Here is a 144,179-nt window from a genome sequence, read left to right as displayed (position 1 = left end):
GGCTAATTCAGATTACAGGTTTAACAGTAATACAAATCTAGATCAGTCTTCAAAATGGAAACATAAAATTCTAAATGAAAACATTAATGTTTAGACGCCAGGGTCAAGATGCCTGTCAAGGGATATAAGGGATATGCATGGCAAAATCCCTTTACAGCAAACACAGAGAAAATCAATACAAAAGAAAAACGGGGGGAAAACAATAACCAAACTCACTGCCACAGGGTTGATTCTGACTCATGTCATCCTTGTAGAAGGGCCCCTGTTGGTTTCTGAGACTGTAACTCTTTATGGGAGTACAGCATCTCCTCTGGCTCCCAAAGGAAAGCTGGTGGGATGAACTGCTGACTTTGTGGCTAGAAGCCCCAGTCTATAACCCACTAGACAACCAAGGCCGTTGAAAAGGAAAACAGACAAACAAACAAGTAAAATTTTGAAGACAGTGTAATAGTTAAGTAAGCTGAACTAGAAAACTGCAAATCCTCCATGGCCCGGGCCATGGATACAGACAGGAGAAGGTGCGGAATAGGATGATTCTCTGCATACAAGAAGAGGAGGGGGGTGAGGGGTGCGGGGTCAAACCAGCTCTGTTTCTCCAGGATTCCGAGTTCTCAGAGGATGTACAGGCCCATACATTAATTAGCAAGTAGACTGGGCTACAGAACCCAGGTGAGGCATTTTCTCTCTCTCTCTCTTTCTTTCTTTCAACTTTTACTCCTAGCAGGGCTGACAATAGGCAACAGAACCCTCCCCATAGCTACCTGTGGCCCAAGGCTTAACAAAGGAACCAGAGTTCTGTTTCTTGGTTCCAACCTGTAGGGCAATGGGGAAAGGATCCAGAGTTACAAACTCCCTGCAGCTCTTCCTGACTGAGATACCACCAGGGGCTGAGAGAAGAGTCCCCCCAAACTGCACGATTCTTTTTCAGATTGACAGATTTACTTAATTTGCTTTTCCTGTTTTGTTTCGGTTATGGCTTTCCTGCACCATGTGACAGTGACCGCTATCCGCACAGGAGCCAGCCTCTCCTCCACCCCAACAGTTACAACTGATGCTGCTGAGATACCCAATCTCCCACACACAAAAGAAAGACAGGGACGCCAACAAGTGACCAATGTACAGAACCAAAGGAGTTATCTGAAGAAGAAAAGTCTGGGTGGGAGGGTGGGGGGGGGGGCTCAAAGAAAAAAAAAAAAGAAAGAAAAGGCACTGGGACTGCCAGAGAAATAATTCAGAAAAATCATGTCCAGATACTTTTAGCAAATGGAGAAAAAATATCAAGAGAGTTGTGAAAAAAGAAAAAAAATAGAAACCTTCCAAGCAAGCAAACAAAATAGAAAACATTAATGTTCAACAATTTAAAAGATAAAATAGGTTCAAAGTTTTCCAAGATTACTTAGTAAATGTTATGATGTTGCTATTTGAAAATGAAAGAAATATATGTATACTGAGAGGCTTCAAAGAAATGGTAAGATACTTCAGTATTTTTTAATTACATTTTTCATAAACTTTTTACATCTACCCTCATACACAGTGATCTTCTATATGCACATGTACATCCATAAATGCAGATAAATAAAGGATTTTTGTATTTATATGCGTGTGTGCTTATGCCTTAGAAGACAACGAAAATATAATAAAATGTTAAAAATACTTAGCCGAGAAATATGGCAATTTTGTTTGATTCCTTATCTCCCACATCCCCAAATTTTATAGAGCTAGCTGTACACTCATTACTTTAAATTTTCTTAATGTGTATGTACAAGGAGAACCAAGAAGTAACTTTAGAGCTACTTGCATATTGTAATGTAGTTCAGTAGCAATTGCCTTTGCTGTTTTCCTGCATTGCTTTGTTAGCTGGAAAAGAAGCCAGCTTCCCTGAGAGCTGGTATCTGCGGTCGGCAGCCAGGAGAGCGAGAGAAGCTTGATAAATTCAGACGAGCGGTGCAAAGCGGACCTTCGTGCTGGCTTTGTATAGAAGAAGAGCCATTCACAAAACAGCTGATTTTGTGATTTCGGTGTTTTGTTTTGTTCTTTTCACTGAATCAGGTTACCGATGTGATCAACTGAGCATAACTGATTCATTAAGATGACAAAAAAAAAGATTTAACTAAAAGTAATTGATCCAATCGCCACATGTAGACATAGAATCAATTTCAGGATCAACATAATGAGAAAATCAAGGTAAATACTTGTTTGGTAGAGCACATTTACATGTGCTTTGGAACTCGAATAGGCTATTCTGTTTTGTTTTGTTTTTTCAAACCAACGATTACTCTGATTATTTTAAGATGAATATTTATGTAGAACCTTTGCTGGTAGATAAGATGTTTTCTAAAGCAATTGTTTTGACAGGTTTTGTATTTTAATTTTATTTTTTCACTTTTGACTGGTAGCAAAGAGCCAGTGACTTAGAATGCAGTATCACTCCCTCTCTCCATCTTTCATTTCCCAACCCAGCAACACACACACACACACACACACACAAATACTCTTGACAGGGGGATTCGATGCTCCCACATTCTTTCTCCTTATCGCTGCTGAAATAATTTCTGGTCACAAAATTATTACTTCTGTGAACTTTAAATGAAAGACACCAGTAGTTAGAACTGAGTGGAAATAATTATTCATAAAGGAAAAATCAGGTTGAAAGCCATAATAAAGGCTAAATCACCTTGGCTAAAAATGAACTGGTGCCACAGATTAACATGCATAAACATGCTGGCAGCCACTAACATGCTAATGGGCATGGATGAGTATTTGTAAAATCATAGAGTCTTGGTAGTAAATTAGATGTTATTAAATTCATTTCCATCTTCATTGTGTAGACCTGCCCAGAGAGTGGCCTGTGTTTTGTTTCAGGACTAAAACCAAAGGCTCCTAAATTTGAGTGCCCTTCTCTTTCCCCAAATACCTCTTCCATTTAGGTGTGTGAGATGGCTCTTTGTGTCGAGCATTAACACCGGCTCTTATAGATTGGATCGTGTCCGCAACAACAGCGTACTTCACCTTTTTCCACTCTCGACCCCTTTTTGCCTGAGAAATTTGTAAAACATGCATTGCCAGAAATAACTCAGATTCCTTACCCATTTGATGTTCAATTAATTTTTGAACGTGGCATGTTCAGAAATCTTTTGTGGTCGCGAACTTTTTTCTCACCGCCCCCTCCATTCAGTCATGCTACCCCATATGGGGTCCCGACTCACCCTTTGATCAGCTTTGCTCAAAAAGACATGTCCAATCCGGTGCCTGTACTGGAGATCCTTTGGAAATAGTCTCTAGCAATGTTAGCAGCTAAGATGAAATCGCACTGAATTGGGTGGGGCCTAATCCATCCTGAAGCTTGTCCTTATAAAAGAGTTTAAATACAGAGAGAAAACCACTACGTGAGGAGTCATCCTGTGCCCACAAGCCAAGCACTCCGAGCTGAGACATGCAAGAATGCACCTTCTGCTGGGCCAGGAGAGAAGACCAAGAGGCCTTGTTGGCGCTCCTGGGAGGGAAGATCAGAGATTTGAACTCAGATTTGAACTCAGTGGAAGAAAATGTTTCTGAAAATATTACAGAACTCTATGGGGCATTAGTTCTACTCTGTCCTGAAGGAGCATTCTGCGCTGGAATGGACTTTATGGCTGCACGTTTGGAGTCCGGGGGTGGCAGCCAAAACTGAGACAATACATTTCTATTCTTACAAGCCACCAAATGTGTTACTTCGTTATGACAGCTCTAAAAATCGAATAAACTGTCTGGATGGTGGGCAGTCACCATCCAAGAGATGACCCTTCATACAGACCAGCAGGGCTCAGTGGGAAAAAACACACTGCTGTAACCGCTTCTGACCTGGCAATATTTTGGCCAGCAAGGCAATTCCGTTTAGACAGCAGGTGAGTCTGATGATGTTATCAAAGAGGCCACTTAAAAGTCAATTGCTTTCAGAGAGGCTTATTTAATATTGGAGTCCACAATAAAATAGGTCATTATTATATGTCATTATACAAGGCCAACTTTTATGTGAAAGATCTATTTTGTTGATTGAATGAAATTCTTTTTACTGCCACTGGGTCACACATAACGTATGTACAGTCAATTATATTAGGAGTCGTTGAAGATTTCTCTTTTCACAGTAATAGTTTTTTTGGCAATCAATAGGGATTTGAAGAACTATTTTTCTTGATAATGACTTAGATCTTTTTTACAGTAGCCCCACCCCAGCCCAAGATGGATAGAGCAGGGTCACAGGAAAGGCTGATCAGATATACGCTTGATTATAATATTTCTAGAAAGATCAATGATTCTGCATGCCAAAATGATAGCATGAAACAATACTTTTTAGTAAACTTGGAGTCTCTAAAAACAAATGTGGGTTTGATTTGACAGGTGTCAAATAAATATATTGATAATAAAGAAGTAGTCATCCCTTTTCCAGGAAATTTCATCTCTTTTTATCTTCTAGATCAATAAGATAAATTTAAGCTATATGGTGGTCAATAATCTAGCCAGGTAAAGGCCTCCATATTAGCTATTGGAGGGCTTTGTGCCAGAATTTGTTTCAGGACCAATTCTAGCACACCAATTTTCTGTAGCACAAACATTTAACTTTTATTGCTTTACCAGCAAATTGTTTATATGTGGTTTCGCTTTGTTTTATGGTGAAAATATATATCCTAAAAGAAATACTTACATTTGGGGAAGGATCTTTGCTTGCAGTTTTGTGCTCAGATGAAAACAAATTCTTCCTGGGGTCTGTTGTCCTTCTCTAGAGTCCATATACCCAAGTTGTACCAAATGATAATTTCTCTGGAAAGGTTTGAGGAGTTTCTTTGAATGGGCTACTTACCCATCCACTGTAGTGTGCAATATTAAAAGCGACATTATGGTTACATACCTCCATCTGTCTGAAATCATCAACTGCTCCATCCACACCCATTCTGTCCTCTTTACGTCTGCTTCCCGCTCTTCATTCAAGAGAGTTGAGGTTATGCCTGGTGGCTGTGGACCATAGCAACCGAAGACAAAGCCTAAAGGTTAAAGAACTGTGAGTGCACTTACTACCTAACCTAGAATGGTAACACTGATCAGCAAGGTTGTGTATACATTACAATTCAAGAATTGCTCAGGTCACTAAAGAACAGCTCCGGATGGGCTCTGTGTCAGATTGTCATTACAGAGCTGGGTAAAAAGAGGCAAACATTCTGCATTTCATGGAATCAAAGCAAGAGGGAAACTTCCAGTTCCCGTCAGAGCTATTCTAAATATGACGTGAGGATATGATTCCTGCACTCGTGATATACATTGGGGTACTACCCCCCAAAATAAAAATTTTTTCCCAAAGTGATGTATTTAAATTTTGTGTGTGTGCATTAAAAAAATTTTTTTTACAAAACAACTATCACCTTCAAAGTACCCTCCATGACACTGAATACATTTGTCACATCTGCTATTCCATCCTTGGAAACATTTTTCAAACTCATCTGTTTGGATGGCTGACAGCACCTCCTTCGTTTGTTTGTTTTTTCTTCACCTCTTCTGCATTGTCAAATCTCTGTCCTTTCGTGTTCCTCTTCATTCACAGAAACGAAGAGAAGTTGCAGGGAGCAAGATCAGGTGGGTGAGATCCGTGGGGCAAGAGATGCATGCTGTATTTTGCCAAAAACTTGTGCACTGAGATGGCTGCAGGTGCATTGTCATGGTGGCAAAACCAGTCACCCATCTGTCACGAATCAGGCATTTTTTGCCACACACTGGTACACAATGTTTCAGAATCTCAAAATAGAAAGCTTGATTAACAGTCTGACCTGGTGGAATGAACTCCAAATGCACTATCCACCTCACATTAAAAAAAACACCACAAATGAGCATCAGTTTTGGGGGGTGGGCGTAATTCTTTGCACATTGAAAATTTTGGAGTGGAATTAATATAATGCATATTACTAATCATGGAGAAAGGCAATCAAGGATGTCGAACAATTTCTGGAATTTTCTAAGCATACTCTACCAGTTCGAAGCCCCACCAGAGACTTCCTCAGAAACAGAAATGGGTAATGTGGTCTCCGTGTGAGGTTGCTGCATCTCAACAGTAGAAAACTCTGAGTTATCCTGAAATGACCTAGTCTTCTATCACCACACATAACAGATGCTTCAAGACAGTGGCTCCTAACCTTTCTAATGCCGCGACCCTTTAACACGGTTCCTCATATTGTGGTAACCCCCAACCATAAAATTATTTTCATTGCTACTTCATAACTGTAATTTTGCTACTTTTATGAATCGGACAACCCCTGTGAAAGGGTCGTTTGACCCCTAAAGGGGTTTCAACCCACAGGTTGAGAACCACTGCTTTAAGAGGATCTAGACAAAAAAGCTTTCTAGAAACTTGTCCTGTTTGAAATCAACACTGTGCATGGAATGGGAATTTATGGCAATTGATGCCAAGTTTGACTCAATGACTCCAGGCAAGTGATGACGAGTCATCTGAACCCGCAGTCTAGGAAGGCTGGGGCAACCCAGAGGGAATAGGTGAACTGTTCTTTAATTGCTTCAGACTGTACTGTCGAACCCGAGCAACCAGTCCCAAGTGGACACCCACTCCCATAACTGACACGCAGGGCTGGGGAAGGGATGTATCCGAACTCTCGGCTGTCCTGGGAACCTTCTGCTCCTCCAGACCACACTGCAACTGGTCGTTACACACAAATGTGTCATTCCGTTTGGACAGTACCTAAATGCTTGATAATGTCAGTGTCCGGCCAAGGTGCTACCTGAAGTCTCTCTGAGACTTTAGAGGACCCCTAGTATCTTAAAAGAGTGGCATCATATCCCAGCAGAACCATTCACCATAGATGCTCATTCCAGGCATGCCCCGGGTCCCTGCCCAACCCCTGATCTACAACGCCACTCTTCGTCTCTCTGCCGCTATTTTCTAGCGCTGTTATTTATGACCCTTATCATTCAGCAACTTTATTTTTGGCATTTTGGGCTCATTATAGAAAATTGAGGGAAAGAAAATCAAAAACACAGATATGACTTTTCAGGGATAATCATTGTGTACATTATAAAGTTATATCCCTGTAAATGTCTTTCAAATCTGTTAGTATACACACACATATCTTCTCTGTTTTTGTATACAATAATTCTGTATGTGGTTGCATAAACTTGTAAGTCATATAGATACATACATAAACAGTGAGAATTATCTTTGACCATCCTGTTATCTTTTAATTCTATTTTTACATGAACTTTTTGAAGTCCCCTTTGTGTGTGTGTGTGTGTGTGTGTGTGTGTGTGTGTATACTCTCATATATGAAATCACACATGAAGAGTCTATCACAGTGCCTGGCTCAAAGAGCACAAGCTATTATTATTATGAGCAGTGTAGGCAATGTAGTGGGTTCCCTATTGGACTGCTAACCACAAAGTCAGAAGTTCAAGCCCACTAGAGAGAGATGGGGTTCTGCTCCCATAAAGAGTTCCAGTGTTGAAAACCCCAAGGAGCAGTTCTTCCTTAGATAGTCTCTATGAGTGAAACTTGACACAGCGGGTCGTGAGTTTCCTTTTTCATATTATAATTACTTCAAATGTGTAATTTTTATCTTACTCTAAAACATATAACAAGTACTTGCCATGTTGCTGTTATTCTGTATCAAGATTTTTAATGGGTACATAGGATGCATGGAAATGCATCTTCTGTTTGTGGACTGGGATAGATTGGTCCCTATTGGAAACACTGTGACACGGGCACTCTTCTCGTTCGGTTTTGTTTTCTAGGAGACATTCCAAGTATCAGAATCACTAAATCAGCAGTTGCCAAGTGAAGACCTTCACCCAGAGGGTCCCAGCTTATACTCCACCATCAGTAGTGCATCTAGATTCTACTCACATGCCTTTGAGGCCTTTATGATGGTTTTGTTGAAATAAATAATGCAAGAAAAAAAGTACTGATTTCACTAAGGGCTAGATTGCCAAGTGGAAAAGATGCATCCAAAGACCTGAGAAAAACTCATTTTAGACCTTATTGTAAGATGTGAACACAAAACTCACTGTTCACGGACAGTAGCTGGGAATCTGAGACCATCGCTAGAAATGCATTACCCTCCTCATATCCAGGTGCTCTGCTTGTGAATTATGTACATCTTCACCTCAGTTATTCAGCATTCGCTACTGAGCGTGTACATTATCTTTGATTCACATCTTTAGCTCCTCTACCACCTGCCTCTAAATCATTCTTCTCCTTAACAACTTCAGTGAGCTTGGGCATAAGGGAGCCACAAAACTAAAATAAATTTTTTATTGCTCATTGCATATATTAGAAGACTTCATGAAGAAAAAGTTGAGTTTAATGATTAAAAAGAAGTGTTTAAGGGCCAGGATTGGCCCAGACTGACCCTGTGACACTGAGGCAAACCACTAAAAGTGTGCAGCAGAGCAACCGTGGGAGCAGAGCAGGGAGCCCCCGAGGGAATACAAAGGACAGACTCGGGGGCCAGAGCATGGAACCCCATGGGGCCTGAGTGAAGGACAAGCCTAGAGATCAAAAATCAGACCTTGATCTATTTATAGGTTTTTCTTTCTTTACACATTTTTTCTTTTAATTAATTTATTCTTCTATGAGTAATTGGTTTCCTTTTTTGTTGTCATAGCTGTGTTCTCACTCATTGCCTATCTTGCTATGGCTTGATTTTTGGTGCATATTATTATCTCTACAGATCTATCTAGATAAGATGGACTGGATGAATAGTCTGGAGGAGAAAACAAAGGGACCAATGGTTCCGGGGGGACATGGGAGAGGGGGAGGAAGGGGCAAGGAGGTGGTGCTGACCAACCCAGGGAGAGGGGAGCAATGAATGATCCAAAATCAGTAGCAAGGTGGGTGTGAGAGGCCTGGTAGAGATTCAGCAAGGACAAAGTAACCGAGAGAAATTACTGAAACACAAATTAAGGCTGAACATGATAGTGGAACACGAGGAAAGTAAAAGGAAATAGAGGAAAAAACTAGGTGACAAAGGGTCTTTATAGAGGTCTAGAGACTAGAATGTACCAATGTAAATATATTTATTTGAGTGTAGGGAAACAGATCTATGTGCATATATTTATACATTTATTACTAAGGCAGTAGATAGACATTGGGCCTCCGCTCAAGCATGTACTCAATGCAAGAACACTTTTTTCTATTAAATTGGCATTCCAGGATGCACACCTTCCTGACACAATTGCTGAAGAAAAATGTGTGCATAAGCAAATGTGGTGAAGAAAGCTGATGGTGCCCGGCTATCAAAAGATATAGCATCTGTGGTCTTAAAGGCTTGAAGATAAACAAGCGGCCATCTAGCTCAGAAGCTGAGAAGCATCAAAGCCCACATGGATGAAGCACACCAGCTTGGCTGACCACGAGGTATAGAAGGGACCAGTTAAAAGTTATCAGACATCAAAGAACTAAAAATCATATCAGTGGGTGCTCGCCTTCCTGATATTATCACTGAAGACAAACGTGTGCATAAGCAAATATGGTGAAGAAAGATAATGGTGCCTGACTATCAAAAGATATAGCCTCTGGGGTCTTAAAGGCTTGAAGATAGACAAGCGGCCATCTAGCTGAGAAGCATCAAAAACCACATGGAAGACGCACACCAGCCTATCTGACTACAAGGTGCAGAAGAGACCAGTTATCAGACATCAAAGAACTAAAAATCAAATCAATGGGTGCCCACCTCCCTGATATAATCAATGAAGACAAATGTGTGCATAAGCAAATGTGGTGAAGAAAGCTGACGGTGCCCAGCTATCAAAAGATATAGCATCTGGGGTCTTAAAGACTCGAAGATAAACAAGTAGCCATCTAGTTCAGAAGCAACAAAGCCCACATGGAAGAAACACACCAGCCTGTGTGACCATGAGCTGTTGAAGGGATCAGTTACCAAGCATCAAGGAACAAAAAAAATCATATCATTGATAATGTGGGTGAGTGCAGAGTGGAGACTCAAAGCCCATTGGTAGCCAACTGGACACCCCCTTACTGAAGGGTTGTGGGGAGGAGATGGGGCAGTCAGGGTGCAGGGAAGCAATGACGAAACATATAACTTTCCTCTAATTCTTAGATGCTTCCTCCCCCCCTCCCCCACTACCATGACCCCAATTCTACCTTACAAATCTGGCTAAAGCAGGGGATTTACATAGGTACAGATAGCAACTAGAAACACAGGGAATCCAGGACAGATGACTCCTGCAGGACCAGTGGTGAGAGTGGCCATGCCTGGAGGGTGGAGAGAATGTGGGGTAGAAAGGGGGAACTGATTATAGTAATCTACGTATAGTCTCCTCCCTAGGGAGGGACAGCAGAGAAGAAGGCGGGGGGAGACGTCGGACAGTGTAATATATGACAAAACAATAATAATTTATGGATGATGAAGGGTTCATGAAATAGGGGGAGTGGGGAGGGAGGGTGAAAATGAGCAGTAGATATTAAGGGCTCAAGTAAAAGGCAACTGTTTTGAGAATGGTGATGGCAACAAATGTATGTATGGATTGTGATAAGAATTGTACAAGTCCCCAATAAAATGATTAAGAAGAGGTATTTAAATAATTTTAGTCAATTAATTTATTTTTATTACTAATTATTTCACTCTATTCTTAACTACTGGCACCTATCTTCTTTATCTGGTACAAACAACAACAATAATAATGAATCTTTGCATAAAGGGCTACTTGGATACTTACAAACTTCTCTTTTAACTTTCCAACATACGTCTCCAAATGTGGCCGATATCATACTAAGAAAAACAAAACACACATTAACAGAGGAAGAGTTAAGGGAGATGTTTCAGGATTGTAACCAAAGAAAACAACAAAAGGATACCTGGTGAGACTATGTGGTAGGTGTTTGACTGCAAACTCCAAGATTGCTGGTTCAAAGCCACCAGCTGCTCCTTAGAGACAGATGTAGATAGCTACTCCTTAAAGTCTCAGAAATTCTATCTATATCTAATTCTATTAGAGTCAGAGTCAGCTCAACAGTGTGTAAAGAAAAGAAAGTGCTGTCGACTTAACCCCCAAATGCACACTGACAGGAAGAAACAATCACAAAGAACACCTGAGAATGATTGTTTAGTGCGCTTGCTGATTGTGTGAGAAAGTTATCTGAAAAGTAATTCCCAACGAGAGAAGATGGAATGGCTCACTTCTTTTATGGCATGGTAGTACACACTTCCTGCACACTGACAGGAAGAAACAATCACAAAGAACACCTGAGAATGATTGTTTAGTGCGCTTGCTGATTGTGTGAGAAAGTTATCTGAAAAGTAATTCCCAACGAGAGAAGATGGAATGGCTCACTTCTTTTATGGCATGGTAGTACACACTTCCAGTGCCCAATAACCACCAATGCTACTTTGTTCACTGTTCCCAGTTTATCCATTTGGGGATCCCTTACCCTTGCCTTAGACGGCATGTGATCCAGCTCTGGCCAATTTGCAAGAGTAATTTATTCCCAGTGAATCCGTTGTTGAAGTCAGGACAATCAGCTAATAATCCTGATGTCTTGGACTTTATATTTCCTTTTAAAGGAGTCAGGCCTGTCCCTGTTTCCTGTACTAGGAATTACGCCACTTAAAGCTAGGAGAGGTTGCCTGGGTGGTGGCGACATTAATTGCCCATCTTACCTATGAGAATGAAATTGAAGACCAAATTAACACACGAAGGATGGAGAATTGGGTCCAACTAAAAAACTGAGGGATTGTTCATACAAATTTCTTATTCTCTTCCCGAAAGCAACCCCTCCAGAACCCAGCCCTCCCCTGTACTTCTCCATTATATAAACTAATCAATTTGCTTATTTTATTACACCAGCTAGGATTGAGTTTTCATTGAACAGACAAGAGCCCTAAGTGATGAGCTTTGTTCCTAGATGGCACTGTGAAAAGGACAATAATTTCCTGCTTCCGTTTGACTCCTCCGTAGATACAGGCAAGGGCCTTACTGGCGACCACATTGTCCGAGGCCCCACCCAGCTCTAGTGGGAGAGGAAGCTTTTCCACTGGGAAATAAATATTACTGGAGTCATTTTCAGAAATTTAAAAAGTGAAGCACTCCAATTATTTCTTGAGAACATATCTGATACTGAATTTTCTAAAATCCTATATTGAGAAAATGACCTCTAAAATAATGTGGATTTGAGACAATTCAAAGGAGAACAGACCTGGGCAAAGAGATGGCCAAGTGAATCCCAGAATAAAAGTGTGGGAAACACAAAATTATTTCTATCCCTAATAAAATTGAAATCTCTCTAGTCTAGCAGTGTAACTGATGACTGGAAAGATGGTAAATTTTACTGTGATATTGGAACCTGCTGAGCTGAAATACTTTGCTCCCATACACTAAAAATCATAATTTTAGACTTGAACTTTTGGGAAAAGTTGAGCAACATCGAAACCTGTGAGTCACTCCTGTGACATAGCTCAATGCCAGGAAGCGACGACCTCCCCAGGAGAGTCCAACAGTGACATCACTTCGCGGTGGGTCACTAGGTATTGTGTGGGGTGGCAAGTTTTGTGCACTGTCCTGTCACACGCGTCTTGCATGAAAGATGAGACCAGAGCTCTAATTTTAACAATGTTACAAACAAACCTAGGCAATTAAGGCCTACTGCATGACTGGAAGCAGAGATAAGCTAATATGATTATGAAGAAACTAAATAGATCCTGAAACCATAAGATGACATCATGAAAATTTAGAAGATACAGCTGGCTTCCAGTGATATTTTTACAGTAGAAAACATGCAGCAGCTGGTCGTTCGCTTATCATCCTCTGCTGAAGCGGCCGTCATCTTAAGTTTCGTTTTTATCATGTAGATGTGTCAAGTTTAAAAATAAGTGTTAAGTTGGAAAATTTTGATAGAGGATTCTTCCATTTTCAAGTGAAAAGTAAGCAAAAATTAGAGAGTGCTTCTTTATAATTGACAAATTCCTTATAACCATGTCAGTGCCCTGAGCCTTTGCACCCACATTATCCAATGCTGTGCTCCTGGAGCGCCATTGCCTGGAGACTGATTGTCTTTGATGCACGTGTTGTGAGTTCCAACATTGGTCCTTTAGGCTTGGGACACAGAGGGTACCACACTGTTGAGAATTCTGATTCTGGATGTAGGACAAATCATCATTTCATGATTTACTAGGGTGTCATGTTGAGGATATGATTTAATCTCTCAAATTCCAGGTTATTAATCTATAAAATAAGAAAAATGATAACTACCATTAAGTGATATAGGATGTGTACAGCATTTTGCCTCTCAATTGACATACATACATCAAACTGACCAAGCCAGCCCGCTGTCATTGGGTTCACTGACTCTCAGTGACCCTCTGCAGGGTGCCCAATCTTGTACATCTTTAAACGATCAGATAGCCTCTTTCTCCTGGTGGGTTCGAACCACTGATCTTTTGATTAGCAGTCTGACACATACCAGGCTTCCTCTTGATGTACACAGTCTCAAATAAAAATTACTTATTATTAATCATTCATTTCACTAATATATATTGAAGTCTACATGTATGCCAGGCACTGTGCGAATCATTAAAACTACTTTGGCCAAGAAGGAAATTATTTTAAAAATCAACTCTTAACAATTAACTGGATTTTAGGAATCATCTCTGGAATTGTAATTGTCTGATACCAAGAACCAGACTTCTTGACTTAGAATTAAGAAGATTTCCTGGAAACTCTGAGGAGGCCTCAAAAGTTTGTGGAGAAATTCCATTATCTTCCCATTTCATTTTTCACAAACTTTTTGAAGCTCCGTAGTATACCCTCTCAGAAGGTATTAGCCACAAGAAAGAATTTACCTGGAGAAATAACAACAAATGGTAGAGTTCAATCATATCTCTGTGACAAGAAAACCAATTTACATAGTCAGTTGCTGTTGGACGGTGGTTTCATGTGTGCATTAGTGTCAGAATAGAACTGTGTGTCGCGGCCAATGGGGCTCTGTCAGACACTCAATGGCTGGTTTTTCAGAAGTAGATCACCAGGACTTGCTTCCAAAGTGTCTCTGGGTGGACTTGAAGCGCTAACCTTTCAGTTAGCGTATTAAAAATCATTTACACTCCTCTTATAACAAGAAATGTGTTCTAAAAATACATAAATATAAGCTGTTACCAAAAAATAATAATAGTGGGCAGGAAGAATGTGACAGGAGACAAGGGAATGAGCTCTAGCACCTCCCTCTGTCCCTGCTAGAAGGACCTGAGGCCAATCTCTCTAACTCCTCTGGCCCCACATCCATTACATGGGTTATGGCTGCCATCAACAAATGTCCCTGTCTCAGCCTCTGCCACTCTTGCTACCAGTCAGCTCACGAAGTGCTGCCTTCCGGAAACTGTCTATTGAACTGCCCCAAATCTAATAGAATCCCTGCCTTCCAAGTATGTGTCTTTTGATTTTGAAAATCAGCCATAGGCAAACCTGGATGAAATTAGTACTAACCAACAAGTTTGCAAAACAGAGGGATGTGTTGGCATGTTCGTTTCTTGGTACAGGTTCGTCCAGAACTGACTCCAACGAAGAGGCAGCTTTTTGCTCTCACAATGACGAACAGCCTGGGGAACCTCCAGAAGGCTGTGTGAGTCAGAATCCACTTGAAGGCAGTGAGCAGTGAGTGGCTTCCTAAGTGTACCAAAAGGACATTAGTAGACAGAGCCTACAAAGATGATATCAAGCTATGGAAGTGACATCAACCACTAAAAAGTCATCCGTGTACTGTATGTATGATTTTCCTTTAATAGTCTAACGACCCCAAACCAGTGAAGTCTTTGAATAAATTATCTAGCTCCTTCTACAGTAGATTGCCCAGGTTAGTTTTCCTGAGAGTTAGAGTGTGAATGAAGGTCTAAAGGCCCGTGGAAATGCTTCCGATTGTGCGGCATTCTAGAAGAAACAAATGACAGGTATGACTTTCACTCATTCCTTACTTGCTTAGTTTGCTGCAAATGGTACATTTTAATCCAAAGCCCATTATCATGCGGGTGTGTGTGTGTGTCCCAGTAGAGGAGTTACTAGGTATGTATATATATATATATTCATGTGTATACATACACATAAATATCATTTAGATAAGAACCAATCTGAATTGGTTCTTATTGTAAACAAAAAAATTAGTTTCATTTTTACAAAATAATATTATACCATAACATGATTTATTTGTATTTTTTGTTTTTTAATTACTCCAGTGAGTGTTGGTTTGCTAAGTGCAAGAAGGGTGCTTCGTGACCACCAAGCGCTTGCTCCCAGCAGAACGGCGAGGTCCTTGGTGCCTGTAATGCTCTCTACAGCCTCAACAAGACTATACAGATCACTAGGAACCAATGTTGACTCAATGGAAATGGGTTATTAGCTGCCAGATTAATCTCTTTTCCCATTCTCAGAGTTTTATATTTTCATTTGAGGCTAGTTAAAAAACAACATGCAAGTATGTAATTACCAGCTCTTTTTTGATGACTTGATTAATATCACTAATCCTTCCTACTCTCCTGAAACCTATAAATGCTGGTGTCTTTGATCCATAAGGTATATAGAATTAGGACACGACTAAATGAGTCTGTTCAGGCTCTTGGTATTCAGATATGCCAATGAGAAACCTTCAATGCCTTCACAATAACATTTCTTATCTCTATTCACCAGAGCAGAAAACAACTGAGCAAGAGATGCATATGCCTAGGTCTTAGCAAAAAGCCCATTACCATATTAGACTTAGTTGTGCCCAGTTAACTCTGCAGGATCAAAACACAAGCAAATGATCCAGTGAATGCACTTTATTGCCAAATGTTATCCAAATTAAAGAGATTATTTTAGCAAATGTTTCATTAGTGTTTGACTTAACAGACACACCACAATTTTCCCTGTGAGCATGTTTTAATCATTACAAAGAAGGCAACAGATGCTGTTTGGTAGTTTGTAAATTTATACTCAATTTTTCTTTCACCGACAAATATATTTCAAGTTTCTTTAAGGTGATATGATGAATGGTTATGCCCTGATTATATAGCCCAATATACTTCAGAGTGTCCCTGATATGTTATGTCTCTTTCCTACACCAACCAGGGTTGAATTATACATGCTTAAAGCGTACAATGTGTTGACGTAAAGAGAATCAGTCTGATTTCCTGAAGAGATTAATTAAGGGCATCAGCTTGTTCCTGAGGAGGAAAAATGTGTCTATTTACATTTTAAAAATGTGTCCATTAAAAATTTAGGATTGAGATGTTGTAGCAATTGTTAGGGACTGCCCAGTGGATTCCAACTCATAGATTCAATGTAGACCAGATTGAAACATTGTCTGATCCTGCAGTGTCTTCACAATCTTTGCCAAGTTTGAGTCCAGGGCTGCAGCCACTGTTTCCTCTTGTTGATGAGCTTTCTATGTTTCACTGGATCTTTATTTTCCCAGGCATGATGTCTTTTTCCCGATAACATGTCCAAGGTGTGTGAGACGACACGTTTGCCTTCAAGGAGCATTCTGGCTTTACTTCTTCCAAGACACATCTGCTCACTCTTCTCGAAGTCCAATGGCATATTCCATAAGCTTTGCAAGCATCATATTTCAAATGCATCAATTCTTCTCTGGTCTTCCTTATTCATTTTCCAAGTTTCACAAGTATATGAGGTTATAGAAAACAGCATGCATTCGGTCAGGCGTACCTTCATCTTTATGGGAATATCTTTGCTTTTAATACTTCAAAGAGTTGAGGTTTTTAATAGAAAATGCTCCCAATTCAATACATCATTTAATTTCTTGACTGCTATTTCCATGCTGATTGACTGTAGGTCCGATTCTCAAGTGACTTGCTCAACATGAAAATTAAATAAGCACGATGAATTAACACAACCTAGATGTGCACATTTTCCGCTTTAAAACCACACAGAGTCCTCTGGCTCTGTTTGAATGAGTGGCTCTTGCTTCGTGTTCACTTTCTGCATGTGCACAATTAAGTGTTCTGGAACCCCCACTCTTCACAATGGTATCCATAGTTTGGTAGGATCCAGAGTTGAATGTCTTTCTACAGTCAAGGAAACACGTAACATTTTTCTAGTATTCTCGGCTTTCAGCCTTGTTATCAGATATGTCTTCATTTAGGTGCCATAAAAGAGCATGACTATAGTAGAGACATTTGTTCATTCAGACCACACCTATTTTCTAGTTTCCCTGCCCTACACAGTCTTGGAAAGGTTTGTCCCGTGTTCTAATGGATTTCCCCTGAGCTCCACTGGTTGGACGGGAGGGACGTCTGCTCCTGAAAGAGGTCCACTAGTTCACTGAGGGCCAGCCAGACGATTCCTTATGCTGTGTGGCGAACAGAAACATACACAGCATCTTAGTAAGGTATATTATTGGCAAAAGTACGAACTTTTCAAGTCAGAACAGCACTTCTTAAGATTTCATTAGTTTCAAACTTTAGAAACTCCTGACTGATGCAACAGGTTAAGTGCTTGATTACTAGGCTGATGGTTGAAACGTCCCCACTGGCTCCTCCGGCATTTGCTTCAAGGGGTCATAGCCTTGAACATCCTATGAAGCAGTTCTACTTTGCCTACATGGGTCTCGTGAATTGAAATTTACTTGAGAGCAACCACAACTATATACCTTAGAAGTCCCTTCTCTTAAGTTATCTGGTTTAGGTCACTCTTCCTTTACATTCAAAGCTGCCCCATCAAAGAGAAAATGCTTTCTTTTTGTTAACTCCAACAGATTATGACATATTATACTTGTCCTTATACATACACCCTGATGGAGTAGACAGAGGTTATTCGTTGGACTGCTAAATGAAAGGTCAGCAGTTCAAAACTACCCGTTGCTTCATAGGAGAAAAATGAGGCTTTCTACTGCTCTAAAAAGTATAGTCTAAGAAATCCCCAGGGGCAATTCTACCCTGTCCTATGAGTTAAAATCGACTCAAAGGCAGTGCGTTCGGGTTTGAGTTTTGGTTTGTAGTGGTTTTGTCCCTAGGAAAAGTTGTCATGCTTAGGAAAGAAGAATGGTAGTGGAAAAGAAGAGATTCTCAATGAGATGGATGGACACTCAGGCTGAAGAAGGAACTCAAGCTTCGCAACAAGTGTGAGGATGACACGGGTCCAGGCAGCATGTTGTCCTGTTGGCCACACAGCTGTTGGGGGTTGGAACCAACTTGCGAGTGAGCACCAAACAACCACGACCTGATGACTGCAGTCATAAGTCAGAATCGTCCCATTTTTGAATAAAATACCGCCTTTAACTGGTTAGCCAGCTTTTCAAGAGCTTGGATATAATTTGCCCAGATCTAGCAACTCTTGGATAAATTCTTGTCCATTTTATAGTGATTTTAAAAATATTTTTGTTGTTGTAGATGTTTGGATCTTGCTATCAGATAGGTGATTTGCCCTTTTCCTTGATATTAACTCACTTTTTGCCCCAGATGGGATTTTTCTTCTCTCATGTGCTATCAATTCTGGTCCTTGGGAAAGCATTACAATTTACTATTGCCCCATACTGCATTTTACTCTTACATGCATCTCCCTCAGGGGAATGCTTGGAATAAAGAGCCACATCTTATCAGGAAAGTCAAGCGTGGTAACAGAACTAATCAATGACTCATTTGTGTAATGTAATGTGTATAAAAAGTTAGAAATCCTAGTGCTATTGTTAGCTACCATCAAGTTCTCCCCAACTCATGGTAACTATGCACAATACGACTGGACAGAGGGGATCCACACAGATTTCAATGTCCCTCGTTTTTCTTTGTTTGTGGCAGTATTCTGTCACAGTCTACAAGCCCCACTGAAACCTGTGAGGCGCCGTGGGACTATGCAAGCTCTTACTGTCAGACGAGTGGTAGCAGAGCTGGAGATAACGGGAATGAAACCCCAATATCCCATATGGAAGATTGTGACCATTGAACCAGCCCTTCACTTAGAATGCTATTGCTGAGCAACATCAAGTTGAATCTGACTCACACCAAACCCTTGTGTCTCCTAGGACATACTCTTTACGGAAGTGGATCACTGGGTCTTTTTTTTTTTTTCTCTTTGTTTTCTTTTTTCCAACACTAGTTGGTTTTAACAGTTAAAATTTGTGTCAGCAGCCAAACGTTTAAACCAGTGTACCACGAGGGCTTCTAAGATGCTGTTTCAAAACAAAGTCCTGAGCTGATTCTTACTCACAGAAATCCTATTGACTTTAAAATAGAAATCCAGACCAACACAAATTCAATTATATTACTGAAAAATTAAAACTCACAAATAACCATTTGATTACTTGTGATAGTTAAGTCTGCATCAACTTGGCTTGGCCAGGATTCTCAGTGGTTTGGCAGTTAATATCTCCTAGTCCCTCCATGTAACCAATCACATAAAGCCATCTCCTGTGGATAGCTCGTCAGTTGTTTAGACCAGTAGGGTGGGATGCCACAGGCCTCGGGAGGTTTCCTTGGAGGTGTGGCCTTCCTATATAAGTAGTGCTGGGAGGAAGGTCTTGGTTTCTTGTTGGATCTGGTTCCTGGATCTGCATTATCAAACTCAATTCTTTGGGCTTGACCCAGCTTCCCACTATATTGTCTGCTGACTCTGGAAGCTAGCAACGGCCTGCCATCTGACCTACTGACCTTGGATTCATTTGCCTCTGAATCCACCAGCTTGTGGCCTTCTTGCTTCATCTTCCTGCTGCCTGTTTCATCAGTCCCCAGAGCTTAACTGGCTCATGGACGTGAACCTGCTCTACAATTGTGTGGACTTACCTGTTCTACAATTGTGTGCACTTACCTGTTCTACAATTGTGTGAGCCATAGTCTTTATATAAGTTTCTCTCTTTATATATAGTTTTGCTTTTCTAGAGAACCCAACCAAACACACCACTATAGTAGATGCTTCTGAATAACATAGCAAACACTACTTCCATCTCCTTCTTCCTGGTTACTCACTAGAGGCTAGAAAAGTTGCATATATTTCTCAAGCCCAGTTGCAGCTGTGATCTGGCTCCCACTAAGCAGATACACCTATGTAAGTTAGGAACATGATGAAGCAGACATTTTAAGACAATTAGCACAGAAGGTGGCCAAGAGGTTTAGTTCTTCTACGGAGATGTCATGGAGGTTCCAGTGTCAGGTCTTTCCCATCGTTTCTGAGTGGCATATGGTAGTATGTAGTGACGTTTCTACTTGGCAATCTGGTGGTGAAGCTTGGCATTTCCCCTGGCCCAACTATCATATAGTCTTGGTTTCTAGGTCCCCACAAAATTTTGTACACTACCTGTTACCTTCTACTATATATATTTTTTCAATTAGTTCTCTGTAGCCAAGAACTATGGTTAATGCAGCAATTAGTACCTTCAAACAGGAAGTTACAAGGTATAATTGAATGCTGATTGTATGTAAGCACATGGCATGAGTGGTATGGATTCACTTGTGACCACATATTTGGGTACATTGTCATTTCCTTACCTCAAAAGACAAGTTATTGCTGATTGAGATAAGGGCAATAGTAGGATACATTCATAATGTTGGTAGATGGTGGCCAAGTTTCCCTACTGAGTAAAATATGAGTTAGATGAACTCAGAGTATATTCAAATAATCTGGAAATGGAAGTGGAAGGAAGCAAAGATTTGCTTTAACCATCGCTGCTAATCACAAAGACGGTGAACCTAATAATTTGGGCCTTGTAATATTGAAGAAGTCATATTCTTGTCCACCTGAAATTGAAAAAAAAAACTGAAACTATGAAACTTTAAGTTTAGCAGGAGGTAAGATTTCTTGCTCCATAAAAAACCAACAGTGATACTGCTGGCAAGAGGTGATGCATTGTATTGTCTCCCCACCTGAGTCTCTTACTTCAGATGATCTCAAGGCAGTCGCTACTAATTTAAGGGCCAGAGGGGTGGGCAGAGCACAGAGTACAGAAAGTAAAAAATGAGTGTCTGCAGGCTTAAAAGTCTTGCCACGTCTGGGCAAGACTTGTGGCTATGACAGTTTATATATGAAATAGAATGGGAATCAATCAAGTCTGTGAAGTAGTTGAAGGAACCATCTGCCCGAAGAAATCTCAAATCTGGTCTGCAACAACTTGTTATTGTAAACTTTTAAAACAATCCTTGTGCCCTGGAACTTCAAGACCCATGTGTTCCCAAGAAGCTCACCCATCCAATGTTCATTGAGGATGTTTTTGTTGAGGAAATCTGACAAGGGGTAGATCCATGAGCAACACAAGGCAATGCATGACAGAGAGTGTTTGAGAGAGAAGCCAGGGCTATCAGGTTTGTCAATCAAAGACTTTCCTTCACTGCTGGGGAATGGGTCCTGGCTCCTCCTGTTGAGTGGGTCTTAATAATTATAAAGAGTGATTACTAATGTATCGTTTTCATCCACTTTTTTTCAAATGGGCAGGCCTTCTCCTCCATAGAAAGCGCCAATAATCTGGTGGGTGAAAAACCTGTCTCGTTGATTGGCAGCCAGTCTACAAGGAGCCCTAGCTGGATCTCTTAGTGAGCGCTACAGACCACTTAGAGTCGTGGTTCTCAACCTGTGGGTTCTGACTCCTTTGGGCATCAAACCACCCTTTCACAGGGGTCAGCTAAGACCATTGGAAAGCACAAATATTTCACAATATATGATTACATATTGTTTTCTGATTAATCACTATGCCTTAATTATGTTCAATTTGTAACAATGAAAATACATCCTGCATATCAGATATTTACATTATGATTCCTAACAGTAGTAAAATGACAGTCATGAAGTAGCAGTGAAAATAATGTTATGGTTGGGGTCACCAGCACCTGAGGAACTGTATTACAGGGTCATGGCATTAGGAAGGTTGAGAACGCTGGGCATTGGAGACTTGGAGACGCTGGGCATTAACTCTGATGCAATCACTGGAAGACGCTTAGGTCCGTTCTTTTAGAGTAGGTGTGTCTAAAGACAAGGGTGTGCATATTTATTTGAGAAACCAAAGATCTGGACCGTGACTGAAAATGCAATTGCTACTGTAGTGGTTTTAAAATATGTCCATACATTATTGGATATTCCTCCCTTCAAAATGAGTATTGGTTTGAGAGTAGAGACATATAGTGATTCACTTCTTATGAATAAAGTAGAAATCATGGTGTTAATTATAAGACAAGGCCATGAAGAACATTGCAACTTAATCATTGCTCTCTCTTGGATAATTGGGGGGGGGGGGGAGCTAGCTGTCATATCATAAGGATACTCAAGAGCCTGAGGAGATGCCCATGTGGTAAGGATTTAAGACTCCAACCAAGAAACAGAGAAAAATTGAGGCGTCTTGCCAATAGCTATGCAAGGGAACATTTTTTAAATTAGGGCCTTCGGCCCAATCAAACCTTCAGGTGAATGTAGTCCCTGAAAACACCTTAATTGCAAAAATATTAGAGACATTATGTTTTTAGAGACATCATACAGCTAAGTAATTCCTGGATTCTTGTTCCTTAAATACTATGGGATACCTTACACCTGGTCCCTTTGGCACCTCGTGATCGCACTGGCTGGTGAGCTTCTTCCATGTGGGCTTTTTTGCTTCCAAGCTAGATGGCCGCTTGTTCACCTTCAAGCCTTTAAGACCCCAGACACTATCTCTTTTGATAGCCGGGCACCATCAGCTTTCTTCGCCACATTTGCTTATGCACCCATTTGTCTTCAGCGATCCTATCATGGAGGTGTGCAGCCAATGATATGATCTTTTGTTCTTTGATGCCTGATAACTGATCCCTTTGGGACCACGTGATCACAAAAGATATATGTATATGCATATATATATGTGTGTGTGTATATGTGTGTATATATACCATATTGAATGAAGGGGGAAGTGCAGAGTGGAGACCCAAGGCCCAAGTGTCGGCCACTGGAGATCCCCTCATAGAGGGGTTTAGGAGAGGAAATGGGTCAGTCAGGGTGCAAGGTAGTGCTGATGAAGAATGTAGCTTTCCCCCAGATCCTGGATGCTTCCTCCCCCCAACTACCATGATCCAAATTCTGCCTTGCAGGACTAGATAGGGCAGAGGTTGTACACTGGTGCATGTGGGGGCTGGAGGCACAGGGAGTCCAGGGTGGATGGTACCTTCAGGACCAGGGGTGTGGGGGTCGATGCTGGGAAAGTGGAGGGTGGGTGGGTTGGAAAGGGGATCCACATGTGACTTCCTCCCTGGGAGATGGACGGCAGAGAAGGGGGGGAGGGAGACTCCGGATGGGGCAAGATATGACAAAATAACAATGTATAAATTACCAAGGGCACATGGGGGAGGGGGGAGAGGGGAGGGAGGGGAAAAAAAAGAGGACCTGATGCAAAGGGCTTAAGTGGAGAGCAAATGCTTTGAGAATGATTGGGGCAGGGAATGTGCGGATGTGCTTTATACAATTGATGTATGTATACGTATGGATTTTTATAGGAGTTGTATGAGTCCCTAATAAAATGTAAAAAAAATTTTTTTTAAAAGAAAATGATTAGGGCACAGAATGTATAGATATGCTTTATACAATTGATGTATGTATATGTATGGATTGTCATAAGAGTTGTATGAGTCCCTAACAAAATGGTAAAAAAAAAATAAAGATAACTAGTATACCCACTCAAAATCAGTTCTCAGAAACAAAACCCTGACTTTATTTGAACATTGTTCTCAACTACTGTGCTTCATCACACTCCCTCTGAAGCAGTTGTAGGGTGGTCCCTCTGGGAAAGCTCCTTGAGAGAGTAAAGGACTACTCCACATTCTTCCTGCATGGGAAGCAGACTGGATGATAATGGGGCTTCAGCATCCAGTGAAGATCATGAGGCAACCTTGAGGAGGAAAATCAAGAGCTCATGATAACAGAATGGAAGTAACCTAGGTGCTTGGCAACATGCCTTTTCGGACCCCCATATCTGTATTAGATGTTTTCTTGTTTGTGCATGAAAAGACACCAATTGCATTTGCATTTCACTGAGCATCTTTTCCTGTGCCCTCTCAACTGCTTAGAGACCATTGTTTTTAGATATCTATAATAAAGGTCTAACCCAAGTTTTCAGGACTCACTTCTGTGTAGAAATGTAGCACTTCGGTGCCAAAGGCTTCAATCTCCTTCGAGGAAAGCTGCACCATCACTTGCAGGCAGAGGGTCTAAGCTTCTTCGTCCCCTATGTCAGTCCTTCCTCACTCTTCAGAGAGCTGCAGCATGTCCAAATTGCTGCATTTTCAGAGAGGTGGCTGCCTCACACATAGGCTGGGGAATGTTGGAGTCCACAAGCAATCAATTAGGAATAGTTAAGGGAAAGCCCTCAACTTCTAATGAGAGGGAGATGCTTCTCAGTGATGACAATGATTAGCATAGATGTAGGTTTGTGTTCCAGGGAAGACCTTTTGTTCTTTTAAGCTTACTCAACCCAAAATGTATAGCATTTTATTTCCACCATAAAACCAGTTTACACTTACAGTCTATGACCAGAGGTAACAGAGACAGTAGTCGTTGGTTGTAACTACAGCATGGTTACAATGAACGAAGACACAGTCCATAAAATGCAAACATGCTCTTGCTGGTGTAAAAGCCTAGACCCAAGAAAGTGGTCTTTAAAATTAGCGCAAATAAATTAACACAAATAAAATCTAAGATTTAACAAGAAGAGAAAATATCTTTTGGCTGTACCCAATTAAAAGTTTCGTGAATTCTTGTCTAGTATGTTGGCTGCAAGCCATATGTGGTTGCTGAGCACAGAATGCAGCTAGTCCAACTTGAGATATGGCCACATCGAGCTTCAACAACTTAGTAAAAAAAATAACCTAAAATATCCAATTAATAACATTATGCTTATTATGCAATGGAATAATATTTTTGATACTTTAGGCTAAAGTATGCTGTGAAAGTTACCTTGTTTATTTTTACATTTTACAATGTGGCTACAAGAACATTTCAAATCACATCAGCGAGTTCCACATTTTATTTTATTTTAATTAGGCAGCTCAAGAGTTTAATGGGCTATAATTGATACTGTAAATACACTGGAGTTCCAGAGACATACAGATAAAGATGTAGATGCAGTGTCATCCCAATGTGTCATGGTTCATTCTGGTGTACAGCAGAGGTTTAACAAACTTTAAGGAGTATTTGTTTTCTTCATACTTCTCTGTTGACCAGAATGAATCTTTCTCTATAAAATTTTCTTTGGTTTTTCTCCCCTACACCCCAGTAGAAATAAACACTCTACCCTCTGGGCTATGGCAGTATCTGTCCCCGAATTTACTGAGTGTCCTCTGTTTATAGAACAGAGTGAGGCAGTGGCTTTATCTATATGTGAACGGTAGAGATGTGAACTTTCTACATTGACTGCTTGCATTCTAGAGTTGGATATAGGCAAATAAACACCTATCAGAATGGTGTGAAAAGTACCAGAATAGGAGAGATTTAGGCAACCTCAGATGTGCTTACAGACTACATTGTGGTAGGTAGGTATATTAAAACTGTACTGTAAGTATCTGGCCCCACAGTAACCTTAAGGAAGAAAAAAAATCCAATTAAATTGCTAAGAGGTATTTGCCCCCTACTTTACAATTTGTTAAAATAGGAGTTGGCTTCAAAATAAAAAGTACTGAACAGGCAGTCTTACATCACATGTATTCCTACAGTGTGTTCCTACAGTGACTCTCTTAGCCAGGGAATTTAGTTATTGATTTTAAACAAAAGAAAGAACATCAAAATCATTCAACACAATTAGCATGATTGAGTAAAAATGGATTCCACAGAGGTGTGCAATTTATTTAACATCAATGAGTTATCAGGTGGAGTTCAGGCTTTCAGTGACTGGATTTCTGTTGGGGTCGCACACCCTCATAACAAGAAACCAGAAGCTTTTGCTCCCCACTTTGTTAAGTCATCTAACATATGACGGTGTGCAGTGTGCGTTTTAACGCAGTGTTGGAGAGCGGGACCCAGACTTGGCTTGTTGTGTTAATATTGTAACCTTGCTTATTAAGAAGTTGTTTATCTCAAAGCCTCAGGAAAAAACGAATGTTTCCAAAAGAAGCATTTGAGGTCTCCACAAAGTCTATCTGTGCTCAAGTCTATACACTATGGTAGATGTGCCCTGCTCATGGTGAGCACCTAGGCCTTACATAGAGCCTGTTTCCTTTGACTTGAGACAAGACTGTGAGAGCAAGGCTCTCTGAATTCCCAGTGTGCCCCAGCCCAGAAGGTGCCAATCAAAGAGGAAGGGAATGGTGAAGGCCGGAATGCTGCCAACAGTGAGAAATTAGAAGCCTGGACAGATTGTCCAGTGAGTGAAGGGGAAGAGAGAACAACTACACTACAGTAAGATAGCAGTGAGCGTTCTGGGGTCCTTTCATGCATCAAGTGCAGATTTTATATTTCTTCAGCGTCTGAGGACATCCCTAGCATCTGGGAAGATATTTGATACGGCATAAGAACTAGATATGTTTGTGGAATATGCTGCACCCAACTACAATAATCTTATTTGACCTTAGAGAATGGAGAAATTAACAAACAAAGTCTAATAAAATGCTAAGGAAACAGAAATATCAGTAGTACACTTTAGAAAGTCTTCGCATTGCATTTAAAAAAACCCTTCCAGTGATGCTGATCCGCACTCACTGCAGTCATGCACTTTCTATCCATGCTGGATAAAGGGTGTATCACAGAACAGCCCGCACCACTAAGGAACTTGTCTTGAGCAGATTTTGAACGGTGGTGTATGCAAATAACATGTAACCTAGATAAAATGGCAATAGATTGTAGATGCTCCACGTGAGGTACAACAATTGTTTTAAAACCATCCTCTGTATTAAACAAACTTTTCCTTCTACTGTCAGGCACTGTGTGAAGTGCTAGATAATTGTGGATTCATTTCAACAATTGCTTTCGTTTTCAAAATTGTGAAATCTTCCAAAATTCATTCATATTTTTATTTAGTTATTTTTAATCATTTTATTGGGGGCTTCATTCCTCTTTTTTAAAGGTTAAATGAGCATTTAAATATAAAATACAATCATTACATAACAGACACAGATTATGGTTTTATAACTTGGATAGGTTCTTTTAATGTGCACCAGTAACTCTATTTTCAAATACTGTCCAAATCTTAAGGATATGCAAACCTACATATTGAGTGGTGTGCCTCAGCCACTCATTTGCTTTGCATGCGAAGTGTTTTCACACAGGCGTACCATTTTGGAGTTTAGGGTGAGACTAAGCTGCACTTCAGCATTTTTGTGCCAAGCAAAAACAATTTCGATTGTGGCACTTCCCTGGATCATGTTTTCATGGTGAGTTACTAGAGTCAAAGAGAAACCTGACCATGGGGGGACAGCTTGAGCGCGATGTTTGAGGAGCTTTGATGGGGGAGAAAGCATCATATTTGGAAGAACAGAACCTTAGGGTTTCCTATGACTCTCTGATCCCTCCACTTTTTCACTTCACCAACCTATTACTGTCCCCCATCCCCAGCCCGCTGACCCCAGAGGAACGTGCAGAGAGGTTAGGCTGCAGGAAACCAAGGGGCACACAGCGCTGTCTCCCTGGCCCCAGGATGTCACCCTAATCTCTTTTCTGGAGACAGCGCTGGCCAAGAAGTGGCAGCCCTGTTCCTTTCTCGCCTGGTCTCCTTTGGCCACATCCTTTGGGAGGAGGATGTGCAGGAGCTGACGAGCCTCGGCTGAAGGCACCCTTCACAAGGAGGAAGCAGCCCAGCTTCAGCGCGGGGACCTGCAAAGGGCGCTCCGCAGGTTTCCTCCTCTAGTCCCCTCAGTGCCCCCTTCTTCCCCCGCCCCTGCGGTCACTGTGTGGGGCTCACTACGAGCAGTCTGTAAGTCACCTGGATCCAGTAGCCTTGTCTTTCAAGATTAGAGCAGCACCCGTCCACGACAAGGTTGGGGAAGTTGGAGGGTGGATGTAAGGGACTGGGTGTGTGGTGGCGTGAGCTGGGCGCAGGGAGACAGCAGCCACCAGGTGTGTGTGTGTGTGTGTGGGGGGGCATTGATGCCCGATCCCCCAGTCTGTTCCAGGGACAGCAGCCCTTTGTCCCGGAATAACAAGCACTATGCCACAGCCCCATCCCACTCCGCCGGGCCCCCAGAAGGAGCTGTCCAGGGGGCTGGGGTTGGGGGGCGGCTGGACAGGACCTCGGGGTGGGGGTGGCCGGAGCGTGCCCCGCACCCGCAGCTCCCCGCCAACCGCCCGCCGCGCAGCCCCCCGGGCGGCCCACCACGCGGCCCACGGCGGGCGCCGAGCGGCGGGCTCCCACGCGGCTCCCACGGCAGGGCGGGGGCAAAAGGGTTAAGAAACTTGGCTGAAGAGCTGAATGGCGCGGTGGGGCGGGGAGGGGCCGGCCGCCGCGGACTCGGCGGAGGGCGGAGCGCGCTCCGGGCGGGCGGGGGGCGAGCGAGCGAGCGAGAGCGCGCGCGGGAGGCGCTCAAAGTCGGCCTCGCAGACATTGCAGCCGAGCCCCGAACTCGGGAGGCGGCCGCAGGCGGAGGGAGCGGCGGCCCGGGAGGAGCAGGGGGAGGAGGAGGAGGAGCACGCAGAGCAGGAGGTGGAGGAGGAGGAGGCGGCGGTGGAGGCGGAGGGACGACCCGACCCCGCGCCCCCGCCCGCCCGCGCGCGCGCCCGCCCGTGGCCTCACGTCCGCCCGCCGCTGTGCTCCGCGGAGCTGTGGGTCGGTCGCAGGGAAGAGCTCGCCGGGGCGCGGAGCCGGGAGCGGCGGCGCGAGCCTTCGCGGAGGGCGCCTGAGGGAGCCCGGCGGAGCCGGAGGCTCCGAGCCGCAGCGGCTGCCGGTGAGTGACGGCGGCGGCGGCCGGGGGCAGCGCGGCGCGTGCGTTCGCTCCGCCGGAACCGTCCCCGGAGCCCGGCCCGCGGCGCGCACGGCGCCCGGCAGGGCCGCGGGGCGGCGGGGCGGCGGGGCTGCGCGGCCGGGGTTCGGAGCGAGCGCCCGCGGCGGCGGCGGCGGCGGGCGGGGAAGGATCGTTTCCGGGGAGTCCCGCCTCTCCCCGGGCGCCCGCCCGCCCGCCCGGGTAGGAATTGCCCCGGGAACTCGGGCGCCCCGGTGCTGGCCCGGCAAGTTGGCGAGTTGGACCCGCACTGGCCGGCCCGAGTGTGCGGCGCGGGGCCGATGCCGAGTCCCCGGAGGCGGGACGGGCCTGCTGGCCGGGCAGAGGGGTCGCTGTCCGCACGGCTGCACCCTCTGCCTGGAGTCCGGGGCGCTGCTGCCCAGCGGCGCCCTGTTGGTGGCTGTGCCCAGCGGGTGTTGGGGCTGCCCGGACTCGGTGCCCCCGGGAGCCGTGCTTCCAGATCGGACCAGGGGGGAGTGGATCGGCGGAGGGACGGCGCTGCGCGCCCCTGGCCCCGCCATCGCTCCTCTCCGAGGTCCTTGGACCCAGGCCTCGGCCGTCTGTTACCCCAGAGCCAAGAACCAGTCTGCTATTTAGGGTGAGCCCTGGGAAGGTCCACAGAGGCTTTGAGAGCCTCCTTAAATTTTTTTTTTATTTCTTCATGTCTTTGCCTTCCTATTACTGAGTCTTGTTGATTTTTGAAGGCTCTCTATGGAAATCGTCCACGTATCCGCTTCTACTTTACAAAGTAGTTTTAAAAAAATTTAATCAGGAGTACGTCTTCAGTCGAAGGAACAAAGGAATCAACTGTCTCAGAGGGAGAACAAACTGGGCGTCTGTGACACATGTTGATTTCTGAAGCCTTGTAGGAGCTCCTGGCTTTTACCATGGTCTTGATTTAATTGGTTTGCGATCCAGGAAAAGAGGAACAGACAGTTAAGCACGTTGGCTGGCAAAAGTAATTTTGGTATGGGGCATTTTATATATTGGGGGGACTTGTTCTGACGTTCATAGGTAGAATTACTTTCAACCGTGTTGGAGTATGTCTGAGTAATGTAAGTGATTAAATATGAGGCTGTGCAGGAAGATTTTTTGTACAGGAAGAGCGACTGTCCAGAAGTTCAAAATTAAAATGGTTGTGTTAAGTATGATGAACATTGTGTATTTGTGAAGCAGGGGGCTCCGGTAATTCATTCTTTAAAGTTTTGAATTCTGTGGAACCTGCTTATTAGTGAATCATAGGTTTAGGAAGTAGGTGGCCTCTTCCTGATGGGATTATTCAGTGGTTAATCATCGGTTTGCCACCTTTGTCGAAGAGACGGTGAAATAAGTGGACTTTTAAACAATTGGTGCTTCATCTGTCAAGACACCTAAGTGTGGGTTGCTGCCTGGAGTGTTGAAATACTTTTAAACTTCGAAGGGAGTTTCTGTGCTTTTGTCTGGTGGTTTGGTGACACAGCAGAGTTTTAATTGATTCCCCAAGCAGTGGCTTCATTGCCACTATTAACTTTTCTCCTCCTCTTAGTGCCTTAGAGACAAAAGGAAGAAGGTTTGACTAGGGAGCAGCCTGGAGCCTGCAGGTTTCTGGCTTACTATGGTCTGTGTCAAACATTGTGGTGGGAAAAGACATCTTTCCAAACTTATTCCTAAACGTGCCCCAGGAGTGGAAGATATGTAAGTATAAAATAAATAAGCTGGACAGGTTATTGCTATAGTGTCTTGAGGCAGTTGAAATGAGGTCTAATGCCTACAGGGAGAATGGTTTCAGGAGCCTCCTCTTGCGTGCTTCTCCACCCTTTGCAGCTCTTCCATTTACTGATTTGGATTTTCGTGGATTTTCCAGCACTGTAAGTCTGCAGTAAGAACTGTCTTTCGATGAGGCGGAAAGGTTCTTCTTCTGACTCGCAGTTTTCAGAGAAAAACATGATAAACAGTAACTTATACCACCACCTAGAGTCTGTTTGTTAGTTTGTTGACCCTGAAGTTTGCTTAAATTTACATACCCCTCCTGGTTCAGGCATACCCAAAAATGATTAAGAAGAGCTGGCTCTCAAAAGACCCTCCAACAGAATATAGTTATTTATGTAATGAATAGCTCGTGCCAATTTAAATGATCTGTGCTACCTTTAGAATAAAAAATTATGTCGCACCAACTTCAATGACCTGTTCTCCAAATAGTATCAATTGAATATTACTTAAAACAGAGTTTTCAGCTGTTTGCTCCAAGGTATTTCTCCGGTTGCTTAACTTTCTCGGTTATCAGAGGTTCAGGAAACCTTAAAAATTAAATGCTATTAGGACTTTTTGAGGTTCTGATGAAACAAAAACAAGGATGAAATAAAAATATAAGGGAGCATTACAACTCTAGAAATTCTGGACACTCAACGCTTAAAAGAGAGCAAAGGCCCTCAGTAGGGTTTCAGTTCCGAGGTGTGAAAAGTTAGCTCACGGTGAACTAACATGGTAATCTGTGTAGCTGGTCCTTTATACATGGTAAAGCAATCTGTTAAGGAGGCAACTTTGGGGAAGTGGCTTGGCAGCCATGTGGCTCATCCCATTGTCCATTGAGGAAGTAATGTTCTGTATGTAGGCTGCGAGAAAAATGGCCCCCAAGATCTTTAATTAAATACCACTTGAACAAAAAGAACTAGAGCACTGTATTAATTCTGTCAAGTATCACTATTTTAGCACATTGAGGACAACTGAAAATGAGTTAACTCCTATATGAAAGCTGAGTTTTATGGAAGGTGACAGATGAAGAAAAATATGTCAATCTAACAGAACAAGTAGGGAGATAAGACGATACACTACCCTCGGCTTTCTCGGGAGGGAGGGAGGATGGTTATTATTAATTGTACAGACTCCTTTGCAAATGAGCACTTGAAGATGATGCCCTATATCAGATTTTAAATCAAAGTAAAATGTTTTAAATTTTATATTCTTAAGGCTGTACAAGTTAAAGACTCATTGTACATTTTGTCTTAGAAAAACACAAATTTGTTGTGGCATGTGTAAAGTTAGTAAGATAATACTGTCCAAAATAAGTTCAAAACTGGGTTTATATCAAGAAGAAATTGCCCGCCTTAAATTGTGGTAAGCGTGTTTCTTGGTTCAAACTTGAACTTGCCCCAGATACGAGTAGTTTTTAATGTGTAGGTCATGCAGACAGGTAATTCTGCTTTTCAATAAAAAACTGGCTTCTGCATCTTTGGATGTTTTCTTCTTTGAAAATCGCCTTTATTGTAAAGTTTCCCTTCTTGCTTCTAGAGAGATGAAGTTTTTTATTACTGTGGCTTGTTCCATAGGGCCCTTGGTGTGGTTGGTTCACCAAGACAGTGTGCTATTGTTGTTTATTTGCTGGTTGGTTTTTAATAGTGATTTACTTTTACATGGATGAAGACTGGGAAAACAATTGTTTTTGTAACAAAGGCTTACACACCCACACCTTACAACTAGAGAAATATTAAAAGCAGCGTTTGGATTTTGTTGAAAATCTAGAGAGACATTTTCATTGTGGGGGAGAAACTTGTGGGATGTATGAATTTAAATCTGTCAATTAGATTGTTCAAGAGATATTCTTTGAAATTTCAGTTTTTAGGGGTCTGTCCTGGGGGAAATGAGTTCATTTATCCAAATACTCACCCTAATATTTAGATAAAAGAATCATCAAAGAAATAAAACATCAGATGGGCACTAAGACTTTCTTAAGTCATCTTAGGTAAAAACCAGGCCTGTCAGGTGATGAAACCGACCAATGGAACAGGATGGAGGAGATTGGAGTGAAACCATACATAGTAAATGGAGGAGAGAGATCCTGTTTCTGTACCCTGTTTGCATCTGGGGCTGAAGCAGGGACATGAGTTGCTGATGGTAATGGATTCGCTTCTATGAGGGCAGCAATATTACATAATTTGTGATTGTTTGTGGGGGTTTGGCAAGTTCCCCATTTGTGCATATACCCACTTATAGTTTTGACAGCCCCTTAAATATATCTAAAGTGGAGGATCGAAATTGGATATCTGAATGGAATTTGGAGTAGCAGTTCATTTGGTCTAAAGTGCCTTTCCTATTCGATAGCCTTCATATTAACATTACCGTAAGATTTTCAAAGGTCTTATTCAGGGAGAAGAGTGTTTTGAAGTGCTGAGGTTTGCGTGGTAAACTGGTGAGCTCCTTTCTAGGAATTCTGAAAAAGATAACTTGATGTAAAGTAATCAGAGCAAAGAATGATTTAGTGAATTATCTTAAGGTTCAAGGGTATGGGCAAGTCGTGGTCAAAGAGTTCTTTGAAGTTTCTTGGTAAACATCATATATAGGAAACCATCTTTTTCTTCTTTGAAATGTAATGTTCAAGGTGATGGATACTGAATGTTTAGGGATCTAGAGATTAGAACTCAGAGCAGAACGTTTATTCAGTTTAGCTACAGATGGGCAGGATGGTTTTAAGTTTTCAGAATGAGATTCAGACTGAAGTTTGACTGATTTGTTAGTGTCCTGGTGCATGAGCTGCACAACGTACATCTTAACTCGATCACCACATCACCTTGCAGACACGACAAATCGCACATTGTGAAACTTGTGGCGTTTTACATTATAAGTGCACCTGAATCCCTAGGTCATTTTTCTAAGGGACAGAAAGCATGGGGGTGGAAATAAATGTGATACATTTTACTATTAATATTTTGTTAAGATTAATATCTTGAATATTGATGAGCATAATATTTAGCTTAACACTTTAAGAGCCGTATAATGCAAAGAAGATGTTAGGAATTTAGAGACCTGCAGCATGAAAATGGAGAAAAAGTCACAGTGTTTGGGATTATGAAGAAGACCCATACTATATTTACTTATGGGCGAAGGATGGGGCTTTTTACTGTGAGAAGCAGTTACAATCTTGGAAACCCCACAGAGGCCAGTTCTACCCAGTCCTGTAGGTTTTCCATGAGTAGGAATCAACTCAATGACAGGTTTTATTGTTTGTTTGTTTGTTTTTAGTATATTTATCTGGCAGTATTAAGGGTTTTTTTTAAAGTAATAGGCTTTTGGAAATATTCTTGAAGATAATAGTATGGCTACATCATAAATATATGATGGACACATCAGAGATTGCCTTATTTGTTTAGTCTGTTGATTGAATTAATTCTTATGCAGAACTCCATAATATGTTGTAACTTTTACTAGAAGATGACTAGGGCATCTATCCTCCATCCTCCCTCCGTTTCTCTCCTTTCACCTTTAGGAAACAAGGCTAAGGTTAAAAAGAATTTTGATAAGAAATCTGGAAGTAGAGTTTCTTCTTTGGTAGGATTGATAGTTATGTTTCAAATTCAAAGCCAGTATAGTTCACTCTCCTCCCCCAAAATTTATATTTATACCTTTGGGACTAAATTAAAACCCTTGTGGCTGTTACCGTTGTTATTTAGTAAAGATAACTTCAATAATGGGAGGAATCAACCCTTATTTGCCCTAAATTTCAGGTCACTGTGTGACTAAGCCTAGAGTTTCAAGAAATATTAAACTAGAAGCCTGCCGGGAATTTGAGTCAGCGTAAGAGACCACTGGGACTAGGACAGCTCTGATTGACCCGATGTCGTGTTTATTCAGAGCTTTGGTGGAGAGAAGTCTCTCACCCCTTGGACTGCTAATTAAGAGAGTCATTTCTCAGTCACCTGTTAAATGATAGAGCTTCTCCTTGCTCTCAAACCTATAATTTGCTAATGGATTCAGGACAACTCAGGAGCTGAGGAGTTTGGAGCTTAGGTTTGTTCATAGTAGTCTGTTTTACTTATTTCTGTCTTCTCTACTAGATTCTGCCAAGAAACCCTGGTGACATGATGGTTAAAACACTGGTCTGCGACTTAAGTGGGGTGGTTGGAACCCACTGGCCATTCTGTAGAACGATGAGGTGGTCTGCTTCTGTAAAGATTTACACCCTTGGAAAAACTGTGGGAGAACTTCTACTCCATGCTGTGTTGGCAGACTCCAGGGACAAAGGTGTTGAGTTTAGGTACTGACTATCAGAACACTAGGTAAAAGTCAGGTAAACCGATTTAGTTTTAGGTTGTCAAGAGAAAAGATTAATTAACCAGCCTTGCTTCTCCATGTAGGCACTTACTAATTGAATTCTCCTATACCCTCCAAGGAGCCCTGGTGGCGCTGTGGGTTGGATATTGTGTTGCTAACCTCAAGGTCAGTGGTTAAAACCCACCAGCTGCTCTGGAGGAGAAAAGTGAGATTGTCTGCTCCCATAAAGATTTATGGCCTCTGAAAATCCAAGGGAGTGGTTCTGTGGATAGAGTTACTGTGCACTGGTATGGACTTGATAGCAGTGGGTTATTATACTGTGCACAATATATGAACGTGGTAAATCGATTATTGTGCTTGAAGCCAGACGATAATTTAACATGCAATAATAGAAAAGCATGTGTGCAATTTAAGATGAGATGAGAATTATTATTGTTGTGATTTAGTGGTATGTTTTGGGTAAGTGCCAAGCATATAACAGACAGACCAAAATTTTGAAGGAAAAATACAGGGATTTCTCTGGAAGAATCGACCTAGAAATCAAGAGTTTTGCACTATTTAAAGCATTGTAGCTGATCTGTGGGCAGCAACCTCTCAGATTTTTAATTTTTTTAATTCCTGAATTTATGAGTTTAATATACCATGGAATGTTGTGGTAGATGTAGATATAGAAAAGAGATGAGGGGAAGAGGGCAGGGTAAAGAAGGTGGAGGATATCAAGTGAAAGTATTGAAAGCATGTGAAACATCCCATACAGGATATCAGAAATAGCTTCAAAATAAAGTCATCACAGTTGTCATTTTTCTTCTTTAATGAGAATATTTTCACAATGAATTATGTAAACATAGACTCAGGTTTGATTTTGGGGGGTGGGGAATCATCTCTGCTTTGTTCTACACACATTTTTTCTTGTCTGGTGCCTGGCATACTGGGAAGACCTGTGTGTGGGGGACAGCGTATGTAGAATCTGTAGAACCAGCGGGTGTGATGTGATTTCTCAGTTCTAACCTCCTGGGTCTATACACCAGGAGCGGGTTTGGTTTGGCTTGCTTGTTCATCAGTATATATTGCTGTCGACAGTAAACAGGACAGATTGCTAGCCTGTGGTTTAGGACTCCAGATGACGGGGTTCAAACTTAGTAGGTGAAAAGGTGATGTTTAGTTTAGGGAGAAGAAAGAAAATAAAGGAAGATAACTGACATTGATGGGACAGCTGCTTTGTTCCCAGACATTATGCTAGCTGCTTTACTTAGCTTTATAATCCCCTCTGAAATAGACATATCATCCCTCACCTTATCTAAGCTGTTTTATGTCTCAACAGTGAGAGATACCAGTTACCTGAGGTTGTGCTGCTAATTTGGTTGATAATAACTGATCAGTATGATTGGTAATAATGTGCCATCATTTGATGAGAAAACCAGTTTCTAATTCTCAGGAAATGGGGTGGGGGTGGGGGTCGGGGGAGGAAGGAAAGGAAATCCCTGCCCTGAACTTGATAGCCACAGAACTCCTGCAGCTCTTAGAATCCTCCCAGCCAGAACTTTGAACGAGCAACCTCACTGGAGTGAGGTGCTGCTTCTAAAGGACAGTGCTGTAGCAGTTTTTGCTAGCCTCAGGTACCCGGATGTCCTGCTCCTGGCTCTTGGACTCCTGTTCTGAGGGAAGTGGAGTGAGTCAGGCAACTAACTGAACATCCTCTTTCCCCTCCAGCACTAGCCAGTGTTTGAAGCGTACCCAGAAGGGCCACAGTTTTCTTCCAGACAGACAAAGCAGCCATGGTGCTTGAGACAAATTCATTAAAAGAGCTTGCCATGCTCTCAGTATGGGGGCTCCTAAAGAGAATTGCCTTTGTCCACTCCGAAGAGCACTTTGACCAAACATCAAGCCATCGCTCTTCCGATTGGAAACGTTGGAGCGCTAAGGCTACAATAGCTTTCTAGTCCGGATCGCTTTCACCTCATTTTAATGTGGCTCATCTTGACTCTTAGTAATTTTATTTGAAAGACTAGGCTATGCTAATAAACCATTTTCTCTAAGACAAAGGTGAAATTGATCATTGCATTTGCAAATATATTGGACAAGTGGAAGTAGCTGGATGGAGGGTCACCACTTTGATTTTTGGAGGTCGTTTTGGTCAAGAAGCAGAGTTTTGAGTTGGGATGGTACATGGCACATTGTGCAGTTCCAAATACCCATCAGGCATGTGCTTTGACTGCCGGGGTTGTGGGAAATGGAGCCCTGCACCTCTACCTGTTGCTATGTGCCCCCTTTAAAGTCTATGGATGTTTGAGCCCAGAAGAGTCAAGCTGTTTCCCTTGGACTAAAAGATAAAATGACATGAAGACTATCTTGCAGATAGAAAAAAGTGAGCAGCAGGGTGCTCTATGTTACTATTTTCTATTGCGCTTTGATTCTTTAGTTACCAAGCTAGGTGTTGGGAAAACAAAAGATTCACATAAAAGTTGCAAACTGTAACAGAAGTGTTTTGCTATTTTGTTAAGATATACCATCTTTTCTGGTAAAAAAATAAGAGAAACTACCAAAGAGCTGAAAAGGCAACAAAAATTCAAATATATATTTGCCTTATTTTATAATTTACCCATGCCATCTATTAAAATTTAACTGAAATATGTTGATTCTACATGATGACAAACATAAGGATTAAAGATAGAAATTTCTTACTCACCATCTGGTTCTTTCCCAATATCAGGATGTTTGCTGTCAAACCCAAACCGTGCATCGCTAGTTCTATTAGTAAATTCCAACATTTAATTTATCCGTAATCCTTGATTGACAGGCAGCAAAGTCCTCATTAATTTCTGTTTAATTACTTAGAATTTCTTATTCTTGGAACTTTATAAATAGAAATAATTTTGTAGCATCCTTAGGTTTCTATGTTGGAAGACAATTTGATAAAAGCTACAGATTGCTTTCCGTATAAAAGCACCCTATCTTGTCCAACTTCTCATTTTCAAACAAGTTGGACTACAGAAGAGTAGATTCTACTGAATGTGGGTGACTAATCAGTGGGTGTGTGTTGGGCGGAGGTGTTCAGTGGGAGAATTCTTGCCTTACATGTGGAAGCATGAATGCTGTTGAGCTGAACCGTTTCAGTCACTTTCAGACTGAGACAGACTACGGGATAACAGCCATTCCAGTAGTGACAACATGCTATGTGGAGCTACATTTTGCACTTACACATGGGGCTTGCCTCACCCCTTTCCTGACTCTGGAGGCTCCTTCCTTTTCATTTGCCTTTCCTTCTCCCTGTCCGTCTGTTGGCAGGAGGAGAAGGACCTTAGGTGATACAGTAGAGGAAATAACTGCTTTTCCTCCAGCAGTTTATGTCTTCCTTAATTAAAAATATGTATTACTTTCATTTTAAAGGGAGGGAATTGAACTCTCAATATTGTAAGTACATTTCTAATGTACTGCAGCTAGCTTTTGGGTGGGCTTGAGATAAAGAGGTAACTTTCCATTTATTTTGATCTTTTGTTTGTGTGCTTTTGCTGAAGCTGTTTCAAAAAGAGGGACTTGTGTGAGATGTTAAGGGCTAATTTGGAACCTCCAGCGATGGGCCCAGCAGTAGGGCCCAAGCCAACTTCAAGGAGAAAAACTAGCACAACAAACAGTTCCATGGTGTAGACTCACAGCATCCCTCCAGGGCAGAGTAGCAGACGCCCTGTGGGGTCCTGAGGCTTACGTCTCTGTGGAAGCAGAAAGCCTCATCTTTTTCCCTTGGAGTGGCTGGTGAGTTTGAACTGCTGGCCTTGAAGTTAGTTCCGTTGTAAGCTGCTCTGCCACCCAGAGCTCCTTAACCTCTAGGAAGAACCTGCAATAACCAGAAGCGATGAGGTCGCGAGAAGTGAAGTCACAAACGTCTGCGTCTGCGTAAGTCTCCTGGGAACTTTCTTCTCATGCTCGTAAATAAAATACGGTCCCCAGTGTGCTCCCGTAGTTCCCTTAATATTCTCGTACTCACAATACTACTTCTGAACAGTTTAAAAGACACGGATGGGTATTTTTTTTCACTAAGTGGCTTGTTGTCCATATGTTACATGCATTTTGAGTTTTATTTAAAAAGCCATAAAAGATCTCTTGTCCCCTTCATGGATGAGCACAATTGGTATCTTTAATTGGCTCCTGAGAGCAGCACATTCACAGGCCAGCTGTAGGTATTACTGAAGCATGATGCTCTAACACCATCCGTGGAGGTGCTTGGGTCTATGGGTGCATTTGGGAACTGAATGGAAAGGTGATGGAATCATCACGTTAACATGGTGAGGGAGCACTGACTGACCCAGTGACATTAGCCATCACGAACCAGGCGCGTGGAGGGCCAGCCCTCTGCAGAAAGACGCCGTCCGTGCGGCCAGAGCCGTAGCATGCTCCTGGAGTTGGTGAAGCACTCTGGGGAAGAAGGTCTTTGTCTCTCTCCCATGGGACATAATGGGCTAGAGAGGTTGGTTGTTCACTACAGTTCTCGGGTCCAAGGAAAGATTTATCTTTCCCAGTTCTCTGTTCTCCCATATTGCAACAGTCTCTGGAAGCTCAATGTGTCAGATGTGTTCTAAGGGCTTGTTGAAGTGAAATGTAATAATCCCAGCTATTGGGAAAGCCTGGCCATTTGGGGTCAGCAGTGGAACCTTTGTCTACTAATACATACCACAAAGAAAAACAAAACACTCGAGCAAGTTACCCAGTGCCATCTAATTGATTCTGACTCAGCGAATCCTTAGATTGAAGTAGAACCGTCTCGAGATTATAATTTTTTACAGAAACTGTCTGCTGGTGGGTTTGAACCAGACTCCTTCTACTTTTATATAATAGAGAAGTATTAAATACTTCTTCCGTGTATTAACTACTGTTCAACATTTTTAAGTCTATTCAAATTAGGATTTCTTAAAGGTATATTTCTTCCCTAAAGCTGGCCATTCTCTTTCCAGGCATATTATTTAGAGAATAAAAGTGAAACTGTTGGTAACATGATAATTAATTGGCACTTGAAATACTTTGTTTTGTAATTTTAACTTTCTCAAAAATTATAATATATCAGAAATATCCCTAGCAAAATCTTCAGAGCACTTTTTTTTTAAGGAAATAAGTGATATTTTTGGAACCTTGTGGACAGCTTCTGTAGCTACACTTTCATAAACGAGGAGAATTAACCAACGTGCTGCATTGAAATGTACTGGCTTCGAGTGCTTTGGGTGGTGGAGACATTTCCGGATCTCATGTCTAGCATTAAACCATATGGACTGCCACTGAGTCAATTCCAACTCAGAGCAACCCTGGAGTGCGGAGTAGAAGTGCCCTGTCGGTTTCCCCGGCGGGGCATTTTTATGGAGTAGGGAACTTCATCTTTCTCCCACAGTGCCTGGTGGTTTTGAACTGCTGACATTGAGCAACCACTAAGTCAGAGAAAAGAATAATGTTCCACAAGGTAGAAAAGGTAGCACCTTTACTCTTGATTGATATATTCATTAATGTCAGTCGCTGTGTCATAGCGTATGTCAGTTTCCCCTCTGTAGGATCAATTTCCCACTATTGGATTCCTCAGTGGAGATTCAAACAATTTATATTTTCATGAACTGATACTTAAAACTAAGGCTTATGTAAATTAAAATTACTTTTTACAGTAAAATAGGCAAATGAGACTTATAATTTCCTGGGGAGTTGTCTCTGCTACAAGTGTTTGCTTTAGCTTTGACTGTTCATCCATCTACTTATTTTATATTTTACACATTCTTATATTGTGTATTTCTCCTGTTACTGCTAAAATGTGCTTTCCTTTGAAGGTATCATTCCAGTACCACAGAAACTCTCACTTGGAGTTCTACACACTTGCTCCACATTTTTCTTTTTTCCCTTTTAAAAGTAGTTAATTCTGTCATGGAATCATTTCCCTTTTAGCATAGCTTTAATATAATCTTGCATTTGAGAAAATATTATTGTCACGTTACTTTAAACCTCTAAGATTCAGGGTTGCTTAAACACAAAAGACAAAAACTAATACTGAAAATAGGTGAAACTGAGTCCTCATAGTCAAGAAAAATCTTCTAAAGTTAAAATCGGACCTTAATCTTTTAAAAATTACAGAATTCAGAGAAAGTAGAACCATTTTGTGTTTGTTATTGATCTTTAAATTGTTTAGTGTACCACAGTGAAGCCTGAACCCACAGCCACTGTGTTGGATCCAACTCATTGAGACCTTACGGTTTTCAGGATTGTAAATCTTTACAGAAGCAGGTAGCCCATTCTTCTCCCACAGAGCTTGATCATCCAGCCTTGTGATCAGTTGTCCCACACTTACCTGACAGTAACACCAGTGAGAGTGGCATATTTCCTAGTTTTGTGATGTGAAAGGGGAGGAATTGTAGCTTCCATCAAGGGGGGCGGCGGCTAAACTTAAAATTCTCCTTGTGCTCATAGCAAGGCGCCCCCCCCCCCCCCCCCCCCGGTGGTGCTGTGGGAAGACTGGGCTGAGAAGCACATGAACAGCAGTTTAAATTCACCAGCCTGCCCTACAGGAGAAAGATGAGGCTGGTGGTGCACCCTAAAGGTTTACCTTTCTAGAATCACTGTGAGCCAGAATTGACTTTATGGTATTGGATTTTTTTTTTGAGGGGGGCGGTGATAATGGCATACAAGTTTGGATTTTTTTAAACTACTCTTTTCCAATGAATTTTGAAGTTAAATTTTTTTTAAAATTTTGGTGAACAATTTATGTATGACAGTGTGATGGGAAAGGGGGAAAGGCATTTCAAAAGACAGTAGATTTAATTTTTAAAATCGGGGTAAGTAGCAGATGATAATTGCCCTTTGTGGCACATGTCATTTGCTCTCTTGAGTTAAATACAGGCAAGAAGAAAATCTGTGCTCATACGTATTGCATTATGTAATCCTCAGTGACCACTGTCACTTGTAAAAGAAGTACGTAAAGAGAGAACTAGAAGTTGTCCCATGCAGGGAAGGGGAGACTTACGTCTTAACTGGTTATTTACTTGCGTCACACCTGTTTTTTGTAGTTGACTCTAGAAGATGGTACAAGGTGATCATTCGTGGTGAAAACACGAGTATCTGTAGCAAACTACTGTGTGTAACTCTTAATCGGAGATGCCGTGGAGAATAAAGGATTCGACCTGGGCGCTTCGCTTAAGTTTCAGTGGCTCCGCAAAGAGAGCCTGGATGCGGGCACGCCATTTCAGATGTGTGGCCTGGCTCCCCTCTGTAAAATAAGGGGTATGGGCCAGAATGCTGGCTTACTTCCTCTCACTTCCTAAGAATCAGTGTCACTTCACAAGAGAGGTTTAGCTTTCCCATGGGCTGATTAACAGGGTGCAGAGAACCCAGGGCTGGGAGGATGTCCCTTATGATTTTTTGAGCTTGGCATTTAATATTTTACAGCAAAATTTTTAGTTGAACATAATTGAACTTGTACTAGATAGGGTTAATAGGCCAGAACAAAAGGTCAAAGCATAAGGCATTAGGCTTAATTAAGGGCGAGCAGGAGCGGCAGGAGTGTGTGACAGTTAAATGGGTTTCCCACAGACGAATGTCGGTTACAGTGCAACCGTGCCTCAGCTTAAGTGGGTTATTTTGTGCAAAGGGCAGCAGTGATTAGCAGTTTGACATGCCAGACACTTCTAGCCAATCCCATCTGTTTTAGAGGTTAAAAAAGCACACCTTTATGAGCTGATGGATTGATTTGTGTGCCCGTCTGGTAAAGATTAGAAGTCCAAGGCCAATGCAGTAAATGTCAGTTACGGAATATTGTACTTTCTTGGTTGGCTCATTGTTTTAACCGTCGACTGTTTTACAATGGGGGTTAATAACTGCTCTGTGTATGGAGTTGAATGCAAAGCGGGTTGGGGAGCAGGTGAAGGAGGAGGGAGAACATTTCCTAAGTGGCGTTGTGAATTAACATATTCTGCAGCAGGTGTTCCAAATGAAGATAGAGACTACTCTGCACACACTTGATCGTATGGAGTGTATTTCGGCTTGCTCCTTACACATTGTTCTTTGTGTGCGTGCTCAGGGCATTTCTGTGCATTTAGAATGGATTCAGTTTTACATATAAAATTGGTAGATACCTTTGTTTAGGTATTCCTCCCACCCCAAAGCAATTTGAATTGTTCACGCTCTTTTGCCCATTAAGTGTACTGTTTTTGTTCATTGACCTCCTGTAGAAGGGGAAGGCAGAGGCAGAAGGAAGTGGAGAGAGATATTCATAACACACTGGGGCTAGAATTTACAGTGCTCAGTCGAGATTGATGCATGCTGTTAAAATATAGTGTGTCTGAACCTAGAGTAGGACTTCCTTCTTTTTTAAACTCTGAGATGTCATTAATATAGTTCATTTTCAGTTCAAGGTTGTAGCCCAGTTAAAGATACACAGAGACTACATTTTGGCTATAAAAATGGCTTCGATATTTTCTGATAACTCAAGGGAAGAACTAGAACTTCAGATATTATGATCACAGTTGTGAATTTCAGGAACATAAAGTTTCCAGTCTTTTGGGCTGAGTAGAGGGAAGTGTTTGAGCAACAGCAAGATGTTATAATTTTTATCACAAGATTATCTTTGACCTCAGAGTTGAGTTCAAGTTAAAATATGACCAGTATTAGTAGAGTCTGATTGATATCACATGATGACCTCATCCGTGTTATATAATTCCATAGTTACAAGAACTATGTATATTTCAACTTGGACCCTAAATTGTATCTTAAAGAAAACTAAAACATCTAAAGAAAATAATAATTAGGATCACTGCTATATGAATCAGACTTGATTAAATGTATTTATGTACTTGCTTACTAGTAAGTTATTATAAAATGAATTCATTTTCACTTATAGATTGGATTATTTTAGTTATTTGGGAGGGACACAAGTTGTGATGTTGGAGTTTATTTAGTAATGTAGTACTTAATAACTATTATTGATCATTGTTTTCTTTGTAGAATAACACCAATTAAAATGATAGGATCTAATATCAATTTACATATGAAAAAGCCTGGCCCTTCTTTGTAAATAGGGAAGATGAAGAAGCATAAGTTATATGATATTCATTGTCTCTTATACTGACTCCTTAAATCTCAAAATATGTGCTTGAATAGTATAAAAGTACATGGTTAGTAAATGTGGGAGACATATCTAACAGAAACTTAATGAATCTCACAGTGACGTGTCAGTAAACCTAAAACAAATACTTATGCTCTGTATTTGCACTAATATAGATTTAAAATGGTAGTCCCCCCAAAAAAATGGTAGTCCCATCCTTTTGAGTCTCCTCCATTTTCTAATTCAAGTACTCAGATTATCTAATTTATTTTAGAGTTATATCTTAATAAAGTAAAGTGAAGACTAGGATTAACTGTGTGTGTGTGTGTGTGTGTGTGTGTGTGTGTTTGGGGGGGTATTGGTATGTTTTGAGGCATGCCGTTCGTGCTCTACAGTCCATGATTGTCAATTTCTGGATTGTAAAAACCTATCAAGTCTGTTCCTTTAAGCAGATTAATTGAACATGTATTACATTTGTTTAGGCAATACAAACTGAAAGCAAACATTCCTATGTACCTAGCATCCTGTGTTTGGAGTTAAAAGAAGAATGACTAAGGTACTCCTAACTGAGCCCATCGTGTTTTCAATTGCCTTGCGTGTGCGTAAAGGCTGGGCATGAAGAAGAGAGACTAAAGAAGAATTGATGCCTTTGAAGTAGAGGGTTGGGGAAGACTGTTGGCTGTGCCACAAGCTGCAACAAGAGTCTTGGGAGAACTGTAGCCAGAATGCTCCTCAGAAGCAAGCATGGCGAGACTTCCTCTCCTGTATTTTCGGACATGCTCTCTGGGAGACCAGTCCCTGGAGAAGAGTGGCATTTTGGTAAAGTAGAGGGCCTCTGAAGAAGAAGAAGGCCCTTCATTAGCTGGAGTAACACAGGAACTGCAATTCTGAACTCCAAGACAGTAACGAGTCTGAGGATAGTGCAGGACCTGGCAGTTTTGTTGTGGTGTCTAAAGTATAAACTGGCTGAGTTAGAACTAGCTTGAACACACCTCGCAGTCTTCTGTTTTGATTTTAAATCTTGTTAGGGAATGGGGTCATATATATGCTGTTTAACCATTACTCCTCAAGATTAAATTTATTAAAGGAGACCATAGTGCACAATGAAGGTACTCAAGGGTGTACTCTTGTTAAATACATTTAAAATCAGTATGTGTGTGTGTGCTTATTATGTGTTTCACACGCATATTTCTGCACCTGTTGATGGCTTTAAGTATTTGATATTTTCTGATGAGGCAGGAAAGGATGTACTTGGGGGTACAAAAGTTAATATTTAGCTGCTAACCAAAGAGAGGCCAGCAGTTCTAATCCACTTAGTGACTTACTTCAGAGGAGAAAAAGCTGATCCTGTAAAGATTGCTGGATCACTGGGGGTTGGTGTGAGTCTGAATGGACTGGATGGCTTGAACACCAACAGTGAGGCGGGTGGGGTGGGGCTGCTGTTAGATTGTCAAATAGGATTAGCCCTTCATCTTAGATTGTGCATATTCTACTTTTTTTGTATTCTCTGACCTTGCAGCCAGTGACTTCAGCCTGGAATAATTTCAGAGTCATGTAAATGAATGCAATTAAGGTATTGCTTTATCATCTTACATAGTTCAGATGGAACTTTATTGGACGAGAGGCTTGCTTGCTTCGTGAGGAAGGTCAAAATAAGGTTAACTTTTATTATATATTATATAAGATGACTTGATAATGTTTTTATTTAGTTGAAAATGTAGTGTTCTAATGGAAGACTATATACATATATGTATTACATATATTTATTTAATTGCAAGGTTGTCTGCGCTAAGGCTTTTTGTTTGTTTTGTTTTCTCTAGTAGTTGTCATCTTCATATCAAGTAGATGATATGAACCTTGGGAACATTTTGCCTGAATAATGATCCTTTGACCTACATATGTAAGTAGTATGTAGGGGTGGCTTTGGAGCTACCGATTTTTGGGCTTCATACGAAAAACAAAGAACGCACCCCTCACTGCCATGGTTGCTGTTCTTTTCCCAGGGACCCTGTGGCACAGGGCTGGAAACGGATGCTGAGTTTGAACCTGCTGACCTTGCAGTTAGCACCAACGCGGAACCCACTGCTTTACCAAGGCTCCGTGGTTTTTGTGCTTATTGGAAGTTCCTTAAGCTTCAGTTACCATGTTAATTGGGGCAGGCCCATGGGCAGCAGGACTAGCTTCTCCTACTCACCTAACCAAAAAGACCTGCTGCTCAGCCTGGCTGATTGAGTGTGGATGTGGGAGAGAGCTGAAATGAGTGAGGGGGGGAGGAAGGGAGAGCAAAGGCGGTGGGGTGGGGAAGAGAAATAATGGTGAAAGGGAGGTATTATTCATAGTTGACTCACGTAACTACTTTCTTTCCTTTTATGGTGTTATTTTTACTTCAGCGTGGTGTATGAATTAGTTTGAAGTTCCAAGATCCACTGATTCATTTAGCTGACACTGAACTTGAGTTGTATACCGAGAGTTCAAAGGTGGATGAGGGGGCACGTGGTCACAGGGAGAATCACAGTCAGCAAAATACTGACAAAATGACCCAGATGTTTTGTGGTCAAAGACCCTGCTTCCCGAGAATGTGAAGGAAACATTGCTCAAAGAAATTTGGTACCTGCATGTGCTTTTAAGGAAACGGGAGGCTTCTGGCAGTGTAGTGATAGTAAAATAAAGCTGCATTGTATTGGGAAATTAGTCAACTTTCGAATTTTAACTTTTTGGAGGCAATGCTCTGCTTTGTGAGACTTGACTTTAGGTTATGGTTTACAAGTTGAGAAATCTAGAAATGCAAACCAGGTATAACCATTGCGAACACTGTTAGAAATACTGCAGTAGTGCTGTCGGGGGTTTGTCTCGGCGCCTCCTCATTGTTAACTGTCTTCAGGGTCTAGGAGCCAGTTACCATGCAGGTTCCTTAGTCGCTCCAACCTTGAACTGTAAGTTATGGGTCTTGCTGGCTAAAAATTCTTTCATCTGCTTTTTAATTACTCAAAGTATAAACTTTCCTACATCTCAATGTTATTCTTTAACTAGGGTTCTTCATGTCTGGTGGTCTAGAACATGAATGAGACATTTGTAAGCTTGATTATCCTGTATTGAACTCAACACTTGGCCATTGACCCGCTCAATAATAGATACAACCTGAATTTGTTCTGGGTGCAAGTACCTCTTACAGATTCCATGATAGGAATTTCTTGCTTGGCTTTTTTATTATTGGGGTCTTTTCCGTCTTACACATTGTGAGTATTTTGTATACTAGCACAATTTGTTTTCTCTTGGGTCTCCCAGCTGTGATACACAGGAAGAGTGGATACATATTGATAATTATAGATACAAGGGGATATTGGGAATAGAGGAGTGGGGTGGGGGAGATAGGTAGGGAAAGGGGATTCAGGAGTAACTAGTAAAGACAGGTTGGGGAAGGGAGCAGTACAACAGAGTGTGATTTCATGAAGCATCCTAAAGGCAATTTGACCACGGGGGAGGTGGAATGGCCTAAAATTGATGAAGGGGTAATTGTACAATTTTCCCTGATGTGATTGTGATTAAGCTATTGAATTATTTGATATGTAAATTACTTGTGAATAAAACTGCTGGGGGGAAAATGAGGTGCTTGAAACTCCGTGATGATGTTGAGATAATTCTAATACATTATCTCCTAGAATCCTTGATCCAAATTCTTTTTCTTTTCCTATTATTGATAATCTCACATCCTTAAGAATAACTGATTGCCTTTATGATGTGAATGGGAAACAGTGCAGTTTGGTAAATGATTTTGTAGTTCAGGCTGTTTCGTTAGATGTGGTTATTCTTTTTAAAGAGATGATTTATTTTAGGTAAAATTCTGTTGTCAGACCGTAAAATGCAATTGAAGTAAGACTTTTTTTTTTTTAATTTTCAGGAAATGTTTGGATTGTGAGCTATCTCCGGATCCATTATTTTTATGTTTCGGAGAATAGCAGCCAGAAGGTATTGTATTTGTCTCAATACTTTATTTATTTATTATTGTTATTAAAATTTAGCCTGTGCTTTATAATTGCAGAAGTCATAAGACTGTTATGCCAGATCTCCCCCCCCCACCGCCGCCAAATATCGATAGACTAGTTATTTGACATTTGTCTCCCAGAGGAGAGGAATCTCTTTTAGTGTTGGTAAATTCTGGATTCTGTGTAAGAAAATAAGTTTTGTTTGGTTTAGATCTAGCTACTTTTACCTGTTTTAAGTGTTTGTGTCATTTACATTTTACCTCTTCAGTATAGAGCTACTTTAAAGACTGTATTGCTAAAATATGAGATACAAAAATATCCTGTTTCACTAAAGCAGTACAAAGTACACATAAATCATTCAGCCTGTCTAAAGTCCTTCCTTCCTATACCAACTCAGCCTTCGAGGATAGGGACACGCTGTTATCAGTATTTTCATCAGCCTTTGATGAGGGTCCCTAGACATCAGCCACTAGACAAGGAGACTTTGCCTCTGAATGATGCCCATCTTCTCAGTTCCCTCACGGTTAGGTGGTTAGGAAAATGTGGAGTCCTCATTCATTTGCTTCTAGGCCTGGAGATTCAGGAGATGTGATATACTACTTGGAAAGAAGCACACTGAGTACATAAGAAATTTACCTACTGTGTGCATCTGTCTTCTGCACTTGTGTACTCCAGGTGGATATGCTATCCAATTGGTCTCGAGTCAGTGGTGGACATCGTGTTCCTCAGCCATATTCACAATTTCTTCTTGGTGCCCAATTTTATACCTCCCCTCTGTCGTGTCCAATGTTTACCTTTTAAAAAACTTGTCAGCTGTCTGGCTTGGAACAGAAATATGGCAGGATACATAAGTACATTTTTAAGAAATAACAGGTCTGTATTAATAATGTTATAGTGATGCAGATAACATATTTGAATATATACTTACTGGACAGTTGCATGTCTTCTCATAATACTGAAAATGTTGTTTTGAAAATTGTCTTAAGTAATCGCTTGTGTAAGATTGGATTGGTGTACTGTCGTGCTGCATGACATTTTCTGTTGCATTTTGAAGTAGAAGCCCCTCTATTTTGCTCAAGATCAACCCCTTCTTGCAAAGGTTCTTTTTCCCCACTCATCTTGTCAATTATGGGGCACAGGCAAATAAGAAACTTAAATATGCATACTGGGACTGTAAAAGAAATAGTAAATGAACCCTAAATATTAATTACATTAAAATTTTAATAAGTATCCTTCATTAAAGAGGCCTGGTGATGCTGTCTGTAGGAGAAGAGTCGGGCTGCTAACTGCGAAAGTTAGTGGCTCATCACCACTACTGTTCTGTGGGAGAAGATGAGGATGGGACGGTCCACGCCCATCAAGATCTAGTCTCCAAGCAGGGGTGGTGGTTGGGGTTTTAGGTTTCATTGGTTAAATACTCTGGACTTTGTGGACTATAGGCTTATCCTTTGGAATTGCCGATTACTGTAATTGCAAAATTAAATACGCAAACTTTAGTTAAAAGAAAAAGTCACACTTTTAAGAACCATTTAAAATTATCTGCTTCTGAGAGTTTATCATGAAAATACAACGTTATGATTATATAATGGAATTATTCTTTTAAGTTAAAAAACTGCCAAGAAATTAAGTTCAGTTGAAGCATTAACTAGATAAATTATAAATTCAGAACAGCAGTTGGCTTTAAGTAATTTGGGGAGGGGGAATAAATTCGGTGAGTAGCCCTCGGGATAGTGTAAATGGGAATATGCTCACTGCAATGAAAAGGCAATGGTTCAGTCCACCCTGCAGTCCTTCCAAAGAAAGACCTGCTGATCAGCTTCAGGAAACAGGACCACTGCTAACCCTGTGCTGTACACAGCTCAACGCCGATGCACATGAGCTCGCCTTGAGTCAGGTCTGCTTATTGGCGACTGGGTTAGCCTTTCAAATAAAGGCTACTCCTTTCTCTCTCTCTCTCCCTCTCTTTCTGTGGGGGACTTTATAAAATTAAATATAACTTTCACAGAGTCAAGAAGAAACTCCTGAAGTACTACCTCCATGATATTTTAAGTATACTCTGTGTAACTCATACTCTATCCCATGAGGCTTATTCACTACCATGAACAGAAACCAATCTTTGTTATCTTTGTACCATTCATTAGTTTTTTCCATATTCTAAACTGTATAAAACTAGGATCATATGTTATGCATACCTGTTCGTCTGATATCTTCCATCAGAATGATACCCGTGTCATCTATGTGACATGTATCACTCACTCTCCATTATCTCTACTCCTTTGTTTGATGACTATAACAAAAAAGCCAGTGGCCATTGAATTGATTTTCACATTAAGAAAGATCTACATTCATACTATATTTTATTTAACCTATATACATCAAGTATTTTTTCAGTGTACAATCAGTATGAAATTTATATTTTACAGTCTTCTCATACCAACTTTTGAAAATCGGTTAGGTGTATATTCACCTATCACACATCTCAGCGCAGATTAACTTGTCATATGTCTTCAATCTAGGGGCTAAGATATTGGAAAATAGTTAAGGAGTTATATCTTGGATTACAAAAGAATGCTTTAGTCAAATTTTTGTCCAGTTCAAGGTATCTTTTTAAAAATCCTTCAGAAAGATGCTGTAGGGCAGTGGTTCTCAATCTTCCTAATGACACGACCCTTTAAGACAGTTCTTCATGTTGTGATGACTCCCCCCCACCCCCAGCCATAAAATTATTTTCGTTGCTACTTCAAAACTATAATTTTGCTACTGTTATGAATCAATAGACCCCTGAGAAAGGGTCATTTGCCCCCACCAAGGGGTCGCAACCCACAGGTTGAGAACCACTGCTCTATGAGAGTGCCGATAAACGTTTCAGAAGATTGCCAACTGGCGGCTGTTTTTCCATCAGTCTTGGAATAAATAACATTTTCTGTCATGAACACTAGATAAAACAATTAGATTATGTTTAGGAGAACTTTGTAGGAGAAATACATACCTTAAAACTGTAAAATCAAAATCTAACAACAAATTACCTCTTCCATTTTGCTCTGTATTATTTGGTTATTTGATGGGTAGAATTATTCCTTTTTTAAATTTGTGTTTTTAAGCATGGGTGGTTCAATTTGCATATAAGTTTACATATGATACAATGCCACTGTGTTCTGGATTAAATAGGACTTTGTTTTAAGTGTATAAATGGTTAAATATATTGACGGGTGTTATTTTCTATAAATTTCAATATTTAAAGATTCCCTAGATTTTGATGGTTAATGTTTCTTCAGGTGTGATTTGCTAAGTGGGATAAATGAAGATTGCAAATGATCTCCTGAGGGTTTAGTTCAGATTTTGCCTCCAAATTAGTTTTTTAAACTTTTTAAGCATACAGGATTCCCTCTGGGAAGGGCTTGGTCGCATACTAGTTTGGTCATCTGTAGGCTTGCTATGAGGAGTGAAGCCGTGGAGTTGTGGTTTACATAGACACAGACCTGCTACTGATTGCTATAGGTCCTGGGTCGGAGATGGTTGCTTTTATCCCCCATATAGTATTTGTATAATAATAATCTTCCCTCTTAACTGACATCGTTTATGCTTTTTGATACCTTGTTTGAATAACACAAATTATTGACTGTTAGAAAAAATAGGAAAGAAAATGATTCCTTTATGCAAAAGCACACCTCCCATTTTCACTACCATAGAAAAAACTATGAGCTTTTGTTTATTTTTCTTTCTGCTGCCCTCCCCCAAATTCACGCTTTTGGTACTTCATGGGTACCATACAGTTGCCGGGCTGAGTTCTCTAACTGCCCTTGGCCTTTTCCCTTTTATTACCTCATGCTTACTGCAAACTCAAACTACCACTGCCATTGTCTTGATTGGACTCGTAGGGCCCTGTAGGAATGACGGGGTATCTAACTCGCCCCTGGCAGTTTTCCTAGACTGTAACTCTCCTAAGGGGATTAGAAGGCCTCCTCTTACTTCTGTGGAATTGCTGATGGGTTTGAATGGTTGACCTTACAGTTAGCAGCCCAGTGTATAACCGCTGCCTCTAGGGCCCCACTGTCTACACACTGTAGCAAAGTAAAACTTTTTAAAGAAAGTATCATTACCCTGAGTTTAGAATAAAGGTCAAGCCCTATTTCTGTTCGGCTCCTGCTCACTCTAGCAGCATAGTCTGTTTGTTCCATCCTTCTACTTGTTCATTGCGCATTTCTTATTCCGACATTACATTTTGCCATCATCATTTCAGATGTCTGTTGATCTGACCTGTTTTCTTGTCCCACACCGCAATCTGTCCTACAGTTGCAGACTCCCGCTGATGGAAGGAAACATGCACTCTCATCTCTAGTAGTGTTTGATGAGTACCATCCACACTGCTGTTATTTCACAGTTTTGTTTTCTTCCTTTAACAGATTGTAAACTTCTGAGGGGGGTGAGGGGGCTGTATCTTTTATACTCGTGCAAATTACAAGGCACCTAGCTCCGTGCCTTATACAATAGAGTGATAAATCAAAGTGTTGATGAAATAAACAAAACCTCCTGAGTGTATCCTGATACCAATGTGGAACTTTAGAAACAATCAAACCAGAATAAGAATTCCTCCTGTACTGCGTGTTGCACGCTACCAGCTGCCTAAGAAGGTTGTTTTGTTTTTCCTGGTGGTTTCTTTGTGGTAGATGATTTCATCACACTTGTGTTCAGAATTTGCAGATTCTGAAGTGTGATGCATTTACTTGCGGTCATATCTTAATTGTGTTTTGTCAGTATATGCATTTATTTGATGTGACTTAATAAGGTAGATGAAATGCTTTAATGATCTTACCCAAATAATAAGCACACTTGGTTTATCCGTGGCTAATTAAAAAACTTCAAGTCTATGGATTAAATATTTACTACGTATGTGTCTTTACTACTTGTTCACTTGTAACAAAAAAGAAAATACAGATTTGTGTGGTGAAAATAGTAAAGAATCTGATTGAAATACAATTTCAAAGCTGAATGACTTTAAAAGTTTTGCTCCCTTTCCAGAATTGTTCCGTAATTCTTCACATTTAGTTCAATTGTGCTAAGCCACATTTTATGAAGAACACCTCACAGATTACCGTAAATTTCTTCGAATAACTCCATCCCTATTAATTCAGAGTCCTTCAGGTATTTAAAACTAAATAGTTTATCTAGCTAGTGTAGAGCAAAATGAGACTGAATTTGAAATTATGGAATTTTTTAATGGGTGCTACCAGAAGGATTTAGGATTGGAAGAAAACCTTGACTTTGAAAGAGTTTTTATTTTCCCTTTCAAAACAAATTTGGAATATTAGGGAGGTGGCTGTAAACGGTTCCAGCTAAGAGAGGATCAAAGTTCAGGAAAGAAAAGCGGGTTCAACAGGTAAACAAAGATGAATACATGTTCACACATACTCATTCCTCACGTATTCACATGGTTATGCTCTTTATGCAAAATTGGTGTTGTCTGAAAACCCCTTTTATGTACTTTCCATCCTGCATATTCACTGTGTCGGGTGTCCCCAGCCTGCCTTGGATACATGTGATGTGGCGGGCCCCTTTCCCCTGTGCTTTCTGCACCACTGCAGAGCCCATGGGGGCTGGGGAGATCCTGGCGGTCAGGGGTTGCTTGCCCTGGATTGGGACCCCCACTTGTCTTCCTGCTGCCACTTTCCTTGGGCAAGAACCCCATTTGTCCTCCATCTGCCCTGCCCCCACAAGTTTGTGTGGCTTCCTTTTCTCTTTACTCTTCTGCCTCTCCCCATTGAACCTCCTTGGGTATCTTTGGGCCCTAGCCTTTCCTCTTCCTGCCTGCCTGTGACTGTGCCATCCTACATTACCCTGCACCATCCATGTTTGGAGACATCGCCGATGAAAATATCCTTCCTGTAGCCCATTTGCCACCAGGGTCTCTAGTATGTTGTTCAGAATTGCCCAGGGTGGGTCCTTGGGCTTGGTCACAGGTCCACTCAAATCCAGACCCTTGAAGTGGCCTGCTGAGAATTTTTCCAAAGATGCCCCAAGAACTTTTTCATAGTTATGTTAAATGCAAGATATTGGATAATGAGAGTTGGTGGCGAGCAGTAGGTATATTAAAGATATGTATATGCAATTGAAATCAATGCTTATGCTTTATGGAGTTGGTGCTAATTTTAATAATTTCAATAATATTCAAGAAGTAAAAAAATGACTAGCATTCTTGTTTAAGTATTCCCATGAGTTTTTGTTAAGGACAAGAAAACATCATTATAGTATTTCGGAAAATCACATAGTATTTAAACCTTGTCTGGTGACCACAGGATGGCATTTTCTTTACTTTATTAATATTATTAATTGTAACTTAGTTCGCAGTTTACTTTTCAGAATGTTAACTTTGTGTTCCACTGTCAAATTTGTGTTCTCCTAATCAGTTCTCCAACAGTCTGTCCCTCCCACTCCTTGAAGGTCCCCTTTCCTTGTTGTGGGTCACCACCTGCCCGATACCCGGGTCAGCACTTTCATCCTTCTAGCCTGTTGTTTTCAACTCCCGCTCGACCTCTCCGTTCAGCAACCTCCATAGTCTGTCCCCTCCAACAATATACACATATACATACACATTTTCATGATCAAGTGCAAGGATGATTTAACCTCAGAGAAGCAATCAATACAATCTACCACATAAAACAAAACAAAAGATAAGCATCCTATTGATCATATCAACTGACACAGAAAAGTCATTTGACAGTATCTAGCATTCATACATGATTAAAAAACAATAAAATAAGAATAGAATGAAAATTCTCAAAACAGTAAAGTCTACATTTGCAAAACCAGTGGCCAACATCTCCCGCAGTGGGAAGAAACTGAAGCCATTCCCTTGCCGGCGTGAACCAGACAAGGACTCACCTTCTCACCGCTCTATACAACAGCGTGCTAGAAGTCTCAGCCAGCGCGAGAAGACAGCAAAGGAAATGAAAGGACTCCAGATTGGCAAAGAAGTGAAATGTGCTCTCTTCACAGGTGACACTACTTTATACATAGAACGTCCAAAGACAACGAAAAACACGTTGGAAGCAATGGAAAGACTTGGCAACGTGGCAGCTTACGAGATTAACATAGAAAAAAATCAGTGGGATTTCTGAATACTAACAACAACCACACACACACACACACACACCAAGTTCCCTGCCATTGAGTTGGTGCTATAGCTCATAGTAGCTCTGTACCAACAAAGAGTTCCCCCAAAATAAATCAGATAAACAATACATTTATAATAACCACACTGAATTTGGAATAGGAATAAGCTTGACCATAGAAACAAAAGCCTGTATACAGAAAACTAGAACCCTCCTACAAGAAATCGAAAGAGACCTGCTAAATGGAAGAATATTTCTTACTCATTGTTAATGGTTAATATTTTGGAAATGTCAGTACTACTCATGACTATCTATAAATACAACATAAGTCCATTCCAGGTCCCAACTTCATTCTTTAAAATAATGGAAAACCAGTTGATAACTTTTTTATATGGAGAGGGAAGCCCATGAGAGACAAAGAAGAAAATAGTAAACTTCTCACTTCTGGACCTCAGTACCTCACAGTATTTAAAGCAACCTCATAGTGGTATTGTGATAGATACCTAGACCAATGGAACAGAATAGAGAACTCCGAAATAAATTAATCCTTCTACTACAGACAACTGATCTTCCACAAAGGGTCAAAAAAAACACTAAAGGGGATAGACGTTTTTTGCAATAAATGGTGCTAGCAAATTGGATTTTCATCTATAAAGAAATGAAACAGAACCCATGTCTCACCTCTTTAAAAAAAACAAACTTCAAATGGCTCAAAGACCTACATGTAAACCCCAGAGCTATAAAGATCCTCAAGGAGAGAATATTTTCTGAACTTTAATCATTTTGTACTTTTATGTCTCTTCCTCTTAGCTACTTTAATGTAAAATAGGGATTATCATGTTGACTTTCTTTTTCGACACCAAAAACGTACAGAAGAATATGAACTGTTTAAACAGGTAGACTTACTTCTCCTTGACTTTTCACGTGCTCACCAGTCTCTAGCTTCCAAGTTTCTATTTTAAAAGAAAACACTAGAAATAGAAGAAATTCCATGTTTTTCTAAGACAAGGTTGAATTAAAATGTTTTGCTTATCTATTCTTTAAGACAAATTGCAGCCCATCCAGTGTTTTATGTCATGTGTAGACACTAAACCATCATCACCGTGGCCAGTTGGATGTAGTAGAGTGGAAAATGCTGGTCTTAGAATCATAAGATATAATATTTGAGCCCTGTTTACATAGTCAGCTATCATTCAGTCTAAGCCTCAGTTTTCTATGTAAAATGACATTACAAACTACATCCTAGAATATTATGAGGAGTAAGTGAGAAAATAGATAAAGTGCATTTTCTTTAAAAAAAAGTCATTTTATTGGTGGCTCTTACAGCTCTTATCATCATCTGTACATCAATCCATTGTGTCCAGCACATTTGTGCATATTTTGACATAATCATTTACAAAACATTTTCTATTTGAGCCCTTGATTTCAGCTCATTTTCTTTCCCCTTCCTCCACCCTCCCTCCATCATGAACAGTTGATAATCTGTAAATCCCCCCCCTCCCATGTCTTACACCAACCGCTATCTCCTTTCACCCACTTTTCTGTTGTCCATTTCCCTGAGAGGGAGTTATATGTAGATCATTGTGACCAGTTCCCTGTTTTAGACCCCCACTTTCCCTTCCCTCTGGTATCTCTTCTCACTGTTGGTCCTGAGAGGTTTATCTGTCCTGAATTCCCTGTGTTTCTAGCTCTTATCTGTAGCAGTGTCTGGTCTAGTGAGATTTGTAAGGTAGAAGTGACCTTCATGATACTTGGCGGTGGGGGGGGGATCAATATTAAAGAACTAGAGGAAAGTTGTGTTTCATCAGTGCTGAACTGCACCCTGACTTGCTCATCTCTTTCTTCTGACCTTTATGTAAGAGGATGTCCAACTGTCTACAGATGGGCTTTGGGTCTCCACTCTGTGTGCCTGCCATCCCATTAACATTTATATGATTTTTTTTTTGTTCTGGGTCTTTGCTGCAGGGGAGAAAAGCAATGAAGTCCCCAAGGAATACCAAAAATAGACTTTGGGGCCAGAGACTCAACTGGAAAACACTCTGAAAGGTCAACAAACAGACCTGGAACTATTTATAGGCTTTTCCTTTTTTGTAGGTTTTTGTTGTTGTTTTGTCTTCCTTTGTTGTTTTGTCTAGCTTTGTCTTGTTTTTGCACTTATTATTGTCTTTGCATGTCTATCTAGATAAGATAGGCGGGATAAGCAATCCAGAAGAGAAAACAACTGGACCGATAGTTCTGGGGGGACATGACAGAGGGGGAGGCTGGAGAAAGGAAGGGGGATATCAACCAACCCAGAGACAAGGGAACAAGTGATCCAAAATTGATGGGGAGAAGGGCATAGGATGCCTGGTAGGGCTTAATCAAGGGTAATGTAATTGAGAGAAATTACTGAAACCTGAATGAAGGCCGAACATGATAGTGGGACAAGAGGAAAGTATATGGAAATAGAGGAAAGAACTAGGAGGCAAAGGACATTTATAGAGGTCACAATATAGGCATGTACACACACACACACACACACATATATATATAAAACGATTGGGAAGTAGATCTATGTGAATATATTTATATGTTAGGTATTAAGGTAGCAGATGGACATTGAGCCTTGGTTCAAGTACTCCTTAAATGCAAGAACACGCTCTTCCGGAGACGCTGTGTGGAGGCATTCAAAATGGTTCAGCGTCTGACCTACTGGCGTAGGCTGTCCTACAACACCGCCTCTAACAAAACTAGACTGTCCCGAACCCCTGGTAACAGAATCGTTTACCTGTATACAAAGAAGGTTGGGAAAGCGCCAAAATCTGCATGTGGCGTGTGCCCGGGCCGACTTCGAGGGGTCCGTGCTATGAGACCCAAAGTTCTCATGAGGTTGTCCAAAACCAAAAAACACGTCAGCATGGCTTATGGTGGGTCCATGTGCGCTAAATGTGTCCGAGACAGGATCAAGCGCGCTTTCCTGATTGAGGAGCAGAAAATCATGGTGAAAGTGTTGAAGGCACAAGCAGAGTCAAAAGGCTAAATAAATACAAATGAAGCTTGTTTGAATAATAAATGACTTGTTCTGTTAAAAAAATGCAAGAACACTTTGTTCTAATAGCCTGGCTTTCCATTATGCTCAGCTTCCCAACACAATGGCTGCATAAACAGATTTGGTGAAGAAAGTTGATGGTGCCTGGCTATCAAAAGATATAGCATCTGGGTCTTAAAGGCTTGACGATAGACAAGCGGGCATCTAGCTGAGAAGCAAGAAATCCCACATGGAAGAAGCACACCAACCTGTGTGATCATGAGGTGTCGATGGGATCAGATATAAAAAGCGTTTTCATTAGTGTAATATTTTAGAATGTTTAACATTACTCACCCATATTCCTGGCAATATCATTAATTTGAATATATATTCTCAAAGATATAATAGACTTTCAGATAATGATTCTTTACTCCATATTATAGCTTCTATTCGAGAACATTTTCTTCCGTACATTTTTATTTCTTTATTTCTACTCTGCTTTGAGAAGTGACCATAAGCTTGTGCCCTGCTTTTAACCAGTATTTGGTACCTATTGAACCGATTATTTTCACTTCCTGTAGCCCCTTCCTCATGTATTTGTTGTTGGGTGTTTAAACCAGCGTCCATGCCATTTTTCAGAGTGTAGATTAGTACAGGTTAGAAATACCAGCTTCTGAATTTATTTGAACAATAATGTGGTGCATATGTGTCAGTGAGATAGTTAAGGTTTATTGTGCCAACCTACCCGATAAACACATGTGGGGTTAATTGAAGGGTGGAGAGACAAATGGCTCTGTGAGCCTCATCTTTATAGTTCTTGGGTCTCTTGTTTTCTGATGGTAGGACCAGGGTGCAGCTGCCTTAGCCCATTCCCTGCTTCAGCAGGCAAGGCTCACTTCCTGCCAGCCATCCCTGAGGGGAAGCCACATGGACCCACCCTGATGCAACCCTGGGTGCTGGAGCAGCTGCGTGGAGATCCCTGCCAGGGCTGAGATGCTTCCACGCTCACTGATTGGCTTTCCTGCAGTCGGAGTCATTATGTGTGTTTTGTCAGATTGAGGAGAACTTTGTAGCTCGATGTCGGACATATGGGCTAATGTTGGGCTTATGGGCTTTTACAGCACTGGGTTGAAATGCTTTCTTAATGGATACTAATCCTTTATATAAAACTCTCTCTCATGCATATGAATTTCTGTGGATTTGCTTTCCTAGTTTACCTAGACTCACACAGTAATAATATTCTTCCCACTCCCAAGGAAAACAGTTCTCAGAGAAAACAATTAGTAAAGTACCACATGGACTTGTTTTTCCATTCAAAGGTTTTTAAAGTGATTTCTTCCACTAATACATAAACCCACATATCCAGGTTAAAAGAAAAAAGTTTTCAGTAGAAAGTGTAATTTCTGTGGAGTGACTCACCACATAAGGAAGTATTTCAAAATGCATGCCCTTAACTATTTGAATTTTTATAAGTCTGTAGTTTTGCTGACTATAAGAAAATGAAAGGCCTATTGCCAGTTCTTACTGGGTCAAGATTTATTTTAAAGCAGCAACATTTCCTCAGATTCTTGAGACTTAAAAAAGTTTCCTGCAAAAACTTTTACCAGGTAAAGATAGGAACTGGAAACACAGGAAATCCAAGACAGATGAACCCCTCAGGCCCAGTGGGTAGAGTAGCAATACCAGGAGGGTGGAGGGAAAGTGGGGTAGAAAGGGGAACTAATTACAAGGATCTACATATAATCCCCTCCCTGGGGACAAACAACAGAAAAGTGGGTGAAGCGAGAAGATCGGCAGTGTAAGACATGACAAAATAATAATAATGAATAAGTTATCAAGGGTTTTTAAGTGAGGGGGCTTGGGGAGGGAGGGGAAAAATGAGTAGCTGATACCAAGGGCTGAAGTAGAAAGCAAATGTTTTGGGAACGATGATGGCAACAAATGTACAAATGTGCTCGTGGCAATGGATGTATATATGGATTATTATAAGAGTTATATGAGCCCCAATAAAATGATTTAAAAATAAACAAACAAACTTTTACCAGGCTCTATGCAAACAGAGACGATTGAGAAGTAATGCTTCTCTGTGCTCTAGAATTGCAATTGACTTGATGATGGTACACAGCCTGACAATCTAATTCTGAAAATCGGCCATGGATTAGACAGTCTGATCCCCAGTTGTTATGGGGATGGCGTGGGGGATCACCATGAATTGGGGTATCAGTAGATGGTGGAAGGCCACTTCCCCCTAGCTAATAATAATAATATACATAATGGTGGTAATAGGATCATTGCATTTTGTGACTTTGCTGATGAGAGTGAGAAACTAGATTGCCCTATGAAAGGGTATGCTTTTGAAAAAGATGACCCCTTTTTATAAGGTATGTTTTTGTTTGTGAAATGGAGCTTGGCAAGCGTCAATCATTATGTTTATGTTTTCAGATGGCTAGTCCCATTAGAAACACTTTGTTAAGTCAATCTCAACTCCTGATGGTCCGGCAGGACTTTGTAGAACTGCCTCACCTTCCCGCCTTTCCAAGGGAAACAGACTGCCATGGTTTTCTCCATAGAAGCAGCTGGTGTCCTGGGCTTAAACGTCTTACTGACCTACCACTTAGCAGTGGAGTGCTTTTACCACTAGATCTCCAGGGCTCAGTATATCGCTGAACCCACTGCCATGAATTTGATTCTGACTCATAGCAACCCTGTGTAGGGTTTCTGAGACTGAATCTTTATGGGAGCAGACAACCATATCTTTCTCTTGCCAGCCTTTATAGACACAGAAAATGTGACCAATGATTTAATAATAGACTGCCAGACTTTCAAGAAATTATCAGAAGACCAGTTGATTAAGGTAACCCCTGTGATGCCATGAAGGGTTTATTGGGTAATAAATAATTCATTCTAAAACACCCTGACCTGGATTTAGTCCTGAAACTACCGTGAACTTATTGAAAGACCTTGGTAAAATCAGTCCATCTCTCTGAGCCTTTGTTTCTTTAACTGTAAATTGAGAAGACACTTATTTTCTAAAAATAATGAAATGAAATAATGTCTAAGATTTAGCACAATGCCTCTTATCTAATATGAATAAATTTCCATCCAGTCAATATAAGTTAATCATAATAATTGGGAACAAACCCACCAAATAGCCATATTGCACTTTATAAAGATATGTCTTTTATTTATTAAAATAATTTTATTGGGGGTTCGTACAACTCTTATCACAATCTATACATATATCCATTGTGTCAAGCACATTTGTACATTTGTTGCTGTCCTTATTTTTAAAATATTTTCTTTCTACTGGAGCAATTGGTATCAGCTCCTCATTTTCCCTCTCTCCCCCACCCTCCCTCCTTCATGAACCCTTGATAATTTATAAATTATTATTATTTTGTCATGTCCTACACTGTCCAATGTCTCCTTTCACCCACTTTTCTGTTGTTCACCCCCTGGGAGGTGATTATATGTTGATCACTGTGATCTAGTCTCCCTTTCTCCCCCTACTTTCCCCTTCCCCTCCTGGTATCGCTACTCTCATTATTGATTCTGAAGGGTTTATCTGTCCTGGATTCCCTGTGATTCCAATGCTTATTTGTACTCGTGTACAAATAAGAGCTGTAGGCAAGTTGTATATTTCATTGGTGCTATACTGTACCCTGACTGGCTCATCTCTTTCTTGTGACCCTTCTGTCCAGTTGTCTACAGATGGGCTTTGGGTCTCCACTCCATGCTCCTCCTCATTCACGTTGATTTTTTGTTCTGGGTCTTTGATGCCTGATACCTGATCCCACCAACACCTCATGATCACACAGACTGGCGTGCTTCTTCCATGTGGACTTTGTTGCATCTCAGCTAGATGGTTACTTGTTTATCTTTAAGCCTTTAAGACCCCAGATGCTATATCTTTTGATAGCCAGGCACCATCAGCTTTCTTCACCACATTTGCTATGCACCCTCTGACTTCAGCAATCATGTTGGGAGGCTGAGCATAATGGAATGCCGAATTATTAGAACAAAGGTTTCTTGCATTGAGGGAGTACTTGAGCCAAGGCCCAATGTCCATCTGCTACCTTAATACCTAACATATAAATATATGTGCATAGATCTATTTCCCAATAATCATATATAAATATATTTGCATATATACATGCCCGTATTTAAACCTCTATAAATTCCTTTTGCATCCTAGTTCTTTCCTCTCTTTCTTTTTACTTTCCCATCGTCCCACTATTATGTTCAGTCTTCATTCAGGTTTCAGTAATTCCTCTTGGTTGCATTGCTCTATATCAAGCCCTACCAGGCATCCTATGCCTTCCTTGCCATCGATTTTAGATCCCTTGTTTTCCCTTGCCCCTGGGTTTGTTAGCACCTACTTCCTTTTGACCACCTCCCCCTCTTCCCTCTTCCCTCTGAACCATAGGTCCAGTTGTTTTCTCTTCCGATTATTTATCCTGCCTATATAAAATGATCAAGTCAAAATGATCTACCAACTATTAAAAATGCAAAACATAGAATTATTTATATTTATAGCATTTATTCATAAATGCATTGAGAATTCTTTATATGTATAATGTATGTTTATGTACCTTGCATAACCACATCGGTCCATATTGCACAACACAACACAATTAGCTATGTACATTTTTGTCATGACCTGAGTTTACTCTGATGACTTGCACTGAATGGAAGGAGCCAGGGACGCATAGTCCAGACAGTTGCTGCTGACAGCCAGCCTCAAACACACTTCCAAATGATCATCAGTCATGGTGTAACGGTACTTGGACTCAATGATCTTTGTGTGGGAAAAGGCTGACTCACATAAATAAGTAGAGTCAAATAATGCAGTCAAGGAGGTAGCACATTTTCTCATGTTTGGGTACTTTCCCTCTGCAAGTAAATTCAAGAACTGTTCATGTGCTCTGGACTTCAGCTGAATGTCGGCTTGGAGTGTCAAAATCTCCCATTCCATATGAAAGTGAGATGTTTTTGTCTTCTTACTTGGTCCAGCAGTGCCCATCTTAATATCGTTTCTTACATTGAAGAGAAAAAAATACAAGATCGAAAAATTGGTGATATCTTAGCTTGTCAGTTTTGCTGCACTTAGGGCAGTTGTTTGTGTATGCGTTTGACACCTAAGATTGCATCTGATTGGCTGCACTGTATTATCAGTTAAGTGACGGGATTGATGATAGGCTTACATCTATTTTTTTAATGCTATGCAATCTACCTATACTACATTTGCAATCAACTAGTAGATCGTGATTGACGTATTGTGCACCTCTGATCTAGATAGACATGCAGAGACAATAATAAACACAAAAACAAGGCAGAGCAAAATACGTAACAGAAAACCCAAACAAAAAAACAGGATATGTCTTTTAACAAGATTATTGCACCTGTTGGGGTTTAAGAAATATACCCCATGTAGCTATGATTCTGTGTGCTTCACGTAAAGCACGAAGAAGCACTTGCCAAGCACCTTTCACATGATAGGTGCTCAAGAAACACCTAGGTAATACTAAGATATCCAATTGGCTACAATGTAGAGGATGATTCTGTTAATAGTTTAAAATGTATAAAACAGTGCAAACATTTAAATTACGAGAGAGTAAAACTTACAGTCTAATACCATGATCCCACACCCAAGTTGGATCTTTAGAACTTTACGAATACAATTACCATATATATTCGTGTATATGCCGAGCTTTTCAGCACAAAAAACTGGGGTTCGGCTTCTACACGGGTCAGTGGTAGTATTAATAATGCTACGGATGGCAGTAAAGAGTGCGCTTTGTATGAAAATGACAGCAGTGATGGTGATGACGGCGATCTCAGTGAGGACAGCATCTATGATGACCTCACCAGCTGAAGCTCTGCGTTGGGATACGGATGGTGATGAGGAATCCAGTTTTGAAGGATTTTAACTCTTGACATTTTAGCTTGGTTGCTGATTGAGCTCAGGGAATAGTACTCTGAAGGTGTCATTGTTGATACCTTATTGTTTTTGTTGAACCTATTTTCCACTTACTGTGCTGGTTTACTAATATTAAATGACTTGTTGTCCTTTTATTTATGTTTTTTATTTTATATATATTTAAATATATTACCCCACTGATGTCTCAATTTTTAGTAATTTTATTTTCATTTGTTTTGATTATTGAAACTCACCAATAGCTTCTGCATCTTCCACCCTAGGCTTATACTTGAGTCAATCAGTTTTTCTGGTTTCCCAGGTAATAATTAAGTACTTCAGCTTATACTCGGGTCGGCTTATATTCAAGAATATATGGTACACAGATCAGCTTGAAAGCCTACTTTTTATTTATTTATTTTTAATTTTGTGCTTTTAGCGAAGCTAGGTTCTCATTTGAAATGTCTATATAACTTGTTTAGTGACGGATGTTGCTGTTTATAAGTGTATCAAAATTCTCTTTGTATTCTGATTGTTCTCTTTCCATTATTCTAGTTCACCTTTCCCTTCTCCTCTTTGCTTTAGGGCAGGGTTTCCCAAATGGCTGATCCCGCCCCTGAGGGGTGCCGGTAAGATACAGCGGGGCTGCAAATGCAGATCCTTTACAGTTTATCATAGATTGTGGGTTACAGTACAAAGGTTTTCATTGCCAAGGGGACACAGCGTAGTTTTTATTTTCTGAAATGGTGGGAGAGGGGCAGCGCAGTAGGCGTATCCATTTTCCAATTTATGCTTTGTAGTAAATGTTAACCTTTTGATCGCCTAGAAATAGTTTTTTTTTTAATTTTCTTTTTTTATTTATTTTATTTTATTTTTTTTAACAATTTATTGGGGCTCATACAATTCTTTTCACAGTTCATACATATACATACATCAATTGTATAAAGCACATCTGTACAGTCTTTGCCTAATCATTTTTTTCTCTTTTCTTCTTTTTCATTTTATTAGGGACTCATACAACTCTTATCACCATCCATACATTCCCTGCCCCAATCATTCTCAAGGCATTTGCTCTCCACTTAAGCCCCTTGCATCAGGTCCTCTTTTTTTTTCCCCCTCCCTCCCCATTCCCTCCTCCCTCATGTGCCCTTGGTAATTTATACATCGTTATTTTGTCATATCTTGCCCTAACCGGAGTCTCCCTTCCCCCCTTCTCTGCTGTCCCTCTCCCAGGGAAGAGGTCACATGTGGATCCTTGTAATCAGTTCCCCCTTTCCAACCCACTCACCCTCCACTCTCCCAGCATCGTCCCTCACACCCTTGGTCCTGAAGGTATCATCCACCCTGTACCAGTGTACAGCCTCTGCCCTATCCAGGCCTGCAAGGTACAATTCGGATCATGGTAGTGGAGACCCAAGGCCCAAGTGTCGGCCAATGGAGATCCCCTCATAGAGGGGTTTAGGAGAGGAGATGGGTTAATTAGGGTGTGAGGTAGTATCGATGAAGAACACAGCTTTCCCCCAGATCCTGGATGCTTCCTCCCCCCAACTACCATGATCCGAATTCTACCTTGCAGGGCTGGATAGGACAGAGAAATAGTTTTTATAGGAGACCCTTGTACGTGTGGCAGTGCCCTTTATTTTGTGTGCATTATTCCCTCAAGATGATCTGGGAAGAGTTTCACTTCAGGGTTTGAAGAATGTCTCGGTGGTGCAGTGGTTCAGTGCTCAGCTGCTAACCGAAAGTCAGTTGTTCATACTCACTAGCCATTCCATGGGAGAAAGAGGTGTGGTTTGGTCCCCATAAAGATCGCAGCCTTGGAAACTCTGCAGCTCCTCTACTTGGAATTGTAAGGTCGCTCACTTTGGTTTGGAATTAACTACAACAACAGCTTTGCACTTTTGATCAGGAAAATGATCTCAGGGAATTCTCTGGCCCCACTCGTCCAGCTAGTCCGGTTTGTTTGCTTTTGAGTGTGCATCCCCCACTCCCCCCATTTTTCTGCCTATTGTATCTGGCACCATCTGCTTTAATCCTGATCAGAGCCGTAGGTGGTAGCAGGGAGACATCTAGTCGAGGTCTGGTCTCAGTGTAGATGCTGCCCTTGAGGTGCTGTGGTTTTGTCCCTACTCCCTTTCCCATCCCCAGCCACTCTCTTTAATTTGGTGTCACATGCATTTCCCTAAATAATATATTGTTTAAGTTTATAAAAATCATACTATTCTTGGTGGGTGGGGGGTGGGTAAGATAAAAAAATTGTAACTATTCTGTATGTAGTCAGTCATCTGAGATTTGCTTCTTTTTTATAATGGGCTTTATTTTAGAGCATTTACGGTTTAAGAAAAATTGTGCAGAAAGTGCAGAGTTATTTTATTCCCTTCTGCTTTCTGTACTCCAAAAAAACCAAACTCACTGCCACTGAGTTGATGCTGACTCATTGCAACTCCCATAGACAGGTTAGAACTGCCCCCAGTGAGTGGCTGAGACTGCAACTTACCGGAGTAGAAAGTCTCATCTTTCTCCCTCAGAGAGGCTGGTGGTTTCAAACTGTAGACCTAGCGCTTAGCAGCCCCACTGGTAACCACTAAGCTACCAGGGCCCTTTTTGTATATTCTTTATCTTATTATTACTGGCATTTATATAGTGAATTTACTAAAATTGATGAACCAACAGTGATATATTATCAGTAACTAAAATCTGTGATTTACATGTGATTTACTGTTTGTGTTGTATCGTCCTGGGGAGTTTGAGAAATGCATAATGCAATACTGCGCCCCCCCCCCCCCATGCCCCAGTATATTATCATACACGTTTCACTGCTCTGTGCTTCATCACCTGTTCGTACCTCTCTTTCTCTGGAACCCATGGCAACCACGGATGTTTTTACTCTATCTATCTATCCCTATCGATCTATTTATTTATCTCTCCCACACCCCCAAATTATCACACAGAGTGGCTTCTTTTATTTTTTCTCTCCATGTGTTTTGATAGCTTAGTAATTCATTTCTTATTGTGACTGAATAATCATTCTGTGGACCTACCACCGTTTAATCAGTCACCTACTAAAAAAATGTGGTTGCTTCTTATATAGGGCACTTATGTATAATGTTATAAGTCTTTTTGTGGATCAGTGATTTAAACTCATTTGTATAAGTACTTCCAAAACCCAGACGTTACACCCTGCCATCCAGGCCACTCAAACTCACAGCTACCTCACTGGACGAAGGAGAGCTGCCTCTTCGGTTTCCAAGGCTGGGAATCTCTATGGCAGCAGAAAACTCCATTTTTTTCCCTGCAAAGCGGAACCCCTTGCATAACCCCTGTTGCCACCAGCCCCTCGCTACTATGCCACCAGGGTTTCTTGTGCAAATGAGATCGTTTGGTAAACCTATGTTTAGAATTTTTATTTCAGCATACATTTTAAATTATGTGCATAGTTCATTTTCACAACTCAATATTTCATGTGTGAGTATATTTCTTGGTGGTGCAACTCTAGGTTAGTGGGACTTTTGCTTATTGTGTTTATTCATTTCGGATATATCTATTGATGTATCTGGAAGTTGCTAACAGGCAGTGTGTATTTACGTATTATAAGCACTGCTGATTCCAGTCTTGTTTGACAAGTGTCCTGGGGCACACATGGCAGACTTTATCGAGGATAGACACCTAACAGTAAGAAAATAAAAGAATATTCATTTATGTAAAATAATGCTAAATTGTTTACCAGTTACTATAAAAACTTGGAATTTCTATTTCTTTTTCTTCCCCCCCCCCTTTGTCCAATGTATTGAGTGCAAAATAGCATTTCATGGTAGTCTTAATTTGCTTTTCCTCAACTGCTGATGAAGTTGAACATCTTTTCAGGTGGATATTTATCATTGGTATTTTCTTTCATGAAAGTCTTGCCTTTTGACCCTTTTATGTGGTCTACTTTGGCTCCTCCCCCCCTCCCTAGAAGACTGAGCATTCTAATTACCTCTTTTAAAAAGTTTATTTATTCACTGTTCTATATAGCAAAATTAATGTCAAAAGCACCTTCTATATGCAGACACACTCACACATAATCTGGGTGTATTTGTTGATGGTTCTTTCTCCTAAATATCAGGTTACACAGCATTTAATAATATAAAACAGATTGGACCTTAGTTATTAAGTATTAAATATTGAATAATAGCCTATTACCTTAGTAATTAAATATTGAAAATACTGTGGACTTCCATGAGAACAAACAAATGTCTTGAAATAAGTACAGCCAGGAATGCTCCTTCACAGCTAGCATGGCAAGATTGTGTCTTATGTACTTGAGACAGACATGTTACCAGGAAGGACAGGTCATTGGAAAAGACATCATGCGTGATAAAGTATGGGTGCCACAGGACTGGGCAGTGTTTCCTTGTGTTGGATGTGGGGTTACTAGGCATTGGAGCTGCCTGGATGGCACCTAACAACAATACCCTCATGGTAATGAAATACTTAATAATATTCCTTACAGTTTCATTTACTAACGATTAACACAGTATTTGGGCTGACCATTTGTTCAAATATGCAGCTTGATGATTGGGAATTATTAAGTTATTCTTTCTTAAGTTTTTATTAAGGTTAGGAATTATAAAATTTGTGAAGTGGGGGGGAAAAAAGCAAACAAATCACAAAATATATTCAAATGGATTCTAACTCTGTCAGTTAGTATAAATTGTCATAGCTGGTTTACCAAAACTAAACCTATTTGAAATTGGCCTCTTTCAGGAAGATGCACAGACAAACGAGTGAAGGATAAACCGTTGAGACATAGCTCCCCTGGTAGGGCGTCCTCTTGTTCACCCATGTGTTCTGACCAATGGTGATAGGGACATGTCTGGTGCCTGCCTGCCTGTGTGCTGACTTATGTCTGCATCATGTGAGAATGGCCCAGCTGTAAGATTGCCACTGTCCACATATTTTATTTTTAAAAAGGCATTGCCAACGGAACATCTTTGGACCTTGTTTTAAAGACTTTCTGAACCATGACTTGCAGACTACAGAGTGGGCTGTAACCTACGGCCATCAACATTACTGTTCAAGAAATTATATTTAATGTTCATCCTAAGATATATTTGCTAGGCTCCCTCTCTCTTATTTAAAAGACCATTAAAGTACACATTTTTACAGTAATTTTGAATTGGAAAATTACAAGGAAAATATTTTAAGTATAAAACAGTAATACGGAGAACTTTTTTTCCTTGAACCATTTGACTTAATGTCTCATCATGTCTAAATAAATGAGTGTATATTTCCCACAGTTAGAGGCAAGGGCATTCTCCCATAAACCACAGTAAAACTATCAGAGGCAGGAATCGCATTAGTACCTCCATCTCATTCACATTCACAGAGCATCCCCATAACGTCCTCTCTAGCAAAGGGATCCAGTTGAGCATGGTGCCTTACATTTTACTTGCCATGTCTCCTTCCTCTCCTTCTGCCTTCAGTCTTTGCGTAGCTCTTGAGACCTCACCACTTCTTCAGTTCATTCAGGCCAGCTATTTGGTAGAGCGACTCCTTGTTTTGTTTGCTTGTGAGCAGATGCAGGCCACGAGTAGTTGGCAGGAGTATCGCAGAAGTGATGCCATGTCTTCTCTGAGTACCCTTCGGACATTATCACAATTAATTTCATTTTGACCCATTACTATTGATAGTCACTTGGACTGCTTGATTAAAATGTTATCTTCTGGCTCCCTTATTATGAAATTACCCATCTTCCCTCTGTAACGAATATTAATACAATGTTGTGAAACCACGTAAATATTCATTTCCTCACCCAACATCCATTTGTTTAAGTAATCTGTTTATGTCAGCATGATCCCATGAGTTTATAGTTCATCCTATGGGTTTTTAGTTACTACTATCAATATTTTGATACTAGTCCCACTGATTTGATCAGTAGGGTTCTCTTAAAGTTGGCATTTGTAACCTTTCAGCATGTTCTATCACTCTTGGATCATACTGAAACCTGCAATTTCATTCTGATATTGTTGAATCATGTTTCTCTCCCTCTCCTTTATTTGTACCTCGATTCCTAGCAGTGAGACACAGACCTGCCAGTATCCTTAATGTGTTGTACTGTATCTGTCTCCCTGTATGTAGTTAATCGGCCATCTCCATTGCCCTCTTTTCCCCCATTTGATTTGGTGTTTGGAGCCCCTTCTCTGGAAGCCTTCCACACCCATGGCACTCTCACATTGCACTGGAGAGGGGCTGCTCAGGCGTGAAACCCAGCGCTGGGTCCCTTCTGTGTTTTGGTGCTGTCCTTAGCCTGCTAACCGCATACCACCTTTCCCCGGGAACCTTTCTCCTGTTGCTTAGATGGTGATTCCTCCACTGCTTTGGCCTTGCCATGCCCTGTACTCCACCATCAACTCTCATCTCATCCTGCTCAGCTCTGGCACTGCACATCAAGGCAAGTCCCCTCTTTGCCTTGCCCATTCCAAAGCATGAGATACACACAAATACTTGGATGCCAGATCTTTGTTGGCATTGTGTTATGGTTCACCTTTTCCTTTTTCATTTATTGTTTGATAATGATGAGGTTTTCAAAAATTCATTTTAGGTTATTAGTTTAATGCTTCATAGTTAACCCTTTATATGTTGAGGTAGTTGGTTTATTGTGCCAGCCTGGCCGATAAACGCACGTGAGATTAATGGAAGGGCAGAGAGATAAATGGCTCAGTGAGCCTCGCCTTTTTTGTCTCTTGTTCTTTGATCATTGGACCAGTGTGCGGCTGCCTTGCTTGTTCTGTACCTCAATTTGCGAGCTACACTACCTGTGGGCCTAACCTGTGGATTGTGTCGCTGTAATTTGAGGTTCCTTCAAGACCTGCTTCACCACACAATTGGAATTTACATCTCTTGAGCTGGGGACTAATTGTTGGTGACCTGACTGAAAGAGTAAAGAATATTATGAATGTGAAGGTCTTGGGACAATGTTTGCCATGTACTCACGACCCATAAGCAGTAGTTAGTGTTACTTGGGAAGGCTCTTACCATTTTGGGACTTGGGGGAAGAATGGTAGCTGTGAAGGTAATTTTTTTCTTTTAAGGAATATCAGTAGATACTGATCAGCACAGTTCCTAATATTCCTTTGAAAATTTTTACTTTTGTTTTTTTCAAGAGTTGGGAGTTTTCTTCCCTGGGGTAGGTTTCTTCTCATCTAAGTGCCTAAGTCTGAAAGATAGTATTTTGAAATTCTATCAGTTGGGCCTTTTGACTAATTTGTATGCCTTTTTTTAAAGTAAAAATTGTAGTTATCATTTCTTAAATATGGGTATGAGTCTTCCTTGTTCCAAATGAAAACAAAAAGTGGCTTGTTGGTTTTGTGTTTTTTTTCTCCTTCTTCTCCAAAAAGGAAATAATAACACAATTCAATTCTCCTTGAACTTCAGTAGTTTTGTAGGTACTATTGAAGGAACAAGGCAGGGCTGACTTGGGTATAGCTTCAGAAGTTAGGGTCTAGGACTTTAGGAAATTCCCATAGTCTTAGCTATATTCTAAAGGAGTGATTATTTTTTAGTTCCCATATCTCTTTTGGTACCTTTTAGCTATAAATGTCTGGAGAAAGTGGTGGTTCTCTCTACTCTTAGAATTCCCATCAGAATTTTGTCCAGGCTCAATTTCTGGCACGTCACCTACGCAGTAGTGCTGCTAGGGATCAGCTTCCCCACTATAAAATGGGGTACTCTGTCCCCTGCTCATTTCACGTATGAGTAGATCAAGTGAGGTCATGTCCATGAGGCACTTTTCAACGAGTAAAGCACTTAGCTTGCTTAATGATTATTCCAGTTCATCTTGTCAGACCTGCCCCTTTCTCACAACTGGTTGCTGGCAGGGATGGCACACGGGCCCAGAACTCTGTTAATGTGCCATCTCTTGGGAGTGCTTGTTTTGTACTTGCATTAGGGAGTGGGCGGTTTTATGTTGCTCTTGTCTTCATCCCTTAATTTGTTTTGCTTATTAGAAAAAAAATAGTTCAGACTTACTTTAGAGAAATTAGAAAATGAGTTGGCAAAAATTAAAAATCATCCTAAATTGAGAAATAATTACTCCTTTTATTTTTGTTATCATTTTAACAAAAATTATGTTGGATGTAATACTTTTAATCATGTAGTCCATAGCAGCAATAAAATGGTTAACAATTTATATTTACGTCGCGCTTTAAAATTATATAATAATTGGCTGTCTGATACACCATAATTTATAAATAACAAGTGTTTCAAAAAATTTACATTTAATGACTTTTTTCTGCTGGATATAATATTTATAATAAAACTTCTGTGGCTACATACTTGTGTATATCCTTGATGTTTCTAACCAAGTATTGGCTTTCACAAATAAAACTGCTTTGAAAATTCTTGTGTAACTCTCCATATGGACATAAACATTTGGTGTTTCCAAATTTGAGGCCAGAAATTTTATATGGTTTGTTTTATGAAATTGAGAAGTTTCGTAAGAAAGAAATCATAAGTACTTTTTTTCCCTTCTGTTTTTAACTTTTCATCTTTGAAATATATCCTTGGAAAAAATCTAGAATTTTATATGGAATTTAACTAAATTAATTTGGCGATAATATGCTTAAGAAATTTGAAATTACCATGAGTTAATAACCACTGTCAACCCTTTTCACACTTTGGTTTATCGAGGCATCTTATTTTGTCAAGTAAATGTATTCTTTAGAGACCAAGACTCTCTGCTTCCATTCAGTGGACTAATTTAGTATTCATCATAAATAATTTCTATTTCCCAGCCAAATGACTACTTCTGCATTGAGTTTGAGCAAGAAAAGATACTGGGATAAGCTTTCAGAATTTCACAATAGATATTCCAGGATCTAGTTTGGACCAGATGTCAAGCTATCTGTTTCCTCCTCTTCAGGTGGCCACAGGACTAAATGGAGTACCGGGGAATCTGAAGACTCTAGATGACATCAGAGCTACTTCTCAACAACCTTCTCAGATTCCTTTCTCAGAAAGCAGAGGCTCAGGCCTTGGAGACAGACGGTGAGAATAGTTTTCCTAAGTTCTTAAGGCTTTATCCTTGTGACTTGAATATATTTCAAACCAGTCTTCCTGTTATAAGTTAGCTTGTCATTAATCACCAGATGTTTATTTTGTACTTTATCTATGCAAATTATTTCATTAGGCGATGTGGTAAAGTTAGAAAAATGAATAAGATACAATCCTGCAGTTAAAGTATTTACCAGAAAGAATACATATGGATTAATAAATGTAATCAAACTGTAGAAATTGGCTAATTGATGCACACACAAAAAAAAGACTTGAAAAGTATTCTTGAGAACTCAAGGCCTAGATTACTTCTAGAGGGTGGGATTACAAAAAAACCCCAAAAACCTCCCAGCCATTGAATCAAGAGTCACAAGAGGCTAGGGTAGAACTGCCTCCCTGCCCGTGTGATTTTCCGAGACTGTAACCCTTTACCGGAATGAAAAGCCCATCTGTCTCCTGCAGGTGAAATCAGAAAGCCCCAAAATAAAGTGACACTTACATTGATGATACCTAATTTATGTTTGCCAAAATTTGGTAAACTGTACAGAGTTAATACAGATCTGAAGTAAGCGGAGTTCGGATAAAAAGTAAGCCGTGTTGAGGAAAAATAGAGATGTGTTTGGCTATTATGGTTTATTAACTATAACTCAATATTTTTAAAATGATATAAAATGATTACTTCTTAGAAGGCAAATAATATGGTATCTTTCTGAGAAATGCTAAAAGGTGAGCAGTAAAACAGAGACATCAGCGGTTAATTCTCCTTGGATTAATATACTCTTGCTTTTACTAAAGCCACCGCTTAAATTAATTTGACTTGTCTTTCGCTCTTGGACTGTATGCTACTCATTACTGGAGAGAAACATTCTAAGTACACTAGAAAAATAGTGACTGATTATTTTTGGTAATTTGTTGTGGAAAGTTAACTTTTAATTAGCCAACTGAAGACTATTGAGAAGCGAATAGCAAATAGAACCTCCTAAAATGCAGTGTTTTAATTGACTGTGATGTTGGAAAAAGCAGATTTAGCAACTTTGAGCTAAATTTATACTCTACCGGTAGACAATACTGTTATGATTGTGCAAGTCTACTCGTACTAATAGTACAATATTAGTAATTCCTTGTGCTTCACAGTTCTATTTGGAGTCACAATTCTTACCCCCAAACCTCGTGATGATCTTTTTCTATTAATCCATCCCAATTAAAATCTTGTCTTTTTTGTAATTATTGTAAAAATATTTAAGACAGTATTATATTTATTGAGTGAAAAGACAGAGAAAGGTTGCTGGTAATGTTTTGATTTGTACGCATTCTTCACGCAGTCTTGCATAGCTATTATTTGTATTTCTAAATTGGGATTTAAATACTAAGGGTTTGGAGGGATTTTTGTAAATGCTGAATGTTTTTATTTTGGTATATGTTAGTGACTATTGAATAGTATAAATTTTGATATTTCATAGGTCAGAACACAGTTGATATTGAACTGTATTCCTCAACTTGAGATTTTTTTAATAAAACTGAACTCACTTACATCAAGTTCTTTCTGATTCATAGTGACTATATAGGACAAGGTAAAACTGCCCTTGTGGGTTTCTGAGACTAACTCTTTTAATCATAGTGGCTGGTGTCTTTGAACTGCTCACCATAAGGTTAGTAAGCCCAATGAGTAACCACTGCAAAACCAGGGTTTCTTGCAGGTTTAGTCGAGTTAAAATCATAACTATGCATAATTGTATGCCTCTCCCTAATGGAATCATTAATTTATTTTAGGTAGTTTTTTGTTTCACCAAGTAACCAGAATAGTGAACAACTACTTAGAGCAGTTGAATATATAAATTATAGCTAGGCAGCTGGTAGATATACCTATGAGTAATAAGCTGTTCACGAAGCATGATCAAATTTAGATTTTTATTTCAGGTAAACAAAAAAAGGAAAGTAAAAAAAGAAAATACAATAAGTAAGTTTAAAAGCACATAAAAATGACTAATAGTAACTTTTAAACTTGTTAGTGACTTAATCCAGATTTCCATTGCTCATATATTCTCCCTTATATATGAAATGCATTCACCCCATTAAGTAATTGCAGACTTTATTATATTTTACATAATTTTATATGCTTTCTGTATTACATTCATTCTCAATATAGCTGATTCGTTTATCTGGCTAAAATTGGCAATACAAAAACAGTGACTACACTACTTTGGATAGACTTAGATAATAATCAATTAGCTTATGCACTAAACACTTCATTTTTTACTAAGTAGAGTTTTTATTTTATCTTAGTTCTTTCACTGGAGGTGGGGAGGAGTCCTTCTCTGTACATTTCCACCCTATTTTATTAAATTTCTGGTGACAATTTCAACAGATGTTTTAAGAGTTAAACTTGAAATGTTAGATAAATAAATATAAAGTGATATTTCTTTAAAGAGACAAACATATTAGTAAAGTGCTAGGTTGTAGAGGCTGCTATTCTACATTAGATGCCTTCCCAAACTTTATGAAAGAATCTCCAAAGTAATGTTGTACTCTGAGAAATACTTTGTCCGTAAAAAGAGTCTTGGACTGCAGAAAAAGTGAGCTTTTTCAGATCAATTCATATATGTGAAATGAGGAATGTTAGATGGGGTTAATTAAAATAAACTCAACCGGCCACCTCACGAATAGGTCCCAGGCTTTGTAAACAACCTCGCCGGTAAGTCTGATCCCTGGCTCAAAGGAAGCATTTTTAGAGTAAGACATTGTTTCCATCTTTCCCACAGCCAGGACCTTCCAGACCTTTGTCTCTCCCTGGAGCTCCTGGGTAGCCTAGCCTCCTTACTGGTGTCCCTGGCCCAGTCTCTCACACAATCCCCAGACAGGCTTCCTTCAAAACCACCAATTGCTCTGGAGGAGAAAGCCAGGATTTTCTACTCCTGTAAAGAGTTCTAGTCTCAGAAAGTCATAGGGGCTACCCTGTCTTATAGGGTCACTATGAGTTGGCATCAAGTCAATGGCAGTGATACTGGTTTTGATACTTTTAGGGTAAGGGCTCTGACGAATGCATAATGCCATGTGTCCATTGTGATGTCATACAGAATGGTCTCACTTCCGTGGCAGGCTTCAGAAGCGTGTGGAAAAGACCAGCATCTTTTCACTGAATTTTATTCATATTGCCCTGTGTTGTATATGTTCACCCTTCTTAACCGCTGCTAGAGTTTTGCTTTGGGGAACCATACAACACAGAGAGTTTTTAGACTGGCTTCTCTCACATCGCAGGATGCTTTTCAGATGCCAAACCCTCTGGCCGCTTCGTAGCACATTCCTTTTTGCTCTGGAGCCTACCACAATGTATCTCTTCACCAGTGACATCTAGTTGCTTCCAGTTTGGGGAAATTATTAATAAAGTGGCCATAAAAATTATATACAAGTTTTTATGTAGTCATACATTTTTAATTCATCTAGGATCATGATTGCTGAATCACATGGCAAGACCATGATTAACTTTGTAAGAAAATGCCAGGCTATCTTCCAAAGTGGTTGTACTATTTTATAGTCTCACCAGCAATGAATGGGAGTTCCCGTAACTTCATTTTCTTGCCAGCATATGGTGTTGTTAGTGTTTAAGGCTTGAGCCTTTCCAAACCCAATGGTGTCATGGAAGATGTGGTTTTAATTTGTATTTTCCCTAAAAGCATAAGATGCTGGGTATCTTTATAAATGCTTATTTTCCATCTGTAGATCACGTTTGGTCTGAGGTATTACTTGGTTTATTTCTTAATTGGATTTTTAATTTTCATATTTTTAAATTTTAAGTGTTCTTTGTATATTTTGGATGTAAGTCCTTTATGAGATAAATGTTTGCAAATATTTTCTCCCAATGTATGACTGAAAATAATATTGATAACAGTGATTTTTTTCAGAACAGAACATTTTTAATTTTTGTAGAATAAACATACCAATTTATTTAGCTTTAAGTATTATACTATTTTTGATGTTATATCTGAAAAGTCATCACCCACTCAAGGTCACTTAGATTTTCTTGTGTTATGGGCTAACAATTTTAGGATTTGGCATCTTATATTTAGATCTGTGATCCATTTTAAGTTAAGTTTTGTGAATGATATAAACTGTGTGCGTAGATAATATAGTTTAATTGTGAGTGTCCAATTCTTTGGGTACCTTTGGTTGAAAAGAATATGCTCCAAGTTGAAGTGCCTTTGTTCCTTCTCCAAAGATCAGTTGGCTATATTTGTGGCTTTCTTTTTTCTGGGCTCGCTATTGTATTCCAATGTTCTGTTTATGCTTTCGTCAGCATCTCATCGTAATCAATATAGCTTTGTAATAAATCATCAGGTCAAGTAGGTAGTGTTTGTCCTATCCTTCTAATTCATAGTCCATTGATTATTCTGGGTTTTTATTTTGTATATAAGCTTTAGAACTAGTTTATTAATATTCAAAAATAACTAAGTGGGATTTTGATTGGGATTTAATACACTCATCAGTTTAAGAAGAAGTAAACTCCTGATTCTATTTGTCTTTCTATCCATGAACATGGGATATCTCTCCATTTATTTAAATCTCCTTTGAAGCTTTGTAGTTTTCTTCATATAGCTGGTTTATGAGTGTATAAATAGGCATTAATTCAGGGATTTACGCAAATTATTTCATTTCATCTGCATAAAAAATCCTTTTCTCCGTTCTCCTCTGGCCTTGGAAAACTTCTGCACAGAGAACACCCCTTGTCCGGCGTAGTTACATTTTACACGCTGCAACTGGAGAACGGCCCCGAACCCCTTTGCTGGGAGCTAATGTAGACATCATGTCATTGCGTAGTAGTTCAGTCACATCAAGCAGGATTGTACTATTGCTACCACAGTCAGGTTCAAAACAGAGAATAGATATTTGGAGGGGGGAGGAGGGTGCATGTAAAAAACGGTTTTATTTTTAAGATAACTTATTAACTCGTCTTTCAATAAATCTGCAGCAAGCTCGCAAACTACTCCCTACTAAATTATTCAAGACTTCCAAGAGTTTTTGTCAATGAGGGTCATATCAGTTGATATTTCTCATAATAAAAATTTTAATGAAGAAGACATTAAAGCATAAGAGCACACATGTACTTATTCCACTAGCCGTCAGTGCAATGATACATCATGTAATCTCTCTCTGCACAGCTCCCCTGTGCGCTCATGAGAGACGGGACAGAAGAAGATGACATTTCAGTCTTACGGAAAGCCCTTGTGCCCTTGTGCCCTTCCTGAATTGGTCATATGGGTTATACTTTGAGAATGCTGCCATACAGGGTTCACTGGCCTAATTGCCAACAGACAGTTTTGTATTTTATTTCAGTAATGTGACCCACATTTTCCCTTTTTAAAATTTATTTTTAAATCATTTTACTGGGGGCTCATACAACTCCTATCACAATCCATACATACATCAATTGTGTAAAGCACATTTGTACATTCGTTGCCCTCATCATTCTCAAAACATTTGCTCTCCACTTAAGCCCTTGATATCAGCTCCTCATTTTCCCTCTTCCTCCCCATTCCCCCCCCATGAACCCTTGATAATTTATAAATTATTATTTCATCATATCTTGCCTTGTCCGACGTCTCCCTTCACCCGCTTTTCTGTTGCCCATCCCCCAGGGAGGAAGTTATATGTAGATCCTTATAATCGGTTCCCCCTTTCCACCCCACTCTCCTTCTACCCTCCCCGTATCACATCGCCACTCTCACCACTGGTCCTGAAGGGATCATCTTTCCTGGATTCCCTGTGTTTCCAGTTCCTATCTGTACCAGTGTACATCCTGTGGTCTAGCCAGATTTGTCAGGTAGAATTGGGATCATGATAGTGGGGAGAGGAAGTATTTAAGAAGTAGAGGAAAGTTGTGTGTTTCATCATTGCTACACTGCACCCTGACTGGCTTGACTTCTCCCTGCGACCCTTCTGAAAGCGGGTGTCCAGTTGCCTACAGATAGGCTTTGGGTCCCCAATCTGTACCCCCCCTCATTCACAATAATAGGATTTTTTTGTTCTTTGATGCCTGATCCCTGATCCCTTCGAAACCTCATGGTCACACAGGCTGGTGTGCTTTACCTACCAATCTATTAATGTCTACACTTGGAATGTGCAGGGACTTACTACCAATGCCCATCAGCTTCGCAGCTATAAGATAGAGATGCCTACTCGAGGAGAAGTCATTTTATTTGTGGATACTTAGTAAAGTCATTCCTAGGTGTGCCCTGTCAGACCATGGTTTTCATGTGCTGACCTTTGTTGTGACTTGTTAACCTCCATATATTCTCTAAGGAAGCATCTCCTTACTCCAGAAGGTTTGGGTGTTGGGTTGTTTTCTGAATGCTTTCACTGAGTAATGTTTGCTGCCCTTGTGGGGTGGTAAGGAGTCTTTCCTTCAGAATCTTTCCTCCTTCTCCTCTCTGTGACCTTCCCCTCTACTTGCCTCAACCTGATCCCTGATCTGGCTCTCCGTTTCTGAGAGTACAGTCTGCTCTCTGGCAGTTATGTACTTGGCCCCAGTGACTCCTGCTCTTTTTCATTCCCTACCCTCTTGCCTTGGCTGATATTCTGTTAAATTCTTAGGGAGGTCTTAGCAGGACAGTGAGTCTCTAGAGTATTTGACGACTGTCTTTAAATACTGGGTCTTCCCTGAGAGTTCTGGGAACGCATTGTGTACCCAGCTGGACAGTGATACCAAGATGTCTCCTGGCTCAGACTCTAACTTCACTGACGGCTCAGTGCCACTTTGGCTCAAGTCTTCTGTGTGAAAGCCCCACCGTATGAGCTGGAATTGTGGGACTGGTTTTCATTATGCGTGGTAGTGTAGAAATACACAGCAGATAGAATTAGAAATTTTCTATTATTCTGTGCTGTAAATCATAAACACAAACTCCCTCCCTTCGAGTCGATTCTGACTCATAGCAACTTTATAGGACAGGTTAGGACTGCCCTGTGGGTGTCTGAGACTGTAACTCTCTTACAGGAGTAAAAATGCTTCTCCCATCACAATGGTTGGTGGTTTTGACCTGCTGATCTAGGCGGCCGTGACTCTATGTAAAACGAGTTAGGCACTCAATAAATGCTTGCTGAATTTTTGGTTTTGTTTTTTAGTCTTAGTGATGTTGATTAAACGCATTATAATTTTATCCCAGACATCTCCAGGGTCAAGGGTCTATGTGTAATCAGGAAAATACTTACCTGATGCTTAATGGAGATTGAGATTTGAAATGCACAACATTCAGATCCAGCAGACCTGACTGCCTCTTCTTTTGGAAACCTAAGAAGGTATTAGTTTCCTTTCAACTTTCTGCAGATCCTGTTAACGCACTGTTTGCACAATGAGGCATGGGTTTAGTAAAATAATATGGCGATTATTTTCATTTCATCTTTTAATGTAGTTCTTATTAAATATCTCATTTTTAGCACTGCTTACGTGATGCACACAGCGCAGTGAGAAGTACTCTGACCGGGCTTCATCCATTTCCAGGCGTTCTTTCTTTAACAACTTTCCTGTTCTCTTCCTCCTTTTCTTTGTACCAACTGGTCTACCTCCAGTCTTTCTGCCTCTACACCAGCAACCCCGCTTCTGTTTTTATTTTCATTTTTGTTCTCTAACATGAACTTACTCGTACTGTTCTCCTGCCAACCAGACAGAGAGGGCAGCTCCTTGGCATGGCCCTTGCTCCCAGTTGCCTTTTCAGCCTAATCTCCATTCATGTCAGACCATTGCCTTTCCTGGATCACACTGCTTGTCCCCGCCTTGGGGTGCTATTGATGTAGCCTAAAAGGTGTTGCCTTTCTCTTACCTGAGTTGCCCTTGCTCACGTTTCAGAACCATCCCTGACCACCATCTGCACACACGTACAAGCTTAAAACCTATTTACAACCTTCTCTGTGTCTAGCACACTGTATACATACTTCAGTGATTACATTTAGCGTAGTATGCGTTTTTATTTAGGCAGAAGTGCCTACCTGTGCTAGCTCCTTGCTAGATTATTCTACCTTCTTCCCATTCCATTAAGGGAAGTCAAATATATATAACCTACTTTGTATCCTATCGAACCATACTAAGCTCTGTACTTTACACTAAATACAACTATTCGTAGCACAACTTACATGGATGCCAAAATAACATCTTAGATGGAAATAATTGGTTATGAGTCACTACTACATTTTAAATACTCGTTTCTTATTCCACTGGAGTGTTGCGGGGAGAACTAGGACTATTTAACTTATTTTGTCATTCATAGGACTTAGCCTATGACATTGTTGGCTTCTGTGGGTTAACTCCTCATGCAGGGTATGCTCGTGTACAGCTGAATGATTGCTGCCTACTTTTGTGCTATTTCTATGAACAATTGCAGATTGGACCGAGTGGTTTATGGTTTCATTGGTTGAATTTTGGAAGTCGATCACTAGGCTTTTCTTTATTGATTTAGTTTTTATTGAAAGTTATGCTGAAGCCGGTTCAGCTTCATAGTGGTTCTTAGCTTCATACAAGTCTCCACTGACAGACCAGAGGTGACTGTGCATGAAGCGCATTGGCCTGCATTGACCCCGTCTCATCATGAGAGTTAAGGATGCTCACAGATTGCTGCTGCATGGGTTGCCCTGGCGTTGACTTTGACTTTCGGTGACCTTAGGAACTACAGAACAAAACTTTGCCCAGTCTTTTGGGCCATCTGCGGTTATTGTGCCAAGTTCAAGATGACTGATGATTTCATGATAAACCATAGTTCTGATTAAGTTAGTTTATATAGTTCTATTTTGACACTAATTTTTCTTTCTAAACCTGACCTACCACTTTTAAATTTTTAAATAAGCCTCCTGTGACTCTTCAGGTGGTTTTTGGAAGACTCATTCTGAGGTCTCGGTTTGGTGCCAGGTAATATTGAAACATAGACCAAGATCATTAGTTTTTGTTTACATTTAAGTTGTGAATATAAATTAGAAGTGAGTTTTAGAAGATAAAGTTTAATTTACGATTCATAAAAAATGTCACAAATGGCCACTGTAGATTAAAGGTGATTAATGTGGTAGATACAAATAGCCATTGTATGGTTTGTTACTTTGAATTTGTGTGTTTTTTTTTTTATATTTCAAAGTTTTCATGCACTCCTTTGTGGCAGAAAAGCAGCCGTCACCATCAGGATCTCCATTTTACACATAGGAAAACTGAGATTCATAGAGGTTAATAAATTCACTCTGATTGCCATCAAGCCAATTCTGACTTACAACTTCCCTACAGGACAGAATGGACCTGCCCCTGTGAGCTTCTTTGTGGAAGTAGTTCTCTTTTGGAGTGGCTGAAGGTTACAAGCTGCTGACCTTGCATAACTCATTATGCCACCAGGACTCTTTAAGTAATCAGTAATGGTGGACCCTCTATTGTTCTGTTTTGTGGAGACAACTCATTGACTAGTTGGACAAATTGATTCTACATTACCAGCATATGAAAAATACTGTTTCAGCAACTGAGCTGTGAAGATATATTTTACATTGCTTCCACTTCTTATACAGTAAGTTGTTTTGGTTAAGTCAATCTAGTGCCTTTAAAATGCTCTTGCTAAAGCTACTAGAGAAGCCCTGGCTGCATAGTGGTTATGTGTTGGACTGCCAACCATGAGGTGAGGAGTTCGAAACCACCACCTACTCCAGCTCCCACAGGGGCAATTCTCCTCTGTGCTGTAGGGTAGCCGTGAGTCAAAATGGACAAACTCCCTGGCAGGGAGTTTGAGTCTGACTCGATAGCTGCTAACACTTGAGGACATTGCCAGGGAGAAATCAGTCTGCTGACATTATTGGCTTCTCTTTTTCCACCCGCTCACTAAAAATGCTAAAACATAATAACCGAATGTGATTCTGTCTGATTTAAGCTGCTAAAAGTTTATTTTTAAAATGAAAATTCTAGCGATTAACATTGATGGAGCTATTCCCTAAGTCTTAAACTATGCCGCAAGTCTAAAAAATGCAAATAATACTTTGAGTTTTATGTTCCATACACTAAAAATGTCCTAGAAAACATTTGACCCAAATTTGTTAATAAGCGCAATTGGAAGCTTGTTTAGTTTTAAAAACCAACGCCCCCCTCCCCCCTTTGTGATTGCTTGTTTACATAATTTGTTATGAAAGAATGGTTCTAGGTAAACCATTTCTCCAGAATGATGGTGATTGGTTGGTGTTCTGCTTGGGAAGGGTTAAGAGGAGACACCATCCTGTCAAAAGACCTTGTTTTTAATTTTGCTTCTCAAGCTGGCTCAGATCCTGCTAAGAGCAGCCCAGATTAGTTCTGAAAACCTTTGAAGAGATTTAAGATGTCCTTCAGCCAGTTTGAAGGTTTTTGTCTTGCAAATCCAGTACAAGGGCGCCTGCAGGCATCTCGACCCTTGCTGTGCTGCTGATGCAGCTCAAGGTCACACTAACCCGCCCTGTGACATTCAACAACAAAAAATTATGCAGTGAAACCGCTTCAGCATTCAGCCAACCAACAACTTCCTTTGGTGTGGAACTGAGGAAGAAGTCTTTCTTTCTTTCTTTTTTTAGGGGGGTGGAGGGTGGGGTGGGGGGACTCCGTGAATTTTTGCTGTAGGAAATAATCCTGGATTTCTGGTGTGTGTGATGACAAGGTCATTTCTTAATTAGAACACATGTAAAGAACAAAGCTAAATGGCTTCAAAACAGCTTTGTAGTTGATGGAGAGGATTTAAATTATTTAAAGAGATAGTCACCCAAGTATGATAGAAGCTGAATTCTAAAGGCATTAACTCCTTCATGGCTTGCCGACGTGCCAACCGTTTCTTTGCTTTCCATGTGCTTGGCTGTATAAACTGAAGATATTTACACATGTCCATTTAAAACAGAATGAAGCACAATATATAAATCAGATTTTCAGATAAACTTTTCTTGGAAAAGCCTGTGCCCTACCCACCCATGGCATTTATCTTCTGGAAATTTTATCAAATAGTTTGACTTAAGAAGTAGGAATCCTAAATTCTTTCCCCTTGGCAACTGTGATTTATTTATAACGTGTTGAGAGGGTGAGTGAAGTGCTGCTTTATTGCCTCACTGTCTCTTCCTCACTTCGACCAATTTGTGATTTAGAATTCTAGTTGAGCAATTTAACTCCTGCTTCTTTGGAAATTATAGCACATCTCGTTCAGACCTGCACTTTTAGAGAGTTTGTATGGGAAGGCATGCTTATTTCTGAGGCAGAAAAATATATTTAGTTTAAAAATGGACTTTAAAAGTTGATTCTGAACATTTATGACCTTACATAGACAGTGAAGCCACATCTGTGAACACTTAGTTTTGCTGAGTGTCTCCTTGTGTGGCCTGCTTCCCTACTCGGTTTCTCCTCTGTCGCCTCTAAGTGCCGTCTACCAAATACTTGTCTACTGATTGGCTTGGTAGTGGTTCAAGCACTGGACTCCTAGCTGCAAGGTTGGTTGGTGAAACCCACCAGCTGCGATGAGTGAGAAAGAAAGACAGTCTTTTTCCATAAAGGTTTGCAACCTCGGAAAGCCTATGGGGCAAGCAGTTCTTTGCCCTCGAGGGTAGGGAGACATGTGGGGTGCGCACTTCCACTCTGTCCCCTCAGCTCCCTAGAAAGGAGAATCATCTTGGGTTTCGGCAGGGGTCTTGAGTGCATTGACTTTCTGTGCTTGAGGTTTAATGCATTTTGCACCAGCAGGATTAAAGCAGATTAATCTGAGAGTAATTTCATGGTTGATATTTTCTTTGTATGCTGTAGAATCATGCATTGTAGGTTTTTTTCTTTCTACTCAAAATCACATCGTGGGGAGAAATTTAGCTTCACTATTAGCATAACAGTCTTCTTAGAATTTGTACTTCTCTTGATATCTCAGAGTCCCATGTGATCTGGCTAAAGGAGAATCGAGGCCCATATTTGTAGATGGCAAGAGTACTGAAGTATATTACTTTATCTAATATTTTGGATTTTGTGGGTTTAAAAGGATAACATAATAGATTGTATAAGAGACATAATTTAGAATTGCCCTATTGTTTGCAAAGGATTTTCTTCCTGCTAAGCCATTTACTCTAGTTCATGAACAGAAAGAAGGTACACATTAAGACACCACGCTTTTAGGGTGGGCACTGCAAGGTCTTCAGGTTTGCAAAAAGGGAGTGACGAAAGGGAACCCTATGTGCCAGGAAGTGGATTGTGTGTGTCCCTGTATCTCTGTCCTTGCATAGAGCCTGGTATGCCCTGAATGTCACGTATGACCCAAGCTCACCTGCTAGTAATTTCTAATTTACTATCCTAATTCATCGATTTGTTATCACTAATTATTCTTCATTTACTTCTGTGTAGTTTCCAGTACCTAAAGGGTTGAAAGGTTGCTGTAATTGGCACCCGCAGCTGCTCTTTCTTTTGACAGGGGATAATTTTGCAGCCTATGCTTTGTGTGACAGCTGCCTAATTGGGCATTCTCCCCTTGTAGCAAGCCTGCCTCCTCCAGCCTCCCTGCTGACAAATGGTGGTGGATTATAGATGAGGACACACTGACCCATTCGACCTTGCTGAGACAGCGGGGAGGGGCCTCCTGCGACTTGAGGGAAGCTTTAGGTCATTTAAAGGACAAGGTCATGAGCCAGGTGGGGAAATGACATGATATCACATGACAGTGGCCTGATGACATGGTCATTGTGTCAAGGACGAATGCATAGTATTGATTAAACATTTTTGTATTATTTCACTGAGGTCCCTGGTGTTTCTTAATTGCACCTCTGGTATCTATTTTTATTTTGTTTTTAAGAGAAAGGAGGAGTGCAAACTAAAGCATACATATTTCAGGAGCGCAAAGACTCGCTGTTTACCTGGAGATAGCTCCAGAGCAGTTCCTTCTTAATTGTTTTGCTTAGTTTATGTGCCCCGTGACTCTCAGTACTTTCAAAGCATTGTTTGAAGTGAATGCAGGCAAATTCGAATCAGATAATGTGTGCTAAGGCGCATGTAACAGTTTCCGTCCTCATCCCGCTCAGTAGCTGACATGTGCTTCCTATTTTGAATAAAGGGAAGAGAGGCTGAATGAAAGTGGTTAATTGAAAAGAATATAAAAACTCAAAGAATGGGATCAAACTACAATATTACGGTACCATAATTATGAGGTATTAGAGAGATGTTTGTAAACTAAATTTTAAGGCTTAAAATTTTTTAAACAATAGTTTCGGGTTGTACCTTATTTGGAAAAAGTGCAAGTTATGTGGAAATCTATGGGACACCTTTTTTAGTATCAGTCATGCATGTGTTTTTTCGAGGAAGGGGACTTGGAACAGTGTACTTGTTAAGTTCAAAATCTTAAGGATGTGCTCCAAGTCCATTATCCCTTATGTTTAAAAGTATAAACCCATGGGAATTGTACTGGGTAGTTCAATTTAGAAAACAAAAACTCTTCAAAAGAGAAACGAAATCCGGCGCATTTTAATAGCAGTGAACATTTTTGGTGCAGACAGTACTTATGTCATGATTCCATTTCTGGAGAATACGAATTCTAGTTGGGTGCTGTTAGAGCTAAGCCCTTGGTTCAACAGGAGGTGATTTTATGTTCCTGGGGGGCAGGGGGCGAGGGGTGGGCAGTAGTGGTAAAGTCTGGTGAATTAGTTCACTGAAGTAGACACATCTCTGTGTTCATGGCATGCGCACGTGGTGGGTGCTGTGCTGTGCGTGTGTCTAGCTGCTCTCAAACCCTGACTCAAGCCTGGTGGAGGTTTCATCTGTGCCCTTGTACACGTATACTTGATTAGTAGTTGTGGTTATCTCAGCAGAAGACATACCGCCCTCCTCCTTGTGTTGGTCGCGACCCGGGCATTAGGGAGTCAAGGCAAAGGAGAAAGAAAAGAGATTTTACATTAGTATTCTATGAAAGCCTTCCTGTCTGCAGAACAAACTGATTGCTCCGCTGTACCTGTGCTTGGCACCACTGCTGTGAAAGGAAGGTAGGGTTGTAATCTGTTTTATTGTATTACATATCGTGACACTCCAGGAATATTTAGCATGCACTCTTTCTATGGCACATGTTGTAAGTCTAAGTAAAGAAAAAGGAAATCAATGAATGGAAAGTATGTGAGAGCAGGGGGCTACCGCTTTGTTTACTTCACTCCACGAGAGTTCATTCTAATAAGATAATTTTTCTGAAAGCTTCATTGGGAACATAACCTGATTGATAGCGAAACCTTATAAAGTATTCTGAGGCACAGATCTGCTTCCCTGCTTGAAATATATCAGGCAGAAATGAAATTCAAGCTAATGTAAGGTTTAAACCACAGATGAAGGGAAGAAGTCATGGAGGTGTTTATGGACATAATTAGTGAAGGCAATTATTTATAATTATTTTCAGAACATTTTAATGTTAAAGGCCTTACATAACATGGCTCAAAGCTAGAAAAGATATTTTTATTAAAATGGTAGCCATTGGCCATTATATTACTTCAAGCTATAAAGAAATCAAGAAATTATTATTTATTCTTTTACTAGCTTCTCTTATATAACCCTTGTATTTTGATTACGCTGTGGGAAAGAAAATGGCAACATTTATTTTCTTCGAGTTTTTTTATTTTTATTTTGTGAATGTCCACTAGATAGAGCATTGTAGTGTGTAAATTGAATTTGTTCAGTCTGAGTAAATACTTTAATCTTTTACCACATGATTAAAATGCTCGTGGCTGGTGTTGTACTCCTTGCCATTCTCAGGCCTTCTTGCAATGTGATTGTAGACGCACTGTTCGGATCGTGTACAAATCTGTACAGTAGAGAGAAGGGATGCCTCTTGCCCAAACCTCCTGCCACATGTGAACTGTGGTGCCCTTTGCCTCCTCTGTCTGCATCCTGATACTTCCATTACGACGCGAGTCCTTGATTTAAGAGGCAAGAGAAGCACAATAGCTCATACTAACACTGATGGAATTGAAGTTATTTTCACCTATTTGGATTCTTGAAATGGGTATATAGCGTTACAATTTTTTAGGTCATATTCTATCTCCACTTGAAGATTTGAATAAGCTTTCTGTATATACTAGCTTACCCGGTAAAAACAAGCTGATACAGAAGGATTGATATAATAAGTAGCCATGGACATTTGCCTAGACTTGCTTGCAGATACTTTTATAGAAAATGGATGCGTAGGAAAATATTTTAAGCATATGCAAATAGAGAATGCAAATATACCAAGCCTTGACATAATACACTGGTTAAAGTTAATTATCTAAGGTCATCTTTTCTATAAAGAAAGGGGGGGAGTATTTTCAAAGAACTTGTAAACACAACAACAAAATTGGGATTCCTACATGTGTTTTCAGTTGAAAACAGGCCATCGAAAGTTACTGATTTTGTAGTCTCATAACCTAGTTTGGGGTGTTCTTTTCTTATTGAAGGAATGTATTGGGAAAATAAGCCACAGAACTTAGACTCAGAATGTCACATATCTAGACAAAAATATGCTCTTATACCCTACTTTCAATTTTCAGTTTTAGTTTTTAACTTTCATATGAATGTTGAAGTTTCTAGAAGGCCTGCAGTGGGAGACGTTTCCTGCATACTTAGCGCAGTCTGAAAGTTGAGGGAAATGGTACTCATGTTGTCTCCTCCTCTTCGCGGGAAGGGAGAGCAGAGTGGAGTATGTCGTGGTTTCTTTCAAACTACGATTCTGTTTCATTTACCATAGTGGCTGTAGTGCTTAGCACCATACTTGCCCTACACTGACTGCTCGATAAATATTTTTCAAACAAATGCATGAAGACTATTTCACCAGTACCCCCTTTCTTCACCCACCTATCTTTCCTCCACTCACTTCATTTTGTACTGCACTCATGATGGGTGTTTCCAGCGCATGCTTCTCTTTAGTACTGTACATACTGAAAGGACAGGAACTCCATGCTTTGGACTAGTGTTTGCAGTACTGAGTACTGAGTCCCTGTGCAGAGCAGTTCAATCAATTATGTCCTACTTCATTTTGCCAGCAGATGGGTGGATGCATAGAGGAAAGCTTCATCTCAGAGCGTGTCCATTTTCTCTCAGATGTTGACCTACTATGATGTAGAGTATTTCGAAGCTGGGAAATGTGCTTCTAATAATTTCATTTTGTGAGATTAAGATATTTTATGCTTTTAACCAGCACTGGCAAATTATTTTGAACTTCCAAGAAAATTGCATGCTAACTTTAGTGAAGGAGATCTAAGTGCATTAAATCTGTGGAGAAAACAGAAATATGTTTTTGTTATTGTAACTCTCCACTTCAGCTCTGAAAGAAAAGTCATTCGTTAGGACAGTTCCAATTATGAAGGTGACATTTCTAAAAACTCAGTTAATAAGCAAACCTTTTTTTTTTCTTCGAGAATCCAACTTTAATTAGACTTGGACCAGAAGTTTTGAGCCCTAGGAACCTTAGTAATCAGAGTTCACTTAGCAGATGTGAAAACTGGGCTTTAGGCAGGTTGCTATTCTGCCACAGTTATAAAACTCCTAGTAGCTGAGCTATTGCTGAGTATCTGTATCTCCAAACCTAGAAAAGAAAATCCGTTTTTCACATGATATCAAAGCTTCTTCTCTCTGACTTTATGCTTTTAAACTAATGGCTTTCCTGATATTAGGCAAATATTATACCTGGAGCCAAAATAAAATGTAATTTGTAATCAAACGATATATACACAAAGAAACCTTATCATTAAGATATGCATATGTGTATATACAGAAACACATTGTAGACATGAATACATATCACTCTTTCTGACATTTTTTTCTCTTTGTTGATTCTTTTCTATCTATGTATAGAACTTTAAAATCACCAAATTCACTGCCATCCAGTAGATTCCTCCTCATGGCAACCCTATAGACCAGGTAGTGCAATACTGTAACTTTTTAGAGGCGTACAAAGCCGTGCTATACTTCTGTGCTCAGAGATCCTCTGGTTGGAGGCTTCAAATTGCTGATAGTAGTTGTTAGCTAACCTTGTGGCTAGCAGCCCAGCGGTCCTCGTGTACCTTTATACCTAGACTCAGAAGCCTGCCGTCAATTGATGGCAGCTCATAGCTACCATACAGGAAGGGGTAGGACTGCCCCTGTCTGTTTCTGAAACTGTAAATCTCTACAGGAGTAAAATGCCCCGACTTTGTTCTGAGGAGCTACTGGTAGTTTTGAACTACTAACCTTGCAGTTAACACCCCAAAGCATAGCCAGTAAGTCACCAGAGCTACTTTATACCTGGAAAGAAAAGAAAAATCTTTGGGTCTCAGTAGGAAAGAGCCCCAAACCAACCAAACAAAATGTTTTATCAAATTATAGTATGTTTATATTAGAATAATGGTGAAAAGTACAAACATAAACCCATAATAATTAACTCAAGTGTACTTTTATTGTTCGTGTTGATCCGAACCTCAATTTGTCATGTTGTAGCTGCTCTTGTGTTGCCGTTATGGGGCAAACTGTGCTGGCATGGTCTCTGACGATAACCAGGCTTCAGCAGTTTTCAGCCTCCGAATGACCTGGTGACCTACTAAAATTAATGACCAGTGAAAATTTCATGAGGAACAGCAGAATATTGTCTTATATACAGGGTTGGAGGCTGTTCAGATTGTTAGTGGGAAATTTCTATGGTCCTTTCATTTCGGAGCCCAGTAATAGTGTGGGAAGATAGCCTTTCAGGTTGAAAACCACTCAGCATCGGAGTGTGTAAGAGCAACCTCCTCCACGTAGTGCTCCTCTTCATGGCATGCGTGATGGTAAGCCTACTGTGGCCTCACGACTCAAAATGAGAAGAAACAGTCGCATTCATTCATTAATAATCAGAACATGGAATGTATGAAATATGAATCGAGGGTGATTGAAAGTTGTCAAAGTGCCGGAAGAGTGATAGCCTTGGCATTTGTGAGGTGCAGTGATTGACACTGTCTGTCTGACATCAGGCAATCATACATATGGCTGCGTGTGCTGGAAATCGAAGAGAAGTAGTTGTGACACTAAGACTCAGAAAGAACATTTCAAGGTATATTTGGAAGTACAGCTCTATCAGCAATGGAATAATATCTATGTGCTTACAAAGAAGACTGGTGACTTTGACCTTTTCAAATTTATGCAACAACTCTCAATGCCAAAGAAAAAATATTGAACATTTTTATGAATTTTTTTCGGCTTGAAATGAATCAAACGTGCAGTAAGAATTCATTGATAATTACTGGTGCTTATGATGTGAATGCTGGAAATGAAAAAGGAAAATTAGCTGGAAAACATGGCCTTGGTGATAAAATATGCTGGAGATCTCCTGATTGAATTTTGCAAGATCAACAATATTCATTAGAAATAGCTTCTTTCAACAAATTAACACAACTATACACATCAACTATATTTTTGAAAATAGACTATAGAGAAACTCAGATCACCAGTCAGAACAAGGCCAGGGACTAACTGTGAAACAAACTTTTAATGGCTCATATGCACATTTAAATTGAAGCTGAGAAAAATAAAAACAAGAATTCTCCAAGAACCAAAATATGGCTTTAAGAGTATTCCATCTGAATTTAGAGACCATCTTTAGAAAATATTTGATGCATTGAACACTAATGACTAAAGACTTGTCTAGTTTTTTCTATCTACCATTTTTATCTTAAAATGTAAAATATCTAATTGAGTCTCAGTTTAGAATTATACTAAAGGACTTGAAATATGAGGGGGAAGTTCTACTTAAGGTAAATTTCTTAAAATATTAGCTAGAAAGATCAGTTCTTTAAATGTCACTTATAGATTCTTTTTCCCCTTTCTTTAATTGTAGAAATGTCTTGGTAATTTTAGACTCTTTAAATCTTTAGGAGACTGAGGTGGTCTGATTGTATAGATATCGTACTGGCTTCTCTGCTATCTGAATGAGTGTTCCTGTGAAAGCTTGGTGAGTCATTTGACATTGCAAGAAAGGAAAAAGCTATTAGCATTAATACATATTAAGGGAAAATGTGAGCATTCCCACATCCCCCAAAATGATCCACCAAATTAGAGCAAACAGCACATAAAACTTAAAATCACACTGACATGCAGCGATTACGGACACATTTCAAAGCTATGGAGGCTCTAATGCTGTGACGCTAAATATGGTTTTCTGGCCGGAAAGTTTGGTGATGCTACTCTTTCTGATCTGTGTATACATGTCTTCTCTAAGGACTTGCTGTAAAATAAGTACGGAACCTTATAACTTTGCCTTTTTATGCAGACACAAACATGAATTTCTTTCATTTAGCAAAACAAGTATCTTTTTATCACATATGCTTTATAATATAACTTTTGTAAAAGCAAAGTAGCATAAAGGAAACATTCTAAATACAGCACATATACAGAACATGTATGCCATAGAAAGAGCAGGTAATCTAACTAATTTCTGGATGAAGAACTTTGGTTGTGTAGTGGGTTACATGTTGGCCTGCTAACTGGAAAGCCAACAGTTTGGAACCACCAGAAATACGTGTTATTTTTGCCATGTGTCAATTTTGCTGCCAATTGCTTTCCAGTATTGTGTTCTACAAATACTTAGAAACTAAGACTATGTTAAAGTTTAATATCTATGATGTGTCATGATGAACAAAATAAAGCTAGACCTTGCCCAGATCGAGTTCCTGTGGTGGAAGGTAGACTGTAAACAAAAATGGGGGGTGGGGTGGGGGAGAAGAACAAAAAGTCATTTCAGAATGGTGGCGTTCCAAACCATTGTGATTCCTGGGTAGTTTCTTAGCAATGTAGAGGCAAGCCTGAAGGCCATCTGGAAAGGCTGGCTTTAGGACGAATCTGCTTTAAGTGGAGGCAGAGCAAGAAGAAGCCAGCTTTGGGAAGAATCAGAAAGATTTTTCTCGGAAGAAGAAAGCACAAGTGCAAAAGGCCATAGGACTGCAAGAACTGGTTGTATTCTGGGAATGGAATATGGTAACGTAGCTAATGCAGCGAGGCCCATCAGTAGTTACTAGCTACATGTGACTCACCCAGACTGAGATGTGCAGTCAGCATCGAATACAGTAACCAACTTAGAAGGATTTGTAGAATATAAGGACTTTTGAAGAATTAAGACTTTTCATCATGATTATGTATCGGTGCCAAAATATTTTGGATATATTGCTTGAAATGTAGTCAAATTACTTTGACCCTTTAAAACTACCTTTGTGCCTCTCGTTGCATTTCTATTGGACAGTACGAGGCTTTTTAAAGCAAAGGATTAAAAGTCATGAACTCGGGTTGGTAAGATTCCCTGGAGTCAGATGCCTGCAAGACCCTGAGGAGCAAGAGGGGAATTCAGATTTAATTCTAGGTGAGACTGGAAACCATCGTGAGTTTTCGACCCAGGGAATGTACCGTTAAGGAAGAGTATTGGCTAAAATTTGGAGAGTCGGAGGGTGACCAGTTAGGAAGCAAGTGCAGTCGGTAGTCTGTGCCGACACTGCCAAAGCCATTCTCAGGACAGTCGTAAGATAAATAGCAATGATCACTGTAACCATGGAGGAGTTTCCCAGTCTTAATGATTAGCATTTCTTAGATGATCCTGGCTCCAGTTGTAACAGCATTTAAGTTACAGATGCAGTCATTTGTTTATGTCTAAAGATTTATGACTTCTCTCATAAAATCTATTCCCTACCAGTATTCCAGAATACTGTAAATTAAATCATAGCGAGTAACACCTTAAAGCCACTATAATTATAAAGATTTTGAAGACATTTTGACATAACCCCAGTGTGTCTTAATATTTGGGGTCAAGTCATCATTTGATAACTTGATGGATACTACTGACATCAGGGTATCCCTTGAGACTTCACAAAATGGAATTGAAAGATAACAAAATTTTTTTCTCAAACGTTTCGAAGTCTCCTGGTACTGCTAAAAGGTTCTTGGATTCCAGTTCCAAGACACTGTGCCAGACACTACTTCTTCTTGCTCGCCTGTCTTATCTTCTTTGGTGGATTGTTTTCTCTGTTTTGCAAAGGATGACGGTTCTCGGCTTAGAGTAATTAAGCTAGCTGTTGACATCCTTGGATTAGTGACAAACCGTAGGCTAAACTCTTGGTCTTTCAGATATATGTCATGATTACCTCTTATATAATTATTTCTTCAATAGAATATGCGTGTTGCGTGTATGTGTATAATTGCGTATGTAGATATGAATTAAATTTGCCATTCATTTTATTTGTCTCAGAACCTATGTTTCTACTATTCTTACTCGGATTTGTATGAACTGGGAGCAGTAGTCATTAATCATTGGATTTTTATAGCTGCTTATGCCACTTGGTGATAGTTGAAGGTTTTGAATTATGTTTTGTAATATTGACATAATACACAATATAACAATACCGTTTCGTCTTTGTTTTCTGGAGTTTCAAATGTTTTGTGATTGAGGGAAAAAAATAAGATTTATTTGCTACTTAAAGTGCTCTCTGCATGCTTCATTAAATTGGTCATATCCCCGCATGATTTATTTTGTTTAATTATTTATATCCCCGTTAAATACATATTGTTATCCTTGTAATTCCAGAGAAGTTGTTAGTCTCTGAACTGAACTGGACCACATTCGACCTAACTCCACAGCCAGTACGTTTCAGTGTCAGTTCTGCCCTCCAGTTTTCAAGGATCTTTGAAATCCATTGGCATTCCAGTCCATTTTGGTAGCATTTACGTCGCCAGCAATATTTTCTGTAAATTACAAAGACAATTTTTTTCTTTTTTTTAAAAACAATTTATTAGGGGCTCATACAACTCTTATCACAGTCCATACATATACATACATCAATTGTATAAGGCACATCTGTACATTCTTTGCCCTAATCATTGTCTTTTTTTTTTCTCCTCTTTTCAAAGACAATTTTTTGAACTCTGCATTGCTAGTGAAATTTAAGCATTGTCCTGTGATTGGAAGTTCCATGTCATGATAAAATAGCTAACGTTTGGTTAGACTTTAGATTTCAAATTATGTTGGTTAGAAGACCAGATTCTTGGTATGTGATATGTTATCGAAGACTGTACAAAATATTTCTGAATCCAAAATATTTTCTCTGCATACTACTTTCATTACTTTTTGTCATATTGCTTGGTTTTATGAAGGATGATTTTTGCCTACTTGATATTAAAACAAGTACATAAAAGATGAACATTTATCTAATACAAGTGTCCTCAAACTACAGCCTGCGGGCCACATGTGGCCTGCCGAGGACATTTATCCAGCCCCCCGGGTGTTTTTGCCCCATTTGTTTTTTTCACTTCAATATAAGATATGTGCAGTATACATAGAAATTTGTTCATAGTTTTTTTTTTAACTAGTCTGGCCCTCAAATTGGTCTGAGGGACAGTGAACTGGCCCCTGTTTAAAAAGTTTGAGGACCCCTGAATTCTAATAGATGCAAATAACAGGACGATGGAAAATACAGATAAGCATTTCTCAAGGAGCTGCTCTATAGGTTATTTTGAATATGTGTCATTAAGTCTTTATATCTGTTGCTTTAGGCAAGGTGGTGTTACATTTTAATCAGATTTATAAAGGAACCTTGCTTGCACTGCTCATAGCGCTCATGGTATCTTTCAGAAGTGAAAATTGGATAACAGACCTTTTCTGAATGGTGTAAAAGAAGACCTTTCAGAAGTGAACTATTGAGAATCGAATTTTGTTGTTATTTTGGTAGCTCTGAGTTCATTTTAAGTTGTTGGAAATGACAGCTGCTAATTTAGTGCCCAGTCCTGTGGTTGACAGTTTAGGAAGTAGACGTGCAGGAAATTTCTTTGACTTTGATTGGGAGTGCTATTTTTACTTGGTCATTTCTGATCACCCTTCGTTCCCAGGTGCATCCCTAATACACAGAGAGGTATGAATACTTAATATTAAGCAATACATGGGTTACCCTCTTGAAATTCTAGAAAGATCTCTTTTCCTGTTGACATTTAAAAATGACTAAGAGCTGATTATTGTACAGATATTTTTAAGAAAGTTTTACCATTTTTATCTCAGCTCAGATACATTGCAGCTAATGTTTCCTTACTATCAGCTGTGCTTGTTTGTCTAGATTAAGAGTAGTTAAAACTAGAGAATAAAGGCAAATTTATAGTAGCTTGGTTTTGTTTACATATTCTGGGTTCAAGTCTGTGCATATGTGTCTTTGTGCCGATCTCATACTTTTCTGCTTACATAGAACACTACTTAGACATTTTATTCTGAACATATATTCCAGCCAGTCAGTTCTACTTTATAATGTTGATGCTGTTGAATTGATTAATGTGTTTAGAAGAAAAATGTGGGCAAACAGGGAGTTGCTTTTTAGTATACTGAAGAAATGTTTCCCATATTTAAGGGTGTGTGTTGTGTGTGTGTTTTATTTTGTGTCGCTATTCTTGAAGCCTTTCTGTGGTGACCAAATGTTAATTTATTTTATATTTTTATATTTATAAATCATTTTATTGGGACTCTTACAGCTCTTATAATAACCCATACATCAATTGTATCAAACACATTTGTACATATGTTGCCATCATTGTTTTCAAAACATTTTCTTTCTACTTGAGCCCTTGGTATCAGCTCCTCTTATTTTCCCTCTCTCCACCACTCTCCCACCCTTGTGATAAATTATAAATTATTATTATTTTCATATCTTTCACTGCCCACTGTCTCCCTTCACGCACATTTCTGTTGTTCATCATATCAGATTTTTTTTCAAATATTAATTTATTGTCTTGCCTGGGCAAGGGAGGGTACCTCGTGTGTTAAATCCACTTTGGCAATTATTTTATAGTAAACCCATATTTACAGTTGGCATTCTTTTGAAAAAAATAGGATTTTTATTTTTAAAGTTTGGAATGATATTCTCTTATGTAATTGGAATTCAGAAATATATCATCTATTTATACCAATAAATCCTAAGTCACCAAACGCATTAAAACTAACTTTTTTTTTTAAACTGACTTTTTTTAAGGTTACATTTTGTAAGCGAAATTCTTGGCTCTATGGGGTGTTTTTTTTGGTTTTGTTTTTCTTTTTTGCAAAAAATAGACCGAGTTCCTACAGTCCTGTAAAATATTGAAAATAGAGGAGAAAAACACTGCTCAGGAAAGGGGGAAGCAAGAAAATAAATGGTAAAGGGAAAGCTGATTTTTAATCATGGATGGGATTTCTTACTATCACAGGTGTAAATATCCATTATTTTTTCTCATCTTTTACTCTGATACTAGGTGTATTTTAGCAAACCTTTGTCAAAGGCCTGGGCTCTTAAAAATATAGTGGGCCAATTAACTGGAACAGTGAACACCTCACTTCCTGTTTTTATTGCCTTCTCATAGAGGCGGTATTCATTTCTTCATTCACTTTACTGCTGCAAGTGTTTTCCTTTCCTTTTGATATTGATAGGCGTTATCTCTGAAGTTCAACCAGGAAAAAAAATCTGGATTGACACTTAGAAAGGTTTCCTTTTGTGGGTAAGAGGGAAGATGACATCATTCATCTGCAGGGGCGTATAATTATTTAACACTGAAAAGAGGTCTGTCCCAAAAGATGAAGAGGAGAAAGAAGTGGTGATTAGGTTTAGCTATCCCCAGAGCCTTCTGGAGAAGATCTTTAAAGTGGGAAGGCAGAAGAACTAGAACCTGGGGAGACGTGATTAGGCTCCTAAGGAGGATCTTCCTGAGCTTTCTATAAAGTGAGACCCAACGAGAACATCTCCCACGGCCCCTTTCACTTTCTTCAGTATGGTTCACAGCCACAGAATTTGCAGGGTAGTTCGGCATGGCCAGAGTTAGTGGGCTGTTTCTGCATAGAGCCTGCTCATGGGAAGAAACTCTTCACTCAGATTGCTGGAAGGGATGTTGTGGGGAAGTAGTTAATAGCAGTGGGCTCTTAAGCCTCTTTTGTTCTTTATCTCGCCATTGGTTGGTTCCTTCCTTTAGGCAATTTTTGTCTGTAACCTGTTGGGCCACGGCTGTAATTTGGGACTGTCTCCCGCAGAGCACCTGGTGGCTTCTGGCAGCCGGCCTTTCTTTAGCAGCCCAGCCCTAAGTACTCCTCTACCAGGGCTCTTCATGTTTGGGTCAGGAGAACTGGAGGTGTACACACGCCAAGGAAGTTGACCTGGCTTTATCTAAATGGGGAAAAGCCCCTTCCCAGTCAGGTTCACCAAGGAATTTTGACTTCAGGCACTGTAACAGGGTGATGAGACTGCTATCGGGTCTCCATTTTCCATTAAAATAGAAATTCATTCCCTGAATCAGGATCCCCTTATCTAACATCTTGCTATCTCTCTGCCTCTGAACAAGAACCATCTGGTCTTTATTTGCCTGCCAATTTCAGCATAACCATCCATCCACCCTTTGTGCTAGGTTTCACTTTATGAATTAATTTCCCATATCTGCTCACACGTATAGCGTGAGTATCGGCATCTCCATTGAGATTTCACCACATGTCTGTTTCCTGCAGTAGCTCCCTGGCAGGAGCCTTTATCCTCTTGTAATTAACAGACACAGTACTGAGTTTGTTAGTTAAAGGCCTTCCATTTCTATGCTTGCTTTTTTCCTCCCCAAGCCCCATCCATTGATTCAGCTCTCCTTGGATTTGCCCCAAGGCTCATTGAGGGCTTGGACAGCTCTATCTGAAGTAGCACTTGGGCATACTAGAAGGATATCATCCCTTCAGCCCAACCCCAGGTAGCTCTGTAGGTCTGAATGCCAACAGTTTCCAGGAGTGATATGGGAAAAGGCAATATAAGACTTGGTAATTAACAGATGGGAAAAAGAAGAGGAGAGAGTGAAATGTGAGAAGAGGGCTCTGGGTGAGCTAGGAAGGGAAAGTGGGTGGAAATGCAGGATTACTGTGGAGCAGCTCTGGACAGTTGTCTCTGGCGAGGAGTCTCGGGAGTCCTAAAGTCGTGGTTTGAGCTCACTGGACAGGTAGATATGAATCTGATTCAGGAATGCACTAGAATTTAGTAGCCCAGATTTGTTGTCATTTTAGCAAACTTACATACTGGGACTAGTCAGAGAAACTGGCTACCTATCCTTTTTCATTGTTCTCGCTCTCTTTATTCCCTTTGATTTTTTTAGGAAGAAAAGTATTTAGTTTTACTTTTATGTAAACAGCAATAGTGAGTTTTGTTTCTCTCATAATGATCATACTCTGAATGAGTGGTTTCTTTTTCTCTCTTTCCTTGTAAAGATCTACCTTGTCAGTGTAATAGAATACAAGGAAAATACTCAAACCTCTTAAACTGTAAAGTTCCTCAACATCAGTAAGTTTCACACAGCTGGAGGGAGAACCTGGTGAAAGGACACGCTCAGCCAGATGGCCTGCGCTGGCCTCCTGCCTGTATCTGCGGGAGATCGTCACTCACTCCCGGGGTAGCTCAGAGAAAGGGCTGCTTATGGAATTAAAACAACCAATGTCCAACTGACCCGTTTTGGTCAACGTATCCTACACTGTTTGGATAATTGGCACACGTTAGTTCCATCAAGGAAGGCAGCTGGTTTGTTGGTGAGTACAGGCCTCTGGGAATTAGAAATCTGAGATTCTGTGATCAGCTTTGTCCCTGTAAACTCTTTGCTGTGACCTTGGATGACTTATTTACCTCTTTGTGTCATTAGCACGCCCCATATGACCATCAGAGTTCTGCGTTGCTTTTTTTTCTAGAAGAGATAGAATACTGTTGAATTTTTGCCGGGGGGGTAGGGGGGGGGGTTGATGTTTACAGATTGGTTTAGGGCGATAGAATCGAAAGTACAGGCTTTTTAGTATTATTACAGGTTTCACTACAGAACCATAGGGAGGGATGACTTTGCTGCATCGAGCAGAAGCCAGGCTCACGTGTTCATTAGAGGCTCAGGCCCTCTCGGGGAGCCCTGTTGTCGAGGTGTGCTGAGCCTCTCTGAAACTGAAAATCTGTTCAGCAGCTTCTACTGCCTCTTCTGTCTCTTCCTTGGGCCTTGCTTTTCCCTTTCCATGTAATTCTTCACATCTTCTCTCTACCTTTCTAATTCACTCTTCACTTTCAGCATGCGGACTTCTCTATATATTAATCTGCAAAATGTGTCCTCCATTTAATAAAAACAAACAAACAGCAAACAGACCCACTACCATTAAGTCAGTTCCAACTCATCGTGTCTTACAGGACAGTGGGGGTTCCCCTTAGGGTTTCTGAGCTGGCAAATCTTTATGGAGGTAGAAAGATTCATCTTTTTCCCATGGAGCTCTCTGGTGGATTCAAACTGCTGACCCTGGGGGTTTACAGCCCAACAGTGTTACCTACTCTGCCAGCAGAAGATTTTTGTCTGTCCACAAATTTTACATCTCAGAAGAGAAATTAAACTGACTTAGTGAGAAACACAATTTTGGTCCATCCTCCTGAGACCAGGAATCAGGGAAGAGGTCCTTATGAGGCAAACAGGTCTAGGGAAGTAAGAAATTATATGCAGACATGGCCAAGTCCAAGAACCACACCACGCACAACCAATCGCGGAAATGACACAGAAATGGCATCAAAAAACCCCGGGCACAATGATACGAATCTCTTAAGAGGGTGGACCCCAAGTTTCTGAGGAACATGCATTTCGCCAAGAAGCACAAGAAGACGAGCCTGAAGAAAATGCAAGCCAACAACGCCAGGGCCGCACCCATCAAGGAACTTGTGAAGCTCACAGAGTTCAAGGCCAAGGTCCCAATGGGCGTCAACTGCAAGCCCAGCCGATTGGTCTACATTGCCCACCCCAAGCTTGGCAAGCGGGCTCGGGCACGTATTGTCAAGGGTCTAAGGCTCTGCCAGCCCAAGGCCAAGGCACAGAGCAAGGCTGATGCTCCAGCCAAGGCCACGACTCCAGGAAGAGCTCCCAAAGGCGCCCCTGCCCCAGCTCAAGCTCCCAAAGGCTCCCAGTCTCCCACAAAGTAAAGTTCTCTGTGTGAGGGCGAGAGGGACCGGTGTGAGCCCTGGGCTGCTGCCTGCATGGCGCTGGTGTCTTCTTGTGCTGTTTGTTGTACAAATAAACCCAGGCGGCATTGTTATGGGTCAGAAAAAAAAAGAAATTATATGCATCCTTTGTACATGAAATTACTCTTTGTGTAAATAAACTTGTATTAGGAAATTAAAGATTTAATTGGCCAAGTTATTAAATTAATTAGAATATCCAAAGGATTTTCCCTAGTATGTTGTGTGTTTATATATAATTTGTTAAAGCATTCAACAGAGAACAGTTAAGTTCCTCTAAATCAGTGATTCTCAACCTTCCTAATGCCATGGCCCTTTAGTACAATTCCTTATGTTGTGGTGACCCCCAACCATAAAATTATTTTCATTGCTACTTCCTAACTGTAATTTTGTTATGAATCAGGTGACCCCTGTGAAAGGGTCCACCACCCCCAGGTTGAGAACCACTGCTCTAAAGTTGCAGGCATGGGCACATAAGGGCAAAAAAAACCCAAGAACCCTAATCCCAGCCTTCTTGGAGCTTATATTTAGAGTTACTGACAAGTTAAAATTTAAAAATGCATATGCAGAAGTCTCTGTTCTGATGCAATGCCATGAAAATTTGAATAGGTTTCATTAATTGAGTTGTTTAGAAATGCAGATTATATTATTTTACATATATCTCATACCACAACGTTGTGAGATGAGCACTATTATTCCCATTTTACACCTAAACAAGTTGAGCCCTCACATGGTTAAGTAATTTGATTGAAGTCCCCCAATGAAGAATTACAGAGCCAGGAATCTTAACTAGTGAACTGTGTATTCTAAGGGGTGGGGGTGGGGGTATAAAAAAGAAAAACGAGCATTATCATAGCAAAAGTAAAATATTAGAGAAGAAAAATAATCTATAGTTTTCAGTGTACTGCTGTTGTATTTCCAGTGTCAAGACTGAGACACAAGATGAAATTAGATGGTGGCCGGATGTCAGATAAAATGGTGCCTGTGGTCTTAAAGGCTTATCCCCAAACAAGTAGTCATCCAAGTGAGATGTCAACAAAGTCCACATGGAGGAAGCACACCATCATCAGTCACCCAAGGTTTGGAATCCATCAAATCTGCAGGTCGAAGGAGGGCTCAGCATCAGCGCCTACATTGAGAGAATCCCGTGGGCAGGAAGCGATGGCTGACTGGGAACCCTAGATTCCTTTGTGGAACTGCCAAGGAAATAAGCCTCTGGAGCACTCCCCCTGTCTAAGATGGAGGGATGCGAGGAACGTGCTCACTAAACAGAGTGCTTGGGAGAGAAGGGTTTAGAAGATCACAGGCATAAATCTGACCTGAAGGGTTAGAACAGTAGATCCCCCTATGATGCAGCCTGCACCTGATCTGGTTTCCAACCTTTTCTGTATTTTTGGTTTGTTCATATTAGAGTCCATCTCCAAGGTGTATGTCAGTGGAGGTCACCCTCGTGAAGCTGTGTTACACACTTTTCCTCTTTTTAGGAGCTGGAACCCAGGATTGATGAACCTGTGCGGAGGGACGGCAAGTGGAATAAGGGTGGCGGGGGGAAGGGAGTACAGTGGTGGGGGGGAAGGGAAAGGGAAACAAGGTCAAGAAGTCCATGTAGAAAAATGAGGTTTGGGGACTGATTGCGGTAGGAGTTGTACAATTCTACTTAACGTGAAAGAAATATGGAATGCTAGGCCATCTTTATTAAATCCCAACTTAGGGTGGGGGGGAGCGAAAAAAAGAGCCACAGATTGGTTTACCAGATGTTTTCAAATTTATTATATCATATCCACCCACCACTGCTAGTGAATCGGTTCTGGCTCCTAGGGACGCTATGTAGAATTTCCAAGACTGCCAATCTTTGGAGAGCAGCCAGCCTCCTCGTTCTCCCTGGGCATGCTGTGGGGCTTCACCTGCCAACGTTGTGAGTAGTGGGTGAGAGCTTTTCTCACAGGGTCACCGGGGCTCCTTCATTGGATTGTAGTCCGTGGCAATCAGAGAAACTGCTAGGAATCAGAACGCAGTTTGGGTTTGGATAAACCATTCACTGGCCATGCACTCCGTTGAAAGCTGTAGTTCCCAATGATAGCCATGTGCAAGGAAGAATTTTTTTATGTTTGCAGTTGCGTAAATCAAGGTTTGACTCTCTTAAAGCTAATCCTTTTTGAGTGAGATCTGTCCCTCACAATGAGTTTATTTATTAATAATGTTTTTACACATTTGATCATCAGGATAAAATTGAATTTAGAGAAGTGGTTCCCTAGTCTGAAGTCAAGCAGTTGGTGAGTAGAAGAGCCAGAAATTAAACCCTGAGCTGTTTCATTCCCAAAGATAGCACATTGAAAGATAACCAGTAGTCACTCCAGGTTTTCAGAAGTAAATTAGACAATTAGAGTTAGTAAATAGATTGTAAACAGAATTAAGCATCAGATGGGATAATTGCTAGCCAGTTGACATTTACTCTTTTTCACTTTCAATTACATAATCCCACCCAGTCTGTAGACTCACTTTGATAGCTTTTCTCTTATACAAATGATTGCTGGTAGAAGAATTATAGGAAAAGAAAAAGATTTTCTCCAAAAAGATGATCTACTCTACTGTCCATGTGTGTTAGTCTGGGTTGGCTTGAGAGACAAATCCAGATACACATATATTTAAGAGCAATTGTGCATTAAGAAAATAATCCCAGCCCTGTCAAGATGAAGTTCATAAGTCCGATATTATCCCATATATCGATACTAGACCATAAATTCCTCTTTAGAGTCACCCAGCCATGCAATGGTACCAAATGCAGGAAGATCACAGTTCAGTAGGTGGAAAATCTTGTGGGTCCAGTGGTGTTAGAAGCATCTCAGCAACTGTGTGAGTCTCCACATGGCTCCACCCCCATGGGCTTTGCTTCCATCAGCATAGTGCATCTGGCTTGTCAAGCAGAGAGAGTCTCCCACCTGCAGGGAGGAATTCAGGAGTTTCCAGAATCCTCCAGAGAAGGCCCTGCCCACAGAGAGGCCTCATTGGCTATGGCCTGGTTGACAGACTAGACTCCACCCTTTTCAAGTTGACAGGAGATTAAGTAACTGCCGCAGTGTTATACAAATTCTATAAAGTCACATTCCCTTCTTTTGGAGCATAGTGTATCCACTGAGCTTTAAGCTGGAGTCATTAGTCCAAGTGATGCTTGGACTAAAGAAATTTAAAAAGCAGAAGCAATAATATGTAACGATAGAAAGGAAATTGGATTTGATAGTGTGTTATCTTTAAAAGAAGACAGAAGAGCTTTGGGGAATGAAGAGATTTGTTTTTAATATATATTAAATATACCCAATTTAGAAGATAGTACCCTCAAACCGTTATTCATTCACATCAAAGTTAGATATTTTGCTGAACTCACAATTTCTTAGCTTCCTCAGACTTGAAAAGCATTATTATGGTTTAATATCATATCACAAACCAAGCAAGAGGCACCTCAAGCTTAACTCTTCACTACAGGTCAAAGAAATATTTTTACTTGTTATGTTATTATTACAGGCAGCATGCAGTAATGTTAAGAAGTAGAAAAGGCACAGCAGTGGTTCATTGACACCTCTGACATCAATATTCAGCAGGTATAGGGCCTTCAAAACAGTGGTTCTCGACCTCCTAGTGCTGCGACCCTTTATTGCAGTTCATGTTGTGGGGACCCCCAACCATAACATTATTTTCGTTGCTACATCATAACTATAATTTTGCTACTGTTATGAATCGTAATGTAAATATCTGATATGCAGGGTGTATTTTAATTGTTACAAATTGAACATAATGTAAGCATAGTGATTAATCACAAAAACAGTATGTAATTATATATTGTGAAATATTTATTTCTAATTACAAATAAATGAAATTTTGTCTTGAAGCATGTGGGCAGACCCCCCTGGAGATGGGTAAAGTAGTGGTGTCTCGATTCCTATGGTCTTAGGCCCAAAGGGGTCTGAACCTACAGTTTGAGAAATGCTGCTTTAAAGGATTATATTTTTACATATTCTCAAGAAATCACATCATGGTAGGTTATTGTTTTAAATAGCCAGATGCAGTGATAGTTAACACTTGAAGCACATCAACAAATATAGGTTTAAAATGGAAACAGTAGGAAATATTCCTGTGGTAAATTAAGTAATTGATGTTAAATTTGAAGAAATTACCGAAATAAGTAGTGATCAATATAGTACATATTTTCCATTTTACGTATGTAATAGAGTGATATATTCACAAAGCTATATTATTCAACACTGATGTTTTATATATACATATTTTGGGGGTGTTAAATTATTCTGGTTTTATTAAATGGTATTGAGAGTTAAATAGTTTTTGTTTTTTAAAACACTTTATTGTGAATTGGGTAAAGGTTTACAGAGCAGGTCATTTTTAAAGTTTTTTATTCGATAGACTTATTGGCATTTTATTTGTATATCACACAATTTATTATTTTTAAATCATTTTATTATTTTAAATCATTTTACAGCTCTTAGAACATTGCATATATCAGTTGTATCAAGCATATTTGTACTTATGTTGCCGTCATCATTTTCTAAACCTTTAATTTCTAGTTGAGCCCTTGGAATAAGCTCCTCTTTTTCCCCTCCCACCCCACCCCCATCCTTGAGACCCCTTGATAAGTTATAAAATTAGGTCAATTCTCTCCAGCAGTGAATACACATTGTGTGTCCTGTCATTGATTGCACTCCCACAATGGACATCACTCGTCCCACTTTTGTCCTGTGTTTCCTGTCCCTTATTTGTCTTTTTTTTCCCCATACCTCTTCTTGCCATCTGAGTTTTATCCCTAGGGAAATGCTTCCGGTTTGATCTTATACATGTGATTACTCTGATGGTGTATGCCTTCCTGGTGCTGTTACAGCCCTTGTAGACTTGTTCGGCTGAAAATTGAGCCAATGGGGGAAGTTCAGTTCTTAGTTGGATCAGTAACTGGGCTTTATCTTCAGGCATTACAGTCTCCATGGGAACCGTGGTCTGGTCTTTTTCTATGATTTTGAATGTTGTGCCACATTTGCCTTGACTATGGAGGACCTTCCTTTGAGCGTTGTGAAGGCTGAGGTACTCGTCCATTAGTCCATTGGCCTTTGATTCTTTTTTCTTCTGCCTGGATGGGAAGAGAGCAATCGTTGCACCTTTGCTAGCTGCTCTCAAGCTTTTGAGACCCACTCACTTCCCAAAAAAGTTGGATGGAAACTCTTTGTGTGCTGTGTTCTACCAGTTCTGTGTTCTTGTTAGCCCTCAAGAATCAGAATCTTGGGCCCACAGGTCCAGAGACTGACTCACTCCCACAAGATTATGGCTAAGAAGTTTTTCTCACCTCATCCCTTGTTATGTTCTATGCCCCTGGATACATTTGCAGCATAACTAATTATATATGTGATTGATCATCATTATTAAAGCAAGAATTGCCCTGAAGTACTTGTGTCCAGTAATGGAAGTTGGAGATCCCCAGACATATATTATCTAGACTTGTGCTTCCTTCCAGATTGCTAGACTCTTACAGCTCACTGTTTCCCAACGTGTGCGTCACCACCCCCGGGTGGAGGTGGTGGTGGTGGAACACTCAAGTGCTGGTGAGGGGTTCTAAAAACCAGATAGCTACTCTTACTCCTGGATTACGGGCTATAATACAGACGTTTTTCATTGCTAGGGGATGTTGAGTTTTGTTGGTTTTTTTTGAAAAGGGGGCAGTAGCCAAATAAGTTTGGGACCCTATGTTCTAAATCTTGTCTATTCTCCCCCACCAGAGTGTATATTTATGGCAGCGGACAGTGTCATGTCGTAGACCCATGTCCCTTTGGGCAAACGAAGCATATCTTGCCCCTGGACAGCAAATCTGGGACCCAGATTAACAATAAGAAGTACCTAGGAGCTGTTTTCTCTGAAATTACTGGGTGTTTTTTTTTTGTTTTTACTGTAGACACTTGCTTATGGGCACAGATAGACCAAGAAAAAAAAATAGAAGTCAGGTGAAAGTATGCATGGTGATTAATTCAATAAAAAAGGCAATCAAAGTGAGTAGGTACCCTACTTTAGGTATGCTAGTGGGGGGCATATTTTAAAGTTATATGTTCATGTTTTAAAATACAGACCATCTTCAGGTACAATGTGCATACTCTTGGTCTCTTGCTCCTTAATCCTGTGAGAGGAAACCCTGCCAATTTTATTGACCCCCCTCCGCTTACAGCCATCACTGCCATTTGCCCACCCATCTCGGGAGTGCGTCTGTGGTGATGGTCCTCAGCGGCAGACTGACGGAAAAGAGCCGTGTTCCGGGCCTGGATGACGAAGATGGATGACGTCATATTGTTTCCTATTCCTGGGGAAAATCAAAGTCCCTAGTCTATTCACAGCAAGTCAACACTTCCACCCAGGTGTTCATGAATTGACAAATGCTATCAATAGTATATTTTATAAAGGAATCTATATGTTTTGGGAGGGACGATGACCAAAGCGTGATCTGCAATTATTGTCCACTACTAGTAATTTTGATACACCTACAATCTACTAGTGTTTCCCGAGTAAAGATTGACAATGTGATATTTAGCTCGAGTCCTCTTTTTTCATTTTTGCTCTCTTTTATTAATAAACTAGCAGTATTTACAGGTTAGTATATTTCTAACATTTTCACTCAAAGTAATTCACCAAGAATAATTTTTCAAACTGATAATTGTGAATGTTTCTATGTATATATATATATATATATATATATAATAAGTAATTTGAGAATTAATACAAAGCTGAAGCAGGTGGTACTTGATTTAACAAAGAAAGCTTTTACATTAAAGTTCTACCCCAATATATAACAACGAGATTATATATCCTTTTTTATTAAGATTATATATCCTTAAAAACATTTTTAATGAAAATAAAGAAACCTCATGGAAAGTCCGTAATTTATTTTTAATTGTATTTTAGTGGTATATACTTCACGTATCATACAATGTAATAATCAGTTACATTGAGCAGATTTGTGCAATTATCACCGCAATTGATTTCAGAACACTTTCTTCTTGTCCTCATTGTTAGCTCCCCCCCATCTCCCCCTGTCTTCCCCGATCATACCCCCAGGTGATTATCAGCCCAGCATTTGGTTTGGTTTTTTATGAACTTCTTCAGTAAGAACATTCACTACCTCGCTCTTGGTTTCCTAAATAGATCTTAAGGTAGATTCATTATGTTGTTTTGAAAGCTTAAGAAAGGGCATGCGTTTGCTAGCTAATTGCACTCTTAGTCATGTGCTTCACTAGCAGTCACTTTGGTTGTGTAGTTCATACTCAAAGCTCCTTTCCAATTGGAAACTGTCTTTGTAAAACTGGACTTCTTGATCCGGTTATGGGTATTGGAAGAGGAATGGCCCGAGATTCTGAGGACCATATAATAAGCAATTAACTTTAAAGCTGTCACATGACAAAGCTAACTAACTACAAATAATTTGTGACAAATATATATATATGCAATCACATACACATATATAAATATGCTTACATTGGCTTCAAAAACCTTGTGGGAAAAAATTCATGTTTCCATGGACCTTTTGAAGCCCACAGAAACAGGCAAACTTTTTTTCTTTCCTTCTGTGATCCCGCACAGCATTTTAGTAAAACATACTGATAACAAAAAGTGCCTGGAGATCTTATCTTGAGAGCTGGGTAGCATTTTTCCAATGGAGTGTACCTGCTAAGTAAATGCACAATGTCTGGTAAGTGTACTAAAAATCCCAGGAGCTTTGATCAAATGCCAGCCATTAATCAGTCCTGTTGATAATTTTTCTTGCTGATTTGTGACCTTGACCTTGTGCTTGTGTCTGTATGTCAAATCTATTTTAGGGATGGGAAACAATAAAAGAGTTTATTAGAATTTATACTTCAATCTCAAAAGATGTCTCTACATACACTATCGACAATTCCATGAGAAGAAAGCTCTTTTTTTTAATTATACTTTTTATTTTGATAGGGATTGGTAAAAGGGGTTTCGCAAGTTGATAAAAAGCCAGTTTCTCTGCCAGAACTATTGGAAAAGGTTAGAAGAAGCCATACTCTGTTTGTTTTATGTCTTACATTGCATAGCTGTAGTGCTTCTGAAAACCGTGACTAGTTTGTGTTCTTTCGGAGGCTGTTGCTTGAGAACAGAGAACATTAATACTAAGCCTAAAAGTTAGTGATGTTAGTCATATAATAATTAGTCTCTTCCTGGTCTTTATAAGTTGTATTTAGAAGTAACTTTATTAAAAACATTCACCGTCCTACGCTGTCAGAATAATCTAGGACAGCTCTCAGGGAGTAATGTCATTTGAGAATATGAATTGTTGGACCGCTAAGTTCTTTCTATAGCTCTTTTGGATTCTGCAGGCCTTTTCAAAGAATCTCTAGCTTGATATTAATTTTTGATTAAAATGAAATGTTTTCAGAGATCCATTATAAAGTCAGAGGTAGATATATCGTGATTTATTAAATGTGATCCATATACATGAGTCTCCTGAGGATAATGCAGAATTAAGGAACCCTTCTTTATTCTGCTTACATTTTGTGTAGGTATATTTGTGTCTGTCACCAGGACAACGGTTCCACTTCTACTCATGTCATCAAGAAGCCTAAGACTTTACTGTTACCGTGTATTTTCTTCAGCATGTAGCAGTTATGAGATAAGCAGAAACTCCAGCTTGAGTATGTGCATATGCCCAATTTCTAAACAAATGCCTCTTTGAAATTTTGTGAAACTCTATACTCAAGAAACTGTGATGGTAAATCAGTTTCTGGAGGATGGGGTAGATTTGAAATATTTTTCTTCCCATAGGATCCATCCCTCGGAAGTTTATAAAACATATTAGGGCTGTTTTCACTAAGTTATGTCAGCATGGCTTCGTTCTGGTAAAAAGTACTTGTCATTTTTATTTGGGGGGGGGGCAGAACTATATAGGTTTATTCTCCAGACAGGCAGCATCAAGTGCTTGTCATTTTTATCAACTACAATATGGCATATTACTTGGAATCACAGAAATAAAGTGTTATAGTTGGAGATGTCCTCAGATCCATAGGTCCTTGTGTTGAATGCCTGAGTGAGTGGAGCAGCAGTCTCTCCTAGTGAGCCTCGTGCCGTGATTGACATGATTGTACGCCTGTGGTAGCAGCTGACAGCAGGCTGGCGGACCTGGAGGTGCAGAGCAAATTTGGCCTTGAGCACACATGGAAGTCCCTCAGGTTGCAGTGGCGAATGCTGTGGGCTGCTCTTTTAACCTCTAATGTGGGTGATGTCTGTTACCTTGCTCAGGAGCCTTGACCTCTAAAATGAGAACCCCTGGGACAGGGCAAGAAGCCTTATGGTCCAATTTCAAATGTCGAGCTTCTCAGTTGAGCAAAAGAACAAGTAGGTAAGCTAATTTTCTTGGCCCCCAACTGATCCTGCTACCACATACCCACCTTTTGTTAAGTGTAGTAATGCAAAGAGGGTTATCCACGTGAAATTCCAATTGTTTCAACACACCTATACCAGTTGGTGGGTGTATGTTATCTCAAGAACGGAGAGATTCTTGAGATAAACTAATAAACGAGATTCCAGGATTATACCTTTCCTGTTCTCTTTAGGAGTTCCTGTTGTGAAATGGTAATGATTTTTTTAATACTTTTCCTTTTTTTTTTTGAGTTCTTTTTTTTTTTTTTTACAATTTATTGGGGCTGATACAATTCTTATCACAGTTCATACATATACATACATCAATTGTATAAAGCACATCTGTACAGTCTTTGCCCTAATCATTTTTCTCCTCTTCTCTTTTTTTACATTTTATTAGGGACTCATACAACTCTTATCACCATCCACACATATACATACATCAATTGTATAAAGCACATTCATACATTCCCTGCCCCAATCATTCTCAAGGCATCTGCTCTCCACTTAAGCCCCTCGCATCAGGTCCTCTTTTTTTTTCCCCTCCCTCCCCTCTCCCCCCTCCCTCATGTGCCCTTGGTAATTTATACATCGTTATTTTGTCATATCTTGCCCTATCCGGAGTCTCCCTTCCCCCCCTTCTCTGCTGTCCCTCTCCCAGGGAAGAGGTCACATGTGGATCCTTGTAATCAGTTCCCCCTTTCCAACCCACTCACCCTCCACTCTCCCAGCATCGTCCCTCACACCCTTGGTCCTGAAGGTATCATCCACCCTGGATTCCCTGTACCTCCAGCCCTCATATGTACCAGTGTACAGCCTCTGTCCTATCCAGGCACTTTTCCTTATTTTTAAGGAACTTTTACCCCTGAAGTTTGTAATAGAGGATCCATTAGAATCTTTATTTCTTTAATGAAGCTTTAGAACCATGATCCAAAGTGTCACTGCTTGGGTTTAGTGTATTCTAATTTTTTATTGACCCTCAGTGGGGAAAGCTGATTTTGCCCATATGGGAAAATATTCTTGATAAATTCAACTTTTAAAACATCTTTTGAAAGGCTTACTTTTGAAAGAGCACCAAGTTCTGCCTGGATTTCTTCTCTGCATTTGTGTTGTTTATATAAAAATGTCAATAATTAGGACTTCTAATTCTTAATGAAACTCGTAATGTTTTTTTCTATACTTTTGTATAGAATCAAAACCAAATCACTCCTTTCCGGTGGTTCCACTGTCCAGTGAGAGGATTCATTAGTGGCCAAAATAGATCTTCGATTACTTATGCATGAACCAAAAATCTAAATACTCGTTAAAACTGCATTGCAGAAGCCCCTCTACAGTCTCAGTACTCAAACAGGCATTATTTGGTCTTGCAGAAGAGACTGGAGGGCGTGTGCCATCAGGAGCTATTCATTGGACCTAATTCAAATGGCATACAAAGTGAATTCCTTGATGTTGAATATCATTTAAATGTATTTTTAATGGATAATTGGATTGCAAGTAAGATACAGAATACTTAAAAGCAACTACAGTAAGGCCTTTCTGATTAACTATTCTAAACGAAATGTGGGTACACTCTTTATTTAAGTAAAATTTTATTACTTCACCCTATCTGCGACTCAGTGCCACCCACCGAGTCGATACTGCCTCATAGCAACCCCCTGTGGGTTTCCGCGGCTGCAACTGTGTACAGGAGCAAAAAGCCTCGTCTTTCTCCCGCGGAGTTGCTGGTGGTTTTGAACTACAGACTTGTAAGCGCTGTAACACTAGGGCTCCTGAGAGGCTTTGAAGCATTCCACTGCCTCTCACTCCACATTCATGAACTTTTTGAACCCTCCACAGACAGGTGTTGTAAGGTGTGCAAACCTTGAGATGGTAACTTGTTACTCAGCAAACTTTTTATAAATAGCATATAAAAACACAATGCAGTGAAATAGTTTAATGAATCATGTAATACCCATTTGTGAATTGTTATAACACTTTATTTCAGACTGTCTTTTAATGATTAAATCCTAAAAAATATTCTAAGTTTTTTACTCTTGAATTTCTACCTACCAGTAATCTTAATGCTTTGTAAGTACTTGGGGTGTGAGGGTGGGGGGAGGGGGATGAAGCTGTTTTTAAAATATTCTATTTTTCAAATATTTTAGTAAATACTTATTAAAATAATCTGTTAAAACATGTGTCTCTCACCAGATATGTATATGCAGGTAGTTAAGATTCAATAGATTTCTTTTTTTTCTTTGTTTATATTTTATTAGGGGCTCATGCAACTCTTATCACAATCCACACATATACATACATCAATTGTATAAAGCACATCCGTACATTCTTTGCCCTAATCACTCTCAAAGCATTTGCTCTCCACTTAAGCCCTCCGCATCAGGTCCTCTTTTTTAATTTCCCCTCCCTCCTCAATAGATTTCTTTTATGGGTTATTTTGACTATTATTTTTTAATAATTTTGTTCTTTTTCATAGTATTTTTTTCTCTGCATGCTAGTGGACCAGTAAATCCTAACCTTTATAAATTTTAAAATGTACTTTGATATGCTTATGAATAACTTAAGTTAATAAGATGCTTTATAATGGCATACATTGTAAAGCAATATTACATGAATTTCATTCTGTTGTCATTGACTTCACTAATTCTCAGTTTACTCTATGGAATTTTGGGAGCCCATTTTTTGTTTTGAGAGTTTATGTGTTTTTAGGATTTTTTACTATAGCAAAGATTATATGATTGAACTTCAAACAGCTGTGTAAAATGAAATTAAGAAAGGGGGAACCGATTACAAGGATCTACATATAACCTTTCCCTGGGCTGACAACAGAAAAGTGGGTAAAGGGAAGATGTCAGACAGTGTAAGATATGGCAAAATAATAATAATTCATAAATAATCAAGGGTTCATGAGGGACAGGGGAGTGGGAGGGAGAAGAAAAAAATGAGTTGATACCAAGGGCTCAAGCAGAAAGCAAATGTTTTGAGAATGATGGTGGCAACAAATGTACAAATGTGCTTGACATAATGGATGTAGGTGACACAATGGATTGTGATGAGTTGTACGAGCCCCCAATAAAATAATTTTTAATGAAATTAAGAGATAATGGAATTTGTCCACCTTTTGTTGAGAACCTGTTGTATTACATGACTTTTAGATCTTATCTTAAAGTCATAGTGATAGGATTTGTAATTGAATAAAGTAATTGCTATTACTATGAAGATTATATTGGAACTTTTTAAAATAAAAAATACAGAATTTAAGTGATTGTATGTTAACTATATTTTGACACATTTTGCTACTTTTGTTACCATATGAATGACTTCATCATTTATTCCCAACTGTGATAAAGGAAATCCTAAAGTCGTAAAGAAAAAGCAAATAACAAAAGGAATGCCTAGATGAGCAGTGCAGATATGAATTAAGTCACAGTTATTATCTTTAGCTTTTTATTGCATAACCCATTTATACTGTATTGTCTTTCAGGAATGTATAAAAAATCTAAAGGTTATATATTTGCCGTCTTTTTGTTTTACGTGTTTTCTTGCAAACAATTGCGAATTTAGATTTTTTTTCACCTATTTATGCCAAAGAGAAAAAAGCTGGCATCAAGAGAAATGTCTGTACTAGACAAACCAGAATATAAACAGAAAGGAGAGGATAGTGGCACTCCTGACCACAAATTATGGTGCTGCTGATGACATTGACCCCATAAGCAAAATCTCAGATGATCGTCTTAAGGAATTTTCTAAAATGCAAGAATCAATGAATGCACAATATATTTTAGCAACATGATCCCTAGATAATGAAGGAATAGATTTCATCCAGAGGAATAGAAAAGATTTTATAACTCAGTAGTTTGTGATAAGAATCTAGACTGCCCTGGTTTGGTAAGAGAATTTGGTGACAGCACTCTTCCACCTTTGATGATCTTGTACCTTGAAATAGCACATAAGTTGAAAAATATTGAGGGCCAGTTTGTTAACAAAGGAAACTTAATGAAGTAGAATATTTTTAAATGTTGACCATTGTAATCGATACCTTTAATCTAAAAAACTAAAATATTTATAGTTATGAAACATTTCTTTTAGTCTACAAAGTTACGAGCTGTCTAGATGTTCAGAAGGGCCACATGTTGACAATATAAATATACAGCGAAGACCCTGAAGTGATCATGATGACAGCTAGAATTTATTGGACATGTAGTTGAAATACAGAATTAGTATTTGCAAGATATTTCCAGATTATCGAATGACCTGGAAGTGGTCAGTATCTTGCTCCTTTCAGAAACATAGCCCTTCAAACCCAGGAAAGTGTGAACTACATAACAGTCCATGCTTAAATTCTTATTTAAAACTCTGTTTGCATTATTACTTCACTCTTTTCCTGTCTATGCATTATTTCTAAATTGACTGAAATAATCATAAAATACATATGAGACATAGATACTAGTGATGACTTTTCTTGTTATACTGAGGCTTAAAATTATAGGGAGTGATTTTTATTTCAGATGGTAGTCATAATATCACATTTCAGTCACTCCTCAGTACTCTGAATGTTTTACTAAATTTTTGTTCTCAGAAACTCCACCTCTTATTTTATTACTGGGCAGGTTTTATTTTCCCCATCACATGTGGATTTATATAGCTAGTGTGCTTTAAAGACATTTATTTTGGCTGTCATAGCTACCAACCTCATATTTATTGATATGCTATTAAAATAATCCCTTCATCTCTACACTAATTTTTTTTCTTTCCAAGAGCTTACCACAGGTGTAAAAAATGTGTGAATCCGTCATTTGTTGATAAGATGGTGTTCTTTTTTTGTCTGGTCCTTTGACTCTCTCTGATTGTTTTCCCATTTGGAAAACCAAGGACTGGAATAATTTTGTCCCTTTGATACAGAAATTGTTTAGCAAGATAAACTATGCAAGTAACATCTCTTCTTCATTGTGTTAAGGAAAAGGATCTTGAATATTTTTAAAGAGGCAAATATACAAGTTCTAATAAAGTCAATATAGACATTAAGAAAACAGCAGATCAGTACATTTAAACTCTAATACTTTATTATACACTATTCCAATTTTAAATATTTTACTAGTAAACTAAGCTATGGAAGCTAAATTTGAAAATATGTATTATCTTGTGGAAATTATTAACCAAGTGTTCTTAGGTGAAGTTAAACACTGGCTGCATTCTTAAATAATGTGTCTATTAAACCAAGTAGGAGACAATTCTTCCAAGAATAGTGTGGTTGCCATTTTGAGTAAAATAAAGTAAATCAGACTGGCTAATGTTAGCTTAAGCAAATTTAAATTTAATGAATCTATTAGGTGGTGCTAATATTTTATATCATACCCAAATATCCATATATCCCCAAACGTTTTGCTGTTCCCATGTAGGTTGCCTTTTTCTCTTTTTTCCCCAAACTTATAAATAACATTTTGTGCCGTACACCAGCCTGTGTGATCATGATGTGTCAATGGTATCAGGCATCAGATATCAAAGACCCAAAACCAACCAAACAAACAAAAAGCATATCAAAGGGAAGGAGGTGGAAGGCAGAGTAGAGACCCAAAGCCCTTCAGCAGTCAATTGGACACCGCTTGTCAGAATGCCTGCAAGGAAGAGAAGACCCAGTCAGGGTGCAGTATAACATTGATGAAACACACACCCTTCCTCTAGTTCTTTAATGCTCCCCTTCTCCCCTACTACCATAACCCCAATCCTGTCTGACAAATCTGCCTAGACCAGAGCATGTATATCAGTATACCGGTACAGACAGATAAGAGTTTGCAACACAGGGAATCCAGAACAGATAAACCCCTTAGGACTAATAAGGGGAGCAGCGATACTAGGAGGATAAGGGTAGGGGGAATAAGGGGGAACCAATCAAAATGATTGATATTTGGCCCCCCTCCCAGGAGGACAGACAGCAGAAAAGTGGGTGAAATGAGACAGCAGGTATTGTAAGACATGAAACAAAATTATAAATTATTAAGGGGGCATGGGGGGGGGAGGGAGAAAATGAGCTTAGGCCAGGGCCTCAAGTTGAAAGAAAATGTTTTGAAAAAGACGATGACAACATATGTACAGATGTGTTTGACAAAATGAATATATGTATGGATTGTGATAAGAGCTGTAAGTGCCCCCAATAAAATAAAATAAAATAAAATAAAATTTTAAATGTATGCTCTGAAGAAGAAAGTGAAAGAATTGAAAAAGGTGAAACTTTTCTGTTCTTCGGGGAAATAGAGAAGAAAGTTATCTGAAGAAATTTTGCTCACTTGGTTCCCTGCAATAATAAAGTTTACATGGTTCCAGGAATCTGCTTTCCTCTGCATTTCATTTTCAGTAGGGAGATGGTAGGTGTTGGCATTGAGCTTCACCTCGGGCAGCCTTGGTAACCACAACCAGATAGTTTTGACTGACAGGTGACTCTTTAACTTATGAAAAAAATGGGGAGGTGGGGGGTCCATGAAAAGCTTTTTCCTCCCTCTTCAATATTTCATATAATTGATGCTGTTTATAGGATTTCTTTTCAAAGATATTAAAAATAACTACCTTGACTTTTAAAGGAATTATATTGGAAGTAATTACTCATCTTCCCTTCAAATGTATTCTAAATTGGTTTCTTGCCTGCTTTATAAGAAGATGGTGTGATAGTTTAGCTTAGAGACATATTTTTATGTATTACAATAACCACACTTTCTAAGTTGAAAATTGGTAAAACATGCCTTAACCTGTTTTTTAATGATACTCTTTTTAATCCCCCAAATATTTAAAACTTCACTTAGTTATTTAATTTATTGAACTTATTGCTAAAATAAAGTCACATGAAAATGTCTAGCAGTGTGTTAGTCTGGGTACATTACAGAAACAAATCCACAGAAACTCATGTGTAAGAGAGAGTTTTATATAAAGGGTAAGTGCACATCAAGAAAACATCCCAACCCAGCGCTGCCCAAGCACACAAGTCCAACATTAGCCCGTATGTCCCAACACCAATCCACAAAGTCTTCCTCCATTTCACAAAACACACACTATGACGCTGACTCTAGGAGGAAAGCGGAATAACTGAATGTGTAAGCATCTCAGCGCTGGCAGGGGTCTCCACGCGGCTGCTCCAGCACCCAGGGTTGCATCAGGTAGATCCATGTGACTTCTCAGGGATGTCTTGCAGGAAGTGAGCCTTGCCAGCTGAAGCAGGGAACCACTAAGGCAGCTGCACCCTGGTGCGACCATCACAAAGCATGAGACCCGAGAACTCGAAAGGCGACGCTCATGGAGTCATTTATCCCTCCGCCCTTCAGTTAATCCCACATGTGTTTATCGGCCAGGTTGGCACAAAAACTTGAACTATCTCAGGTAGGAAGAGAGAGTTTTAAATTAGGACCACTGTAAAGACAGGAGTGCAAATCCATCCAGCTTTGTCCTCTGTGTATTATTGCCTGTGCCAGCTCCCTTTTAAAATAAATGTAATTCATAAATCCTAAGATAAATCTCAAAGCCAATTGAAAGGGTATGTTGTTTTAAATTAAATGCTTAATAAAATAGAATGTTTAAGATGGCCTTTACCTTGTCATGCTTTTGGCCTCCATTGATGACATTATAGCGTAGGGCTTCAACTTTATGATTTTAATCATTTTAGTTTTTAACCTATTCACTATGACCCATGGATTTATGTTATTGAATATTATTTTTAATAATTTTATTGGGGATCGTATAGCTCATAACATTCCATACATCAGTTGTGTCAAGCATGTTGAATATTATTTTTGCTCATGTGAGGTTGCATTTGGGAATAAAATGTCTTCTTAATAGCAGTGTGTTTATTCAGTAATTTCATTCATTATTATAACCTTCAGCTAAGTATGTTGCTTTGTATCAGTGATGATTAACACAAGCCACAGCCCAGGTAGCTTAATGAAGGTGTTTTGTATATGTCACATTGTGTTTTTCAAGTTGAAAATTGAGTTGTTTTCCTATCTCCTATAGGAAATTATTAATTTTAATCTCTGCTATTTAGTCTCTGCGTTGTAATAGAAAATCTATCAAGAAATCATAGTTTAACATTGCAGAGAAATTATAACCACCCCTTTAAAAGGAAATTCAAGACAAGCTGTATTAATTTAGGTGTATATAAATTCATGGGTTTTTTTTCATGTGTTTTTTAATTTTAATAAATCATTTTATTGGGGGCTTTTACAGCTCTTATAACTATACATCATACATCATACATCAATTTTGTCAAGCACATTTGTACATATGTTACCACCATCATTTTCAAAACATTCTATTTGAACTCTTGGTATCAACTCCTCTTTTTTCCCTTTCCTACCTCACACTCCCACCCTCGTGAACCCTTGATAATTAATAAATTAATTTTATTTTCACATTTTAAATCATCCGCTGTCTTTTTTCACCCACATTTCTTTTGTTTGCCCCCCTGGCGGGGGTTTGGGTAGATAATAGGTCAATTCTAGAAATCGGTTCCCCCTTTCGCCTCCTTCCCCCACTTATCCTTACCCTCATGGTATCCCTACTCTCATTATTGGGTCTGAGGGGGTTTATCTGCCCCAGATTTTGTATGTCAAGAGCTCTTATCTGTATCAGTGTACATGTTCCGGTTTAGACAGATTTGTAAGGTACAACTGGTATCATGATAGTGGGATGGGGTGGGGACATTATAAAACTAGAGGAGTGTTGTGTGTTTTATCAGTGCTATCCTGCACCTTGGCCGGCCCTTCCTTGTGACCCTTCTGTGAGGGGATGTCCAGTTGTCTACAGAAGGGCTTTGAGTCTCCATTCCAAACCCCCTTGTTAGCATCAAAATGGCTGATGGGGGAGCAGTTGAGTAGATCTAATGTCATCAGCAGGAACGTGGCAGGTTCAGAAGGCCTCACACACACAAGCTTGAAGGTAAACAAGGGACAGATAGGATCCATTTCTCCTCTATGTCTCTCTCATAAAATAGCGAGACCACCAAGAAGGCGTGACCAGAGTGCAACCTAACTGATAGACTGGGCCCTACACTTATCGTCACACAGGTACAAATTGACACAAAAACCTGGCCATCCCATGTGCCAACCTACGTATTGCCACCATCTGCATGTGCTCCGTCATTTCTGCCACTTTTACTTTGTGCTGTGCTTACTGCATCCACGTTCACTGTCACTTAAAAAACAAACAAGCAAACAAACAACAAAACCTAGTCTCTGCTTTATAAAATGTGTTTTCTGCACTCTGCCTATCTAAATGTCTCTTCTGATTCCAGGTAAAAGAGTGACATACAATACTTGTCCATGTATGCCAGCCCTATTTCGCTCAGCGTCCTGCCTTTCAGGCCCTTCCTGCGGTCATCATTGTTCTTCTTGATTACTTAGTTTCCCATTGTAGTGCTTTCCACTTATTATCTGCTATTTTGAATAAAGCAGCAATGTGCATGTCATCATTTTTTGGTCTCTAGCAAACCCTGGTGGCATAGTGATCTAAGGCCTAGGCCACAATGTGATCCAAAGGGTAAGCAGTTCAAATCCATCAGCCACTCAGCAGGAGAAAGAGGCTTTCTGCTTCAGTAAACAGCTACAGGCTAGGAAACTCACAAAGGAAGTTGTACCTTGTCCTTTGGAGTCACTATGAGCCGGCATCGACTCGATGGCAGTGCGTTTGGTTTGGTTTTAATGGGTATCTACCTAGGAGTGGCATGAGTGGATGATACCCACTGCCATCGAGTAAATTCCAGTGCTACGCAGCAGAATAGAACTCCCCATTGGAGTTGGCAAATTTGTATATCTTTAGAGGAGTCGAATGCCTGTCTTTCACCTTCGGAGCAGTTTGAACTGCAGACCTCGTGTTTAGCAGCCCAACACTTAGCCCACTACACCACCAGGGCGCCTTTCCTCGGTCACGGTGGTGCTACCTCAGTGTTGGGAGGAAGCGCAGTATCATTTCCTGGAGCGGCTAAACCATTTTACAGCCTCGTCAGTAGTGGATTTTCATCTCCACGCGTCCTTGCCATCCTTTAAGCGGAGATATGCTTTTAGCCAGGATAGTCACGGGTTATATCATTGTGATTTTGGTTTGCATCCTGCCAGTGGCTCACGACCGTGCGCAGTTTTTCACGTTAACAACTTGGATGTCCTCTGTGGTGCATGTCCTGCTCATATCCTTTGACCGTTTTGTGATTGGATTATTCCATATTTTATTTTGTGAATTGCTGCCATTTTCTGTAGATTTTAAAGATTAGGGAAAAAATCTGAAGATCTGTTTCAAGTCTGTAGGTTGTCACTTTTCTCTAAATGAAAATGTATTTTGATAAGCATAAGTTTTTAATTTTGTGAGGTCTCATTCTATCTTGTCAACATCTGTTTGAGTGTTTGTTATAATATTATTCTATTTTTACAAAGATTGGGTCCCCTAGTTGAGTCCCATGCTCTTGCTAAGGAGCTTTATGCTCTAACAGTTAGGCCTTTGCTCAATTTTGAGTTAGCTTTTGTGTCTGCTCTGAGGTCTGAGTACAGTTTCATTTCTTTGCTGGTGGTTTGCAAGTTCTATTTATTAAAGAGATGGATTCTGCCCTACTGAATGGACTTTGAACCCTTGTTGGAAATAGCCTGTCCTTAGAAGGACATTTCATGGGTTTATGTGTCTTATCACTGAGCCAACCAAGCCATACCGATTACATTGGCCTATAGTCTTTTTAATTATTTTTTAATTGGGGTGTGCAAGACTGTCCGTTTGTTCTTTTCTTTTATTGTTGCTTTCAGAACGGTGCTGGGATTTATTATATTGGGATTTCATTGAATCTGTCGATGTGTGTGTGTGTGTGTGTGTGTGTGATTCCCATTTTTACTATATTATCTTCCAATCCATGAGCATGAGGTGTTTTTCCATTTTTGTAGGTATCTTAGATTCTTCCACTACTGTTGTATATTTTTATGGTGTGGTTTTTCTATGTCCATTGTTAGATTAATTTTTAGGCTTCTTGTCAAGATGTCTGTTGTTAATGATATTATTTTCTGGATTTTCAGAGTGGCCTTTATTAGGATAAAGGAACCCAACTGATTTTTGTGTGTTGGTCGTGTACCCGGCGACATTGTGTATTCTGTTAGTTTCATCACTTTCCTTAGGGAATCTTAACAATCTTCTTTGTAAACGACCATGCTATCTGCGAAGAAAGAGGGTTTCGCTTCTTCCTTTCTGACTTAGATAGCATTCATTTATCTTTCTTGCCTACTGCTCTGACTAGAACTTCCAGGACAGTGCTAAATGAAAATGGCGCTGATGGGCATCCCTGTGTCATGTATATTCTCGAAGGAAAGGCTCTTAGACTTTCATCACTGAGTGTAATGCTGGCTAATGATTTTGCGCGCTGCTGCTGTTAGGTGCCACCCGGTCAGTTCTGATCCATAGTGACCCTGTGTACAATGGAAGAAAATGCCAGCTAGTTCTTGTGCCATCCTCATTGCTGTTATGGTTGAGCCCGTTGTCATAGTCTACCTGGATTAGGATTGTCTCCTTTTCTTTGAGCCTCTAATTTAGCAAGTATGATACCTTTCTTTTCTTTTATATCATGCATTAGTTTCTCTTGAAAATATGTCAAAAGTACTCAAGACAAAGTCATGCCCTCCTTACTATTCCCTTAATTATGTTGACAGGTCCTCCTCCTATTCCTATTCTGCAAAACCTTTTTATTAGGAAATGTGATTGCATTTATTGATTGTCTTTTTGGCACCAATTTATATAACCATAGGGTTCTTTACCATTGTTTACTTGGATGGCATATTGATTAATTTTCTAGTGTTGAACTACACTTCTGATCCTGAGATGAATTCCACTTGATCGGATGTATGCTTTTTTTCTTTTTAATACGTTACTAAAGTGTGTTGGCTAGAATTTTATTGAAAATGCTTACATTTATTATTAAAAGAGTTATTAGTCCATAATATCCCTTCGTTTGAAGATTTCTTTGCCTGGTTTGGGTCCCAAGGTTATACTAGTTTCATAGAAAGAGTTTGGTAGTATCCCTTCCTGATCTGTGTTTTTGAAAAAAATTGAGTAGATTGGGATTAATGCTTCTCTGAAGACATGCTAGAATTTTCTGTTGTAGTCATCTGGTCCTGGACATGTCTGTCTGTTGGGGCAAGGGTTGGTTTCTTTTGGTTGTTATGATATATCTTTTCTTTTGAAAAGGGTCTGTTTATTTTTTTTTCTAACTTTATATGCATTAATGTGTAAAGATAGTGTGTTTCTAGGAATCTGTCCATCTCATCTGAGTTTTCAAATTTGTTGGAGGAGAAGTTTTTCATAGTAATTGGTTATGATCTTTATCTGTTTGATCTGTTGCAAGATTAATCACCAATTTGATTAGTTAATTTTGTTATTTACCTATTTTAGGTGTCTTTTCTTGTGTCAAGGTAGCCAGTGTTCTGTCTGTTTTGTTGATCCTTTTAAAGAATCAACTGATGGTATTGGTTTCTTTTTATCGTTGTCCTGTTCTGTTGTACATCAGGTCACTGTGACTTGGAACCAGTTCCGTGGCACCTAACAACAACAGCAATGTGTTTATTCTGTGCTTATCTCTATTATTTATTTTTCGTTGTAGCTTGTGGCTTCTTTCTTTTCTATTTCTTCAAGTTGTTGGCTTACGTTAATGATGGGCGATCTGTCTTCATTTTGAATAAAAATTTGTTGCTATGAATTTTCCTATGCGTATTGCTTTTGCTATGCCATGGAGGCTTAGTTATATTTTTATTCATATTCAACTGATTGTCATAACTTTACAATTTTATTTTTGAGTCTCTATATGATTGTGTTTGTTCACATTGTTCTTTTTTCTCGGTTCTCTTGAGACTTGATATGTTTAGTTTTGTCTTATTTCATTTTACCTCTGTTTGAATACATTATTGTGTTTCTTTTGCTCTTAAATCATTCTTTTCTCTTACTTCCTTTAATCCCTTTGATCTTTTTAATTGCCATACGTACTCTCATTTTTATTCTTCTATTTGTTTCCTGATATTTTTAGTGTTTGTATTTTCTTTAAACCTATTGAGCCCTATAGTCTGAAATTTATCAGTTTTTTGTATTTGGCATAGGAGAAATTTTATCTCCATGTTTTCTTTTTCTTTTGATCAGTCTTTTTTAAAAAGTTGTGTGGTTTATAATTTTTAGTTGATGTTGTTAACTTAATAATTTACTTATTTAAAATATGGTGTGGTGGGTTATGCACGATATTCACCTGCTGCTCCGTGGGATCGAGAAGGGCTTTCTGACCCTGGGGAAGTATTGCCTGAGATGCAAGGGGTACTTTTACTCTGACCTATACAGTTGCTGTGGGTTAGAATTGACTCCATGGAGGCGGGTTTGGTTTGGTTTGGGACTCTTATTTTTGTGGGAACTTTTAGTGATTGAACCCCCGGGTGATTCAGGGACCAAGAGCCCAGCTGCCAACTGAAAAGCCATGACCATACTGACAAGGTGCCCCACCGGGCAAAGATGTGGCAGCCCACATCCACAGACTCACAACTCTTGAGAAACGCAGCACGGATCAATTTCACTAGTCTCACAGGTTTGGTCTCTTCTGCTGGGAGCACTAGTGTACACTTTCATGCTTCTTTCTTCTGAATGCGTGTTCCAAGTCTCCCTGGTGAGTACCCCTGCCCAGACTGATCCATGCCTGTCCATCTGAGGCCTGAGTGAGATTCAACAACAATCTCTCAGTGTTGTGGTCTCCCTTCATCACCACCAGCCCCCAGTTTCAGAGCCCATGAAGTCCCATAGCCACTTAGTGCTTCCTTAAAAACAATTGGCTTACAATTTCCTTAGGTTATTTCTCCTACTCTGTGTTCCCGCTTTGGGATGTTACCCAGCCGAATCCCAAAATGACTGTGTGAGTTAGGCTCCTAATGTTATTGAGTACTTCTTCCAGTTTCTGTTTCATCCCTCCTGTCCTCCTGACCCCTCTTGGAAACTCACCCGTCCTCTACAATACTTCCATTGCAGTCCAGAGTAGTGAGATCTGAGTTTGCCTTAGATGTATTTGTTACTCAGTGGCTACTTGCCGTCTTGCTCCCTCCTGAGTAAACATCAAAAACACCCTGCTTGTCTGTCTTTAATGAAGCATTATAAAGATAAAGGGTGGATAAGTTTGTGATTGTATTTTAACATATATTTGACTAAGATGATAACATTGCATTCTGCCAAGTTTAAACAATCTCAAACTTGTTAGTGCTTTATGTTTCTGTGAAAACAAAAATTCTAAAAATTGCTGGTGGCATAGTGGGTTACATATTATGTTGTTAAACTTCCAGGCACTTCACAGGAGAAAGATAAGGCTTTCTACTGCTATAAACAGTAACGGGCAATTCTAGCCAGCCCTGTACCGTTGCTCTGAGTCGGAATTGACTCTCTGGCAGTGAGTTTGGTTGACTTTGGTCTGATGTTTTGGGAACGATGTAAAAATTGAATTCATTCTGAAGACCTCAACCCTCCCATGAGATTAATCATACAAATTCATGTCGTTTGTATCCCTTTACCTTTTTCTGCATATCTACTTGTTTTATTTCTAATGGTCTAGTGTATAAGTAAATAAGGAGCGAATTTTAACACCCCCGTAAAGCTATAAAGGAGACTGGGCATTCAGGTAATTTTGAAGAAAAAAAGATGGATATTGAACTCAGAATGAAAAGTAGCAGGCTTTAAAATAGAGAGTTAGAGAACATTGAATCATTTTCTAATTTATTTTATTATTGTAATAGTGGCTTAATCCCTATTTTTCTGGTAGAGATTTCCAGTATAACACTATAAATTATTGAAAAACTTTCGTGTGTGTGTGTGTGTGAGAGAGAGAGAGAGGGGGGGGAGCTGGTGGCTTTATAAAAGAGGAGAAGAGTAAGACAGAAGGCGGTCAGAGGAAGGACACCATGCGACACAGTAGCCATTAACCTCTGTCGAGTCTGTGAGAATGAATGAAATGTGAAAATGCTTTTGCTTATAGGTATGGTGTGAAACTACTTCGATGTCTCCCTAACTGTTTCTATTTATTGTTTTTCAGAATACTGACACTTTGATTTAATGAAGAGCAAACAGTGATGATGGAAAAGCAATACACTCACTAAGGATTACAACTTCTTGCTGCTACGGACCCTTGTGTTAAGGAATTCTTCTCCTTGCTTAGCAGTTGGCCAGCAATTTGGTCCGCCTGCGTTGGCACCTGCCTGCTCTTTACTTTGTCATTACCAGAAGAAATCGTAGTCGGAATGTAACAGTAGAGCTCTTTCTAATTGCTATGGAACATGATACACCGACACTCACTTGTTAGAGTTGCATCCCACTCACGCACAGAAATCCCTTCGTAAAGTGAAAGACCCAAGCCCTCGTGAATACTTGTATTGAACATGACTCATGGAGAAGAGCTTGGCTCTGATGTGCACCAGGATTCTATCGTTTTAACTTACCTAGAAGGATTACTAATGCATCAGGCAGCCGGGGGATCAGCTACTGCAGTCGACAAAACGTCTGCTGGGCATGATGAGGAAGATCAGAACTTTAACATTTCCGGCAATATATTCCCTACCTGCCAAAGTAATGGCCCGGTTCTCAATGCACACACATATCAGGGGTCTGGCATGCTGCATCTCAAAAAAGCCAGACTGCTGCAATCGTCGGAGGACTGGAATGCAGCTAAGCGGAAGAGACTGTCTGATTCCATCGTAAATTTAAACGTAAAGAAGGAAGCTTTGCTGGCTGGCATGGTTGACAGTGTGCCTAAAGGCAAACAGGATAGCACACTACTGGCCTCTTTACTGCAGTCATTCAGCTCCAGGCTGCAGACGGTTGCTCTGTCACAACAAATTAGGCAGAGCCTTAAGGAGCAAGGGTATGCCCTGAGTCACGAGGCTTTGCAAGTGGAGAAAGATTTAAGGTGCTATGGTGTGGCATCCAGCCACTTAAAGACCTTGTTGAAGAAAAGTAAAGCTAAAAATCAAAAGCCTGACACCACTCTTCCTGACGTGCCGAAGCACCTCGCGAGAGACAGGTTTGTGGAGTCCCCTCATCACGTTGGGCAGGGCGGAGCGAAGGTCATGAGCGAGCCCCTGTCCTGCGCCGCGCGACTGCAGGCTGTGGCAAGCATGGTGGAGAAAAGGGCCAGTCCTGCCACCTCACCGAAGCCCAGCGTGGCTTGTAGCCAGTTAGCGCTGCTTCTATCCAGTGAAGCCCATTTGCAGCAGTATTCCCGGGAACACGCTTTAAAAACACAAAATGCAAATCAGGTGGCAAGTGAAAGACTTGCAGCTATGGCCAGACTACAGGAAAATGGCCAGAAGGATGCTGGCGGTTTCCAACTGGCAAAGGGAATGTCAAGCCATCAGAATGGTCAGACCAGGACATCATCAAGCAAACCCATGGTGAACAAGAGCAATTCTACAACATTTCAAAGTCCCACGGGCATCGTCCCTTCTTCCCCCAAAAATCCAGGCTACAAGAACTCCCTAGAGAGAAGCAATGTAAAACAAGCCGCAAGCAACAGTTTGCTTTTACATCTTCTTAAGAGCCAGACTATACCTAAGCCAATGAATGGGCACAATCACAGTGAAAGAGGGAGTATTTTTGAGGAGAGTAGCACACCTACCACTGTCGATGACTATTCTGATCACAATCCTAGTTTTACAGATGACAGCAGTGGTGATGAAAGCTCATATTCCAACTGTGTCCCCATAGACCTGTCTTGCAAACATCGAACCGAAAAGCCAGAGTCTGACCAATCTGTATCTCTAGATAACTTAACCGAATCTTTGCTAAACACTTGGGATCCAAAAGTCCGAGACATAGATATCAAAGAAGATAAAGATACCTCAAAGAATTCTAAGCTAAATTCACACCAGAAAGTTACACTTCTTCAATTGCTACTTGGCCATAAGAACGAAGAAAGTGTGGGGGGAAATCCCAGCCCTCAGGGAGTACACAGTGATGTGACCAAGTTCAATTCACCCGGTTATACCAGGACTTCTGTCATAGAAAGCCCCACTACAGATAGGACTGCCACTCCAGGGAGCACTCCACCATTACTTACATCCACCGATGCAGACTCCCCCATCAATCTTTCCCAGCAGTCTATGGTCATCAAATGGAGTACTCCGTCGTATGCCTGCAGTACCCCACGTGACAAACTACTGAGTCCTGCCTCTAACCACTTGATAGACCTAACAAGGAACAAAGACCTACAAACAGAAAAACCAGTCCAAAATGAAGGTGCACAAAACTCTGCAAATTTTAGTGCCAGTAAGTTGTTACAAAACTTAGCCCAGTGCGGGTTGCAGTCTTCTCTCCCGGTGGAGGAGCACAGACCCAGTAAGCAGCTGTTAACGGCAAAAACAGATAAACCCATAAGCATGATGGATCAATTGAATAGCCCTCTGCTCTCCAATAAGACGAATGCGGTCGAAGAAAATAAAGCATTCAGTAGTCAGGCAGCAGTTCCTGAGCCAGGACTCTGTGGCTCTGAAATAGAAAACCTGCTTGAAAGACGTACCGTCCTCCAGTTGCTCCTGGGGAACCCCAACAAAGGCAAGAGTGAGAAGCAAGCGAAAACTCTCCTGAGAGAGGAGAGTACTCAGGAACACACCGAGAGAGCTCTAAGTGAGCAAATATTAATGGTGAAGATAAAATCTGAGCCTTGTGATGACCCGCACGGTCATAATACAAACGTGCGCTTGAGCCATGATTTGAAGGGCAGCCCATTCTCAGGCATGGCTCCCCCCATGCCCAGAGGCACAGCTGCCTCACCGGCCTCCGAGGACATTAAATCAGAGCCTGTCTCACCTCAGGACTTCTCTTTCTCAAAGAATGGTCTGCTGAGTCGATTGCTGAGACAAAATCAGGAGAGCTACCTGACAGACGACCTGGACAGGAGTTACAGAAACAGTGACCTGGCGCTGGTAGAATCAAAGAATCTTTGCGTGGTCCCTAAGAAAAGGAAGCTTCAGACCGAGCCTTTAGAAAATCCTTTTAAAAAGATGAAAAGTAACATGGGTGATGCTGCAAACAGTCCCAGTGCTCCAGAGGTTCTGTATGGGTCCTTGCTTAACCAGCAAGAGCTGAAATTCAGCAGAAATGATCTTGAATTTAAATACCCTGCCGGCCATAGTTCAAGCCGTGAAAGTGAACACAGGAGTTGGGCAAGAGAGAGCAAAAGCTTCAATGTTCTGAAGAAACTGCTTCTTTCAGAAAACTGCGTAAGAGATTTGTCTCAGCACAGGAATAACTCTGCCGTCGCCAGTAAAAAGAAAGGACATAGAAGTGATGGAGCCAGTAGCAAACCTGAGTTCAGCATCTCCTCCCTAAATGGACTGATGTACAGTTCCACTCAACCCAACAACTGCATGGAGAACAGGACCTTTCCGTACCCAGGAGTTGTAACGTCTCCCGTGAGCCCCCCTCTCCCTGAGCATTTAGGTTGTGGGGGGTCGAGACCAGACTCCGGGCTAGTGAATGGTTGTTCTGTGCCCAGTGAGAAGGGCCCCATTAAGTGGGTTATCACAGATGCGGAGAAGAATGACTATGAAAAAGATTCCCCAAGACTGACCAAAACGAACCCGATACTATATTACATGCTCCAGAAAGGAGGGAATTCTCTTCCCAGTGGAGAAGCCCAGGACAAGGACATGTGGAGGGGGCCTGCATGTGCTGACGGTGGGGTCTCCCGGGTTACAGTCAAAGAAGAGTTACTTCCTACTGCAGAAAGTACAGCTTCATTCTTTAATTTAAGAAGCCCTTACGGTAGCCATGTGGGAGCTCGTGTGTCGCATCCGCATTGTGCAAATGGAGAAGCGTATGGATTTCTGGGCAACATGCTAACGATAAAGAAGGAATCAGAATAAAATGTACCTGCTATCCAGCTTTGGATCTTTTAGAAACTAATCAATAGAAACTTGGATCTGTTATAAATAAGAGCATGATTTGAGAAAAGCATGGTATAACTGAAACTTTTTAAAAAATTTATTTGGACGAGTATTGGTTACTGGTGATATTTAAACAGATGCTACTTTTTGCTGTACGTTAGCTGTCACGAGGGAAGTACTGAACTAGCAGCTGGTTGTTTAACACTTCAGTGTGCATCAGACATCAACTGTGAGTAGCCTGTGAATGAATTATTTGATCATCATAAATAATAGGCATAAATTAAAATGTAAATCTCCATCCACAGTGGATCACTGCATTTCTGTTGCCTTCCATCCCACCCTCTATCAGGGTACTTTCTTTTGCTTTGGGGAACTTGGTTCACATTACACACTTTTTTAAAGTCCAAGTAACTATAAGTGATGAGTATGAAATAAAAAAAAGCGAGTGCTGATTCTCTTTCATTATCCAACTCAGTACTAAATTATGGGGTTCCTGGGGGAAATGCTCCCATTTTTCACTTTTGCTAAAAAACAAAACTTATTTGTAAACTCTCGGAGGGGGTTTTGTGATTCCTTATGTCTCTACTCCAACCAAGCCCTTTTCAATACAGATCTTTAAACCTTGTACTACTTAGTAAAACTTGATTACAATTGAGGAAGGTATGCTAGACTCTTTAACAAATAAAAGGCAGATTTCCATTTTTGTATTTTAACTACTTTACTAAATTAATACTCCCCCTTTTACAGAATTAGGACAGTGAAAATTAATCTTCGGGTGGCTTCCTGAATACTCGAGTTTTAAGCGATTGTTTTTACCAGGAGCAACATGGTTTTTGTTTGACAGTCTCTCACCACCTCTCATACAAGTTCATCCTCACCGTTCCCGTGCTACCTGTGAGTCTTAAGACCAGAGTTTTTAAAAACAGACTCAGATGAACTGTATTAGAATCATCTGGAGTGCTGGCCTTACAACATAGATGCCTAGGCAGCCTCTCAGATGTGCAGGCTGATCATCTGTTAAGTGGGCGTGGGAATCCTCCAGCTCCCTCTTAACTCTCCTCCTAGGCCTTTCTTCATCAAACTGAAGTTTGACGATTGTTACTTACGGCTTTTCTCACAACAGAATAAGATTGTAAAACAAAACACAAAACAGAAGGAAAAAAAACCCCATTTGATGCTTTTATTTTCCCCAACCCATTCACACATCAACTCAGAAAATTTTAATATTGTAGCACATGTGTTTACCTTTATGTCTTTGGAAGTCGGGTTCATAATACTTTTTATGTCAACGACGACAACAGATGGGCGTGGCTGGGACAACTTTCATACCTGGCTCAACATCTCAGGAAAATCTGTGATTATACGTTCTAATGAGTAACATCTATTTAATTAGCCTTAGGATGGAAAAACAGGGCCACTTACCCAACTCAGGTGATTCTAGGATGGTTTGGAAATTTCTCCTGAATACATCCTTGTATTAAAACCGTTATCTTAAAAACAATGCTGACAAATATATGAAAACATTTAGTTCAAACCCAAGAAAGGTACTGCACTTAGAGAGACTCAACAAAAAAAGTCCAACGGGCACAGATAACAGACAAACTTGTACACAGTCACTGCACTGGACCCACCGTGTCTGCATCCAGCTTAAAAGGGAACCTTGGCATTCTCTCAGGAGAACTGACTGTGTTACTGAGCCACCTGTGGGGTTTGATCCGGTAGCAAGTCCATGCTCTCAAGTTTGGTTTTGACAATTCATAATTCATCCACCAAATACTTTGTTTCCAATTGTGAGCCAGTTAAGCAACTGATAAAGCAAAAATTACTATATAATCAAATATTAATTAGAAAGAAATCTACTTGAAGTTGTTTCTAAGATTTTTATATTTGAAAAATGAGCGTTATTTCCTAACATCTAAAATCTAAATGGTTATTTTTTTCTCAAACTGCTTTGTAAATAATGACTGGACCCATTATAAAACAGTAAGAGGGAATCCTAATGCTGCATCATAAAGCCATGAAGGCACACACTTACTCTGAGAAGGAACTACAGGCCAGTGAATATATCGAGCTCCATCCCATATTCACTGTGCAAAAATCTTGTCTACACTAGATCGATAAGCTTTTTAACAAGTTGTTTTTGTTTTATTGTTTTGTTTTGGCTTTGCCTGCTATTTGAAAGTTCTGGAGCCTTAAAGGTATCCTTAAACATTAATTAATTAAAAAGATATACTCCCTTGATACAGGAAAGTGGACTTTTTACAAGGAATTTAAATGTGAAATTTAGGTCAAGGAAAAGAACATCAAGGGCAACACTGGTATTTTTGGTTGTTCGGTGTTTTCTGTTCTTGTTAAGGAAAGGAATGAGGATGTGTAAATGCATCAATAATTGTAACTACAAAGAGTACAGTTCTGGTTTATTGGGCAGAGCTCCACTTTTGAGTTGAGGGTGATTTTAAAGAAGAGCAAATACAAGAACATACATCCAGCAATTTGTCATGCATGTGTAAACACGAGGCAAACGTACACACTTCCAAGGCCTACCTTAGGTATGTAGACAATATCTTCCTAAAGTCATTTGTGAAAGGGTACTATAGCTCATGGACATCAGTAAGGTAGCATTACCTGTTTATTCTCTGCTGCATCTTACAAACGAGTAAACTGGTGAGAGTATATATTTTATATATATATATGTGTGTATGTGTATATATATATAAAATATGTATATGTATACATATATATGGACTTGTTACATGAAGATGTTAAAATTGGTTTTTAAAGGTGATGTAAATAATGATTTCCTTAATAAAAAACATATTTTGTATTGTTCTAATGCAACAGAAAAGCCTTTTAATCTCTTTGGGTTATGTATATTCCATGTATAAGTGTAAATATAATCAGACTGGTTTAAAAATGTGCATGTATGTATACAGTTGCAAGTCTGGACAAATGTATCAAATAAACCTTTTATTTAAGTTGTGATTACCTGCTGCATGAAAGTGCATGGGAGACCCTGTGCATCTGTGCATTTAGCAAAACCGTCTTGACGAGTCAGATCAGATGTTCATCCCAACATGACAGTATTCCATTTCTGGACATGACTTCTGTGGTTTAAGCATTGTGGAAGAATGTGCTTTGAATCCAAGGGTCTTAATTTGTTTTTGTTTTGCTTTTTAATCAAGCCAACCACTTTTCAACATAAAAGAATTGACACAGCCACTTTCATGAATTTTTCAATCCCATTGGAAACCATGATATTACCAGTATAAGCAAATGCTGGAATATGCAGGCACATTGCTGCTCATGGTATGGATTCTGGGGTTTACACAACCAATTTTGATGCGACGTGCTCAGTAATAGAACTTGTTATTTTTATTAGAAATTTAATTTCTTCATTTGATGTCATGAAACTGTACATACTGCAGTGTGGAATTTGGGTTTTGTTTTTTAATCTTTTAGTGTTGACCTGCTGCAGTGAATTTGAATAAATGAGGGAAAAAATTCAATTTCTCTGGTCTGAAATGACTGTGATTTTGTGGATTCTCTGTAGTATTTTAAGGTTTCCCAGAAACTTGAATAATCAAGTCCCCGGTAATGAAAATAGTGGCAGATCCCCAAGGATACTTTGTCCTTCTCAGAAAAAACAAAGGGGGTGAGGGGGTGGGACACAAGGGGCAGATAGCCAGCGAGTTAGTGCGGCTCCTGTCGAGACACCCGAGCAGTGCTGCTCAGCCGGACAAAATGCCTGTCGGATTGGGCAGTGTTCACACTTTATGTAATGAAGGCTTGCTCTTAAGGTTTTATTAGAGGGCTTTTAGCCAGTTCTCAAAGGGCATTTGTGTTAAATAAATGGGAGAAACAGCAGTTTCCAGAAGCGAATGTCCATGTGGCCACAACTCACGTGTAATATTTACTACATGGAACCGTTCGTGGTAATAAATCCAAAAGCAAACCCACTTCGGGGGATCAGGTGGATCCCTACCCACAGTGGGCCTGCCTGGAGGACAGAGAAGAGCTGCCCCGTTGGCATCGAGCTGTTAATGCCATTCTCTCTCGGGGGGCAGCTTCATGGCTTGCATCGTTTGCCGAGTAGCCTGGCACTCAGCCACTGTGCCACCAGGTTCCCGTTGGCGGTGACAGAGGATCAAATATATACTATGCACATAGAGAAGCCATTGCCTTAGGCGGCTAGTGCTGCCGTGACGTAAGGAGGGGACTTTAACGAACAGAAATGTTATTTCATCACACTTCCGGAAGTTGAGAGGCCAAATCAAGAGCCTCAGCCGTGCAACTTGCTTCTGTGGGGCTATCTCCTAGTTCCTGGGGGGGCGGGGGGGGGGGTTGCAGGCATATGTTTGGTACCATTGCTTGCACATGGACCTCCATCTGTCTGTCTGTCTGAATCTGCGCCTGCTCTGCTATTCTATCAGACACTTTAAAAGTGATTGGGCGCAGGACACACCCACGCCGGTACAAGACCATTAATAGGAGGAGAACCCCCTCTGAACGATCGCATTTACAGGTGCAGAGGCTAGGACTTGAGCACAGATTTTGTGGGGATGCAAATCGATAGTACACGTTCATTTAGGAAGAAGAAGATACCTTGTTTGTGGGCGACTTAGGGATTTTGTTTCCACAGTGCATATCCTGAATGCTCATTTGGGAAGAAGGCAGTGGTTCCTCAACAATGGGTTGGTGCTTCCGTTACTACCTTTTTTAAGCAGGATGACAGATGTGCCCACCCACACACACACACACACACACACACACACACAAAGTTTGGGTAATATAAATACTTCCAGCTGATCTATATTATCTTATTAAAATGGTGGAAAATGTCCATTTGCCATGCCTGAGAGTAAGTTGAAAGTGATTTCCACAAGATCTTATATTAAAAGTTCCCAAATGCAGCGGCTGCTCATGGACACGCCTGCGCTCCGGATCCATACACGTGGGGCAGGCAGCGCCTTCTCTCCGGGCCTTCCCTTAGGGTTCTGCGCGCATGTCAAGAGGGCAGTCAGCGCAGCTCTGAGCGACCCGACTGAGTTTCTTTGAAATGTCCTGTGGATTGGGAGGGGGAGGACAACCGTGGGCAGGGGCAGGATCAGGGCTGGAGTGGGGAGGGGGAGGGTTTCCCAACAGTTTTCCTGGGACAGCGCTGTCTACCCTGGGACAAGGAGCACGTGCATTGTCATGCGGGAGAGAAAACAGCTGCTTCCCCACAAGCCCCCTTGGCACTGTGCCCCTGCTAGGAAATGGGCCTGGCTGCCCTTTGGGAATCCTGAGAAGCGGTGGCCACCACTCAAGCTGGCCTATGCCTCAAGAGATCCGTTGGAAGGCCACAGTTGGAACGAGAATTTTTTGAAGACGCTCATTAGACTAAAACTAGTACATTACTGAGAACTTCTTGGTCCGCATCCACTGGTCACAGGTATTTCAGCACATTTACATATAAACTAGGGCCGTAGTAGGATCAGTTTGCACTTACCTTCCTACAGAGACTTTGCCTTTAGAGTCCGAGATACAAAGATGACTTCTTTGTTTCCATGATGAACAAGTATAAGTGTATCAGATACGAAATGCTTGAGGGCAGCGGTTCTCAACCTGTGGGTCACGACCCCGTTGGGGGTCAAACGACCCTTTCACCGGGGTCGCCCAATTCACAACAGTAACTAAATGACAGTGATGAAGTAGCAATGACAATAATGTTACGGCTGGGGGTCACCACCACATGAGGAACTGTATGAAAGGGTCACAGCGTGAGGAAGGTGGAGAACCGCTGCTTAAAGAGCTTTTAAGAAGAAAACACCACCCGTTAGCGATTCTTGACTCTTAAACAAGTGTCTGCGATTTTAATTAAGATGCAGAGTCTTTCCAAATAGAAACAATCACCACCCAGGGGAACAAAGTTTCTGTTTCCAGCTTGTTCATGTAGAAATTTCATCAACAAAGAAAGGTGTGAGTCCCTGCCTCCTGTCACTGACATCACCAACCCTCTTTGATTAGCCAAAACATTTTAAATATTTAGTATTAAGGATCTCTGTTGTTGTCTATCCCATGAAAAGTAGAGAAAGAGATGACGAACCCATACTCATCTTGTAAGGGTGGATGTAAGAGACCGTCTGGGTTAGCATTATTTAGCATTACTTGAAACTTGATTTTTGTAAACGTACAATGGTATTTACAACATTCAAAACATGCTATCTTCCCAGGTAAAGACCTTTGCTGTGACAAGAGTTGATGTATTCTGATTGGTAGCAAGATCATTAGGAATCAAATAAAATTTCCATGCATTTGATTCAGAGAAGTGCTCCCTTATGGAACTACTGATGCCCGGTTTTTGAGTAGATGGATTACCCATAGGGCTACTAACCACGAGGTAAGCAGTTCAAACCTCCCAGCCTATTCCAGGGGCAAAGGAAACGGCGTTGGACTCCTGCAAAGCTTTACAGCCTCCCCAACGCACAGCAGCGGCTCCTCCCTGTCCTGTAGAGTCGCCGTGAGTCACAGTGGCCTGAAGTCAATGACACCGTTTGTGGAAACATTCCTTTTTAAATGTTTACCACAGACTTTTAAAGCCCCCCACCCCCAGTATAAAACTTCACAGTGACAGTGCACATTTTAAAATAGAACACTTCTTGGAGCCATTCTACATTTTTATCAGCCACAAAGATCTAAGCAAGCTTCTATCTTCCCTCCATTGCTGTCACAAGACTTTCTTGGTAGATGTTCTAAATTTCTAGACAGGTTTACAATCCTCTTGGACTATTTCAGTTTGACTCCTTTTTGTTGATGAACGCTCACCGCAGGGGTGGCACCCGCGAAGGAAATGACCTCCTTATAGGAGCATGTGAAAGTCTTTCTTCTGCAGAGCGGCACAAACAGCAACGGAGTAGGATCACTGCACACACGTCTCCAGAGACAGAGAGGGTTGCTTCAGGCAAATCCCGCTGAGACCCTGTTGGGTGGGGCACCCGTCTTGGTAAATTGTGCGGTGTGCTCAACTGTCTTCCCTATCTGCTCTAGCCTTGAGTGTTCTGTGTTCCCGCGTGAGTCACCGTGGTAACTTTGAAGATAGAAAGTCATGGTGGTAAACCTTGAAGCATGAGAGGAATCCTTTCTCCATTCTCTTCATACCTTTAGGTTTACCTTCCATTCCCAGAGTTGCGAGGCTAACCTTGGCTACTTCCTCACATGGTAACTCTGTCTGTTACAATAGCTCTTCAGAAGGTTGGCAGCCTATTGGGGAACACTACTGGTGCTCAATGAACCCTCCTTCGCTGCCATTGCGTTGATTCTGACTCATGATGACCTCACAGGATACAAGAGAGCTGTGTCTCAGACTAAGTCTTATGGGAGTAGAAAGCCTCGTCTTTCTCCCAAGAAGCATCTGGCAGTTTCCAAGTACTATCCTTGTGTCTAGCAGCTCAATGCTTAAACCAATATGCCACCACGTGGTGGGGACTACAGAGATTTCAGTGGGATGCTTGTTATCGCACCATTGATCAATAAGCTATAGATCTCAAGCTAAGAATTGTGTCAACCCTTTCCCTCAATGCTTTCCTCCTACTAATAAATTGCCTATCCCAATTCCAAACTGCCTATTGCTTCCCAAGTCCAGGCCCATGGCATCATCACCAATGGATTTGGCATCTTACCAAACCTCAGCCAACTTTTATTTCTTCAAAATCTCCATGTCCTTTCCATCTGACCACAAGCAGCTGGACATCTATCCATAAGGCCAGGTGCTCCAACTTTCCTAAGAGCAATAGTTATAGGGGAAGAAAACAGAAAACAGTAACTTTTTGTCTTCTCCGCCTTCAAAAACACAAAGAGATTTTTAACCCTAGAAAGGTTACTTAGGAGTCTCTCAGGTAATCAAACTCCAGGGATAGTTAGACTAGAACCTCAAAATAAAAGCACTATCTTAGAGTTGGGTCTGTCTCATAGAGACATCATGCAGTTTCTGAGGCTGTGAGTCTTAGTGGATTTGATGTGCTGACGTCAGGCTTAGCAGTCTAACCCACCTCACCACTTTGACTCACACAGTGACCACATTCCCAGGTCTCGTATCCAGTTTGAGAAGTACTCAGATATCAGGGTCCTGCTATCCCTTATCTCTTTTGTCACAATCCCTCTGGTCGATGTGTTATACATTCTGGCCTCCATGCTTGTGGGTCATAATCCCATTTTGGAGGGAGTTCCCATTTATAGGATTAAAGTGGGTTGTGGTCTTAGTCTCCCCCTTAGTGGATAGTGTGATGGCACACCACCCTCTGTGTTCCTTGGCGGGGGCGGGGGGGGGGGTGTCTGCTGAGCGTCAGAAACCACACACCCCTCAAAGCTGTTCCTTTGTGTGTAAGCGCCATCTCTGAAGCAATGACACCGAGGATTCCTAGGGCTATCAGAAGGGACACCAGTGGAACCTGTTCAAGGTCTCTGTCTGAAGGGGCTGAGGCTGGTACCAGAGACACCAACGGCTGACTATGGGACAACAAAGGAGTCGGGCCAAGGCCAGAGACTGGAACAGAGACTGTGAAACTGACCAGGGGGCAGCACAGAGACTCTGGAATGCTGAGTGGAGTGATAGACTGACTTTCTGTCCCACCAAAGCAAAGGCCAACAGACCACGTGGGTGAGAGGCTGAGGACCAGAGAGAGACCTGGATACTGTCTGAGAAGAGGTGCTGCTGTGACCAATGACTGCATCTTTACTGTTTACTCCTACCAACTTGTGGTAGCCTGTGTGCTTCCCTAATAAATTCCTAGAACTATGAGTTTTGTTTGAGTTCTATGTCCCTGAACCCAGCAGAAAAGTGGAGTTGTTATTGTGAATTAGACCAGGTTGACTAGAGAAACAAATCCAGAGACACTCATATGTTTATAAGAGCTTTTGTAAAAAATCAAAAAGCAATTGTATATTGAGAACACATGCCAGTCAAGTCCTCATCCAGTCCATAAGTCCTATGCTAGCCCATATGTCTGCGACTAGTCCATGAATTCCTGTTCAGACTCACATTGCCACTCGCAATGATGCTGGAAGATCCAATGGCAGCGGACACATCCCCAGGGCTCTGACTGTCATTAGCGTGACTCCATGTGGTTTATCAACAGGAATGTGAAGCTGGGACCTGAATGACAGACTTGACTCCACCCCTTCACTCTTAATACCCTAAATTGACACAGGATTATGTAACTACAACATCTGGGGGAAATAATTGGTGTCAGACTAATGTAAAGAAAGATGAAAGGTGGAGGCAGGCCCGACTCCTATCTCATGACAACAGGGAAGCCATGGTCAGATCTGGTCGCCATGCCATTTATATACAAGTTCTCAGTGGGCTTAGAGTCTGGGGAGATCTGGCACATTCAAGGGGATGGGTACATAATTGCATAATTGCAATCATTCGAATCCGTCTAATGGCCCTTCTAAAAGCAACGATTGTGTCTTCTTCACTCTACCTTCAGAACCTACTACCATTACTGATACTGAGAAGTTTTTCCATCGATGTATGGCCAGTTAGAGCAGTAATTAACTATGAGCTTTGCTCAAACAACCGATGAAAGGCTGCCTCCCTCCTTTCCAGGGAGCAAACAAAGCAATCTATAAAGCAGGGACACTTCCAACTCCCTGAGGTCAGGCCCAACCTCCTGAAGGGACTTCCAGCAGGGCTGTCCCAGGCATTCTATTTTCTGACCTCTCCTCTCATCTCCTGCAGAAACACCACCTCTGATAGGAAGTCCATGGTAAGATGACCTAGTTCTTGCTAGGAAGATGGGAGCCTTGTGGTTTTTACCATTGAGGATCTAGTCATCTATTGCACCTCACCTTTCTACAAACAGCAGTGAACATCCTAGAAGATTTGCCCTTGGGAGGGAATGTACCAATCCCTCCAAAGGCTGATAGGAGCCTGAGGTGAGAATTTATGGTCTTTCTGCTCGGGTAGCTCATGACCATGTTCAGGTTCTGGAAGGCAAGAGTATCCTGAACAATCCAGAATCAAACACCAGAGGGGCCAGGTCCAGTGCTGAGAACGGCTAGTCCCTTTCAGATCCTGATGGAGCTCTGGACCCCCGTGGGCATGGAGATGCAATAAACCAGTGCCAGGTTGTGTCTTCACTAGAGAATGGTAAAGGTGACCACTTACCTATTAAAACCAAGTCACCATGTTTTTAAGGGTTTAAGCGATTCAAGAAATACTTAAGAAAAGTGTGTAAAGTTGATGTGGGAGCAGAATCTCTTTCATGTTTTTGGCATTGAACCAATAGGATGTTCTTGTAGTCTGAGACCATAAAGTTCATGTAATAAGCCTTTGGTTTTCTTAACTTTTGCATTTTGTTTCCCCAGAAAAAACTTCATTCCTAGTCCGTATGCCCAAGAAAGGAAATAAGATCCTGGTTGAAATCACCTCTTTCCTATCTAGTTATTTCCATGTGGCATTGAAGCATCCAAACATAGAGCAGAATGGGTAGGGTGGGGATGTGGTTTCTGGTATGTGTGGGGCTGGAATTGGGCCTATCCCTAACCAATTAGTACTACAGCCATGACTCATTATGGCTCCTGCCCGGTATGAGGCCATGGAGATGAGACAGATGGAAACCTCTGACTTCAAGGCTGTCTTGCAGAAATAAAGGGAACATTTTTAAGTGGTTGATCTTGTAATCAGATGAACGGTGGAGACAGTGGGTTGTGTTTAGAAAGAACACGGAAGCTTGTCTTTGATTTTGCACAGGAAGAGGGGCCCCTCCCTAAGTTATTCCCTGAAATTTTCTTGATTTCATGGCTGAACCAGGTAGTCTTCTAATCTTGACTTGATTAACAAAGATAAGAAATAGGCTTCTGAGAAAGCTGACATATTTTCATTAGAGATAAGCTATTTTTGTGAGTCTGGATAGTTAAAATCAGACATCTTGCCCAAGAATCTCTTAATTCCTAGATAGGGTTATAGACTTGTAAAACTAGGAGATGGAACCATAAAATTCAGAGTCTTATCAATGTGGACCTCCCCCAAAGACAAGCTAACAGCCACCTAACACACCATAAAAGATGTTTTTATTTTGCATTTATTTTAATTTACCGTACTTTACATTTGTTTTTATTTATCCAACTGCCCTTAACTTTTTGCACGAGGTGATCATGCAAACTCTGGACTCTAGGACTCCCCTTTGCCCTAAATAGTAACTGATGTTACTATTGAAAATTCCAAAGGTCTGTGGTTTCTGTTCTTTAAAAATGTCAACGTGTGATCTTAAAAAAGTAATGCTGTCCCTTAATTTAGGGCTCATTTGTTTGATTTTCACCATAGTCACTGAGCGGGGACATAGATTTTCCTGATCACTTCGTGAAGCTGCCTGCCTGGGTCACTGTAACAAGTCCCCTGTAAGCTTTATCCATTGCCTGCTAACTTCATGGTTGTTTTTGACAGTAGCAGGGACAAATATGACTTCACAGTCTGATCAATTAAAGGCGGCCCCTTTTGCAGAATTAGATTTCGAGGCCCTCCTCTGAGATTTGTTCTGTCTCCATGAAGATTCTTCTCAATCCTGTTTTTATCTGGGAAGCGAGCTGGCTTGGGTGGTGCACTGGGCTGCTAACCTCACGGTCAGCAGTTCAAAACGACTAGCTGCTCCGTGGGGAAAAGAGATGAGTGTTTCTACTACCACAAAGAGGGCACAGTCCCAGGGACCTACAGGACATGGCCAGTCCCTCTTCCAATCAAAATGGTCAAAGAGCTTCTGGAAATTTTGGCGGTAACCAAGCAGGTGGTTTGCGTGGGAACGAAAACTTTGGTTGGGAGGAAAACTTTGGTGAGTTTGGTGGCAGCTATGGTGGTGGTGGGGAGGATTAAATTGCATTTGGTAATGATGGAAGCAATTTTGGAGTTGACGGAAGTTCCAGTGATTCGGGCAATTACGACCATCTTGCCATTGGGGGCTGAAGAAAGAAGGAAATTTTGGAGGCAGGAACTTCGGTCCTTCCTGTGGTAGAGGGCAATATTTTGCCAAAGCATGAAACCAAGGTGGCTATGGCGGCCCAAGCAGTAGCAGAAGCTACAGCAGTGACAGCAGATGTGAAGACTCCGGGAAACAAAGCCTAGCAGGAGAGGAGAGCCAGAGAGATGACAGGGTGACAACAGATTGTGAACTCAAAGAGCATAGTGGTGGTAGGGCTGTTAGGCAGACTAACGCAGGACTAAAAAATGTCCATTAACGCATGCCCAGAGAGCCACGCACGGAACAAAGGAATGGCGCTCTGCACGTGCTCAGAGTTTCAGGTTTCCCGCCGGTAGGCATGGGTGGGCACTGAACCTGAATTGGCCCACCTAGGCCACCTGGATTGGCCCACCTAGGCCAGGTGAATTCAATTCAGCCAAAGGAGTCGATCAGGGGTCATCTACCATGCCTCCCCGTGGAATCCTAGAAAAGGCAGGAGCCCAGAGTCCAGCGACACTTTTCTGCGTGAAGCTGAGCAGCTTCCGCCAGGCTGCATGGGCGGGAGGAGTCCTATGGGTGCCGTGCAAACCTGAAACTTCTAACGCTCATAAACCTCACTTGGATCACGAACCAGGCTTCGGCGTGAATTCTTTCTTGCGCGGGGCCAAGAACTGAGGGATAACTCGAGCTCCAAAGAAGATCTAAAGGGCCCTAGGTGCTGCAAAGAGGAAATGCATGCTTTGCCCTGTACTCCTGTGCATGGGCAAAGCACTGGAGGGTTGCATCTGAGACTGATTGTGGAAAGAAACAACAGAGGGTTTAAATGTAGTTTCTTCTTCTAGTTTTGCACCCAGGCTGTTAATTGCTAAATGTGATATTCTGATCAGGACTCTGAATAACTGTCTTTTAAATAGATTAGATAAATAGATAGATAGATAGATAGATAGATAGATAGATAGATAGATAGATAGATAGATAGATAGATGATAGATAGATGCCAAGCACATCAATTTACTAGTCAGATTAGGCTATGTTACAGTATCACACAATCCTAAACTCGGAGGCCCTCGAATGTTACAAACTGTTTGTGCTTGACAGTTAACCTAAAGGCTGACCATTTAAATTCACTGCTGTCTACACTGACAAAATGGCTGGCCACCTGCTTCTGTAACACTACCACCACGGGCAAGACTGGGGAGCCCAGTTCTGCTCTGAAAGACGCGGGCTTGCCGTGAGTGGTGATAGACTCAGCAGCCACACTCCCTGTCACGTCGGCGTTTTATTTCGTGTTCTGTCTACTTCCCAACTTGAGATGTCAGGGGTCTGTGTTCCACGTCATCCCCTTTGGGGACTGTAAAAGGTAGTGGAACTCCACTACCTGGAATTGTCGCTGGATCCAATGGCACAAGGTGAGAATGTGGCAGAAAGAGCACTGCTTTGAATGGCCCCAACATTTCTCTCACGTGGCATGAACCAAGCCCAGGCCTGCTGAAGCTCAGAGTGGGGCAGGAGCATCGTTGTACGGTGTTTCTGGAAGGAGATAAAACAGAAGGCTAGGTGAGTGTTGAGTAATAACTGCTTTCATTGCATGACTTCCCAGAGCATAGAGCAATGATCTTTTGATAACTAAATTAAATTTGGATATTTTTTAATGTTTGCCTTCCATCTTCAGACTGTAGACAATGAGCTAGGAGGTGAAACTGATGAGTCTTCAAGGCTCAGCAGTGTTTGCCAATCGGAAGGAAGAGGCTTAGGCTGTAACATAAGCTCTAGCAGCTTCCTATTGTGAAGCTAGCAGGAGGCTGAGCGCGAGTGGTACCCAGTGATGGGTAGAGTCTGGCACTGCTGACACGGTAGGACTAGAAAGTGGAAGAGGATGTATTTCTCTTTTAAAATCTAGACTCAATAATAGGAGAGGGTCACTTACTCAAGGTATCATCCAACTGCATAGCCATACACATGGATGTGTTTCGTTATTTCTGTTTATTTATATGACCAAAGCTTTTTCTTTTGTTCCTTTACCTGGATGTTTGTTCTGAACCTAAAACATGCCCTGAAGCACATTTCCGTTCAGAAGGCACCTTCGTTTTATATCATGTCAGTTTTCATGAATTATCCTTGAGTTTTCCCATGAAATTGGTAAGAAGCTCCCCCTCCCCACCCCACCCGTCTGAGAATTTGCTGGAAATGTCGGATTTACCAACACTGACTTTAAGGATATCCAATGTTTATTTCTGAATAGTTCCTAGAACTCTTTTTTTTTATTTAATACACTTTGTTTATTTATGAATAGTTCCTAATTCTTCTGCGTGTCCAGCCTCAGAAACTTCTTTTGTACCTTACAGAAATGACTGCCCTTTCTCTCCTTGTCGTCTTAACATCACTGAAGGCAATGGTATTTGAACCTTCCCTCAAAAGGAAATAAACTGTCCTGGAGTTCTGGTTGTTTCCTAAACTAAGACAATTTCCCAAGTCTCCAGGCCTGTCTTCTGCATTCCCTGTTCACTTTCCCCTGAACCGTTTCAGAAGTCTCTCCAGGGTTTTAAGATGTCTCCCTCATTCCAACCCGTACCTGGAGCACAAAACTGCTGAAAGGTAAGAGGCCCTGAAGACCCAAACCAGACCCACTGCTGTCGGGTTGATTCTGACCCATAGTGACCACGAAGAATAGATTTTTAAAAATGGTGTCATGGGGCTTGCAACAGCGTAAATATTTCTGGGAGCAGCCAGTCCCACTATTCTCCTGTGGAGCTTCTGGGTGTTCCCAGGCCAATGCTTAACTCACTACATCACTAGGGCACAGAGATTGAGGAAGACATTGTTCTTTCACTGAGATGTGAAAACCCAAGGAAATGACAGTCAACATTCTCCCCCAGACAGTTCTAGTACGTTGTCTGTGATTCCCAACACATGTATCAGAAGAGACCATAGAAACTGTGGCACGGTGGAAAACCAGACTTCGCTCTCCAAAGCCTGGAGTTTGAAGTCTGTGCCCAGCTCTGACTCGCCATGAGCCTCTCTAGATCGCCACGTCTTGGCCTGAAAATGA

The 144,179-nt window shown here is 40.5% G+C and overlaps 2 protein-coding genes across 6 annotated transcripts; both read left to right on the top strand.

Moving 5' to 3' along the window:
* Positions 1-28,594: 28,594 nt before the first annotated feature.
* On the top strand, positions 28,595-132,703 carry NRIP1 (nuclear receptor interacting protein 1). Of its 5 annotated transcripts, none has more exons than XM_075542460.1 (5): positions 28,595-28,778; positions 47,816-47,883; positions 72,836-72,960; positions 91,786-91,862; positions 125,351-132,703. In XM_075542460.1, exon 5 carries the CDS (start codon positions 125,694-125,696, stop codon positions 129,174-129,176), a length of 3,483 nt encoding a protein of 1,160 aa, XP_075398575.1. In that variant the 5' UTR covers positions 28,595-28,778; positions 47,816-47,883; positions 72,836-72,960; positions 91,786-91,862; positions 125,351-125,693; the 3' UTR covers positions 129,177-132,703. The 5 variants fall into 5 exon arrangements, with proteins under 5 accessions (XP_075398575.1, XP_075398576.1, XP_075398572.1 ...); XM_075542461.1 differs by lacking the exon at positions 91,786-91,862 and adding an exon at positions 80,121-80,253; XM_075542457.1 differs by lacking the exon at positions 91,786-91,862.
* LOC142440623 (large ribosomal subunit protein eL34-like) lies at positions 57,666-58,028 on the top strand. Its single transcript, XM_075542945.1, has one exon. The coding sequence runs from the start codon at positions 57,681-57,683 to the stop codon at positions 58,026-58,028; it is 348 nt and encodes a 115-aa protein (XP_075399060.1). The 5' UTR covers positions 57,666-57,680.
* Positions 132,704-144,179: the final 11,476 nt, after the last annotated feature.

The sequence above is a fragment of the Tenrec ecaudatus genome, chromosome 2 (genome assembly GCF_050624435.1).
Source record: "Tenrec ecaudatus isolate mTenEca1 chromosome 2, mTenEca1.hap1, whole genome shotgun sequence".
NCBI classification, from domain to species: Eukaryota; Metazoa; Chordata; class Mammalia; order Afrosoricida; family Tenrecidae; genus Tenrec; species Tenrec ecaudatus.
Note: the sequence above shows the minus strand (reverse complement) of the source record. Positions and strands in the feature narration are given on the sequence as shown.

What these genes read in the sequence shown, in the direction of transcription:
- LOC142440623 (XM_075542945.1), top strand. Translation starts at nt 57,681, where the DNA reads ATGGTTCAGCGTCTGACCTACTGGCGTAGGCTGTCCTACAACACCGCC.
- NRIP1 (XM_075542459.1), top strand. Translation starts at nt 125,694, where the DNA reads ATGACTCATGGAGAAGAGCTTGGCTCTGATGTGCACCAGGATTCTATC.